Below are 121,896 nucleotides of genomic sequence, written 5' to 3'. Positions count from 1 at the left end.
GGGTTTGATCTCGTCCGCGGTGATCGAATTTCGATGGAGGCGAATAGAGGCCCGAGTGCTGTGCGATGTCAGTCCACGTTAAAGAACCCCAGGTGGTCGAAATTTCCGGAGCCCTTCACTACGGCGTCCCTCATAGCCTGAGTCGCTGGGGACGTTAAACCACATGAACCGAACCAAAGGCTCCCCGTGCCTTTTCTTCTGCTAGAAAAATGCTCACTTCCTCTCGGAGCCCAAAAAATTGGCGGTGGTCTAGCTCTGGTCAAACCTAGAGTGACCCGATATATCTGCAGCTGGCCGAGTGGAACTTGCTCAGTTGAAATGCAAAGTCAGTCTTTCGCCGCTCCGTTTCGCTGGGCGTTCCTTCTTCATCTCAGTTCCACTTGACACAGCGCATGTGCACAGCTGTTGCAGCTCGGTTTCGGCGGCGCGCCGCACCGCTGGAGCAGCAGCTGCTCAGCACCACGTGTCTGGTCACGTGACCAACCATATGGCGGTGGCGGCGCCGCCACACCGCGGCTGCGCCACCACCGTCACGTGCCACCGCCACGCTGAAGGCTCGAAATGCTACCGTAATGTAGCTATCGTTATAAAACCCTGGCCAACAGTTTTCTGCGCGATAGCCAACACAGTTTCATTGTAGGAGCACGTGCCGGTGTTCATCTCTTGGCAAGACATTTTGAAAAGGTGACTGGCCTTCCGCCTTTATTAAAGGGCAACCCCGGCATTTTTTGGTACCCGGATTGTATTCAAACATTCAGTGTAAAATATTCGCTGCTCTCTGGTCATTTTTACCAAATTTCAGAGCCGGGCGACGTCTTGTTGCCGCAACGGAATTATTCATTTCGTGGGCTGACTTGGAGGGATTCCTACTGGCAACATCGCGTGTGTGACGTCACAGTTTGGTACGCTCGTTGATATTCGCTCTGCGTTTGCTAAAGGACAAAAATTACAAACTTTTTTGGTCACTTTACAAATGATGACCCATATTGTCGCTTGCAGTCGCCACTTTAGCCAATCAACGCACACACGATAAGTTTTGTCACAATATTAGTGACGTCAGAGGTTGGTATATCGTGACGTCATAATTTGGTCAGAAACCCAGTTTCGGTATCAGTTTGCTTCCACTCGGTATTTTGAAAAACCGTTTTTTTTTGTACCGGAGAGAGGGGATTGTAAATAATGCGATCTTATTATCAAATAAAAATATATAAAACCCGAAGTTGCTTTTAAATGCAGCTCGCAACTTTGACAACGGGCGGGCCTCAAGCTCGCTAGCTCTTGGCTGAGTTACTTTGATGCGAAAGCCTCCCTGTGAAGAATGCAATTACAACTGAACTGTTCCTTAATGCTTGACAATGTCCCAGGAAACCTGCCGATCTGCAAACCATCGTTGCACGGGCACCATCTCAGCACATTCCCACACATGTATCTCAATAAGTGCATGCAGCACAGCCCGCCGCGGTGGCTCAGTGGTTATAGTGCTCGGCTGCTGACCCGGAAGACCCGGGCTCGATCCCAGCCGTGGCGGTCGCATTTCGATGGAGGCGGAGTGCTAGAGGCCTATATTACTGTGCGATGTCAGTGCACGTTAAAGAACCCCAGGTGGTCGAAATTATACGGACCTCTCCACTATGGCGTCCCTCATAGTCTGAGTCGCTTTGGGAAGTTAAACCCCATAAACCGACTAAACCAGCATGCAGAGCAAAAAAGAAAAATAATAGCTTGAAAACGGAATTCAGTTTTGTAGGGAGACCTGCTCTCGGCGACCAGTCCAGCATTTCGCGGTGGCTGAGAGAGGAAAGTTGTGCGCATGCGCCGTTACCATGGCAACAGGAGAGGAGCACCAGGTGCGCCGTGCGCTTTTAAAGCGGCGCTTCGTCGCCGCCTCGCCGCTCTATCACCCGAACCGCGCGTCGCATGCGCAACATTGCCTATAAGAGGCGGAAATGTAGTGGGCGGCTGTATCTTAACGTTTGACATGCATGCAGAGAAGGAGAGTCCAGCCGCTGCTAAACGGCGGTATAGACAAGAGAAGATTAACTCTTCCGATCCTGAGGTTGTCGCCTGGCACTTGGCTACTCAACAAAGAGAGAATGAGCGTAAGAAGGCGAAGAGAGCAGCGGAGACGCCCGAACACTGAGAGGAACGGCTTGCCAAAGGGAGACGCCAGACTGCCGAGCGTAATAGACCGCGCATAGCCGCCGAGATGGAGTCCAGTGTCTCTCATTGCTAAACATACAGTGACCACAACAAGCTCAGCCAGGGAAACGTACCTCTCGCCACGTATATCCTGGCATAGCCGAACTAAGCCACTGCCAATTGTGTTTTCAATAGTCTGGCTTTGCGTATTAGACGTCATTGCTCTCACTCTGCGTGCAACCGTGTCATTTGGCTATGGAATTTAATTTTTTCCTCGTGCTCAGATGACTGCGCCGACAACTTCCAATTCATGGAGGCCATACGTGACTCTTCTGGTACATCTCCAGGGCAATAACTTCGCACAGCAGGCCTAACTAAGCTAGCCAGTGTGTCACGGAATTCTTCCTCACGATATGGTCATTCACACACATCGACATGCAAAAAAGTGTGTTCAAAACAACTCATCCTGTGGGTAGCTGTGGCAAAAGCACTTCATAATTCGGGCCAGCAGAGCGCAAGATCCTGTTTGCGCGGCCCTTTTCGGCCGCTGAAGCTACTTCTACTGAGCCCACGAATCATGACACACGTACAGTGCCCGTCAAAAGTATACGGCTCAGGGGGTTTGCATGTGAGGCCTGCAGCATGCCTCGTTATGCACATTCAGCGATCGTCTCTCGAAAGAGGGATGGCTTCGCGTCCACAATCCTCCCAGGCTATTAGACTGCTAGATACGCTTGGGAGCCCCGCTAAACAGATTAGATGCGAACCCCTTCGAATGTGTACTTCTGACCGGGCTGTGCGGCCTCCGTCACCCTTGTGTAGAGCTCTCGGGCGGTGCACTTCCGTGCAAACAAATCCAGATCTTGTCGCAGCCGCTAGGTTCCAGGGGCAACACTTGCGGAGAAGTAGTGACAAATAGACCCGGAAGCAAAGTAGGCACGTACGCACTTCTCGAGCGCTCTACACCAGAGTGACGCGGATCCCTGTACGTTAGTCTCGGCGTCCGAATGCGGAATCCACCACTACGCCATGACTGCGGATGTCTCCGTAACAGTGCAGTTCTTTCCTTTTGCACGCATGACTTGTGTGCGAATAAAAGTGGGCCCCACGAGCCAGGACACGCAGCCGACAGGATCCGATCCTGTGCGGGGAGACCCCAATGTATTTCAAGTCCATCGCCTTAACCACTCGGCCACGGCTGCTTTTTTTTCTTTATTGCCTGACTTCAGCAATAACCACAATACACAAATACACTTACACGGCACAATGAACAATAATTAACAACACTATCCGCCTGGTGATATGTGGCTTCGTCATGTTTTTAAAACTCTCTAAGCGCCACCAAAGGATCCAATCTTTCGACCACTCGGGAGCTTCAGGAGGAAGTTTCTGAATTTCAGTATACTTATGCATACACTCCTGAAAATATATCCGTGCTGGCCGTGCATCATGATCGGAATGATATCCTGCCATTCTGGAGCGCCTAATACAGTGGAGGGCCGTTAACGTAATAAGGTCGAATGGTGTCCCATCCTCACTCTCTACAGTCAAGTATCGAATACCATGAGAGTCTGGCGGAAATTCCTTTTTTAAAGTCCTTTGCAAGATGTCCCAGAAGTATACCCCCCCCCCCCTCCCCAACAATGCAAAAAAACCGTGGTCTAATGTCTCCGGTTGTTTACAGATTAAACAATGTGATCCCCAAGGTAGAAATAAATGCTTCCCCTCCAAAAATTTCTTTACTGGTAGTGTTTCGGTATGTAACTTAAAGAAGAATGTTTTTGCACTTGGCGGCACCTGCATCGCCTTCACACGCTTAAGTACGTCGCGTCCCAGGCCTCCACTGTATACGGCCCTGTGCATAGGTTGTAGAAGAACTACATCGCACCAATCCCTATACAACTTCTTCCTGCTAACAGAAGATAAATATTCATACGAAATTCGAACAGACAGGAATCGAACACACGCGACAACCTCTCTCAAGTAACCAAAAATACGTCCCGAGAAACTTTCGGTTGAGACAACAAAGTGCGGCAGTGCATTTCCGAGCCTTAATTGGCACACAGTGCGCAAAACCGGATTGCTTACATCATGCACACAAAAAAAAATCTGCTTACAATCTGCCGCAGAAATAAGTGCCCCAGACTGAGGCCACCGTCCTTGACCCGCATAAACAAATTCGTCCGGCTGCATCGTTCCCAGCCTGCAGCCCATACAAAAACGGCAAAGATCCGGTGCAATCTCTGTACGTTCATCCTTGCACAATGCAACACTTGCATCACGTACCACAGCCTAGACATAAAAAACAGATTACACACTGTGGCCCTTGCGAAAATTGACAGATGTTGCCCTTTCCACCTCTCAACCTTTTCACGCATGGCTTGCGTCTGTTCTCTCCAGTACGGTCCGCTATCGCGATAACCGTCTAGTGGGACGCCCAAGTACTTTACTGGGGTCGTCACCCAGGACATGTTTGCAAAATTGTCGGGCTTCGTTGGCCTTTCTTCGTGCCAAAGCCCCAGGGACTTTGACCAATTCACTTTACTGCTGGCGACTTTGGTGAATTCTTTTACACATGCCACGGCCTTAATGATTATTACCTTCCCGATTCACAGTGAACACCGCAAAATCATCCGCATAGGCAAGCAGCTTATCTTCTGCAGCGCTTGCAGCTGGAAGCCACGAATTTTGTCATTTTCCATGATATTCAAACACAACGCTTCGATGTAAATGCTGAATAGAAGGGGGCTGAGGGGACAACCCTGCGCACCAAGCGGTGCAGGCTAATGGGGGCCCCAAAACTCTTATTTACAATTAATTTTGAGCAGCCCGGGTACGCCAAGGCCACTCCATCGCGAATAATAGACCTTGCGCATTCACATGGTCGAGTATGCAGAACAGGATTTCGTGCGAAACACAATCAAATGCTTTCTCAAGATCTAGCCGCAGGATGGATACACAGCTATTTGTATGATCACAACATTCAAGCACACACCTCGCTCTACGAATATTGGTAACAATGGAGCGTCCTTTGATCCCACACGTCTGGTGAGGACCGACTATATCTTGAATTACTGACTGTAGTCTACGGGCTAAATCTTCATGAAAACTTTGTAATCTACTTTTTTGAGTGCGATAGGACGACATTCTGTGACCTGTTGTAACTTTTCTGCTTCATCAGATTTAGGAATTAATTGTCCTCAGTGGCACATCTTCCTTATGTGTTTTCGCGGAGAAGAAAACGCTTAATCCCACTTCCTTACTGGCACCTATCTTTTTGCCTAAATTGTCCAGTCCATTCTCTTTACATAACCTTAATGCCTGTTTCCGCGAAAACACATAAGGAGGATGTGCCACTGAGGACAATTGTAACGGAGAAAGGGTCATGGCAAGGCGTCCTTTCTAGATTTTTGCAAGAGAAATTAAGTCTCTTCAAAATTGAGGACCCGTTTCTGGTTAGTAATTCTAATGAAGTAGTGGACTATCTTAAGAACCACGAAGATTCTAGGTACGTTAATTTTGCCTTTTCAGTAGATGTAAAATAGCTTTTTTACTCGATGCCGCAGGGGGAAATTTTGATTGCGTTGCGCGACTGTATTGAAAGTGGAAACCCTTTGTCATATCAGAATTCTACTGGCATGTCAATTGAAAGCCTTTTAAACCTTGTTTCATTTTACCTGTCATCGACTGTCATAAAGCATGAAGGTGCAGAATTTGTACAGAAGGATGGCATTTGCATCGGGTCCTGCATCGCCCCCGTTCTTAGTTCTGCCTTTTTAGCATACATTGACCAACACATTGTCGCGGGGATTAACACTGACAAAGTTAAACGCATTTTTAGATATGTTGATGACTACCTTGTAGTAGTGAATCTAACACAGTCTGACAAACCGAACGGTGTGGTGAAAAATGTGCTTGATGTTTTTAATTCCTGTAGCCTGGGTCTAGCCTTCAACACAGAAATCCCGAACGACGAGAGGCTGCAGTTCCTTGCTATATGCATTAGGTTTGAAAAGGCACGTGTTTGCTGGATGTATCAGCCGAGAGCAAAAAAAGAAATTCTCAGTTATCAATCGGCGCACTCTAAACTTGTAAAAAGGGGTATTGCCATGAATGCCTTCCGCGCTGCTCTCAATAAGTCGTGCGAGCATTGCATCACAGAAAGTGTGAGACTGCAAAAGCTTCGCCTAGAGAACGCCGGGTTCCCAGAGGAAACTCTGACATCTGTTGCGGAAAAGCTGCTGAAGGAAGTGAGAACTGGGAGGCAACAAAACCTGTGACGATCCCCAGCGGCGGACTCAGCTTGTGGCTATGCCGTATGTTCAAAACATGTCGCACCGTCTAAAAAAAGTGGCGAAAAAGTGTGGCGTCGTTCTTGTTTTGACTGCCCCGAAGGAACTAGTGCGCTTGTGCCCACTCGTGAACAGCGAGGCAAGGAAGCCAATGTGCACTACGAACCATCAAAAGAAATTCGTACCATGCAAAATCGGTGTTGTCTATAAAATCCCGCTCACTTGTGGCAAGGCTTATATTGGGCAATCAGGAAGATGCGTTAATGAAAGGCTGAGAGAGCACCGCTTGGCAACAGAATCCATATCGGCGAGAGGGAATCTCGCGGTGCACTGCAAATGCTGTCTCATAGAACGGTACCCTGGCGACCCTGACCCTGTACCCTGCACACCAATCTTACATGAAACAAGCATTCTAGGAACACTAAAAACGCAATCGGAACGGGAAATTTTCGAAGCTATGTGCATTGATAAAGAAGGTTCAAGATGTGTCAGCACCCCATCTGTTTATCTATCAAAAAAAGAATTGTTGCTCTTGAAACGTGGCGTTGCTACTGCGCGTGTGTGAATATGAGCAATTGAGATGTCTTATATTGAATGTTTTTTTTCGAATAAACGACAGTTGAAGACTAGCTTACGTCCTGTGGATTTGTGTTCTTGTCCCTTGTGTTCAAGCGTTAGAAAATATGAGTTCAAACAATATCCAACAAGCCCAAGTTTCTGACTTACTGTTTTAAGCGTTGGTCCCATGAGGCTCACCAAGGAAATGCTAGAAGCAGAGCAAATAGACGATGAGTCATTGAAGGCGTGTTGGGTGAAAGTAGGAAAGGTGTTCCATGGCAAGCACGGCACTTCGCACTCCTATACTGTTGAAAAAGTGTTGCTGTACCGCCTCTATCATCTCGCTTCCAACAGAGGGGTTCGACAGATAGTACATCCAAAGTCTTGTAGATCACAGGTGTTAAGCATTGCCCACGATAGCCCGTTGGCGGGGCACCAGGACATTAAGAATACTACAGATCGAGTTCTGGAAGAATTCTACTGGCCGGGAGTGCAGGAGGACATTAAGAGGTATGTCAGGTCGTGCGACTCCTGTCAAAGGACGTGCCCGAAAGCAAAGTAGGGAGGGCTCCGTTGGGACGCATGCCTCTTATCGACACTCCACTTGATTGGGTGGCTGTAGATATTGTCGGTCTGCTGTCGCCCACATCGGTGAAAGGGAATAGATATATTCTCACTCTCGTCGATTTTGCCACCCAGTATCCCGACGCCGTGGCTGTGCCAAAGATCGATTCAGCAACCGTGGCAGGTTTGGTGGAGATGTTTTTACGAATAGGTTTTCCGAGTGAGATCCTTTGTGACCAGGGCTCGTGTTTCACTTCCGAAATCATGAGAGAGCTCAATGATCTCTTGGCGGTGAAACATCTCAGCACGACCCTTTACCATCCGATGTGCAATGGGACGGTGGAGAAATCTAGCGGCACACTCAAGCAAATGCTGCGGAAGCTCAGTCAGGAGCAGCAAAAAACATGGGCTGCTCGTTATATCTCTCCGCTTCTGTTCGCATGCAGAGAGGTGCCGCATGCTAGTCTGGGGTTTTCTCCATTTGAGTTGATATTTGGACGTCACGTGCGAGCTAGGACCGGCCGGAGTTCTCAGAGAGCTCTGTACCAGGGAAGAGCCGGGAGAAGGCACGAAGACAACCTATGGTTACATTATCGATCTAAGAGAACGTCTCGAGATAACTGTGGGAGCGGCTCATCAAAATTTGTTGCGTGTCAAACAGTCTCACAAGAAATTCTATGACAGGAACAGCAAGAAGCGGCATTTAAGGGTTGGAGATCGTGCCCGCATTCTTTTGCCGAGTAGCCACAATAAACTGCTAATGCAGTGGGAAAGGTCCATTTGTGGTTTGTAGAAAAAAGAACGACGTGGATAATTGGATCAACTTGGGCCACATTAAGAACCTATTCCACATCAATATGGTGAAAAGATGCGAAGAACGCGCGTCCCAAGACACCGTGCAGACGTCGTCTTTAGTTGTAATCGAAGAAAATGACTGACAACAGCTGCCTATCCTGAGCACGGACCACGGTAAAGTGATTGAAGCCGTGCAGACCTCCACAAAGCTCGATGACAACAAACAGCAGGAGATTCAGAGCTTACTTGAAACGTATGCAGACATCTTTTCCGAGATTCCCGGGAAGAGCAATCTAGCGGAGTGCCAACTCAGGCTCTCGACTTCTGAACTCGTGAATACTCCGCAATACCCTTTGTCTTTTGCCATGAAGGACGTGGTCGAAAAGGAGATAGACGAGATGATCAATATAGGAGTCATTGAGCGTTCCAGATCTCCATACAACTCACCTCTCGTTCTGATTAAAAAGAAAGACAACACCTATCGGACTTGCATCGACTTTCGACGCATCAATGTTCTTGTGTCTGATGCAGAGCCCATTCCAAGAACAGTCGTAATATTTACCGAGGTTGGAACCAAGGTGCGCTTTTAGAAATTTGACCTTGCTAAAGGCTACTGGCAGGTACCCTTAGACGAAGCATCGAGACCAAAAACAGCGATCTCTACCCAGTCCGGTCACAATCAGTTTGTCTATATGCCCTTCGGCATTAAGACAGCATCGGCTATCTTTACGCGCCTGATGCACATTCTATTACAAGGCATAGACAATGTCGTTCATTACATCGAGAATGTTCTCGTAGCGACCTCTACCTGGGAAGAAGATCTTTGGACTTTAAACAGGATATTTAGCAGTATACGCGAGGCCGGCCTCACGCTCAAACCGCAGAAAAGTGAAATCGGAGCCACTAACAGCTCTTTTCTTGGACACCAGCTTGAAGGAGTGACCATCCGACCGTTGGAAACGGTGCATGGTGGAAAAGCTTGTCAACGTACCGCTTCCAAAGACTAATAAGCAAGCGCGTACCTTCTTAGGGCTTGCCGGATACTATCGCGATTTCATCCCTGGCTATGCCGACAAAGTCCAACCGCTCGTGGAGCTGACACGCAAAAATGAACGCAACCTTGTGTCTTGGATACCACAGCGGCAAGCCGCTTTTGACGAGCTAAGGAACGCGTTGTTAACTTCCAGGCCCGTATTAAGGGCTCCAATTCTCAGCAAGTAGTTAGTTCTTTGCATGGTTGCTTTCGCGAGGTCAGCGTAGGCGCCGTTGTCCTGCAGGAGCATGATGGAATCCTCCAACTGGTACCATATGCTTGACGACAGTTGTTATCCTTGAGAATCTCGCTAGTCAGCGATTGAACACGAGTGCTTGGCGATGTCTGGGCTGTTGAGAAATTGCACGCATTCTTGTACGGGACGTTCTTAATCATTCAGACTGGCCACCAACCGTTGAAATATTTAACAAAGGCGAAGCACTTGAACAGCAGGGTACTTACTGCCTTGGGGCCTAACATTACAAGAGTATACCTTTCTGGTAGAGTGCATCAAGGGCTCCGAAAACGTAGGCGCCGATTGCATGAGTCGTTTGCAAATTACCGGAGGGTTATGCCCAATGTACAGTGCTACTATCCGGTGTGTTTGCAATGGTGACTTGTGCAAACGCATTGGGTAGTGTTTGTGGGTTGGTTTTCTTCTTCTTTCGTTCTCAGGTTATGTGTTGTTCAGTGTGTGCATGTTGACCTTTATGGTACTACAGACGTGTTTAAAGTTGGTGTCTGAGGTTTTGTATGGTTCTTATTCTCCCGTTTTGTAGATGTATAATGTTTGACCTCATGTTTCCTCTGTGCGCGTTTCCATGTGCCTCCATGTGCCACTGTGTAAAGTGCCTTAGGTGACTTCGGCAGCGTTTAACTTGTCTCTTTACCATATGAACATTAAGTGTTGCGTGCACCAACAGCAGTGTTTTCTATGTTAAAAAAACTTTTTTGAAGGGGGCATATGTGAGGTGCACAAAAAATCCTCGGAGTATTAGGATTTGTGAACGCGGTGCGCGACAGTGGTGCGCCGGACAGCGGAGCGCTGCGCGTGCCAACCCAGCGTTGCGCGTGCGCGCGTGCGAAGGGTGTGTGTGAGGCGACGGCGACAAAGGCGTGGCGAGCACGAGGAGTGGAGAGCTGACGTGTCAGAAAACCGAGGTGAAAAGGAAGACAGCGCAGCGGAGATCAGGTCATTCAAGCGTGGAGGTGGCAGCCGTCGGACGTTGGGTCCGTGCTGCCGTGGCCTCCCTTGGATCACCGACGCATGCCTCCTGCGTTCCTTGCAAGCGTTAATGTGGCAGCCGATGGATTCAAGGTCCGTGCTGCCTAAAGGCACCCTTGAATAGCCTGCTTTAAGCCTCTGGCGTTTAGGGCCGCCGTCGACGGACCTCGGCTACGCTTGTTCTTTCTGCTGCTGCCAAGTTTTTCGGGCTGCTGACGGGAGTCCATCGGCGTCTCCCTGTGTTCCTCTCCGCTCTTACCGCCACCTGGCTCCCTTCCGCCGCTTTCTTCGACGCAACGCCAGCGACTCATAGCACTACATCCACCCGCGTCCGCCCTGTCTGCAAGGCATCCCCGCTTCACCTGGGACGCTCAGTACCTGATGAACTCTCTTTTATTTCTGTAGTGTTGTACGCGTGTTGAGAGTGTCTTCCTTGTTTTCGTTCCGTATCCCCTCTCTTCCTTTAAATTATAAATACCGCTTCGTTTTGTTTTGCTTGATCTCTTTGTTCTCTTGTCTTGTTTGAACCTGCACACGATAGCGTTCCCCTTCGGAAAGTCGGGGACGCGCTACCAATTCGCGACACTGTCATCTTCAAACTACTCGACTCCAGAGATAAAGCAAAGATCTTGAACAACTGTTCGAAGATAAAGGGTTCGTCTTGTTCGGTTAGCGAAGACTTTTACCAGCCAATACGCAACATAAGAAAAAAAGCGGTGGGATAGCTTCACGGCTAATCGAGACAAGCACGATAAAGTTTTTCTCGTGTACTACAAGGTTAAGATTAATGGCCAACTGTTCTTGTGGGATGCTACGATAAAAGAAAAAGTATCAGTATCAAAAAACACGCTCGATCACAGAAGAGAGCGAGAAAGGATCGATTCAGACGACCTGTCATAGCAAACTTAAATGCTAGGAGTATGGTAAATAAATTAGTAGAGCTAGAAACATTTCTTCTTGAATACTGTCCAGATGTAGTAACCCTCACTCAAGCATGGCTGTCGAGCTCGCACATACCTAACGATATCTTTCCACCGGGCTATCTTATATTGCGCAAAGACAGGCTTTCTCGTGCCGGTGTCGCCATGATTTTGATTAGGGAGGACATATATACTACGCCCTTACCGGACGTCGATGGCGCAGAGGCACTTTCGTGTAAGGTCCTTGTAAATTAAGATTCGATTTATATTGGCACAATGTATCGTCCGCCAAATAGCTGTGCAGATACCATAGAGTCTTTATCAGAATACATTCAGCGTCACCTTAACAAACCTCAAAAATGATTCCTACAGGAGATTTTATTCTCCCAGAGATAGCGAGGGAAACTCTGGATAGAGGATCCACTGACAAAACGAGTGCCGACGCACTTCTTGACGTCGCATTTGCTTTCGGCCTCAAAAAAATTGTGCAGGATCCTACCCGTGTTACAGACACAAGCCACAGTGTGTTTGATTTAGCCTTTATATGCAATTGTTTCGCTGCCTCTTCATATGAGATACTTGACGGTATATCTGACCACCGGGGAACCATTTGTTCGCTGTCCTTAATTGCCCAGCACGCGCGAAAAAAAGAACACAAGTATATGACTGGAAAAATGCTGACGATGTTGGCGTTCTTGATGCATTTGATGGCTTTTATTCAGAGTTTTGCAACAATGTACGCCGATCCGTCGGTATCATGTGACGACCTAAGTTAACGTTTAAGCATAAAGTGGAACATTGTATCTCACTTTATGTTCCCAACGAGTAAAAACTGTAAACAAGTTTAATCCTTGGATTACTCGGGACATTATACATATGAAGCGAAAGCTGTCACGACTGAGGAAACTTAAACGACGGAAACCATCGACAACACACACTGAACACTTTCGCAAACTATCAAATGATTTAAAGCAAGCAATTAGGACTTCAAAAAACAAGTATACAAATGTTACTCTTAGCAACCTTACAAAACCGCTCCCCAAAAATTTGAGATATCTGAACTCTCGAAGCCACAAACAAAGCCATGTACCTGCGCATGAGGCACTAAAGATAGCTAATGACTTGAATCTGTATTTTCAATCGGTTTTCACGCTTGACGAAAATTCTGTGCCTCACCTGGATTCCCAAGTAGGTGACTGTAGCCTAGACCTGCCCGAACTAACACTAAAGGAATTTTTGCTCTTTTACTTAATCTTGACAAGAAGAAGTCCAGTGGCCCAGATAATATTCCGAATACGTTCCTCAAGAGATACGCAGAGTGGGCATCAAAATATTTGCTCCTTGATCATAAGAAGTCCCTAGAAAATGCAGAAGTGCCGAAAGACTAGAAAATCGGCAAGGACCTGTTCTTAAATCTGGAGACACTACAAATGTGTCTAACTATCGCCCTATTTCACTCACGTGTGTTGCATCCAAGATATTTTAACATATCATTCTTAAGCACATCGTAGAATTCCTTGAAAAAAATAATCTATCGAGTTCTAACCAGCACGGCTTTAGGAAAAGGCTATCAACTACAACTCAACCGCTGGAAACGATCCACGATCTCGCATCCGCACTTGACAAACGCAGCCAAGTTAATGTCTTATTTCTTGATTTCTCAAAAGCGTTCGATCGTGTATCACACCGAAAATTGATGTTTAAACTTCAACACTTCCTTGGCTGTAATAAAATTACAAACTGGCTACAAAATTACCTTTCAGACCGCTACCAGTATGTGCAATATGACGGCCACGCATCGCACCATGTCAAATTAATGTCTGGCGTACCCCAAGGAACGGTATTAGCACCCATATTATTTCCACTTTACATGCCCGATCTAACATTCAATCTCAACGCAACAGCCCGAATGTTCGCAAATGGTTGCATTATTTATGAAGAAATTAGGTCACACGATGATCAAGTCACATTAAGCAAACCAATTGGTCGAATAGCAAAATGGTTTCGAGAGTGGCAGATGACCCTGAATCTCGAGAAATCAGTGTGCCTGACTGTATCAAGAAAAAAGAACCCGCTCGTTTTCTCGTATGAAGTTGAAAATAAACCTATAAAATCTGCCCAAAAATGCAAATACCTGGATGTTGTCATCTCCTCTGGCCTAAAATGAGATAATCATGTAGAATATATATCGTCAAAAGCACTCTTCGCACTGCTTTCTCTTAAGCGATCAATACCGTCTGCCTCTCCCTACACAAAGCTACTGGCATACCGTTCTCTCGTCCTTCCTGTGCTCGAGTACAACATCCCGTGTTGGTTCCCGCACACACAGAAATCCATAAATAAGATAGAAAACGTTCAGCGGAAAGCATTAAGGTTTATTTGTAACAAATATCAACGTAACGACTCCCCAACTGAACTCTCAAAAAAGGCAAATCTCTCCACTATTAGTAACCGGGCCCGAAAATCGCGCCTTAAATTCGTCTTTCTCCTCTTAAACGGTGCTCTGAAAATAGATTCTCAACTCTACTTAGTTCCTTTACCAATACGCATAACAGAACGATACACTCACAGCACTTAACAGAGTATATATTTAATACTGACACCTTTCCTTATTCATTTTTTCCGCAAGCTATTAGGGAATGGAATATGTTACCTGGAAATGTTGTATACTATGAATCTCTGAACAGTTTTCTTTGTAACCTGTAATAATTGTTTATTGGAACTTTTTAGTCAAGCATTGCACGCGCTTTTTTTCTGAAGAAATCTTTTTCCACACTGCGCTTTATATTTCGTTGCTTAATACTGCGTCATGAATTTTGAAACTGTCTCCCATGATTATCCCTTTTACAATGTTATTTCAGTTGTATGAACCTTTCTTGTGATTTTTTTTTTCATTGGGACGTACCTGAAATGAAATCCAACCTGTTCCCATTCCTGGAACAGCCTCGAAATAGACTTGCAGTATGTTCCAAATAAATAAAATAAAATAAAAAAATTCACGTCCGTCGCCTTAACCACTCGGCCACGGCTGCTGATGTCTGCGTAGAAGTGCGTTTATTCTCTGCTTTTGCACTTACCACCTTTATGAGCACAAAAAGTGAGCCCCGCTAGCCAGGACACGCAGCTGACAGGATTCGAAGATGTGAGGGGAGTCCAAAATGGATTTCGAGTCCATTGCCTTAACCACTCGGCCACGGCTGCTTTTTTTTTTCTTTATTGCCGGCTTGGCGAAAATCAAGATTGCTATACGTGAAATGTTAAAATACGTCCTCCGACATTGGGCGGAGCGTTCATTAAAAACGTTTCAAGTCTGCAAGTTCGTTCATTATACAAATCCATTCTTGGGGGTTATTTTGGGACTTGAGTGCATCTCTGGCATATAAAATGCTCTCAATAAAGTACTGCCTCGCAGGGCGAATATCAATGTCTGCGTTCCGTACTGCCATGCGAACTTTCCACAGACTGTGCAGGCCCAGTAGCATGACCATATCTAGATGTATGCTACGAAGATTCTGGACAGGTAGAAAACGGATGCCACGAGGTGACAACGGGAGGTCCTTTTTTAAGGTTCTTTGAAGGATATCCCACAGGAATACGGCATCCCAACACTCGAGGAAGATATGTTCTGTGGTCTCTGGCCTTCTACACAGTAGACAGTTTGTAGACCACGCACCAAAGATTCCCTTAGCTTCAAGCCAGGGTTTCATCGGCAGTGTTTGCTGTGGAACTGAAAGAAGAATGTTTTGGATGAAGAACGAAGTGGCATCTTTTTAACTCTTTTTAGGACATCTCCTCCTGGACCTGCACTGTATATGGAACGATACAAAGGCACGGGCATCATTGAATCACATATATTCTTGTACAATTGCTTCTTAGAGACAGTACACAAAAATTTTAAAGAAAAACGAGCTTTAAACATCTGGAAAGCAGCAACAACCTCAAATAGGAAACCGCGAACGCAAGTGCTTCTTACGTCGCTCGTCGACACAACGAAATTGGGAAGGAGTTCACGTAGACTAACTTGTATAACACTTCTTAAGAAAGGGTCGCTTTGGTCCCGCAGAAACATAAACCTGGAGACGACCTGTCTCAAAAACAAATGGGATAGCCCCACACCTCCCTCTCTCACCGATCGTAACAAATTGGTCGGACTCATTCGCTTCCATGTAGAGCCCCACACAAAAACGGCGAAAACGCTGTGCAGTTTCTCAACATTTACACGTTTCATGCACATAAATTGAAGCACATACCAAATTTTCGCCACTAGAAACAAGTTGCATACTGTTGCCCGAGCAAACGCTGATAACTCTCGTCCTCGCCAGTTTACTGTTCTCTCGCTCGCTCTGTCAGTTTCGCGATTCCAATATTCAGTAGCGTCCTCGTAATGTTCAAGAGGTACACCTAAATAGTTTCCTAGTGATTCAGTCCGTTGCTTGTTTTGGAACGATAAAGGTTTGGTCTCCCAGCTCCCGTGCCAAAAACCCAAGCATTTACCCCAATTCACATTGCTTCCTGACATTCTACAAAACTTGTTTACAATGCTCCCTGTTTCGTTTATGCTGTCCCTGTCTGTACAAAAAATTGCTATATCATCAGCGTAAGCTAACAGTTTAACCTCACTCGCCATTAGGCGGAAACCCCTCACTTGTTCATTTTGAATAACCTTCAAACCAAACGGTTCCAAGTATATCGCAAACAACCGAGGAGATAGTGGGCATCCTTGCCTCACTGATGTAATCTCATGAAAGGGTGTTGTGACACACTTGTTGACAATAAGGCTTGTGAAACTCTCGGCACATGACATTTTAACGCCTTCCAATATCACCGAACCTACACTTACGTGTTCTAATATGCGGAAGAGAATTTCATGCACGACGCGATCAAAGGCCTTTTGCAAATCAATCTGCATCATGCCGACCCGTTCCCCCCATGCATCACAACACTCCATGATGCTTCTGGCCACCTGTATGTTTGTAAAAATTGATCTTCCTTTAATCCCGCATGTCTGGTGGGGTCCAACTATTTGTTTCATCATTCGCTGGAGCCTTTTCGCCAAAGCCTTCATGAAAATTTTGTAATCCACGTTTGTCAGGCTGATGGCGCGATACGATGTTACTGAGAGCTGTTTCACGGGGTCGTCTGTTTTAGGAATAAGCACAACGTGCGTTCTCCGAAAAGACAGGGGCAGTCGTTTTTCGTCATAAGCCTGCTTCACTACGCGATGCAGTGCAGCTGCTAGTTCGTCCTTGAACGACTTATAAAACACCGCGCCTATGCCGTCTGGTCCAGGCGTTTTGCCAAGGCAGAGTTCACCAATAGCTGTCCTTATCTCTTCCATCGTAATTGGCTCTTCTAGCGCAGACGTCACTTCCTGATCTAACTTCGGCATGAGGCTTAGAAATTCGTGTTCAAATCCATCGTCTACACTTCTCTTCCGACCGAGTAAATTACGGTAGTAATATACAAAAGCTTGCCGGATTAAATATGGGTCTCTGGTAACTGAGTCCCCTTGCCTTATCTGTTTGATTTCATTCTTTGCTGCGTATCTCTTTTCGTCTGATAGCGACCGTTCGTTGGTGCCTCCCGTAAAAGCAGTCTCTCGGCACGTGCCCGCACAACGGCTCCGATGTAATTTTCTTGGGCGATAGCTTCTAATTTATTTTTGAGTTTTTTTATTTCATTCGCATAGCTGCCTGGATGCGCACTTACCATACTCAGGGCAAATTTTAGGTCGTATTGCAATTCTTTTTCTTTTTTCCTTTGATTGTGCCGTAGGAGGCTACTCCTTTCAATGGAATTTATATTTATTTGTTCTTTGAACTGTTCCCACATTTCGATTGCTCTCTCTGGCTGAGCTTCCAGTAGAAGCTGAATACTTTCCTTAACTTGATTTAGGAAAACTTCGTCTTGTAGCAGATTAACATTCAATTTCCATAACTCCCAGTTGAACAGCGACTTCGTTTGCTTTAATCCTATTGTGGCGCTTACTATACTGTGATCGCTGAAAGATACATGTTATACTTCATAGCGCGTGCACACTGGCAAAAGATCAGCGGAAATATACAGTCTATCAAGTCTCGCATGGCTTGTCCGCTGGTATATCACCACTCGATGAAGCGTATCCAATGTCCTCCAAGTCATTTTAAAGTGTTAGTTCGCCCAAAAAAATGTGCACTCTTATCTCGTACGGCTTGCCTACTAACTCTGTCTTCGGCTCTGCATACGCAGTTGAAGTATCCAAGAAAAATAACGTATCTGTCACATTTAAGATAAGGCCCTACGTTAGCAAAAAAACAATCTACGTTCTTCTTCCCTATTTGGCGCATAAACGCAGATAATACGCCACTCATCATTTGACAAAGAAAAGTCACGTACAATGAATCTACCGTTTTCACACACAGTCAATTCTTCAAAAAGAACAGCCAGGGATTTGCGAACAAACAACAAACAAGAATGAGACGAGCTGGCCACCGCATCCGTTTCTGTGAGACCCCGTTGGGTTCCTGACGCCTCTTCGGCCTCCGCCTCATCCATTAAGTGCTCCGTGAAACCATCACCTTTTCCAGGCCCCGCCGCATTTGCGTAAGTTTTCACACACTGCCCCTCGTTGTGACTGAAGCGACGGCACAGGCTACAGCGCGGCACCTTGCAATCTCGTCGAATGGGCCCGGTCGACTTGCACCGCAAGCAGAGCGGCTGCCTTCCCGGCACAACAAGTGCGGGCGCACCTGAAATTCTCAGCTGGTGTGGAATGTCGTCAATCTTGACTCCGGCCTTCAGTTTCAAAGTGACGGTACGCGTTGTGGTTCCTTTGTTGTTGTTAGCCTATCAAAAGATGGCACATACCCACACTGGGGGATCGGCCAAGAATCGGGTGGCTATTCACGTGAACGCAGTTAATAAAAAGGAAAAGCACGTGGGAGCGCAACACCGGTGACTACTTCCTCATGAACAGAAAAGGAAAGAGAGTTTTGATTTCAAAATTATAAGAATATTAATAAAGAGAGGGATTAAATAATCCACCGCGCCTTGAGCCCGCCACCTTTCCTTCGTCACCTTTCCCTACGGGGACAGGGCCTCGCGCACATCCTCTTCAGGTACGCCGTACAGCACCCAATGAATCTTAAGCCGAACGTCTTGGTTGTTCGGATCCACGAATATGCACTGGCCGTTTTTCACTTTAACAAAGCTTCTTCGTCGCTTCGGCGCTCTTCATGGTGACAGCCCACACATGATTCATCTGGTACGCCCCCACAGCCAGCACTTCGGGGAGCGAACCCAGACAAACCAGCTAGCATCCCGAAATCTTCGAAGCGGCAAGGCCTGTTCTTCGGATCAGCGTGCATAAAGATGGTATTCAAAACAAATTTTCCTGTTGGCAGCGTTGGCAAGATGACCTGGTAATCTTCATCTGAAGCAGCAAAAAAACCTGTTTCCGCGACCAGCAACGGCCGCTGACAACGCTCTGTCGGAGCACATGATAGCACGTCCGTTCGCTTCGGCGTCCGGAAGTGGAAAATCGGCCACGGCTGCCGATGTCTGCGTAAAAGTGCGTTTATTCTCTGTTTTTCACGACCACCTGTATTTGCATAAAATGTGAGCCCCGCTAGCCGGGACACGCAGCCGACAGGATTCGAACCTGTGCAGGGAGACCCCAATGGATTTCAAGTCCATCGCCTTAACCACTCGGCCACGGCTGCTTTTTTTTTATTGCCGGGCTTCGACAGAATACAACAAAAAACATACACGGGTATACACCCAAACTACACAAAGGTAGCCTACAACCCCCAGAGGGGCAGGCCTTGTCAGTTTAAAATTCCCCGAGTTCCGTCAAAGGTTCGAGCTTTGAAAGCCACTCAGGGGGAGATGCTTGTGTTTTCAGCACCTCGATGAACTTGTGCATTGTCTCACGGAAATACAATCGCGCAGGCCGCGCATCCGGGTCACAATGAAAGCCTGCCATTCGGGAGCGCCATATGCTATGGAGGCCCGCGAGCATTACTAAATAAAACGGCATGCCATCTTCTTTTGCTGTAGGCAGGAATCGGATTCCATACGGATCCAATGGTAATTCTTTTTTGATGGTCCTTTGAAGGACGTCCCAAAAATATACCCCTTCCCAACAGTGCAAGAAAACGTGGTCGATTGTTTCTGGTTATTTACATATAAGGCAGTGGGATACCCAAAGTAGGTAAATCCCCTTTTTTTGTTGGAAAGATTTTACAGACAGAGTCCCGGTGTGAAGCTTGAAGAATAAATTTCTTTGTTCCCGGTGGTACCTGCATTTTTTTCACCCGTTTCAGGACATCTCTGCCTGGGCCTCCGGAGCATATTGCCCTGTACATTGGTTTCTGCAATAATACGTTACATACATCCTTGTACAATGTTTTCCGCTGAACACCACTTAAAAAAGTTTTTGAAAATCTCGCCGTCAAAAACCTGACGCTAAACACAACCTCTTTAAGAAAACCAAGATTACCTCCAGTCATAGTCTCCGTTCAATCAATGAAATCTGGCACAGCACGCCCGAGCCTGACTTGGCATACGGTACGTAGAAACGGATCTTTAACGTCTCGGAGAAACAAAAATCTGTTTACTATCTGCCGTATGAACAAGTGCCCCAGACCAAGTCCCCCTACCTTGACGCTCCTGAACAAATTTGTCCGGCTGCACCTCTCCCATTTTGAGGCCCATATAAAGACAGCGAAAATACGGTGCAGCTTTTGCACATTTAACCGTGAGCAGTGGAGTACTTGTATCACGTACCAGAGCTTGCTTATCAAAAACAAATTGCACACAGTTGCTCTTGCAAATACAGACAGATGAGCACTTTTCCATTTTTCGGCTTTCCCACGCGTTTCTTCAACCTGTGTTTTCCAAAAAGGCTCAGTGTCCCTGTGAAATTCGAGTGGAACACCTAGGCATTTCACGGGTGTTGTCACCCAAGAAACGCTGGCGAAAACAGCTGGAGTTGACGGCCATTCTCCGTGCCAGAAACCCAGGCACTCGCCCCAATTCACCAACTCCCGGTGACCTCACTAACCCTTTACTGCTTCGATTGTCCTGCTTATGCTATCTTGATTAACGCAGAAAACAGCAACGTTATCTGTGTATGCTAAGAGCTTCACTTCAGATGCCTGTACAGGAAAACCACGAATAGCCTCATTTCCTATAATGTTTAGGCAGAGGGTTTCTATATAAATAGAAAACAGCACGGGGCTGAGGGGACAGCCCTGGCGTACCGATCTCTGCACACTAATGGGGGCCCCCAAGATCTTGTTTACTATTAACCTCGTAGTGCAGTTACGGTAAGCCATGGGCACACCCTCTCTGATGACAGAACCAACGTTAATGTAATGTAGAATGCAAAGCAGCAATTCGTGCGCCACACAGTCAAACGTCTTCTCAAGGTCAATCTTAAGAACTGCGACCCGAGCATATATTGCGTCACAACACTCAAGCACGCACCTAGCCTTGTGAATATTCTCAACAATGGAAGGCCCCTTGATGCCACACGTGTGGTGAGGTCCGACTATTTTATGCATTACGGTCTGTAGCCTGCCTGCAAGAACCTTCATATAAATTTGGTAGTCGACATCTGTGAGGGCTATGGGCCTGTACGATGTTACCTGTCTGAGTTTTTCTGTTTGATCGGATTTTGGTATGAGCACAGTATGCGAGGATGCATATGATGTAGGCAGAGCATGCAACTTATACGCTTCATTAAATACCACTGAGAGGAGAGGTGCTAGTTCCTTCTTGAAAGCTTTATAAAAAGCCGCGCTCAGGCCGTCAGGCCCCGGCGACTTTCATGAGTTTAGTTTATCAATAGCCTGTTCCACTTCTTGTTCGCGATTTGGCAGCTCTAATCTTATTCTGTCTGCGTCATGAATACGTGGCATGGCCCCTAAAAATATCTCCTTAAATCTTCCCATGTCAACATGCCTCGAAGCGAAAAGCGCTTGATAGTAATCAAAAAAAGCCTTTGCTATGTTGTCATCGTCAGATGCAGTGGCACCGCCCCATTGAATTTCCGCGACATGGTTTCGCCAAGTGTGCGCCTTTTCCATTCCTAACGCCCGTTTCGTGGGTGTTTCGCTCCCGGCGAATTGCTCAGCTCTCGCGCGCACAAGTGCGCCGCGATATCGCTCTTCCTCTATCGTTTCTAGCTTTTGTTTGGTTTTTCTGACATCTTCACTGAAAACTCCCGGTGCCTTGCATTCCTGAGCTAATAACTTGCCCAGGAAGGACTTTAAATGTGCCTCGCTTTACCTTTCTTGAAAACGTATGCAGCTGGCCCTTTCTATTGCATGCACTTTTATCTGCTGTTTGCAACTTTCCCATTCTTCTCCAGCTGCCCGATTGCCATTAACGGTTATTTTATTAATTTCCTGCGCTGCAAACCCGGTGAAAATTTCTCCTTTCAGAAGCTTATTGTTGAATTTCCAGAGGTCCCACTGGAAAGAGTTTTTACATTTTACCGCGCTGATACTACATTTCACCAAGTAGTGGTCCCAGAAAGTTGCAGGAACAACATCGTAGCTGTGACACTTTGGCGACAGGTCGGCCGATACATATATTCTATCAAGGCGGGCATGGCTACCTCATTGGAAGTGCGTGAGCATCATGCCGCGCTTATATACCACACATTCACTCACGTCCTCCAATGCAAACTTATCGATCAAGCGACGGAGAAGTTCGGTGCTTTCATCGCGGTAGGACCGCGTGCTGGTTTTGTCAGCCGCGCTCAAGACACAATCAAAATCTCCCAACAATATCAGGTGTTTTTCTGTGCTTAAGAAACGCTGAATGCTCTCAAAAAAAGCTACCCTATCCTCGCCCACCTTACGTGCCTAAACGCAAATTAGTCGCCATTCAGAGCAGGCGAAAGCAAAATTCACTACTACACAACGACCCGACGGGCACGATGTGTACGCCTGCACCTCGAGACTAGGCAGCTTTTTTATAAACACAATGCATCCGGCAGATGTGCCAATGGCATGGCTCACGACCGCATAGAATCTTGACCTCAAACGTTTCACGATGCGCTCGGTGTCTTGTTCCCCTTCCACTTTCGTTTCCTGAATAGCAAGCAGATCGATATTATGATCTGTTAAAATGCGGTGCACTTGGCTCTGCTTCCTCTTAGCGGCAAAACCACTGACATTGAGCGTTGCAAAAGTCAAGGAGGTTGCAGAAGCCATATTTAAAGCGTGTGAAGACGCCGAGAGCACCGTGCTCACCTTTCACGTCTAGCACGATGCTAGACGCCGTTGCCACCACCGGAGCCGTCAGGAGCGGATGCCTGGTTTTGCTGCGGAGGCAGTGGAGGCGCCTTCTCGGCGACCCGCTTGCCTGCCGCAAGGTTGGGCATTAGCCTGAGTGTCGATCGCCTGGACTGGGCTGTTTTTGCTGGCGGCTCCTCAACGCCGCCAGCTGCGGGCTTGTCCCCTTCGTTGTCGTGAGGTCGCTTGGCTAGGGCGGCGACGGTCGTCACACGGGCCCTGCTCTGGTCTATCTGTTCCTCGCTGGTCGGTGGTTGGTCGACATCTTTAGCCTCATGACTGGTCCCGTCGCTGGAGGACCCTTCATTTGTCCCAGCAGGGATTACCGTCCCCGGTTCCTTCCCACCGCCGCTGGCCGTGTTTCCGTCGCCGCTCGGGTGCCGCGAAGACTGCGTCGTCACCGCCGGTTTCGCCGTCACGTCTGTTCCCTTTCCCGCCTCTTCTGTCTCGGCGACGTCCATAATGTGCTCCGTCGTGTAGACTCCTATTGCCAGCCCGGTTGCCACTGCCTATGTGCGGACGCAGTCACTGTCGGCGTGGCCGTAACTCCTGCATTTCGAACACCGGGGCACTTTACAATCTCGCCGAACGTGGCCCGTGCCTTGACAGCGCAAGCACTGCATCGGTTGCCCCGGCGCCACAACAAGGGCCAACTCCCCGGCGACACGTATCTGTTGAGGCAGATCGTCGACCTTCAAACCAGGTTTCAGTTTTAGGAGCACAGTTCCTGTTGTAGATCCCTTGTCGTGGACGCGGACGCCTTGGACGCGCCACCGTTCCCGTGTAACTTCGGTTACCTTCCCGAACGCAGAAAAAGCCGTCCGGATGTCTTCGTCGGCCACGCCTTCCAGCATCCAGTGGAGCCGTAGCTTGACTTGTTGGTCTTCCGGATCGATGATAAGACATCGTCGTCCTTTCACTTTCAGTTCCTTGAAGGCGAGAAGCCTCTTGGCTCCTTCAGCGGTCTTGAAAGTCACAGCCCAAACGTGTTTGATTTGGTACGCCCCCAAAGCCACCACGTCAGGGAGCGTACCAGCCTGGGCCAGCGCATCACGAAAATCCTCGACCTTAAAGGGCCTAACACGAACATCGCCGTGCAGAAAAAGTGTGTTTAAAACCACACGTCCGGTAGGCAGCTGCGGCAAGATCACCTGATAATCCGTATTTTCGTTTCCCTCGATCCTGTTTCCGAGGCCAGCAAGGGCCGCTGTCGCCGCTCCGCCGGAGCTCATGATCCTGCGTCCGTCACGCTCGGTGGCCGGAAGTACAATGATCGGCCACGGCTGCTGATGTCTGCGTGAAAGTGCGTTTATTCGCTGCTTTTGCACTTACCACCTGTATGCGCATCAAAAAGTGAGCCCCGCTAGCCGGGACACGCAGCCGACAGGATTCGAACCTGTGCAGGGAGACCCCAATGGATTTCAAGTCCATCGCCTTAACCACTTGGCCACGGCTGCTGATGTCAGCGTGAAAGTGCGTTTATTCGCTGCTTTCGCACTTACCACCTGTATGCGCTTCAAAAAGTGAGCTCCGCTAGCCGGGACACGCAGCCGACAGGATTCGAACCTGTGCAGGGAGACCCCAATGGATTTCAAGTCCATCGCCTTAACCACTCGGCCACGGCTGCTGATGTCTGCGTGGAAGTGCGTTTATTCGCTGCTTTTGCACTTACCACCTGTATGCGCATAAAAAAGTGAGTCCCGCTAGCCGGGACACGCAGCCGACAGGATTCGAACCTGTGCAGGGAGACCCCAATGGATTTCAAGTCCATCGCCTTAACCACTCGGCCACGGCTGCTGATGTCAGCGTGAAAGTGCGTTTATTCGCTGCTTTCGCACTTACCACCTGTATGCGCATCAAAAATTGAGCCCCGCAAGCCCGGACACGCAGCCGACAGCATTCGAACCTGTGCAGGGAGACCCCAATGGATTTCAAGTCCATCGCCTTAACCACTCGGCCACGGCTGCTGATGTCAGCGTGAAAGTGCGTTTATTCGCTGCTTTCGCACTTACCACCTGTATGCGCATCAAAAAGTGAGCCCCGCTAGCCGGGACACGCAGCCGACAGGATTCGAACCTGTGCAGGGAGACCCCAATGGATTTCAAGTCCATCGCCTTAACCACTCGGCCACGGCTGCTGATGTCTGCGTGAAAGTGCGTTTATTCGCTGCTTTTGCACTTACCACCTTTATGCGCATAAAAAAGTGAGCCCCGCTAGCCGGGACACGCAGCTGACAGGATTCGAACCTGTGCGGGGAGACCCCAATGGATTTCAAGTCCATCGCCTTAACCACTCGGCCACGGCTGCTGATGTCTGCGTGAAAGTGCGTTTATTCGCTGCTTTTGCACTTACCACCTGCATGCGCATAAAAAAGTGAGTCCCGCTAGCCGGGACACGCAGCCGACAGGATTCGAACCTGTGCAGGGAGACCCCAATGGATTTCAAGTCCATCGCCTTAACCACTCGGCCACGGCTGCTGATGTCTGCGTGAAAGTGCGTTTATTCGCTGCTTTTGCACTTACCACCTTTATGCGCATAAAAAAGTGAGCCCCGCTAGCCGGGACACGCAGCTGACAGGATTCGAACCTGTGCGGGGAGACCCCAATGGATTTCAAGTCCATCGCCTTAACCACTCGGCCACGGCTGCTGATGTCTGCGTGAAAGTGCGTTTATTCGCTGCTTTTGCACTTACCACCTGCATGCGCATAAAAAAGTGAGTCCCGCTAGCCGGGACACGCAGCCGACAGGATTCGAACCTGTGCAGGGAGACCCCAATGAATTTCAAGTCCATCGCCTTAACCACTCGGCCACGGCTGCTGATGTCTGCGTGAAAGTGCGTTTATTCGCTGCTTTAGCACTTACCACCTGTATGCGCATAAAAAAGTGAGCCCCGCTAGCCGGGACACTCAGCCGACAGGATTCGAACCTGTGCAGGGAGACCCCAATGGATTTCAAGTCTATCGCCTTAACCACTCGGCCACGGCTGATGATGTCTGCGCGAAAGTGCGTTTATTCTCTGCTTTTGCATTTACCACCTGTATGCGCATAAAAAAGTGAGCCCCGCAAGCCGGGACACGCAGCCGACAGGATTCGAACCTGTGCAGGGAGACCCCAATGGATTTCAAGTCCATCGCCTTAACCACTCGGCCACGGCTGCTGATGTCAGCGTGAAAGTGCGTTTATTCGCTGCTTTCGCACTTACCACCTGTATGCGCATCAAAAAGTGAGCCCCGCTAGCCGGGACACGCAGCCGACAGGATTCGAACCTGTGCAGGGAGACCCCAATGGATTTCAAGTCCATCGCCTTAACCACTCGGCCACGGCTGCTGATGTCTGCGTGAAAGTGCGTTTATTCGCTGCTTTTGCACTTACCACCTTTATGCGCATAAAAAAGTGAGCCCCGCTAGCCGGGACACGCAGCTGACAGGATTCGAACCTGTGCGGGGAGACCCCAATGGATTTCAAGTCCATCGCCTTAACCACTCGGCCACGGCTGCTGATGTCTGCGTGAAAGTGCGTTTATTCGCTGCTTTTGCACTTACCACCTGCATGCGCATAAAAAAGTGAGTCCCGCTAGCCGGGACACGCAGCCGACAGGATTCGAACCTGTGCAGGGAGACCCCAATGGATTTCAAGTCCATCGCCTTAACCACTCGGCCACGGCTGCTGATGTCTGCGTGAAAGTGCGTTTATTCGCTGCTTTTGCACTTGCCACCTTTATGCGCATAAAAAAGTGAGCCCCGCTAGCCGGGACACGCAGCTGACAGGATTCGAACCTGTGCGGGGAGACCCCAATGGATTTCAAGTCCATCGCCTTAACCACTCGGCCACGGCTGCTGATGTCTGCGTGAAAGTGCGTTTATTCGCTGCTTTTGCACTTACCACCTTTATGCGCATAAAAAAGTGAGCCCCGCTAGCCGGGACACGCGGCTGACAGGATTCGAACCTGTGCGGGGAGACCCCAATGGATTTCAAGTCCATCGCCTTAACCACTCGGCCACGGCTGCTGATGTCTGCGTGAAAGTGCGTTTATTCGCTGCTTTTGCACTTACCACCTGCATGCGCATAAAAAAGTGAGTCCCGCTAGCCGGGACACGCAGCCGACAGGATTCGAACCTGTGCAGGGAGACCCCAATGAATTTCAAGTCCATCGCCTTAACCACTCGGCCACGGCTGCTGATGTCTGCGTGAAAGTGCGTTTATTCGCTGCTTTAGCACTTACCACCTTTATGCGCATAAAAAAGTGAGCCCCGCTAGCCGGGACACGCAGCCGACAGGATTCGAATCTGTGCAGGGAGACCCCAATGGATTTCAAGTCCATCGCCTTAACCACTCGGCCACGGCTGCTGATGTCTGCGTGAAAGTGCGTTTATTCGCTGCTTTTGCACTTACCACCTTTATGCGCATAAAAAAGTGAGCCCCGCTAGCCGGGACACGCAGCTGACAGGATTCGAACCTGTGCGGGGAGACCCCAATGGATTTCAAGTCCATCGCCTTAACCACTCGGCCACGGCTGCTGATGTCTGCGTGAAAGTGCGTTTATTCGCTGCTTTTGCACTTACCACCTGCATGCGCATAAAAAAGTGAGTCCCGCTAGCCGGGACACGCAGCCGACAGGATTCGAACCTGTGCAGGGAGACCCCAATGAATTTCAAGTCCATCGCCTTAACCACTCGGCCACGGCTGCTGATGTCTGCGTGAAAGTGCGTTTATTCGCTGCTTTAGCACTTACCACCTGTATGCGCATAAAAAAGTGAGCCCCGCTAGCCGGGACACTCAGCCGACAGGATTCGAACCTGTGCAGGGAGACCCCAATGGATTTCAAGTCTATCGCCTTAACCACTCGGCCACGGCTGATGATGTCTGCGCGAAAGTGCGTTTATTCTCTGCTTTTGCATTTACCACCTGTATGCGCATAAAAAAGTGAGCCCCGCTAGCCGGGACACGCAGCCGACAGGATTCGAACCTGTGCAGGGAGACCCCAATGGATTTCAAGCCCATCGCCTTAACCACTCGGCCACGGCTGCTGATGTCTGCATGAAAGTGCGTTTATTCGCTGCTTTTGCACTTACCACCTGTATGCGCATCAAAAAGTGAGCCCCGCTAGCCAGGACACGCAGCCGACAGGATTCGAACCTGTGCAGGGAGACCCGAATGGTTTTCAAGTCCATCGCCTTAACCACTCGGCCACGGCTGCTGATGTCTGCATGAAAGTGCGTTTATTCGCTGCTTTTGCACTTACCACCTGTATGCGCATCAAAAAAAGAGCCCCGCTAGCCAGGACACGCAGCCGACAGGATTCGAACCTGTGCGGGGAGACCCCAATGGATTTCAAGTCCATCGCCTTAACCACTCGGCCACGGCTGCTTTTTTTTTTCTTTATTGCCGGTATTTTGACCCACGGCCGCCCAGCTTGTGCGGTCACGCTCATGCTAAAATTCCTTGATCGCCAATAACTCGACACGTGATAGCCACTCTGGACTGCATTCCAGCATCTTTTTCTCCTGAACAAAGTTTCTTATGCTTTCTTTGAAATATTGACGTGCCGGTCTTGCATCGAGATCGGCGTGCCTTACTGCCATTCTGCATTTCCAAATACTGTGTAGGGCTATTAGCATGATCAAATCAAATGGGGTACCGTCATCACTTTCAATTGGCAAGTAGCGAATTCCGTACCCATCAAGCGGAAATTCTTTTTTGATTGTGCGCTGAAGCACATCCCAAAGGAACACAGCATCCCAGCATTCAAGGAACACATGCTCAATTGTCTCCTCCCTTCTGCATATTATACAGTGAGTACCCCAGGGAACAAAAAAACATTTTTCAGCCAACCACGGTTTGACAGTCAGAGTTCCAGTGTGTAATTTAAAAAAGAAAGTCTTAACACCAGGCGGGACTAACATTGCCTTAACACGCTTTAGTACCTTGTTACCTATACCTTCCCTGTAAAGGGACCGATATAAAGGCACGGGGAGAACCACACTACAAAGGTCTTTATACAGTTTTTTCCGGTTGACTTCACTCAGGTATTGGAGTGAAAACCGCGCCGTCAAAAACCTACATGAAACCACAACTTCGCGTAGAAAACCATGCACTCCACCGGGCATACTGCCAGCAGAGACAACCATTTCAGGCAAGTGCTTTCCCTGGCGAAGTTGACAAACAGTGTGTAGAAACGGGTGCTTAACGTCCCGAAGAAATAAATACCGATTGACAACCTGTCTCAAAAACAAATGTGACAAACTGAGTTCTCCATTTCGAACTCGTAGAAATAAATTGGTGCGGCTTGATCTTTCCCAAGAAGATGCCCACACGAACACTGCAAACACCCGATGAAATTTTTGGATATGAACCCTGGAGCAATGCAAGACTTGAAGGACATACCAAAGTTTGCTCACTAAAAATATGTTGCAAATTGTGGCTCTCGAGAACATTGACCAATTCCATCCATTCCATTTATTCACTCTTTCCCTCATTTTATCCACTTCACTCCTCCAGTAGGCTTCGCTGTCTTTGTAACACTCAAGAGGAACTCCGAAGTATTTAACAGGAGTCGTAGTAAAACTCATGTTGGCAAAAGCGTCTGGGGGCTCCGGCCAATCCCCGTGCCAGAATTCCAGGCACTTACTCCAGTTTACCGCGCTGCCACTGGCCGCACAAAAACTTGTAACACACTTAACAGCCTGTGTTACACTGTCGTAATCATTACAAAACATGGCTATATCATCCGCATAAGCCAACAGTCGGACTTCTAACTGATGTAGTTTAAAACCGCGCATACAATCCCTCTGTATCACGCTCAAACAAAATGACTCTATATACAAACAAAACAACAGTGGCGAAAGATGGCAACCCTGGCGCACCGAGCGTTTGACTGGAATGCGTGAACCCACAACCTTGTTGACAATTAGACTTGTCGTGCAATCCTGGTACGCCATTGCGACCCCGCCTCGAATAATTCTACCCACATTCACATGATCTAGAATGCACAGAATAATTTCATGAGGCACCCAATCGAAAGCTTTCTCCAGATCAATTTGGATCATTGCCACTTGTGTGCCCATTGCGTCGCAGCACTCAAGGATACTACGCGCTACATGTATATTTGAGAAAATAGATCGGCCTTTAATACCGCACGTTTGATGCGGCCCCACCAGGTCAGGAATGACTGTCTGCAATCGCTTAGCCAAAATTTTCATCATTATCTTATAGTCTCCATTTGTGAGGCAAATTGGACGGTAAGAAGTTACTCTGCGCAATACAGAGGGGTCTTCTGATTTCGGTATAAGAACAGTGTGGGAGGATGTGAAGGATGGCGGCAGTACATTGAGATCGAATGCCTCATTATAGACAGCAGCTAAAACTGGTGAAGTTATTCCTTTTAGACGTTTATAAAAGGCTGAGGTCAGACCATCCGGGCCTGGAGACTTCCCCAGCTGCAAGCTTTCAATAGCGTTTTTCACCTCTACTGAGATAGCTGCCTCCAATAGTTCCTTCGTACTGTCGTCTAGGCTGGGCATCAACAAAAGGAAGTCCTTCTTGAAACGATCAATGTCAACTGAGCAGTTGGCAAATAACCCATTGTAGTGCTCGAAGAAAGCGCGCTCAATATCTTCTGCTGTGTCACTTACTTTTCCACCAACTTCAATTTCCACTATCTGATTGCGCCGCGCGTGCCACTTTTCTGCGCCAAACGCTCTTTTTGACGGAACTTCCCCCGCTATCAGCTTTTCAGCTCTCGCTCGCACCAGAGCACCGTGGTATCTTTCGATGTCGAACTGTTCTATTTTATGCTTTAGTGCGCGAATATCGTCCATGAACATGCCGGGTCTACTACACTCTTCACTGATCAATTTTTCCAAGTTTCTGCGCATCGTTTTTTCATCCGCCCCCTTTTGTCTGCGTATAGCGCTCGCCCGCTCCAATGCTTTCATTTTAACTGTCTGCTTGAAGTTCTATTTTTCTCTGCACGTCGTATTACCCATATGTTTCATTGCATCAACTTGCGTCGTCACGTCTGCCATAAAAATTTCATCATCCAGTAATTTTGAATTCAATTTCCATAACTGCCACTCGAAGCTTCTTTTCCTTTCTTTCGTGCTTGCTACTAGAAAACTGACTAAGCAGTGATCAGTAAATGAAACAGCGCCCACTCGGTACTCCTTGCAAAAGGGTACCAAATCAAGGCTTACGTACGCTCTATCCAAACGAGCGTGGCTCGAAGCCTGAAAATGGGTGTACTGTGTATTTCTTCCACCACCAAGGCATTCAGCCACATCCGCCAAACTACTGTTCCCTATTATTTCATTTAGGGCAGTCGTGCTTGCATCCTTGTACGGTCGGGTGCTAGTTTTGTCCCGGGATGAAAGAACGCAGTTGAAATCACCAATAAGAATGACCAACCTATTACACTGGGTATACTGTTTTAGCTGTTCAAAAAACCTGCACCTTTCCCCAGCAACAGTCGGCGCATACAAACAGATTACACGCCACTCCAAGGACGATAACAAGAAATCACATACAATAAACCGTCCTGACGTGCATGACGTAACGGCTTCTATTTTAGCTCCTAGACTATGTCGGACCAACAATGCGCAGCCTGAAGAATATCCCACGGAATGGCTCACAATAGCACAGTATCGCGCTACGAATTGCTGCACCATGCCCCCGGTTTCCACCTCGTCCTCGACTTTCGTCTCCTGCACTGCTAGAATGTCAAGGTCAAAGTCGCTTAACAGGCGGTACAGTTGACTCTGCTTCCTCCCTGAGGCAAGCCCTCGGACATTTAATGTTGCCACGCGAATGGACTTATCCATAGTCATCATAGCAAGGTGGGAAAGAAAACCGGGGGCATGGCGCTTACCTCACAACTGCGGTTTGATCCGGAGTGTGCTAGCACAGGGCGGTCCTCACGGCGGCATAGGCGGCGTTTCCGCCGTCTTGCGCGCCGCCGAAGTGTTCGGCAGCGGTCGAAAGGAAGGACGCCGTCCAACAGTCGTGTTGGCTGGCGGCTCGTCTGCAGCAACGACACTAAGCTCCTTCCCATTTTCGCCTGCGTCGTGAGATCGCTTTGCAGCGGCACTAATACTGTCGCTGTCCATCACGGTGACTGGTGCCGGCTCGGTGGGTGGTTTCTCGCCTCCTCCGGGAGAGGGGTGGCCCGTAGTGCTTGCCTCATCCTTCTCGTTCCCGCCTTCTGCGTCATGTCGCCGCTTGTCTGCGGGTTTATCTCCGCCGTCAAGTAGTTGTTCCCCTTGAATGTTCAACGATGCACCTTGCGTAACCAGGTTACGGCTCGTCCTTGCTGTTTCCTCTGAGTCTTCCTCGTCCATCAGGTGGTCCGATATGTAGTTTGCCTGCACTGGTCCGGCTACGCTGGCGTACTACGTCTTTGCGCAATCAGCATCGACGTGGCCGAAACGACGACAACGACTACAGCGCGGCACTTTGCAGTCGCGACGAATGTGCCCGGTGCTCTTGCAGCGCAGACACAGAGGAGCGCGGCCCGGCACAACAACAAGAGTTAGCTCTCCGGCTATCTTGAGCTGATGCGGAATATCGTCTATTTTGACGTCGGCATGCAATTTTAGTCCAACTGTACGAGTCGTCGACCCTTTTTCAGTGGCACCTAGCGCCCGCCACTTCTCCCGGGTCACTTCCAACACCTTCCCGTAGGGCGACAGTGCCACGCGAACGTCTTCGTCGGTAACGCCATGCAGCAACCAGTGCAGCTTTACGCGAACCTCTCGGTTATTCGGATCAATGAGCAAACATGGGCGTTCCTTTACCTTCACGTCGACGGCCAAAAGCAGCTTCTGAGCAGCATCAGCAGTTGTCATTGTCACAGCCCACACGTGGTTCATTTCATACGCCCCCAACGCTACAACGTCGGGAAGCGCACCAAGGTTGGCCAAAGTGTCACGGTAGTCTTCAACACGATAGGGCCGGGCTCTTGGATCGCCGTGCATAAAAACGGTGTTGGCGACGATGCGTCCGGATGGCAGATTGGGCAGAATAACCTGGTAATCATCGGCAGTAGCCGCAAAAATCCTGTTACCGCGGCCCGACTGGGCCGCTGAAGCCGCTCCGACGGAGCTTATGATAACGCGTCCGTCACGCTCGGTGGCCGGAAGTCGAATCCCCACTCGGCCACGGCTGCTGATGTCTGCGTGAAAGTGCGTTTATTCGCTGCTTTTGCACTTACCACCTGTAGGCGCATCAAAAAGTGAGCCCCGCTAGCCGGGACACGCAGCCGACAGGATTCGAACCTGTGCAGGGAGACCCGAATGGATTTCAAGTCCATCGCCTTAACCACTCGGCCACGGCTGCTGATGTCTGCATGAAAGTGCGTTTATTCGCTGCTTTTGCACTTACCACCTGTATGCGCATCAAAAAGTGAGCCCCGCTAGCCAGGACACGCAGCCGACAGGATTCGAACCTGTGCGGGGAGACCCCAATGGATTTCAAGTCCATCGCCTTAACCACTCGGCTTTTTTTTTCTTTATTGCCGGTCTCCGACAGTGCGCAGCAACACATGATGGTACACAGAAATAGGAACAAAAAATAAGGCAGACAAAAATTCCGCAGCAGTCAGCTTTGTACTGACGTTGTCATATTAAAATTCTTTCAGCGCTGTCAAGGCTTCTACTCTCGGCAGCCACTGTGGTACAGGCTCAAGCGACTTCTGCACGTTAACAAATCTCGCTATACTCTCGCGAAAATACATCCGTGCGGGCCTCGCATCCGGATCACAATGGAAACCGGCCATGCGTGAGCGCCATACAGAGTGGAGTCCGGCCAGCATTATGAGGTCGAATGGAATTCCGTCTTCATTGTTTATTGCTAGGTATCTAATGCCGTGTGGGTCCAGTGGAATATCTTTTTTGACCGTTTGCTGCAGAACATCCCAAAAGTACACACCTTCCCAGCAATGCAGAAAAACATGATCTATAGTTTCGGGCTGTTTGCATATCATGCCGTCAGCTCCCCACGGTAAGAAAAAGCCCCGTTGCTCTAGGAATTTCTTTACTTGCAGTGTTTCAGTGTGTCATCATCATCATCATCAGCCTTACTACACCCACTGCAGGGCAAAGGCCTCTCCCATGTCTCTCCAATTAACCCTATCCTTTGCCAGCTGCATCCACCCTTTGCCTGCAAACTTCTTAATCTCATCCGCCCATCTAGCCTTCTGCCGCCCCCTGCTACGCTTACTTTCTCTTGGAACCCACTCCGTTACCCTTAAAGACCAGCGGTTATCTTGCCTTCGCATTACATGCCCTGCCCAAGCCCATTTCTTTCTCTTGATTTCGACTAGGATGTCATTAAACCGTGTTTGTTCCCTCACCCACTCTGCCCGCTTCCGATCTCTTAACGTTACACCTATCATTTTTCTTTCCATGGCTCGCTGCGTTGTCCTTAACTTAAGCTGAACTCTTTTCGTTAGCCTCCACGTTTCTGCCCCGTAGGTGAGTACCGGTAAGATTATGCTGTTGTACACTTTCCTCTTGAGGGAAATTGGTAAACTGCCACTCATGATCTGCGAGAATTTGCCATATGCGCTCCACCCCATTCTTATCCTTCTAGTTATCCCCCTCTCATGATCCGGATCAGCTGTCACTACCTGCCCTAAGTAGAAGTATTCCGGCACAATTTCTAGGCTCTCGCTGCCAATTGTGAACTGTTGTTCCCTTGCTAGGGTGTTGAACATTACCTTGGTTTTCTGCATGTTAATTTTTAGACCCATCGATCTGCTCTGCCTGTCTAACTCGTTGATCATGATTGCAGTTCACCTCCTGAGTGACTCAGCAAGGCAATGTCATCAGCAAATCTCAGATTATTTAGGTATTCTCCATTTATTCTTATTCCCAACTGTTCCCAATTCAGGCCTCGAAATACCTCCTGCAAACATGTGGTGAACAGCATTGGCGAGATCGTGTCTCCTTGCCTGACGCCCTTCCCTATTGGAATTTTATTGCTGACTTTATGGAGGACTATAGTAGCTGTGTAGTTGCTATATATATCTTCCAGTATTTTGACATAAGGCTCTTCTACCCCCTGATTACGCAATGCCTGTATGACTGCTGAGGTTTCCACTGAGTCGAATGCTTTCTCGTAATCAATGGAAGCTATATATGGAGGTTGGTTATATTCTGCGCCTTTCTCTATCACCTGATTGATAGTGTGAATATGATCTATTGTGGAATATCCTTTACGAAAGCCTGCCTGATCATTTCGTTGATTAAAGTCTAACGTTGCCCTGACTCTATTAGCGATTACCTTAGTAAATACTTTGGAGGCAACGGATAGTAAGCTGATCGGCCTGTAATTTTTCAAGTCCTTGGCGTCTCCCTTCTTATGAATTAAGATAATGTTTGCATTCTTCCAAGCTTCTGGTACAGTCGAGGTCATAAGGCATTGCGTATATAGGGTGGCTAGTTTTTCTAGCACGATGTCCCCTCCATCCTTCAACAGATCTGCTGTTACCTGATCCTCCCCAGCTGCTTTTCCCCTTTTCATTGCTTCTAAGTCTTTCTTTACTTCATCTCTCGTTACTGGCGGGATGACGCATTGCTGTGCACTGCTGTCTTTCTCATTAGCGCTCTGATTACATTGGCTACTGTACAGGTCTGTGTAGAAGTCTTCGGCTACGTTAACTATCTTATCCATATTGCTAATGACATTGCCCTGCTTGTCTCTTAATGCATACATCTGGTTTTTACCTATGCCTAGTTTCCTCTTCACTGTTTTTAGGCTACCTCCGTTCTTTATAGCATGCTAGATTCTCTCCATATTAAACTTCCTTATGTCGGCTACCTTGTGCTTATTTATTAACTTTGATAGCTCCGTTAGTTCTATTCTATCGGTAGTGTTAGATGCCTTCATGTTTTGGCGCTTCTTAATCAGATCTGTCGTCACCTGAGATAGCTTCCCGGTATCTTTTCGAACTGTGCTACCGCCTACTTCTACTGCGCACTCCGTAATTATTGATGTTAGATTATCGTGCATTGAATGAACATCAAGATCATCTTCCTCAGTTAATGCCGAATACCTGTTTTGCAGCGCTATTCCAAACTCCTGTGCCTTCCCTCTTACGGCTAACTCGTTAATGGTCTTCTTCTTCGCTAGCTTCTTCCGTTCCCTCTTCAAGTCTAAGCTAATTCTAGGCCTTACCATTCTATGGTCGCTGCAACGCACCCTTCCGAGGACGGCCACATCCTGAATGATGCCAGGTTTAGCGCATAGTATGAAGTCGATTTCATTCTTAATCTCACCATTGGGGCTCTTCCAGGTCCACTTCCTGTTTTCTCGTTTGTGGAAGAAGGTATTCATGATCCGTAAATTATTTCTATCCGCGAATTCGACTAATAACTCTCCCCTGCTATTTCTAGAGCCTATCCCATAGTCACCTACCGCGTGGTCGTCAGCCTGCTTCTTGCCCACCTTCGCATTGAAGTCGCCCATCAGTACAGTGTACTGCGATTTTACTTTATTCATTGCTGATTCTACGTCCTCATAGAAGCTTTCAACGGTCTGGTCATCATGGCTGGATGTGGGTGCGTAGGCCTGTACCACTTTCAGCTTGTACCTCCTATTCAGCCTAATTGCTATAGCTGCTACCCTCTCGTTAATACTGTAAACTCCTCTACGTTGCCAGCTATATCCTTATTAATGAGGAAACCCACACCTAGTTCTCGTCTATCCTCTAACCCGCGATAGCACAGTATGTGTCCGTCCTTTAGTACTGTATACGCCTCACCTGTCCTCCTAACTTCGCTAAGCCCTATCACATCCCATTTAATTCCCGCTAGTTCCTCGAACAGCACTGCTAGGCTAGCCTCACTAGCTAAAGTTCTAGCGTTAAACGTTGCCAGGTTCAGATTCCAATGGCGGCCTGTCCGGAGCCAGAGATTCTTAGCACCCTCCGCTGCGTCACAGGTCTGACCGCCGCCGTGGTCAGTTGCTCTGCAGCCGCTGGGGACTGAGGGCCGAGGGTTAATTGGTTTGATCATAGAAGGTTGTGGCCAAGTACTACACCAGGGTGGCCAAATCCTGCTCTGGTGAGAGAGTGCGTTGTCGGTTCTGGTCACCGAGACAAGGCCGCACTCCAGGCCTGGTTATGCAATTCCATCGACACGCGGATATTTTTTTTTAAACCCCGGTGGAGAATTGCGCGGCACCAGGATTTGAGCCCCGGTCCTCTTGCACGCGAGGCGGATGTTCTACCTCTACGCCATCGCTGAATCTACGCAATCGCTGAATTTTCAGTGTGTAGCTTGAAGAAAAAGGATTTCATTCCAGGCGTCACCTGCATTCTCTTTACCCTTTTTAAAACATTCTGACCCGGTTTTCCACTATGCAAGGCTCTGTACAATGGTTCCGGAAAAATGCTGTCACACACATCTTTATACAGTGTTGTGCTTTTCACTGAAGAAAGATAATCAGTCGAAAAACGCGCCGACAAGAATCGTACACTAGTTACGACCTCCTTGAAAAAACCTGAAATGGATCCAAGCATCACATTTGTGCCAACAACAAAACAAGGCAACGCACCTCTTAATCTGACTTGGCACACTGTGCGTAAAAAAGGATCGCTCGTGTCATGAAAAAACAAACCTATTAACGAGCTGTCGCACAAAGAGATGCGACAGGCTAAGACCGCCGTCTTTCACCCTTCTGAACAAGTTCGTTCGACTACACCTTTCCCATTGCGATGCCCATATAAAGGTGGCAAACACTCTGTGTAGCCTTTGCACATTCAGCCGCGAGCAGTGCAGTACCTGCATCAAATACCACAACTTACTTACAAAAAAAAGATTTCACACTGTGGCCCTGGCGAAGAAAGAAAGGGGAACCCCCTTCCACCTGTCTGCTTTTTCTCGCGTTTCGTGCAGCTGGCTTAGCCAGAGGTAGTCATTGTTTTTGTAGCATTCCAGAGGGACACCTAGGTACTTCGCTGGGGTGTTCACTCACGTCACGCCAGCAAATGTGTCTGGGGTTGTCGGCCATTCTCCATGCCAGAATCCCAGGCATTTACCCCAGTTAATTAATCTGCCCGTGAGATCCCGGAAACACTTCACTACTTCAACCGTTGCTGTAATACTTCCTTGGTCGATGCAGCATACGGCGACATCATCGGCATATGCTAAGAGCTTTACTTCAGAAGCTTGCAGTTGAAACCCGCGAATCGAATCATTCTGAATAATAGCCAAGCACAGTGTTTCAATGTAAAGACAAAATAAAAGTGGGCTGAGTGGGCAACCCTGGCGTACAGAACGCTGCACGGCAATGGGGGCCCCCAGACTCTTGTTTATGATAAGCTGCGTGGTGCAATTCCTGTACGCCATGGCCACTCCATCTTTGATAATCGAATCGACATTAATATGATCGAGAATAGCGAACAAAATAACATGTGGGACACAGTCAAAGGGCTTCTCTAGGTCGAGCTGCAGCACAGCGACACAAGCTTTCATGATGTCACAGCACTCAAGCACGCACCGCATCTTATGTATGTTAGTCACTACAGACCTGCCCCTGATTCCACATGTCTGGTGGCAGCCTACTAGGTCTTTAATCACTGTTTGGAGTCTTCTCGCTAAAACTTTCATTAAAATTTTGTAGTCAACATTAGTTAAAGAGATTGGTCTGTAATATGTCACCAGTCTAAGTTTTTCTGCGGCATCAGTCTTAGGTATAAGAACAATGTGTGATGTACTATAAGACTGTGGTAAAACTTTCATGTGGTACGCCTCATTGAACACTACCGTGAGCACTGCAGCCAGCTTTTCTATGAAAAACTTATAAAATGAGGCGGATAAGCCATCGGGCCCAGGCGACTTTCCGTCGTTTAAGTTTTCAATTGCTAGGCACACTTCACTTTCACTTATTGGTCGCTCCAAGAATTCTTTTATCTCATCGTCCAGTCGCGGCATATGGCCAAGAAATGCCTTTTTAAATCCGTCCAAGTCGGCATGATGAAACGCAAATAGCGCCTGATAATGCTCAGAAAACTGGCGCCGAATGCCCTCGTTATCATTCACCACGACGCCATTCCGCTCTATCTCGGCTATGTGGTTTCGTCGGGCGTTTGTCTTTTCAATCCCTAAAGCCCGCTTCGTAGGTACCTCGCCTGCTTTCAGTGAATTTGTTCGTGCACGCACCAGCGCACCGCGATAGCGCTCTTCTTCGATCAACTGCAGTTTCTGCTTTACATTCCTGATATCATCTTTGAAAATGCCGGGCGTTTTGCACTCCTCTGCTATCAGCTTCTCCAATATTGTGCGCAGCTCGGTTTCCTTCATTTTTCCTTGGAAACGAATCGCACTGGCCCTGTCAATTGCTGTGACTTTAATCTGCTGCTTGCATAGTTCCCACTGCTGACCCAGATTAAGGCTAGTGTTTGGTTTTATTCTGTTAATTTCTTCTAATGCTTTTGTTACGAAGTGTTCGTCGCCAAGTAGCATAGAGTTCATTTTCCACATGTCCCATACAAAGTGTTTCAGTTGTTTCTTTGTTCCTATTGCGCATTTAACGAGGCAGTGATCAGTAAAACATATTGGTACAACATCGTAGCTACGGCACATCGGGATCATATCCAGAGCAACGTATATGCGATCCAGGCGTGCGTGGCTAGAACCCTGGAAATGAGTGTACTTTACCGCGCATGCGCTCTGTAGGCATTCGGCCACATCTGCTAATTCCGCTTCGGCAACGACCTCAGCTAATAAGTCCGTACGCCTGTCTCGAAAAGCTGTGCAGCTGGTTTTGTCCGCAGAACTCAGTACGCAGTTAAAGTCCCCCATAATAATGAGGCGTTTCTCAGGCATCATGTACTGCCTAACATAAGCAAAAAAATTATGTCTGTCCTCCAATGTGTTCGGCGCGTACACACAAATCACTCGATATTCCGCGTTACACAAAAGGAAATCACACACTATTAATCTCTCAGGCGGGCATGACATGATGCTTTGAACAGTAAGACCGGGCAACTTTTTCAAAAAGAGTACACATCCTGCTGACAGTCCTACAGCGTGGCTAACTACGGCGTAGTGCGTTGCTGTGAAACGCTGCACCATGCTCCCGGTCTCCCCCTCTCCCTCGACTTTGGTCTCCTGGACGGCGGGAATGTCAATGTCATTTTCTGTTACCAGCCGATACAACTGACTTTGTTTTCGTTTCTGTCCTAAACCTCTGACATTCAACGTAGCTACACAGAGGACTGGTTCAGGAGCCATTTAGCTTCGCAGTAAGAAAGGCCCGGAGCATGGTGCTCACCTTTAGCATCTAGCGTACCGCTAGACGCCTCCGGGGCCGTCCGGTTGTCTGCTCTCGCTTCTCGACGGCGGTGGCTTGTCGGCAGGCTTTCTTTCCACGTGGACGTTTGGCCGTGGCTTGAAGGTAGCCCGCCGTCCTTGCACCGCTTTCACTGGCGGCTCGTCAACGCTGCTTGCGAGTTCCTGGTCTTCGTGGTCTCCGGAGACTTCCTGGGGGCGTTTCGTTGCAGTCCCAGTACCCGTTGTAACGGAAGCGTCACTGGCTGGCGGTTCCGGGCCCTTAGACGATAGAGACGGCAGTGCATGAGTACTCGCTCCGCTTTTGTCGACACTCTGCTGCACCAGTGGTGGACCAGGCGACGGTTCACTCTGACGTTCCGCGCTTGTGTCCTGCGGTTCACCAGCATGGACTGCTTGCTCTCCCACAGCGGTAGGCAGCGGCTCGCCAGTTCCCTTCGCCGCGTCCTCTGCCTCGGCCGCGTCCATTAAGTGCTCGGCTTCATCCCTTTCCCCCGGGCCCATTGCTGAGGCATACGTGCGGACGCACTGGGAGTCCTCGTGTCCGAAACGCCGGCGGTTCGAGCAGCGCGGCTCCTTGCACTCTCTCCGGACGTGGCCAGTGCCGTGACAGCGCAAACACTGCATCGGACGACCGGGTGCCACGACTAAGGCCAGTTCTCCTCCCACCCGTATTTTTATGCGGCAAATCTTCAACTGTCATGCCCTTCTTGAGCTTCAGGACGACCGTCCTCGTCATGGAACCCTTGTCGCCCATACCTTGCACACGCCACCGCTCTCTGCTAACGTCTATGGCAGTCCCAAACGCCACTAGTGCGCTCCGCACATCCTCGTCGGCCACGCCGTGCAGCAGCCAGTGAAGCCAGAGCCTCACCTGATGATCCTGCGGGTCGATGATGACGCAGCGACGGTTCTTCACCTTCAGTTCCTTAAAGGCCAGCAGCCGCCTTGTAGCCTCCGCGCCGTTCAGGGTGACTGCCCACACGTGGTTGACCTGGTAGGCTCCCAGGGCCACCACGTCCGGCAGCAAACCGGTAGGCACGAGAGCATCCCTAAAATCTTCGACCCGGTAGGGCCTCGCTCGCACGTCGCCGTGCAAAAACACGGTATTCAAAACGATGCTTCCTGTTGGCAGTTGGGGCAGTATAAGCTGATAATCCGTGTCGTCGCTATCGGTGATCCTGTTTCCGAGGGCCAGCAAGGGCCGCCGTCGCCCCTCCGTCGGAGCTCATGATTCTGCGTCCGTCACGCTCGGTGGCCGGAAGTAGAATGCCTTAACCACTCGGCCACGGCTGCTGATGTCTGCGTAAAAGTGCGTTTATTGGCTGCTTTTGCACTTACCACCTGTATGCGCATCAAAAAGTGAGCCCCGCTAGCCAGGACACGCAGCCGACAGGATTCGAACCTGTGCAGGGAGACTCCAATGGATTTGAAGTCCATCGCCTTAACTACTCGGCCACAGCTGCTTTTTTTTTCTTTATGGCCGGGCTTCGACAGAATACAACAAAAAGCATACACGGGTAGACACCCAAACTACAAAAAGGTAGCCTACAGCCCCCAGAGGGCCAGGCCTTGTCAGTTTAAAATTCCCTGAGTTCCGTCAAAGGTTCGAGCTTTGAAAGCCACTCAGGGGGAGATGCTTGTGTTTTCAGCACCTCGATGAACTTGTGCATTGTCTCACGGAAATACAATCGCGCAGGCCGCGCATCCGGGTCAAAATGAAAGCCTGCCATTCGGGAGCGCCATATGCTATGGAGGCCCGCGAGCATTACTAAATAAAACGGCATGCCATCTTCTTTTGCTGTAGGCAGGAATCGGATTCCATACGGATCCAATGGTAATTCTTTTTTGATGGTCCTTTGAAGGACGTCCCAAAAATATACCTCTTCCCAACAGTGCAAGAAAACGTGGTCGATTGTTTCTGGTTGTTTACATATAAGGCAATGGGATCCCCAAGGTAGGTAAAACCCGTTTTTTTCTTGGAAAGATTTTACAGACAGAGTCCCGGTGTGAAGCTTGAAGAAGAAATTTTTTGTTCCCGGTGGGACCTGCATTTTTTTCACCCGTTTCAGGACATCTCTGCCTGGGCCTCCGGAGCATATTGCCCTGTACATTGGTTCTGGCAGCAACAGGTCACATACATTCTTGTACAATGTTTTCCGCTCAACAGCACTTAAATATTTTAGTGAAAATCTCGCCGTCAAAAACCTGACGCTAAACACAACCTCTTTAAGAAAACCAAAAAGACCTCCAGTCATAGTCTCCGTTCAATCAATGAAATCTGGCACAGCGCGCCCTAGCCTGACTTGGCATACGGTACGCAGAAACGGATCTTTAACGTCTCGGAGAAACAAAAATCTGTTTACTATCTGCCGTATGAACAAATGCCCCAGACCAAGTCCCCCTACCTTGACGCTCCTGAACAAATTTGTCCGGATGCACCTCTCCCATTTTGAGGCCCATATAAAGACAGCGAAAATACGGTGCAGCTTTTGCACATTTAACCGTGAGCAGTGGAGTACTTGCATCACGTACCAGAGCTTGCTTATCAAAAACAAATTGCACACAGTTGCTCTTGCAAATACAGACAAATTAGCACTTTTCCATTTTTCGGCTTTCTCACGCGTTTCTTCAACCTGTGTTTTCCAAAAAGGCTCAGTGTCCCTGAAAAATTGGAGTGGAACACCTAGGTATTTCACGGGTGTTGTCACCCAAGAAACGGTGGCGAAAACAGCTGGAGTTGACGGCCATTCTCCGTGCCAGAATCCCAGGCACTTGCCCCAATTCACCAAACTTCCGGGGACCTCACTGAAACCCTTTACTGCTTCGATTGTCCTGCTTATGCTATCTTGGTTAACGCAGAAAAAAGCAACGTCATCTGCGTATGCTAAGAGCTTCACTTCTGATTCCTGTACACGGAAACCATGAATAGCCTCGTTTGCTATAATGTTTAGGCAGAGGGTTTCTATATAAATACAAAACAGCAGAGGGCTGAGGGGACAGCCCTGGCGTACCGATCTCTGCACACTAATGGGGGCCCCCAAGGTTGTGTTTACTATTAACCTCGTAGTGCAGTTACGGTAAGCCATGGCCACACCCTCTCTTATAACAGAACCAACGTTAATGTAATGAAGAATGCAAAGCAGCAATTCGTGCGCCACACAGTCAAACGTCTTCTCAAGGTCAATCTGAAGAACTGCGACCCGAGCATATATTGCGTCACAACACTCAAGCACGCACCTAGCCTTGTGAATCTTCTCAACAATGGAAGGCCCCTTGATGCCACACGTGTGGTGAAGTCCGACTATTTTATGCATTACGGTCTGTAGCCTGCCTGCAAGAACCTTCATATAAATTTGGTAGTCGACATTTGTGAGGGCTATGGGCCTGTACGATGTTACCTGTCTGAGGTTTTCTGTTTGATCGGATTTTGGTATGAGCACAGTATGCGAGGATGCATATAATGTAGGCAGAGCATGCAACTTATACGCTTCATTAAATACCACTGAGAGGAGAGGTGCTAGTTCCTTCTTGAAAGCTTTATAAAAAGCCGCGCTCAGGCCGTCAGGCCCCGGCGACTTTCATGAGTTTAGTTTATCAATAGCCTGTTCCACTTCTTGTTCGCTAATTGGCAGCTCTAATCTTATTCTGTCTGCGTCATGAATACGTGGCATGGCCCCTAAAAATATCTCCTTAAATCTTCCCATGTCAACATGCCTCGAAGCGAAAAGCGCTTGATAGTAATCAAAAAAAGCCTTTGCTATGTTGTCATCGTCAGATGCAGTGGCACCGCCCCATTGAATTTCCGCGACATGGTTTCGCCAAGTGTGCGCCCTTTCCATTCCTAACGCCCGTTTTGTGGGTGTTTCGCTCCCGGCGAATTGCTCAGCTCTCGCGCGCACAAGTGCGCCGCGATATCGCTCTTCCTCTATCGTTTCTAGCTTTTGTTTGGTTTTTCTGACATCTTCACTGAAAACTCCCGGTGCCTTGCATTCCTGAGCTAATAACTTGTCCAAGAAGGACTTTAAATGTGCCTCGCTTTACCTTTCTTGAAAACGTATGCAGCAGGCCCTTTCTATTGCATGCACTTTTATCTGCTGTTTGCAACTTTCCCATTCTTCTCCAGCTGCCCGATTGCCATTAACGGTTATTTTATTAATTTCCTGTGCTGCAAACCCGGTGAAAATTTCTCCTTTCAGAAGCTTATTGTTGAATTTCCAGAGGTCCCACTGGAAAGAGTTTTTACGTTTTACCGCGCCTATACTACATTTCACCAAGTAGCGGTCCGAGAAAGTTGCAGGAACAACATCATAGCTGTGACACTTTGGCGACAAGTCGACCGATACATATATATTCTATCAAGGCGGGCATGGCTACTTCGTTGGAAGTGCGTGAAAATCATGCCGCGCTTGTATACCACGCATTCAGTCACGTCCTCCAATGCAAACTTATCGATCAAGTGACGGAGAAGTTCGGTGCTTTCATCGCGGTGGGACCGCGTGCTGGTTTTGTCAGCCGCGCTCAAGACACAATTAAAATCTCCCAACAATATCAGGTGTTTTTCTGTGCGTAAGAAACGCTGAATGCTCTCAAAAAAAGCTACCCTGTCCTCGCCCACGTTAGGTGCGTAAACGCAAATTAGTCGCTATTCAGAGCAGGCGAAAGCAAAATCCACTACTACGCAACGACCCGAAGGGCACGATGTGTACGCCAGCACCTCGAGGCTAGGCAGCTTTTATATAAACACAATGCATCCGGCAGATGTGCCGACGGCGTGGCTCACGACCGCATAGAATCTTGACGTAAAACGTTGCACGATGCTCTCGGTGTCTTGTTCCCCTTCCACTTTCGTTTCCTGAATAGCAAGCAGATCGATATTATGATCTGTTAAAATGTGGTGCACTTGGCTCTGCTTCCTCTTAGCGGCAAAACCTCTGACATTGAGCGTTGCAAAAGTCAAGGAGGTTGCAGAAGCCATATTTAAAAACGTGTGAAGACGCCGAGAGCACCATGCTCACCATACACGTCTAGCACGAAGCTAGACGCCGTTGCCACCACCGGAGCCGTCAGGAGCGGATGCCTGGTTTTGCTGCGGAGGCAGTGGAGGCGCCTTCTCGGCGACCCGCTTGCCTGCCGCAAGGTTGGGCGTTAGCCTGAGTGTTGGTCGCCTGGAGTGGCTTGTCTTCGCTGGCGGCTCCTCAACGCCGGCATCTGCGGGCTTGTCCCCTTCGTTGTCGGTCGGGTCGTGAGGTCGCTTGGCTGGGGCGGCGACGGTCGTCACACGGGCGCCGCTCTGGTCCATCTGTTCCTCGCTGGTCGGTGGTTGGTCGACATTTTTAGCAGCATGACTGGTCCCGTCGCTGGATGACCCTTCATTTGTCCCAGCAGGGATTACCGTCCCCGGTTCCTTCCCACCGCCGCTGGCCGTGTTTCCGTCGCCGCTCGGGTGCCCCGAAGACTGCGTCGTCACCGCCGGTTTCGCCGTCACGTCTGTTCCCTTTGCCGCCTCTTCTGTCTCGGCGACGTCCATAATGTTCTCCGTCGTGTAGACTCTCATTGCCAGCCCGGTTGCCACTGCGTATGTGCAGACGCAGTCGCTGTCGGCGTGGCCGTAACGCCTGCATTTCGAACACTGGGGCACTTTACATTCTCGCCGAACGTGGCCCGTGCCATAACAGCGCAAGCACTGAATCTGTCGTCCAGGCGCCACAACAAGGGCCAACTCCCCGGCGACACGTAGTTGGTGAGGGAGATCGTCGACCTTCAAACCAGGTTTCAGTTTTAGGAGCACAGTTCGTGTTGTAGATCCCTTGTCGTGGACGCCTTGGACGCGCCACCGTTCCCGGGTAACTTCGGTTACCTTCCCGAACGCAGCAAAAGCCGTCCGGATGTCTTCGTCGGCCACGCCTTCCAGCATCCAGTGGAGCCGTAGCTTGACTTGTTGGTCTTCCGGATCGATGATAAGACATCGCCGTCCTTTCACTTTGAGTTCCTTGAAGGCGAGAAGCCTCTTGGCTGCTTCAGCGGTCTTGAAAGTCACAGCCCTAACGTGGTTGATTTGGTACGCCCCCAAAGCCACCACGCCAGGGAGCGTACCAGACTGGGCCAGCGCATCACGAAAATCCTCGACCCGAAAGGGCCGAACACGAACATCGCCGTGCAGAAAAAGTGTGTTTAACACCACACGTCCGGTATGTAGCTGTGGCAAGATCACCTGATAATCCGTATCTTCGTTTCCCTCGATCCTGTTTCCGCGGCCAGCAAGGGCCGCTGTCGCCGCTCCGCCGGAGCTCATGATCCTGCGTCCGTCACGCTCAGTGGCCGGAAGTAGAATGACTCGGCCACGGCTGCTGATGTCTGCGCAAAAGTGCGTTTATTCTCTGCTTTTGCACTTACCACCTGTATGCGCATAAAAAAGTGAGCCCCGCTAGCCAGGACACGCAGCCGACAGGATTCGAACCTGTGCGGGGAGACCCCAATGGATTTCAAGTCCATCGCCTTAACCACTCGGCCACGGCTGCTTTTTTTTTATTGCCGACTTAGACATTCAAAACACACAAGATAACAATTAAAACGTGTCGGCAGACCTTTGCCTGACACGGCATGTTAAAATTTTTTCAGTCTTGCCAAATCATCAAGCACATCGATCCATTTTGGCTGTTCAGGGAGGGCCTTATACGCCTCCCTAAATCGCACAACATTTTGAATGGAATGTTCCCGTACAGGTTTCACTTGTTCATCTGCATTGTTAAACTCCATTCTGGTTTTCCACAAGCTGCGAAGTCCCAGGAGCATTACTGCATCAAATGGAAAATCATATGTTTTGTGAAAAGGTAGACATCTAATGCCATATGCATCTAATGGTAGGTCTTTCTTTAAAGTTCTCTGAAGGACATCCCAGAAAAAAATGGGATCCCAACAGTCCAAAAACACATGTTCAATGGTTTCCGGTTTGTGGCACAGGAAACAGTTTGTTGACCAAGGGACGAAAAGACCTTTATCGTGCATCCACGTTTTCACTGATAAGGTATTAGTGTGGAGTTTAAAGAAAAAGGATTTGATCGCTGGCAATATTGGCATCTTCTTAACTCTTTTAAGTACATCAGCTCCTGGGCCTGCAATGAGTGGCAAACGATATATCGGCAGAGGAAGCATTGTGTCCACTAAGTCCACGTACAATTTTTTTTTCTTGACATTACACAAATACTCCATGGAAAACCGAAAATGCAGCACTCTGTACGCGAGCACAACGTCTTTAAGGTACCCTCTTATCGCACCATTTACATGTACCGAACTTACAAGAAGGTCAGGAAGAAGTCGACAAAGCCGTACTTGCATTACGGTCCGGAGGAAGAAATCATTTTCATCCCGTAGGTACATGAAACGCGAGACAACTTGTCTCAAAAATAAATGCGCCAGGCCAAGCCCACCTTTCTTCACAGAAAGAAACAAGTTTGTTCGACTCGTCCTTTCCCAGGTCGAAGCCCAAATAAAAACCGCAAATACACGATGAAGTTTTTGAATGCTTGCCCGGGAAGCACGGAGCACATTCATCACATACCACACTTTAGCAGTAAGGAACAGGTTGCAGAGAATGGCACGCGAAAACATCGATAACTGTCTCCCTTGCCATGCATCACTTCTTTCCTTGGCCCTCGATGCTTGGTGAAGCCAGTACGGATCTGGGTCCCGGTAACTGTCAAGGGGTACTCCTAAATACAACGCTGGAGTGGTGGACCAGCGCACCCGAGAATAGTGTTCAGGCGTGACGTCCCAGCCACCGTGCCAGAACCCGTTGCTCTTTCCCAGTTGATCTGGGCTCCAGTGCAGCTACAAAATTTGTGCGCTACGTTCGTTACCTCAGAAATACTTTCTGTATTTGCACAAAATACAGCGATGTCATCAGCATAAGCCAAGATTTTTACGTGCGCTGATTGCAGCCTGAAACCCGTTATGCATTCATCATTGCGGATGGCCAAGCAAAGTGGCTCAAGGTACGCCGCGAACAGCAATGGCGACAGTGGACAACCCTGTATTACAGAAGATCGCACTTGCAGGCTGCCAGTGAGTTCGCCGTTCACAACAATCTGAGTCGTACAGTTGGCGTATGCCATGCTAACACCTTCTGTTATTATTCGGCCAACATTCGCATGCTCTAGTACGGCAAACAGGACGTCATGAGACACCCGGTCAAAGGCTTTTGCCAGATCTAGTTGTATCATCGCCACTCGGCCATCAAAAGAGTCACAGCATTCTAGTATGGACCGCGCCACGTGTATGTTCGTAGCGATACTTCGACCTTTTATGCCACACGTTTGGTGCGTGCCTACAATCGTTGTTATAACACTCTGCAGTCTCTTCGCCAACACCTTCATGAAAATCTTGTAGTCGACGTTTGTGAGGCTTATCGGGCGATAAGACCCCACCATCAGGAGCTTTTCAGCATCATCGGTTTTAGGAATGAGCACTATGTGCGAAGTTGTGAACGACAGCGGAACACGTTTTTTCTCATATTTTTCAACGACAATGACTTGCAGTATCTGGGCTATTGCAGTTTTGAAAGCTTTGTAGAAAGCTGCTCCCAGGCCGTCGGGGCCAGGAGCTTTACCGGTTGGCAATGCATCTATCGCGTCCTCTATTTCTTGCAAGGAAATCGTCTGTTCGAGCCGTATTTTGATTTCTTCGTCAAGTTTCGGCATAAGTGGTAGAAATTCGCAATGGAAGCCCCTTTCCGCTTTCCGCGAATGACCCAGCATATCTTTGAAGTGATCACAGATTGTTTCCTTGATTACGCCACTGTCTGCCGGAACCCCTGCCCCAGTATTTATTTGTCGTATTTGCTTTCGGCACGAGTATCGTTTTTCATCGGATATCGCTCGTTTTGTTGGTGTTTCCCCTGCCTATAGCTGCTCAGTTCGCGCCCGAATAACTGCCGCAGTATACTTATCGGCGTCCATTTTTTCCAGCTGGGTTTCACATCCCTGATTTCATTAAAGCATGTGCCTGGTTTTGCGCTTTCTATACACGTGAGGTATTCAAGCTGTTCACGAAGCTCTGCTTCCTTTTGTTTCTCGGCATATTTCAACTGCGTACCTTTTTAAATTGCTCTTATTTTTACCCTTTGCTTAAACTCCTCCCACTCTGCAGCGAAGTTCGACGGTTGCGCTGTAATTAGCTCCTCTAGTTCTTGCTTTACTTCCTTAGCGAATCCTTCGTCCTCCAACAACTTATTATTTAATTTCCATAAATGCCAATTAAACCGCTTTTTGCTTTGCTGCCTGCCAAAGGTTGTAATCACTAGGGCGTGGTCACTGAAAGCCACAGGTCTGACATCATACAATGTGCATAGTGAAAAAAGTTCTGCCGACACATACACTCTGTCCAATCGGGCATGGCTATTGCCCTGAAAATGGGTATACCGTGTACAAGGGCCATTGGTGAAAACACACTATCTTCTAAATTATGGCCATGGACCAATTCGTTCAAGACATCAGCACTCCTATCTCTCACAAACGAACTTCTTGCACGATCGGTAGCCTGACAGACGCAGTTGAAATCGCCCAGTAGGATTAGTACTTTGTCACAGTTTAGGTATGTCTCAAAGGGGTCAAAAAACACTCTTCGCTCGGACTCCGCATTTGGTGCATACACACAAATAACTCGGAACTCAACGCCAGAGTGCAAAAAATCAACGAAAAGAAGACGGCCGCTATCACACGAGAAAAGTGACTGCACCGTAATACCGAAATTATTGCGAAGAAAAAGTACGCAGCCGCCAGAGGCACCTACAAAATGACACACACATACTTCAAAGTGCGTACGGAAAACGGACACCATACGTTCTGTAGCTTCTTGCAGGGTTCGTACAAGCTATACCGAAAAAAATTCAAGGATATTCAAGGACTTTCAAGGCCCTTCTAGGAGGTTTTCAAGCACTTGCTACGAAGCTGTATTTCGTAGTTTCGCAACACAAAAGTATTTTCAAAAATAAATATCTTTATTGCACTCAATGTAGGATAACATATCTGTCAAGACGCACTAAGGAAAGTTCAAGAGACCCCCTGAAGCGTTGCCTCAATCTCTTTGTTGAGGTTTAACAATTGCTCAACCTTAGTCTTTGCTGCTTTTCTCATAGAATTTGATTTGAATATGTAAGTGAGGTCATTGGCTGCTTCCGCCTTTTCAGCATAGTCGTCTGCTGATGCAGTCAGATCGCTAACAGCTGCTTCCAGTATCTTCCTTTTTTTATTGAGGCTTTCAAGCTGGTCCTCAGCACAGCGCTTTTTTGACTGCTTGACACATTCTTGTTCCAGCCTTTTCTGGGCTTCCAAGTAAGCATTATAATGATGCCTTGCAGCTGATACCGCCTTCCTCAAATCTTTTGTGATGACAATGTTAAAGATACCACCTGCTTTTTCCACTGCATCGCACACAATTCGTTGTGAGATGTAAGAGCGACCTTTCAAGTTCTCTACAGAGATCTGTCGGTTTATGCTAAAGCCTCTCTCAACAGTTGCCTGACCATGGCTTAGCACAAGCAAAGATTTTACAACTTTCTACAGCTCTGCATAAGAAGCATTGAACTGCAGAAGTTCACTAAAAAAGGTGTCCAGACTGGTGGCTTTCTCGAAAAGTCGCAGTTGATGTTTTTCTTGCAACAGCTCCGTGTACTCTGCAAGTACAGAGTCTCGACGCTGATCGGTCAGCCTCCCTGCCGCAATGAGTGCTTCCAACACTTTCTTGAGGCCTGCCAGGCACTCATTAGGCCTGCAGCACATTTGTCGAGGGTCAAGCGAGGAAAGGCCTGTAACCACTGTGAACCTCAAGGGGCTCTTCTCAAGGACCTTCTTCGTCACTGCGACTAGGAACTGCTTACACTCCGTCTTGAACTGAAATATATCTTTTGGACTTGCATTGAACTTCTTCAGGATTTGTTCGACTGTGTGACCAACATCCACTTTTTCCAGTGGTGTATGATTCTTTGGGTCCTCTATATCAATTTGCAGCATGCCAGTGATCCCCGTTGCTGAAGACAATGTAGAACACTTGATAAATTTTGTCATTAACTTTCTGACTATCGTCTCCAAGTCTCTCGCCAGAAGAAATAACATCGGTTTGTCTGTTTGGAATTCCATTAGGAATGGCTTCAGTGTGGCAGCAACACTAAGAGCAAAATTCAGCTTTGCCACTACTAATGTGTCCTGAATGAATTCAACAATGTTCTGGAAAGACACACACTTTGGCAGACTCACTTGCTTCTTCCTTGCGGATTCCACAAACTTCTTCACATCACTCCAGAGTTCCAGAGCTCTTTCGATGACTGCCACATTCTCAACCCAGCGATGGGCAACATATTTCAGAGGAAATACTGCCTTCCCTGTGAGTGCTGAAAAATCATGCCTCCTTGCAGGGGCATCCTCAAACAGTGCACTCAGACTGGACAAAAGGGTGTCGAGTCCCCACTTGCTCGCTATGACGCCTGCCTTGTAGGCATTGTGCACAGTGTGGAGGCTGCAAGTACCCAAGTCAAGACAGTGAACTTGAAAGTTCTGCTGCAGGTGAGATTGTAGCATCTTGAAGAACTTCAGGTTCACGTTGGGTCCGTCCATTGAGATTTGAAGAATCTTCGCCAGTGGCAACGGTTCTAGTGCACTCAGAAGTTGGTCTTTAATATCCTCAGCCGTTGCGTGCCCCATGAAAACAGAAGTGTAGTACTTCGTTACCGCCTTTCTGGACGAGTCCCAAAATCTTATATGCACGTCCATTTGCTTCTCTTGAAGGCATTCGTTAACAGACACATCGAAAAGTACGACATAGTTCTCGCACCGTTCTATATCTCGTTGCAGCGATGACAGAAAAAAAGGCCTGAGGCCGTGGCAGGTTATGTAAGCACATTTCTTCTCAACACATGAGAAGCCTTTAGCGATCTCGCTATCAGGAAACATGCGTTTAAACAACTCGCCTGCTTCCGACGACGATCTGTAGGAGCAGTGGGTTGTGACTAACTTCAGCGTCCATAAAATTTCCGCATCTGTCACCAGCTCGTTTACCTTGCACGCGATGTTGACGTCAGACGACTGCGATGGAGTATCTACGTGCCGCGCGCTTGCGCTAGCGGAAAAATACTCGCGCACCGAACCTGCCGCTGCTCTCTTCATACAGGCGCTGTGCTTTGCACTCTTCATGTGGCTTTTCAGTGCAGACTCGCCCATAGCAACAAGGTCGAAGCACTTCCCGCAAGGTTTGCATTTTGCTCGATATATACGGAAAATACAAAAGGGAAGACTCTCCATCGCAGTTAATGATGTCAAATAAAATTCCTACGCTAGAAGTCCGCCGAAAGATTAATAGATTGGTATTCTTGTTTAATAGTTTAACAGGTAAAAATAAATTGAAGCTACCGGAGTGCATTAAGCGTCCTCTAGTGAGAAAGACTCGGAACGTTCTTGAACATTCACTTACTCCCCTTTTCGCCAAAACTAACAGTTTTAAATACAGTTTTTTCCCTAGAACAGTGCAAGATTGGAATTCGCTACCGGAATCTGTTTTTTCCTCGCAAAATTTTTCTGATGCGTTAAATCGTCTATTTACCTGCTAATATTGATTATATGTATGTTTTGTATACGTGTGCTGCTGATATTGTATAAGTTTATTGTTTGGTTTATTCTTTTGGTATCCGTGCGCTGCTAACATTGTATAAATTTATTCTTTTGGTTTTATTCTTTTGGTCTCCGTGTGCTGCTAATATTGAATAACTTTATTCTTTTGGTTATGTATCATTATATGTTCACTCCTGCTTTGGCCAAGCAGTGGCCTGCAGTATTATGAAATAAATAAATAAATAAATGTGGATTCGTAGCATCCGGTGCCACCCAATCCTTGTAGGCGCTGTTACTGAGCCACGCGCTTTAAAATGTACACTTTCCGGGGATTTCTGCGGATCGCGGGATTGCTGCAGTCACACGCAGAGAACTGTCTGAACACACGGCAGCAGAGAGTAAACGTCAGCGTACGCACGTGCAACGCAAAACCACGAGACGCCGAACCAACGGCCGGTGATGTCGATGGCGATACGGCCGTACACTTTTGAACGGGCGATCACGCCACCTCAATGTGGCCAGCTGTCTAAAGGGCTCCACCAAACTTGTCAAACTTTCAAGAAATTTCGTGTAACGGTCAGTAGAAAAACTATGCGCTGAGAAAATAATCATTTTTCCACTTTATGCACGGGTTTCGCACCGATTTTTTTTGTGTATATCACGATTTCCATCCCGCACAGGAAATTTCAAGGACTTTCAAGGGTTAAAAAAAAATTAAGCACTTTCAAGGGCCTTGAAAACGCAATTTCCAAATTCAACGGTTTCAAGGACCTGTGCGCACCCTGTTCTTGGCTTTCAATTTTAGTTTCTTGTATTGCAACTACGTGCAGATCGTTGTCTAGAAGAAGGCGACTGAGCTGGCATTGTCGCCTTCTTGCTGCAAGGCCTCGCACGTTTAAAGTGGCTACACGCAGTGCGTCAGTTAAAATGAGAGCCATATCGAGAAAAAAAAACGCCTTATTTTATGGTGTCTGCCTTCGCGCCACGCCTAAAAAAAAAAAAAAATCCCCAGACCCCAGAACGGGCTCTAGGCATGAAACTACGGAGGCGGTTTCCCCGCCTGCCGTGTTTCGGACGAAGTGTTCGGCCGCGGCTTCAAGGTCGGCCGCCTCGTACCTGCGGCTTTGGACGGCGGCTGTATTCGGCTTTGCCGTCCTGGTGAAGCGCCGTGTTGTCGCCGTCGTCGTGCGGGCGCTTTCCCGCCGCCAGGCTAGCCGCTCCAGAAGACATGTCCATGCTCTCAGGGTCAGGAGGAATGTAAGGAGCCCCATTAACCACTGAGGATTTCCCCCTCGCCCTCCGACCTCGGGAGCACTTCCTGACGAGGCGCTGGTTCACGTATTGTGACGCCCGCATCAGCAACAACTTTCTCCTGTTGCGGTGTCTCCAAGGTTTTCTTTGCCTCGCCCGCTGCTTTCTCAGTCGTAGTGGCAGACGTCTCTTCCATATCCGCCGCGTCCATGAGCAAGGCTGAAGCGTCCTGAGTGTTAACGGACCCGGTGACTTTTGCGTAGGTACGCTCGCACTGGCTGTCCTCGTGGCCGAACCGTCGACAAGCACCGTACCGCGGTATGCGGCACTCCCGGCGTATGTGGCCCGTGCCACGGCAGCGAAGGCAGAGCGGAGCCCTGCCCGGCACGACCACGAGAGCCAGCTCACCGGCGACGCTCACCTGGTGCGGAATGTCGTCGAGCTTCACTCCCGGTTTCAGCTTCAGGGTGACGAGCCTTGTAGTGGAGCCTTTGTCTGCCATACCCTGCACTCGCCACCGCTCGCGGGCAACGTCAGTCACCTTGCCAAATGCCGCGAAGGCGAGCTTCACGTCGTCGTCAGGAACACTGTGCAAAAGCCAGTGGACTTTCATGCGCACGTCTTGGTTAGCTGGGTCGATGACGAGACACCGGCACTTTTTCACAACCAGCTCACCAGCACTCACAATTTTTTTCACGGCGTCTTCATCCTTAAACGTAACCGCCCACATGTGGCTCATCCTGTAGGCTCCGATGGCGATTACTTCCGGCAGGAGCGATAACTCAGCCAGAACATCGCGGAAATCTTCCACCCGGTATGGGCGTGCCCTGATATCACAGTGCAAAAAAACTGTGTTGGCAACGAAACGCCCTGTAGGCAAACTCGGTAGAACTACCTGGTATTCAGCACCTGTTGAAGAAAAAGCACCAAAAGACCTGTTTCCGCGGCCCGGCTGGGCCGCTGACGCCGCTCCGACGGAGCTCATGATAACGCGTCCGTTCGCTAGCGCGGCCGGAAGCAGAATCCCACTCGGCCACGGCTGCTGATGTCTGCGTAAAAGTGCGTTTATTCGCTGCTTTTGCACTTACCACCTGTGTGCGCATCAAAAAGTGAACCCCGCTAGCCAGGACACGCAGCCTACAGGATTCGAACCTGTGCGGGGAGACCCCAATGGATTTCAAGTTCATCGCCTTAACCCCTCGGCCACGGCTGCTGATGTCTGCGTAAAAGTGCGTTTATTCGCTGCTTTTGCACTTACCACCTGTATGCGCATCAAAAAGTGAACCCCGCTAGCCAGGACACGCAGCCTACAGGATTCGAACCTGTGCGGGGAGACCCCAATGGATTTCAAGTTCATCGCCTTAACCACTCGGCCACGGCTGCTGATGTCTGCGTAAAAGTGCGTTTATTCGCTGCGTTTGCACTTACCACCTGTATGCGCATCAAAAAGTGAGCCCCGCTAGCCAGGACACGCAGCCGACAGGATTCGAACCTGTGCGGGGAGACCCCAACGGCTTTCAAGTCCATCGCCTTAACCACTCGGCCACGGCTGCTGACGTCTGCGTAAAAGCGCGTTTATTCTCTGCTTTTGCACTTACCACCTGTATGCGCATAAAAAAGTGAGCCCCGCTAGCTAGGACATCGCCTTAACCACTAGGCCGCGGCTGCTTTTTTTCTTTTTTATTGCCTGGCTTTGGTCCATAACATTTAACCCAAAAACACTCAACCAAAAACACCCAGAACGCTATGTATGTATATCCGACACTGTCGTGGTCAGCCAGGAAGAGCCTGGCCTCGTCATATTAAAATTCACGTAGCATACGGAGCGGCTCTAGTCTTGAGAGCCTGTCGTTAGGCTCCACAGCGGCCTTCTGGATGGCAAGAAAGCAGCCCATTCGTTCCCGAAGATAAATTCGGGCAGGTCGAGCGTCTTTATCACAATAATAGCCTGCCATTCTGGAGCGCCATATACAGTGCTGGCTAAAAAGCTTTATGAGATCAAATGGTACCCCATCCTCATTATCAGTGCTTAAATAACCAATTCCACGAGCGTCAAGTGGTAGCTCTCTCTTTAATGTCCTTTGTAATACATCCCAAAAAGAAGCCCCTTCCCAGCAATGAAAAAAACATGGTCTATTGTTTCGGGCTGTTTACAAATTAAACAGTTCGATCCACACGGTAAAAAGAAATTCTTTTCCTCTAAAAACTTTTTAACTGGTAGCGAGGAAAAACGCTAAGGCGCCCGTGTGCTGTGCGATGCCAGTGAACGTTTAAGATCCCCAGGTGGTCGAAATTATTTCAGAGCCCTCCACTACGGCACCTCTTCCTTCCTTTCTTCTTTCCCTCCCGCCTTTATCCCTCCCTCTACGGCGCGGTTCAGGTCTCCGCCGATATATGAGACAGATACTGCGCCATTTTCTTCCCCCCCCCACAAAAAAAACAATTATTATTAATAGCGTCCCGGTGTGTAGCTTAAAGAAGAAGGTCTTTACTCCTGGTGGCACCTGCATTTTCTTTACCCTTTTAAAACATCACCTCCCGGGCCCCCGCTTTACAAGGCCCTGTATATGGGCTCTGGGAAAACAATATCGCAAAGAACATGGTACAACTTTTTCCTTCTAGTTTTGTACAAAATAATCACTGGAGAAACGTGGAGAAACAAACCTAAAACTGCTACATTCTTTTTGTATTAACCGAAAGTTCCACCTGAGAGCTCTTCTGTGGATAAAACAACAACAACAAAAAAAAAGACCCCGACAGCAATAGCCGCAGCCTCACTTGGCACACGGTGCGCAAGAACGGGTCTGTGACGTCGCGAAAAAACAAAAAAACGGTTGACCAGCTGCCTTAAAAAGAGGTGCCCTAGCCCCAGCCACCCGTCTTTTACCCGCTGGAACAGGTTCCTTCGGCTGCAACATTTCCATTCGGAAGCCCATATGATGACGGCAAAAATCCGGTGTAGCTTCTGAATGTTCACGCTAGAGCAATGCAAAACCTGCATCACATACCAGAGCTTGCTAATAAAAAAAAGGTTGCAGACTGTAGCTCTGGCGAAAATTGAGAGGTCGGTGCCTTTCTATTTTCCATCTGTCACGTGCTTCTTTAGTTTCCTCTTTCCAATACTCCTCGCTTTCGCCATAAGCATCGAGCGGAACGCCCAAATTTTTGCCCGGGGTCGTCGCCCATGGTACGTTGGCGAAATGGACTGAGTGGGATGGCCACCATTCATGCCAGAGTCTAAGGCACTTGGACCAGTTAATCCTGCTACCGGTGACTTCGCTGAATTCGCGTACACACCCGACAGCTTCGCTTATGCTCCCCTGATCAACCGTGAATACTGCAACGTCATCTGCATAAGCCAGCAGCTTAACTTCAGCTGCTTGTAACCTAAAGCCATTAATGCTATTGTTTTCTATTATTTTAATACACAGCGTTTCGGTGTAAATAAAAAAATAAAAGAGGGCTGATGGGGCAGCCCTGACGCACCGAACGCTGCACGCTAATGGGGGCCCCCAGACTCTCAATCTTGTCGTGCAGTTTCGATACGCCAGGGCTACACCCTCACTGATAACTGAACCGACGTTCACATCTTCTAAAACGGAAAACAAGATTTCATGAGAAACACAATCAAATGCTTTTTCGAGATCAATCTGAAGCATGGCCACTAGCTCATTAATGTCATCGCAGCTTTCAAGTACACTGCGCGCTTTGTGAATGTTGGAAAAAATCGACCGCCCTTTTATTCCACAAGTCTAGTGGGGTCCAACAATATCCGATATTACTGTGTGCAGTCATCGCACCAATACCTTAATAAAAATGTTGTAGTACACATTAGTGAGTGCTATCGGTCGATATGCGGTAACCAATTGTAGTTTTGTCTATATCATCAATTTTAGGTATGAGTACTGTATGGGAAGTCCCAAAAGACGGAGGCAATACGTTTATTCTATATGCTTCATTAAACATTGTACACAGCACCGGGGCAACTTCATACTTAAATTCTTTATAAAATGCCGCACTGAATTCATCTGGTCCTGGTGATTTTCCGAGGTTTAATTCATCGACCGCGCGCTCTAGTTCGCTTTGAGTTATAGCTAGTTCCATTTTCGTTTTCCTTTCTTCGCCCAGCCGTGGCATTGCACCAAGAAAGTGATGCTTAAAGTGATGCTTTTTCTTTATACCGAATACGAGTTGCCCTTTCTATTGCTTTGATTTTTAAAGATTCATTACTTAGCTCCCGCTGTTGCCAAATCTTCAAGTTTTTGCACGGGTTTATTTTTCCTATTTCCTCCTTTACTGCTCTGTAGTATCCAATCAAATCAAATTCATTTATTTCACCACACACACACACACACACACACACACACACACACACACACACACACACACACACACACACACACACACACACACACACACACACACACACACACACACACACACACACACACACACACACACACACACACACACACACACACACACATATATATATATATATATATATATATATATATATATATATATATATATATATATATATATATGGTAGGAGCTCTTGGGCAAAACGCTGCTCGGGGCAGCTTGCGAGGCCCAAGTGACCATAACAAGGTAAAGCTGTGCAGATACATGATTGCAATATGGCAAGAAAACAATATTATATGCAATGTTATATACAAGGAAAACACGGCTTGTGTATACAATACAAAAATTGACTCTGTATAGAAGTGAGCATATTACACGTTCAAAAACCAACTATCGTAGGCGACGTAATTGGTATTTGTATCAGTATTTGATAAAGAAACACAATGTGATCAAAAGCTGGACTGAAATTTAGGTTTTTACAGTGCATTTAGAACTTGTTCCCGCAAGTCGTTTCTTGTGGGCTTAGCGTTAAATTTAAACTTGTTTAACAGTGAGGGGAGGTTACGCTTCAATGACTGGTTCTTATAAATTGTTCAGAAACGGGGAACGTGCCAGTTTTCTATGTTCCTTGTGGATACGACCGGTTCGTGGGGCTGTAGTGATGCGGCAACAATTAAAAAGTCACGAAATGAATTAGACAAAGAGAAGTATGTACGCAAAAATTCTGAAATCGTATAATGAAAAGACAGGAATGACCTTATAGGTTGCGAAAAGCGGGCCGGTATGTGCTAAGCGTTCATGATTCCCGATGTATCGTATAATTTCCTTTTGGATTGTAAATTTTTTTTTGTTTATTTGTGTTGGTTGTGGTGCTCCAGACAAGTTTACAATAGTTGATATGTGAAGCAAATAAGGCATGGTATATTTGGAGCTTAACACGTGTTGGAAGGAAAGTGCGACAACGCGAGACGACTCCAGCTACAGCGGAGGTTTTTTTACATATATTAGCAACATGCAAATCCCAGCTTAATATGCTGCTGAATGTCACTCCAAGTATTTTAATTGATTCTACGATACAAATATTCTGTGCTTCATAGGTTATGAAATTATTTGATTGAAAGGTATTATTTTTGCTCTGAATACCATTAATTTAGTTTTTCTCCGATTTATTTTCAGTCCATTCGATTGCGACCAGGAGGATAAATTCATAAGAAAGTCTTGACATTGTCTAATTAACACGTCTGTATCCGGACCAGCCATAAGTATAGAACAGTCATCGGCGTATATGACAAATTTTGCTGACCTACTGATGAGGACAATGTCTTTAATCAACATATTAAATAAGATAGGTCCTCAAGAGGCTACCTTGTGGTACATCCTTACTAACTGGCAAAAAACTTGATTGGTGTTTCCCCGTACATACCATTTGTGTTCTGTTCATTAAGTACGACTTCATTATTTCAAGAGGTGTTCCGCGAATTCCATACCGGGACAGTTTAGTTAGGAGGATGTTATGGTTTAGGCAGTCAAATGCTTTTGTGAAATCTACAAAGAGGTCAAGTGTAAAGTAATTTTTCTCAATATTTTCCAGAACAAATTCCTTAATTGTCAGTAGCGCAGTTTCGGTACATCTTCCAGCTCTAAAGCCATGTATTTCTTTGTAGAAAATATTTCTGACTGTAAAATACTTCAAAAAAACGAGCGAACATAATTTTTTCTGCTCCTTTCGAAAAAAACGAAAAAATACTTATTGATCTGTAATTAGTAGGGGTGTTTCTCTCACCACCTTTGTATATGACAAACTCTGGATCGCTTCATTTCATCGAGAAAAATTTCAGTTTCAAGAATTAAAATAAAAATATGCACAAGTACAGGCAGAAGCAAATCTAAAACATATTTTATGGGTTTGATTTGTAAGTTGTCGCAGTCTAAAGCAGCAGAGTTATTTAGCTGACTGAATGCTGTGTACACTTTCGTTAAGTCAGTTGTTTGGAGGAAAAAGCTGTCATTTGAGTTGAAGGCTATATCCTATTTCTGTGTCGCGGGGGGTATCGTGTGACCTATACTGATGAAGTGTTGGTTAAAGTAATCAGCGAGCGACTGACCAGTGTATTCTTGCACGTCAACAACGATGCTATCAGAGTTTGAGTGTGAACCACTTCGGCCCAAGACTTTATGACATTCTAGGCAACGTTACAGTGTTTGCTTGAAACATTAGAGAATAGCTGGTGATAATACGCGAACTTAGCCAGCCTTAGGTCAGCACTGAATTTATTTCTGAACTTCTTGAAATTTTGGAGTGATTCTGCAGTGCGCGTGCGCAAAAAAGCATGATATAGAGTGTTTTTATGCTTTATCATTTGCGCGTGATATCTCGTCAGCCACGGTTTTTTTTTCTCCGATGGTTTACCAGCTTTAAAGGGAAAGTGCTTTGAGTATATACGTGCAAACGTTTTGATAAAAATCCGAATATGCCTCTGCCGCGTTCGTTTTTTCTAGTACAAAAGTCATCGTCGTGAAGAAGCGTGTAGTTTAGCTTCCACATTTCCCAAGAAAATGCCTTGCTTCGCTTCACACTTCCTAGGCAGCACTCAACTAAACAGTGGTCTGTGAATTAAAGAAACTCCCACAACTTCATAATGATTGAATTCAGGGGCAAGGTCAACTGATGGGTAAATGCGGTCCAGCCGTGCATGGCTTGAGCCCTGAAAATGAGTGAACTTCACTGCCCGCGCACCCTCAAGACTGTGGGGGTTTTAACGGGGAGATAAATACGCTCTCCCCACTCAATCGCAGCTGACACGGTTCAAAGCCGCCCGGACCCCACCCCGTGATCGCGTACGCTACCGAGCGCTCGCCGACCACGGCGGGCCTTGCTCTGAGGGAACAAAGGAACGGCACATTGGCTGACACAAACAGGCATTTCTTGCTACAGAAACAATAACGCCAGCTAGCAACAAGGTACGCTAATGAATCAAGGTCGTCCGACTCACCAGCAAGGTTCCGAGCGAATGTTCGCCCGCGCTAGGGCAAGGGATATATACTCCGAGGCCGGACAGGACGAGTACGGGAGCCTGTCTCCCCGTCGCTTCCTCGCCCCGCCGGCGAACAGCGGAGCCGCGAGCGACGCGTCCGCTCAGGCCGACGATCCCAGCCGAAGCCGCCCTTGCCCCCTCTGCCGCGTGCCGGCTTTGGCAGTCTCCGCGCAACAATGCTGGCGCCCTCTCTTGCCAGTTAATGTAACTCACAAGGGAATGCGCTCAGCCTCGAGGTGAAACCGCCGCTGCACGGTGCCTCGCGGGAAAGCAAACTCAGGGGGCTGCAGGGCAGGTCCCCACATCCCCCCAACCTTAAATAGACCCACGCGCCTGAAAGTACATGCTACGGAGGAGTCTCCTGGTCTTCATGTCCTTGAGGCACGTCTTGCAGCGGAGGTCACGCCGACAGCGTCCACGCAGACTTCCGCGGTATTCCGAAGGCGGCGTGAAGGTCTCCGCTGGGACGACTCTCATGGCCCGCGGACTACCGTGTCCGCAGGCCCGCGAATCGAAGGCCGGTAGGAAAACTGCAGGCCAGGATCCTGCAGTAGTCGCCAGGGCAGCAGCAGCCGGAGGTGACTGCTGACTGGTCTCGCCACAGCTGCCCCGGATGGATGCGGCGAACAGGATACAGGCCGCTCCGTCGCAGCAGGTGGCAGCGAGACGATGTGCACCGGACAGCAAGCCTGGGTGGCTCCACCGAATCTGCAAAATTGCCGAAACGCTCTCGGCGTGCCTTTAACTTAGGTCACGGGAGGGGAAACGGCATCCGCAAGGGCTTCGTGGCACAATGCCTAACTCGCTAGCAAAACGTGTCGGAGGCTGTGCAAACGCAAAGTTCGAGTGAACAAAGCCCTTTCTTGAGTTGAACGAGACTGCTCAGTTCGTACGAGGTTACCAAAAAAAAACCGGGCGGGCAGCACAGTGCTCCCCCCTCTCAACGACACGGTCCGGTGGTTGCGTCTTTTTTAACGTGGTGCAGGCAGCCCCGAAAGCCTCAGGCCTAACTACCACTCCGACAACGACTGTGACCGCAACAAAGACCCGAAACGGGTTATGTGCGCGCAGCCGCGAGGAGACGTCAGCTTTGTGGGCTGGTCCTACCCTGCTCACTGCACAAAGCAGCTTCTGAGCGGTCGGCGCCCATCGTATCGGGCGGTGTCGGAGTGCCCGGTGCCGAGCTGCAATACCAGCGAGCTCGTAGCGGCACCCGTGGCCCCAGGCCACCCGGCTCCCGGAGCCGCGACTCCCAGAGTCGAAAAAGAGACAGTAGAGAAAATATATACAGAAACTCTGACCACCCACGCGGCTTCCGTACTCACTCGCTTCGGGCTCGGCGACTCCGCGGGCGCTAGGCCTGGCGCACCCTCGATGCGGACCAAGTGATTCTCGCGAAGAATCTCAAGGAAAAAAAAAATGTGCTGAGTATGTCGAAAAGTTCAAACATGCTGCAGCGCAATACACCTCGCACTCAAGAAAGCATGCCGCAGGTCCTAGCGATCAAAATTCACTCTAGGCCTAGCACTTGTCAAGTCCGGACAAAGAGCGTTCCTCGAACCGAACCGACAGTCGTCCAATGTTCCAAGAGCAGGCCCCACATTGGGCTGCCAGATGTGAGGTTGAATTGGGGAGATAAATACGTACTCCCCACTCAATCGCGGCTGACACGGTTCAAAGCCGCCCGGACCCCACCCCGTGATCGCGTACGCTACCGAGTGCTCGCCGACCACGGCGGGCCTTGCTCTGGGGGAACAAAGGAACGACACATTGGCTGACACAAACAGGCATTTATTGCTACAGAAACAATAACGCCAGCTAGCAACAAGGTACGCTAATGAATCAAGGTCGTCCGACTCACCAGCAAGGTTCCGAGCGAATGTTCGCCCGCGCTAGGGCAAGGGATATATACTCCGAGGCCGGACAGGACGAGTACGGGAGCCTGTCTCCCCGTCGCTTCTTCGCCCCGCCGGCGAAGAGCGGAGCCACGAGCGACGCGTCCGCTCAGGCCGACGATCCCAGCCGAAGCCCCCCCTGCCCCCTCTCCCTCGCGCGGGCTTTGGCAGTCTCCGCGCAGCAATGCTGGCGCCCTCTCTTGCCAGTTAAGGTAACTCACAAGGGAATGCGCTCAGCCTCGAGGTGAAACCGCCGCTGCACGGTGCCTCGCGGGAAAGCAAACTCAGGGGGCTGCAGGGCAGGTCCCCACAAGACATTCAGCCACATCCTCGAGGTTTCCGTTCTCAATCATTGGCATCAACACTTCAGTGCTCCTGTCTCGAAACCCCCTGATGCTTCACTTATCGCGCGCATTAAGGACAAAATTGAAGTCGCCTAAGACAATGAGCTGCCTCTCCGTGCATGAAGTACTTTGGTTTGGGCTATAGTTGGTGCTAGTTTTAATGTGTTGAAGTTTTCTCTGCAGAGTTGGTTGTTCCTGGATGTGTTTGAACAGTGAAACGAGAATTCTGTAGAATCCAATACTCTTAGTTCTTTGACGCTGTGAGGATTTCTCGAAGGTTTTAAGTTTTGACACTTGTTTTAGCACTTTGACGCTGAGAGGATTTCTCGAAGCTTTTTTAAGTTTTCTTGTCCACCATTTTTTCCCGAGTTTGTTGTTGGTCATTCATTCATTATCGCACGATGTGTTAAAGCAAGAATTTTGATATTGCGATCGGTTTGCCTTGGCCAAGCGCGCGTCTTTTTTGTGAGGATGAATTGCTTTCCTGTTGGTTTTGCGCTCGGATAATCTTGGGACTCAGTCCAAAAAAAGTTTGCTTTTATCAGGAGTGTAGTGCTGAATGCATGAATTTATCTTCCGGTCTGTTAGAAGGAGCACCTATTTCCTGAATTCTGATGTTTGCAATATCTTATTCTTGTGTGATAGGCTTCTGCGATACGGCTCGGGTGCTTCATAAAATGTAAGGGTTTGGGCTAATAAACCTCAGTTGCAAGTTGGCGCCTGTCCTGTTGTGTTCTTGTGCCTCTTTCGTCATTGTTCTTTTCGCGCCGTCCTGACATCATCCAGAATCTCTTTGCAAACGCGCTCTTGGAGGCTTTGGAAAAAAGCAGCTCTTTCCTCAACCACATTCGCGCGTACACAGTAACAATGCGTCACTCAATGCTGTTCAGAGAAAAATCGAGGACAATACACCGGTCAGACACGCACGAAAAATAAGCCTGCACCTCTAGCCCCGGCATCTTCGTTACAAAGAGCACGCAACCAGCCGATGTCCACACTGCATGACTAACGACAGCAAAAAATCTTGTCGTGAAGCGTCGCACCATGCTGTCGGTTCCTTCGTTGCCGTCCACTTTCGTCTCCTGCACGGCCAATACATCTATCTCGCGCTGCGTAATAAGTCGGTGCACCCGACCTTCTTTTTTCCTAGTCGCCAGACCCCTGCCATTTAGTGTAGCGACTTTAAAGGTGGAGGCGGAAGCCATTTTTACACAAGAGGAAGGACCCAACAGCATGGTGCTTGCCTCCCACGTACAGCGCGCGGCTAGACACCACTGTTGCCGCCGGTATCATCCGGCGGAAGAACATCGGCCTGGGGTACCTTATCGGCGGCCCGTTAGTCAGCCGAAAAGTTTGGGCGCGGCCGGAACTTCGGACGCCGGGCTTGAGCCGTCTTTGCAGGGGGTTCCTCGACGCCGGTGGCTACCACCTTGTCCCCTTCGGGGCTGGTCTGGTCGTGGGGGCACTTCGCCGGGGTGGTGACGGAGGGCGTGACGCTAGCTGTGCGGGCGCCGCTCGTCTTGTGGTGGTCCTCGTTGGTGTCCTTTTCCTTGGTGGGTGCGCCTCTCGCCGCGTTCGAGAAGCCGAGTGAGTCTGCTGACGGTTACTGTACATGAAATGTTAAAATACGTCCTCCCAGATTTGGTGGAGCGTTTTCTACCTGTCAGAAATCTTGGTAGAATACCCGTAGTTATAATAATGCTACTGCGCCTGCACAGTCTGTGGAAAGTACATATGGCAGTCCGGAATGCAGACTTTGATATTCACCCTGCGAGGAAGTACTTAATTGAGAGCATTTTATATGTCATGGATGCACTCAAATCCCAAAATAATCCCACAGAATGGATTGGTGTAATGGATGAACTCGCAAACTTGAAACGTTTTAATGAGTTCGACCACGCCAGCTGATGTGCTCGGAGCTGTGCATTTCTCCTCTCTTTTTGTACCTATAACCTGTATGCGAATAAAAAAGTGAGTCCGGCAGCTAATATGCGCAGCCTACAGGATTCGAACATGTGCGGGAAGGAACCTATTGATTTAGAATCCGTCGCCTTAACCACTCGACCACGACTGCGGATGTGCTCGGAGCTATGCATTTGTTTTCTCCTTTTGCACCTGTGACCTGTATGCTAATAAGAAAAGTGAGCCCGGCAGCTAGTACACGCAGCCGACAGGATTCGAACCTGTGCGGGGAGACGCCAATTGATTTCGTGTCCTCCGCCTTAACCACTGGGCCACGACTGCTTTTTTTTTCTTTATTGCCTAATTTTACATAGAAACGAAACAATTTTCACATCAGTGTTAAAACTGCGACAGCGACACGTTGGCCATCACGAAAGGCTTAAAATCTCTTCAAACACACAAGTTCGTCTAGAGAGGTAATCCACTCAGGTGGATCGGGTAGTGCCCTGTATGCTTCTCTAAGGTGCACCACACTTTCAATGAAGTTTTCGCGCACAGGACGTGTATTGAGATCTGCATGTCGAACTTGCATCCTCGTTTTCTACAGGCTGCGGAAGCCCAGGAGCTTGATTAAATCCAAAGCGATGCCCTCAACTGGTAGAAACCGTATCCCATAGGGGTCTAAAGGAAGTTTTTTCAGTGTTCTTTGGAGGACGTCCCGATGAAAGACTGGGTTCTAACAGTCCAGAAAGACGCGCTCTATTGTTTCAGGCTTCTTGCAAAGAAGGCAGTTTGTTGTCCAAGGAACGAAAGTACCTTTTTCATGCAACCAAGTTTTAACTGGTAGTGTGTTGGAATGTAGTTTAAAAAAGAAAGTTTTAACTGAGGGTCTGACTGGCATCCTTTTCACACGTTTTAAGAAGTCTTGTCCAGGGCCTCCACGGTGCGGTTAACGGTACATTTTCAATGAAATCATCACATCCACAAGATCCTTATAGAGTTTCCGTTTACACACATTGCTCAAGCAATCCATTGAAAAACGCGCGTGCAACATTCTGTACGACAGGACAACTTCGCGCATGTAACCTGTATTTGCGCCACCCATATTCTCAATGGAGGACACTAAAATCTGAGGGAGCATGTTTCGCAGTCGTGCCTGGATGACAGTCCGCAAGAAGGCGTCTCCCTGGTCGCGAAGAAAAAATAGCGTGAAACAACCTGTCGCAAAAATAAATGCACAAGCCCCAACCCACCAGCCTTTACAGGAAGAAACAAATTGGTTCTGCGACATTTTTCTCACGTTGATGAACACATGAAAACTGCAAAGACGCGATTCATTTTCTGGATGCTAACCCGAGCAGCCGAAAGCACATTTATAACATACCATATCTTGGCAACAAGGAATACATTACACACAAAAGCACGCGAAAACATTGACAGTGGCTTACCTTGCCATCCATTTGTCTTCTCTCTCGCCCTCTCTGCTTCGTCGCCCCAGTAATGGGTGGGATCACGGTGGAAATTAAGTGGCACACCCAGATACTTAGTCGGCAAGTTCGACCAATGCAAACGAGAAAAGTGCTGAGGTGTGACGTCCCATTCGCCGTGCCAAAATCCTGCACTCTTTCCCCTTTGCAGCCTGTCTATTGACAGAATTTTTCCGCAACAGTGGTAGCTTCTTGAACACTTTCTCGGTTTGAACAAATCACCGCAGTGTCATCTGCGTACGCCAGTAATTTCACATGCGCTGAATGCAGCCTAAAACCACTTATACGGTCGTTATTTATGATCGCCAAACAGAGAGGCTCGAGATAGGCTGCAAACAATAAGGATGACAGAGGGCAGCCTTGTCTTACTGACGATCTCAGGCAAATGCTATCAGTGAGCTCCCCATTAACAATAATTCTCGTCGTGCAGTTCGCATACGCCATTCTAACGCCCTCCAAAATGACGCGGCCAACGTTTGAGTGTTCCAATAACAGAAACAGGGCGTCATGCGAAACCCGATCGAAGGCTTTGGCGAGGTCCAGTTTGCATCATTGCCACATGGGCACCAATCATGTCATAGCATTCAAAAACTGTCCGTACAACGTGTACGTTTGTTGCGATGCTACGGCCTTTAGTGCCGCACGTCTGGTGTGGCCCAACTAGATTTGCTATCACACTTTGTAGCCTTTTGGCCAGTACTTTCATGAATATTTTGTAATCCACGTTGGTGAGGCTTAGCGGGCGATAAGACCCCACCAACAAGCGTTTTTCTGGAACCTCAGACTTTAGAATTAAAACGATGTGCGAGCTGGTAAATGACAGAGGAACTCATACGCTTCGACTAGCACTCTGAGCAGAATGAGGGCGACTGGGAGCCTAAATGTTTTGTAGAATGCATCGTTGAATGCTTTGTAGAATGCAGTTTTTAAGGGGCGAAAGGTGCCTCGGAACTCACAGCGCCTGAAGTGTCTATGTAGTGCTCTTTCATCCAGCCATCCGCAGGTGCCTTGAAAGTCAAGCAGCTGTCGGCATGTCTCAGGGCAACAAGCACACACACTGTCATCACCGTCGTCTTGCTCTCGTAGCCGCCGCCTCCCCCCTCCCCCCTCCACAACCCGGAAAGTGGAACCGCACTGCAAGGGAGGCGGTTTTCCCGCCTGCCTCGGCTCACTCGGGAGGTTCGGACGAGGTATAATGGTGGGTCGCCTCATACCGGCTGTTTTCGACGGTGGTTCCTCGCTGGCACTGGCGTCGGGCTGCTCGCCGTCGGCGTTTTTTTTCCTCGCGCGAGCGCTTTCCTGCCAGGCAGGCACCAACGCCAGCTTATCACCGAGAAATGTCCATTGAGTCCATCTCGGTAGACACGGAGTTCGAGTCGCCCGTCGGGAGCTCCTTCGAAACATCTTTAGGCGCCGCACTCTCTTCTTGCCCAGCATCTTTCTTCACACTTGGAGTTGTGCTTTCGCTGGCGCAGGGCTCTGCCGCTACCTGAATATCAAGGGTGGGTTTCGTGAGTATCGCAGCGGGTTTTCCTGCCTGCGAGGCCTTTTCTGCTTCCGCCTCATGCATGTATAGCTCTATGACCTGTCACCATTCCCTGGGCCAGTTACACTGGCATAAGTGCGAGGACACTGGCTTTCTTCGTGTCCGAACTGTCGGCAGGTTCCGCAGCGAGGAATGCGACACTCACGCCGAATATGACCTGTGCCGCGGCAGCGCAGGCAAAGCAGAGCCCTGCCAGGCGCAACCACAAGAGCCAACTCGCCGCTGCCGCTAACTTGGTGCGGAAGGTCATCCAGCTGGACATTGGCATTCAACTTAAGGGTCACAAGCCTCGTTGTTGAGCTCTTGTCGGAGACGCCCAGTGCTCGCCACCGCTCCCTTGAAATGTCGGTCACCTTCCCGAATGCTGCGAAGGTGAGCCGCACATCGTCGCCCGGTACACCGTGAAGGAGCCAGTGAAGCTTCATCCGGACATCTCGATTGGCAGGATCAATGACAAGTCACCGGCGTTTTTCACTCGCAGGTCACCCTCACTGACGATTTTCTTCACAGCGTCGGCGTCCTTAAAGGTCACGACCTACACATGGTTCATGCGATACGCCCCCAGGGCGATAACTTCAGACATGAGCGAAAGCGGAGCGAGCGCGTCGCGGAAATCTTCAACCCTGAATGGGCGGGCCCTGAGGTCGCCGTGGAAAAAAAAAAGTTTTCTCGACAAAACGCCTTGTAGGCAGCCCTGGTAAAACAACCTGATACGTACTTTCTTGTTCAGAAGACCTGTTTCCGCGGCCAGACATGGCCGCTGTAGCTGCTCCAACGGAGCCCGTCATCTCACGTCCGTCACGCTCGGTGGCCGGAAGTCGAATCCACTCGGCCACGACTGCGGACGTGCTCGGAGCTGTGCATTTGTTTTCTCCTTTTGGATCCGTGACCTGTATGCTAATAAAAAAAAGTGAGCCCGGCAGCTAGCATACGCAGCCGACAGAATTCGAACCTGTGTGGAGAGACCGCAATGCATTTAGAGTCCATCGCCTTAACCACTCGGCCACGACTGCATTTTTTCTTTATTGCCTGGCTTTGGCACTGCACAAGAACAACTGGAACAAAATTACAGGACACAATGAACACATGCTATTTATATAGTCAGCCTGCCAAGGGTCGGCTTCGTCACATTAAAACTCCTTTAGGGCCATCAAAGGCTCCACCCTTGACAACCGCTCGGAAACATCGCCATCAGCTTTGACCCTCTCAACAAACCGATGCGCAGTTGCACGAAAATAAATTCGTGCTGGCCGTGAGTCGGGATCACAGTAATATCCTGCCATTCGCGAGCATCAAGTACTGTGGAGGCCCATTAACATTATTAAATCAAATGGAACTCCATCTTCGTTATCAATGGACAGATACCGTATTCCTTAGGGGTGAAGTCGAAATTGTTTCTTTATCGCCCTTTGCAGTACGTCCCAAAAGTAAAACCCTTCCCAGCAATGCAGAAAAACGTGATCTATCGTTTCTGGTTGCTTGCAGATTAGGCAGTTAGGACCCCACGGAACAAATAAGCCCTTATCCTGTAAAAACACTTCGACTGATAACGTTCCAGTGTGCATCTTGAAAACGAAAGTTTTAACCACTGGCTCGACGTGCATTCTCTTTACCCTCTTTAACACATTCCTTCCAGGGCATCCACTGTACAAGAAGAAGAAAGGGAATTTTAATGAAAGAAAGGCGGAGAGGTCGGCCGGTGGTAACAGGGCCCTGGCCTGCTACTCCACACAGGGGAAAGGGAAGAGGAGGAAAAGGAAAGTGTGAATGAAGGCTGATGATGGCATAATACAATGAGTTTCACGGGTGATGTCTATGCACACGCACACACACACACACACAACACTGGCTGGCGCTCGCATCGCGGTTACTGGACACACATAAAACTCAAAACTGGTGTCTTCAACACAACACCGACACATGTCATTAACCATGTAGGTTGTGCACAGGCGGTCACAAACGAGTATCCAGGCCTGTTTCACACAAAAAGTTGAGCAGGGCTTTTGTCACACGCCACCAATCAGAACGTCTCGTCCTTGCGCCCAGAAGAGTTTCCTCAGAGAGAGGGCGAGAGTCCAGGTTTTTCACGGCCGCCTCCAATGTTGTTCTTTCAGAAGTATACTTCGGGCACGCGCAAAGAAGGTGTCCAATAGTCTCTGGTGTGTTGCACTGTGCGCAATTTGGGTTACTTTCGATGCCGATCTTGTGAAGATAGTGTTTGGTGTAGGCAACGCCAAGCCGTAGCCGGTGGAGTAAAGTCCCATGACGTCGCACCACCACAGATGGGAAATGTAATCGTGAGCCAGCGTCAAGCTTACACACGCGGTCCTGTTGATGACTCGGATCATGCCAGTGCGACTGCATTGCCGCCTGCATTAAATGCGCCAACAAGGCTCCAATGTCTGATCTTGAAAAGGCTACCTCAATGAAAGCACCATCACTATGTGCCATCCGAGCCTCGGCGTCAGCACGCTCGTTTCCCGCTATGCCGCAATGGCTCGGTATCCATTGAAACTTTATGATATGGCCGCGGTGGAAAGCCTCGGCTAACAAAAGCACAATCTGTTGAACCAGCTGCTCGCATGCTCTTGGTTTTAGATAAGTTTGTACGACCTGTAATGCCGATCTCGAGTCGCAGAATATAGTCCATTGCTGCGCTGGCTGGTGACCAATATAAAGGACGGCTTCTCGTATGGCTGCCAATTCGGTTGCCGTAGAGGACGTTTTGTGCATGAGCCTGAAACGGTGACATGAGGCATTTCCTGGCACTATCACCGCTGCAGCTGAAGAAGTGGTCGTAACGGATCCGTCCACGAAAACATGCTGGGTGTTAGTATACATAGATGTAATGTATGACAGCGCCAGCTGTTTCAGTCCGACTGTTGGAATGTGCGTTTTCTTTGTTATCCCTGGGATTGTTGTCCGTATAGATGGTTTTGGTACTGCCCAAAGTGGCACCTCCGCAATCTGGTGTGGCGCGTAGTTCGAAGGCAGCGCATTGCGCTGCATCCAAAGGGCTCTGGAAAAGGCTGCATCTGGACGCACCGCACTAATGTTAGTCAGGGGGTGATGACGATGCCTGGTCAGATGCCGCAAATGCACACGAAGTGGCTCCTGTTGAAAATAAATTCGTGCTGGGCAGGCGCGGGCCTCATAAAATGTGCCCCATGTAGAAGTTTTACATGGCAAACCCAAGCATACTCTTAAAGCACGAGCCTGCGCGCTTTCAAGCACACGCAGGCCTGATAGTCTGACCCCCGAGAGAACGGGTGCACTGTATCTGAGAAGGCCGACTACCAGCGCCTGGTACACGTGTAGTAAAGATCGCTCAGAGGGACCCCAACATTTTCCTGCCATACACCGCACAATGCTTGCAAAGCTGTCGAGCTTTTTCTTGAGCACAGAAATGTGCTTCGTCCAGGACAGGTCACGGTCTATCGTAACACCTAAGAATTTGTGATGTGTTACGTATGGAACAATTTGCCCGTCGATTGTGACCGGATACCACGCCATTATCTTGCGTGTGAAAGCCAATGTTACGCTTTTAGTTGGCGAAAGTTCAAGCCCCTGACGGCGCAAGTACGCAGACGTAATGGACACCGAACGCTGCAATCTTGCTTGCACTTGGGGACGCGTGACACTTGATGTCCAGATGCAAATATCGTCTGCGTAGGCGGATATTGAAACAGTCTTCGGTAGTTGTTTGAAAAGGCCAATAAGCACGAGATTGAACAACATTGGACTGAGCACTCCTCCCTGAGGAACACCACAAGCAACATGATGATCTGCTGTGTCACCTTCAAGAGTCTCCATGTAGACTGTCCGGTTTGTCAAATAGCTTGCAATCCAATTGTGTAGACGTCCGCCTATACCACATTCTTCGAGTGCATTTAGTACTGCATCATGCTGAACATTATCGAATGCGCCCTTTATGTCGAGGAAAAGAGCAGCAGTCAACCTGTGACGGCGTTTTTCATGTTCTACCGTTGACACGAGATCAATTACACTGTCGATGGCAGACCGGCCTTTGCGGAAACCCGTCATTGTGGAAGGGTATAGCCCATGTTTTTCAAGGAACCATTCTAGACGGGTTAGCACCATACGCTCCATCGTCTTGCCAATACAACTTGCCAGAGCTACTGGTCTGTAGGATGTTAATGTGAGTGGCGATTTCCCTGGTTTGAGCAAGGCCACAATGCGGCTTCTTTTCCACTGCTGTGGTACAGTGGCAGAGGCCCAAGAGTGGTTGAACAATGTTAAGAGGGCTTCCATTACATGTGGGCCTAGATGACGAAGCGCATTGTATGTTATTCCATCAGGTCCTGGGGATGAAGGATGCGTGCAAGCAGAAAGAGCTGCTTTCAGTTCTTGAATTGTGAAGGGGATGTCCAGTCGATCGTCCATCGTGGGGGGAGCACATCGATGCTGCCGAGGTAAAGAAGCGCTTCCGGCAATTCTCGAGCAGAAATCCTCCGCCACCTCTAGTTCTTGCCGTCTATCATGAAGTGCCAATGCACGGAAAGGGTGTTTCTGCTGGGGAAATGTCGGCAGTGCTCGAACAACGTGCCAGATTGTGGAGAGTGGTTTGCGGGGATCCAATCTGCTGCAAAATGACCGCCACCGTTGTTTGCCTAGGTTCTCCAAATAGCGCTGTATTTGCTTCTGGGCACGTCGAGAGGCCCGGAGATCCGAGACATCCTTTGTCCTCCGGTATTTTCTTTCTGCGCGCCGACGAATCGCCCGAAGCTGCGCGTAGATCACATCCACTGGTGCTGTGGAATTTGGCGCTGAGATATTGCGTGTTGCATCGTGCATGGCCGAAATAATACGCTGTTCCACATCTGTTGGATCAGCGAGGTTCCCACAGGTTTTTTCTAGAACAATGCGGAAAGCACGCCAGTCGGTGCAACGTATTTTGGCATTTGGAAGACGGTGAAACCACCGTAGCTGCACATACGTCGGTATGTGGTCACTTCCATAACTTTCAATATCAGCACACCACGTCGCGAACGATGACAGGCGCCTGGATACAAATGCAAGGTCCAGGCAGCTGCTGTAGGTAGTCCCGCGTAGAAATGTCGGCGTGCCATCATTGAGCAAAACGAGACCTGCATTGTTCATGAACGTGGCGATATCCCGTCCTCGAACGTTCGTAACGGCGCTTCCCCAGCCGTGGTGATGCGCATTGAAATCTCTTACTATTATATGGGGTTCCGAAACGCTGTCAAGTAGCGATTGTAGTCGTAGGGCATCAAATCGACCCCTTGGTGGTATGTAGCCACCTATAATAGAGATTGTGCGCCCATTCAAAGTCACAGTGATTGCTACATACTCGTTGCTACTGCCCCCAGGAATTTGATGCCGAACGTAAGTGAGGTCACGACGGACGCATAGTAGTACCTTGCTCAAATGCCCAGCCGCTTCAGAGAGGAAACTTTCATAACCGGACAGTCGAAAAGGAGATGTGATATTAGGCTCACATATTACAAGCACCAGAATTCGGTATTTGAAGATCCTCTGCCTGAGATCTGCTAGGCGGCCTCGCAGACCTCGAGCATTCCATTGTAATACTGCCGATCGAGAGATTCTCTCCTGCAGTGTGGGTGCTGACGACGGTAGAGCCATAATTTTGACTGCTATTAAAGGGTGGCAAGCACCGGTTCAATAGCGTCTAAAATTTGGACAGCAGCCTTAGCAATTGGCGTGTCCACTCCAGCAATTATCAGCCGTAAGGTGCCTATCAGCTGTTTCAGCATCGCCCTGATTTGATCATCTGTTGTCGACACAGCCGGCGGACGCACAGGCGGACGTGTCACAGAGCTTACAGTACGCGATGGTAGAAGTGGCCACTCTGCGGGGTCCTCCTGGGGGGTTGTCAGTCTTGGCTCTTGCGGAGCTGGAGGCAGTGGCTTTTGCGCGGCAGAGCGGTCTCGGTCCTCCTGATGTGGTGACACGTCATTTACTGAGCTCAATTTCTTCTGCCGACTTCGTGTCCTCCTCCTGGAGCGACGTACTGCGATTGCTGCTTCTCGGTGAGTAGAATGGTCTCTCACCATTTTCTTCAAGATCATCTCTGTTTTCACCTTCGGACATTCCCTAGATGTTGCCTCATGAGGACCTTTGCAGTTGGCACAAACTGGAGACTCAATCGTACATGTAGGTCCATCGTGCACGCCACCACAACGCGGACATGTTTTCGTGCTCGTACACGCAGCACTTACATGTCCAATCTTCTGGCATTTTCGGCACTGCACCGGTCGGGGCACATAAGGACGCACTGGGTGCCTCACAAAACCCACTTTCACATGCGATGGTAAAGTAGTACCCTCAAACACTAGCTTGACACACCGTGATTTGCCGAAACGATGGATGTCAGTTATGCGAACAGAACTTGATAGCAGTTGCACCAAGTCCATATCCTGGATCTCTATGTCCACGTCAGAAATCACACCAGCAGTAGTGTTAAGTCCATGAGCGAAGAACGAGCGGACTCGTATGTTGCCAAGGACAGACACGGTCTTCAACTTATCCAGGGTTGCCCGGCTAGAGACATCAACAGAGAGGATATTCCTTCTTGCGTTAATACGAACTTCTTTGACTTGGCCCGGAACCAGTCGTTCAAGAAGAAGAGTCAAAGTCTGCCTGTTGATGGAGTTGAGATTCTCTTCCTCAACAGGCATGTATGAAATTGTGTAAGTGAGAGATTGCTCACTTACATTGGCCTCGTTGGTTGTTTTCTTGCTCACACTGGATTGGTGAGGCATCTTCGCTGGCACAATGGACTTGTGAGCCCGCTTCGTACACACACTGGGCCCACACTCAGTCGGGGTTTTGGAAAGCTTCCTCTTCAGGCGCCGACTCACAATCTCGGTGTAGCCTCCGTCGAACTCCATGTCATCCGAGTCAGAGAAACTGGACGATCCCGGGAGCTCTGAGGGGAGATCCATACTGCATCCAGGCTGATCTGTGCAGTTCACACTGCTAGCCACAGAAGGCAGCAGAGGCGGCGGGTCATCCGCCATCGCCTGGGACGGCGAGGTTGCCTTGAAGGCTACAGAAGCACAAAGTATTTCAAAAAAAAAACAGGAGCTCGATCAAGAGATGCTGCCATTCGCAGCGCTCTTCTTCTTAACAAGGCTCTGTACATAGGTTCCGGCAGAACAACTTCACATAAATCCTTATACAACTTTTTCTTGTCCACTGCAGATAAATATTCGTTGGGAAACCTCGTTGAGAGGAATCCCACACTAGCGACAACTTCTCTGAAGTACCCAAAAATTGCGCCCGATAGGGTTTCGGTTGCCACAACAAAGGCAGGCAGCGCGCGCTCGAGCCTTACTTGGCACACGGTGCGCAAACACAGATCACTGACATCCCGCAGAATCCTAAATCTATTAACAATCTGCGCAAGAAAAGGTGTCCCAGGCCCACTCCACCTTCTTTAACTCTTCTAAATAATTTCGCCTGGCTGCACCTTTCCCATTGCGCAGCCCAAATTCGATGTAGCTTCTGTTTGTTCATTCTTCCACAATGCAACACTTGCATCACATACCACGCACTGATAAAGAAAAGGTTGCACACGGTGGCTTTAGCGAAAATTCATAAGCCTGTTCCTTTCCATCTATCCGCATTCTCACGCGCATCCTGGGTCTGCGCTCTCCAATATGTCTCGCTATCGCGATAGCTTCCTAGCGGTACTCCCCGGTACTTCGTTGGAGTCTTCACCCAGGGTACGTTTGCAATGTGGTCAGGCGTCGTTTGCCATGCTCCGTGCCAGAGCCCCACTGACTTAGACCAGTTAACTCTGCTGCCTGAGGTTTTGCAAAATTCTGCGACGCATTCACCGGCCTCAGTTACACTTTCTAGATTAACGGAAAAAACCGCCAAATCCTCTGAATATGCCAGCAGCTTGACCTCTGCAGCTTGCAGCCGAAAACTAGGAATTCTCTCATTTCCAATGATGTTTAAACACAACGTCTCGATGTAAATGGCAAACAGAGGGCTGAGGAGGCAGCCTTGGCGTACCGAACGCTGCACGAAAATGGGGGCCCCCATATTCTGGTTAACAATCAATCTCGTCGTGAAATTCTGATACGCCAAGGCGACTCCTTCCCATTTAACAGAACCAACATTCACGTAATCCAGAATGCAAAGCAAAATTTTATGAGCGACACAGTTGAACGCCTTTTCGAGGTCAAGCTGCAAGATGACAACGTGAGTATTGTAAGGTCACAGCACTCGAGCACACATCTTGCCTTGTGTATATTAGTAAGAAAAGACCGGCCCTTTATCCCACACGCTTGATGGGGGCCAACAATTCCCTGGATACACACTGTAACCTTTGCGCCAACACCTTCATGTAAATTTTGTAATCCACGTTTGTGAGTGCAATTGGCCTGTACCCTGTTACGTGTTGATAACTTGTCAGCTTCATCAGTTTTTGGGTTAGGGCAGTGTGTGATTTACCATAAGACGGAGGCAATTCATCTACGTCGTAAGCTTCATTAAAGACCGTCATCAACACTGGTGCGATTCTGCTCTTAAATGCTTTGTAAAACGCCGTGCTTAACCCGTCTGGTCCTGGTGATTTCCCAGCATTTAAATTGTCTATTGCCATTTCGACCTCTCATTCAGTTATTGCGAGCTCTAACACGTCTTTCTGCTCGTCGCTAAGCCTCGGCAGTGCCCCAAGAAACCTAGCCTTAAACGTGCTCGTGTCTGCATCGTGTACTGCGAAGAGTGCCTGATAGTACTCAACAACGCACGCTGTATATGTTCGTTTTCCTCTGATAAGATGTCACCCCATTCTATGCGGTCAATGTGAATTCGCCGAGCATGGGTCTTTTCAATTCCCCAACGCTCGTTTCGTCGGCGTCTCCGCTGCAGCTACATTTTCCGCTCTGACCCGCACCAACGCTCCGCGATAACGGTCCTCTTGTATTAGTTGAATTTTTTGTTTTATTTTCCTGATGTCATTGATTCATTTACCAAGCGCTTCACATTTTTTTTCGGGCTGTTTTGCAAGCATACACCTTAGATTGCGCCCGTTTAGATTCTCTTCGTACGCAATGGCACAAAACAGTTCAACTGCTTTTATTTTATCCTGTTCTTTGCAAAGTTCCCACCATTGCCATATTTTCAGTTTACTTGGCTCAATTTTGCTGATTTATTCCATTACTCCACGGTTTAAGTCATCGTCCCTAATTAGCTTATTTATTTTCCACAGATCCCAACTAAAAGCACTGCCCCGTTTTTTCAATCCTATCCAACATTCTACTAAACAGTGGGCCGATAAAGACACCAGCACTACATGATAACTGTTGCATTTTGGAATCACGTCCAGCGATGTATAAATCAGGTCAAGCCGAACATGGCTTGTCCTCTGAAAGTGTGTGTGTACTTTACACCGCACGCGCCTTGCAAACACTCCCCCACATCCTCAAGGCTCCATATGTATATGATTTGCGGCGGTATCTTCGTACTTGCGTCCCTGAACACCCCTGCACTGGTCTTGTCGCAGACACTCAGGACGCAGTTGAAATCGCCCGTGATAATGAGATGTTTCTCAGAACTAAGACGCTGTTCGACACTGATAAAACGCGGCCCTTTTGTCCGTGACATTTGGAGCATACACAGAGACAACATGTCACACAGTGTTACTCAATGTAAAATCGACAGCGACACACCGACCTGAAGGGCACGAGAAATGAGCGTGCATGACAAAACCTGGCAACTTCTTCACAAAAGGACGCTACCAGCCTATGTATGTACTACCTATCGCATGGCTTACAACAGCGTAGAATCTAGACGTGAAACGTCGCGTCATGCTCCCGGTCTCTTCCTCCGTCTACTTTTGTCTCCTGCATGGCCAGTAGGTCGATATCGTGCTCCGTTAAAAGCCGGTACACTTGGCTTTGCTTTTTCTTCCCTGCCAAGCCCCTAACATTGAGTGTGGCCACTTTCAACAGGGTTACAGAAGCCATTTTCGCAAAGAGTGAAGAGGCCAAGAGCATGGTGCTTACCCCTCCCGTCTATCACATGGAAAAACGCCGAAGCCATCTGGTGCAGGCCCCTGACCTTGCCGCGGGGCTCCCTTACCGCCTACACGCTTGTCCGCCAAAATGTTGGGTGTCGGTCTGAGGGAGGACCGTCGGGACTGAGCAGTTTTTGCTGGCGGCTCCGCACCACTGAAAACTGCCGCCTGGTCCCCTTCGTTGCCAGTCAGGGCATGAGGGCGCTTGGCTGAGGCGGTGCCGCTCGCTGAACGGGTGCAGCTGTGGTCCTGATGTTTCTCTCTGGTCATTTGCTCTGCTTCCTTCGTTGCCGGGACACTCTCCCCGTTTGTCGACGTGTTCGCCTGACTCGAAAGTAAATCTTCCTCTTCAACTTGCTTCATTTCGTTGCCATTTTCACTAATGTTACCGCTGGGAGGCCCAGAAATATCGGACATCCCAGCAGCCTTGCCAACTTCCTCAGCTCCGTTTGCCGCCTCCTCCGCCTCGACGACATCCATCAGAAGCTCTGCCGTATCTTCTCTCGATACTGCACCGGTAGCCAACGCGTATGTGCGAACACACTGACTGTCGCCGTGGCCGTAAAGCCTGCATTTAGAGAACCGGGGTACCTTGCATTCACGTCGAACTCGACGCGTGCCACGGCACAGTAGGCACTGCATAGGCTGCCCATGCACCACAACAAGGGCCAACTCCCCGCCGACGCGTAACTGGTGTGGCAGGTCGTCAACCTACATACCGAGTTTCAGTTTCAGGAGAACAGTCCTTGTTGTACACCCCTTCTCCTTGACGCCTGACACACGCCAATACTCCCGGGTCACCTCCGTTACGTTCCCAAATGCCGCAAGTGCCATCCGAATGTCGCCGTCGGCTACACTGCGCAGCATCCACTGCAGCCGTAGTTTCACGTGCTGGTCGGCAGGGTCGATGATAATGTATCGCCGTCCTTTAACTTCTAATTCCTTGAACGCTGCCAGCTTCTTCGTTGCTTCGATACTGTTGAGCGTGACCGCCCAAACATGGTTGACCTGATACGCCCACAACGCCACAACGTCGGGGAGCGCACAGCGTTGGCGAGGGCGTCTCGGAAATCCTTGACCCTGTAGAGCCTAACTCGCACGTCGCCGCGCAAAAAAAAAAAACGGTGTTTAACACAACACGACCGATAGGCAACGTAGGCAAAATGATTTCGCAGTCCTGTTATTTATCTGCAGTCTTGTTTCAGCGGCTAGCAAAGGCCGCTATCATGATCCTACATCCGCACTCGACAGTGGCCGGAAGACGAATGACTCAGCCACGACTGCGGATGTGCTCGGTGCTGTGCATTTGTTCTCTCCTTTTGTACGTATGACCTGCACGCGAATAAAAAGAGTCCCGGTAACCAGTACACGCAGCCGACAGGATGCGAACCTGTGCGGGGAGTCCCCAATGGATTTCGAGTCCATCGCCTTAACCACTCGGCCACGACTGCTTTTTTTTTCTTTATTGCCTCCTCAGACAACAATTCAAACAATATAGACACGACTAAAAATACCAGTACAGGCAGGCCTGGCGTGGTTAAAATTTTCTGAGTCTGACCAAATCGTCAAGAACAGCCATCCATTGCGGCGGCTCCGTGTGTGCGCGATACACCTCTGCAATGTATGTAACACTATCAATAAAATTTTCACGGGGTGACCGAACAACAATGTCTGCATGTCGCGCAGACATCCTTGTCTTCCACAAACTGTGGAGGCCCAGGAGCATGAGCATGTCATACGGTGTGTCATCATCAGTCTCTGCAGTTAAAAACCTGATTCCTGTAGTTCCTTTTTAAGTGTGCGTTGTAAAATGTCCCAGAAAAAGATAGGATCCCAGCATTCAATGAAAACATGTTCAATGGTTTCTGGTTTTTTGCAAAGAAGACAATTCACTGTCCAGGGCAAAAACATCCCTTTGTCCTCGAGCCATGTCTTTACTGGGAGAGTATTAGTGTGCAGCTTGAAGAAGAAAGTTTTAATTGAAGCTCTTACTGGCATCTTTTTCACTCTTCTGAAAGCGTCATCTCCTGGGCCTCCGCAGTACATCGTTTTGTACAGTGGGACTGGCATCAAGATGCAAATTAAGTCTTTGTACAACCTTTTGTTAACTAAAGACAAGTACTCTAATGAATAATGTGCTGTTAGTTCGCGATATGACAATTTCGTGCAGATAACCAGTTACACCACGATTCACAGCATTACTAGTGGTAACAATGAAATCAGGTAAAGTTTTAGCCAGTCGAACATGCAACATTGTGCGCAAAAACCATCACTTTGGTCCCGTAAGAAAAAGAACCCTGACACAATTTGTCTAAGAAACAAATTTGATAAGCCAAGTACTCCATTGCGAACAGATCGAAAAAGATTTGAGCGACTAACTCTCTCCCAAGTCGAGTCGCAAATGAACACTGCAAAAGCTCTGTGCATTTTTTGCACATTCACGCGCGACATAAAAAGGACTTGCAATACATACTAAATGTTTGCCACAATAAACACATTGCACACTGTAGGCCGCGAGAACATCGAGAATCCACGACCTTGCCATGACCGTCTTTTCTTTCAAGGTCTCCATTTCTGCCTTCCAATATTCGTTATTTTTTTGTAATGCTGCAGCGGGGCTCCCAGGTATTTATTTGGTGTCGCCGTCCACGACATATTTGCAAAACAGCCCGGAGTCATGTCCCAGTTGCCGCGCCAGAGCCAACGCTCTTTTCACAATTAATCTGGGAGCCCGTCTGTTTGCAAAATTTGTCGGCTACTTGAACCACCTCAAGGACATTGCTTCTGTCCGCGCAAAATACAGTGATATCATCCGCGTAAGCTAACACTAACTTCAGATGACTGCAGTTTGAAGCCACGAATGCTTTCATGGCGTAAGAGAGCAACACAAAAAGGTTCAAAGTAAACAACAGTGGGGAGAGTGCGCAGCCTTGTCTCACTGATGACTGAACAGGAACAAGTTCACTAAGCGTCCTGTTTATTACAATACGCGTTATACAATCACTGTAAGCCATCCTGACACCTACAGTAATCACGTGACCGATATTGATGTGTTTCAGCACCTCGAACATTATTTCATGCGAGACCTTGTCGAAAGCTTTTGCCAGGTCAAGCTGCAACATAGCAACTCGGCCTGCGAACGCGTCATAGCACTCTAACATACTTCTCGCAATATGAGTATTAGTTTTGATCGTGCGGCCCTTGATTCTGCGTGTTTGGTGAGGCCCCACAAGACTTTTAATTACCGTTTGTGTTCTCTTCGTCAAAACTTTCATTAAAATTTTATAATCGGTGTTTGTTAATGTAATTGGCCTGTATGACTCAACCGACGTCAGCTTCTCTGGGTGTTCGGTTTTCGGTATTAGCACCATGTGACTTGTCCTGAGAGAAGGGGGCAGTCTATTTTGCTCGTATGCTTCAGCGTACACACGGTGTAAGAACACTGACAGTTCGGGCGCAGAAGCCTTGTAAAAGGCTGCTCCTAAGCCATCGGGTCCGGGCGACTTGCCTTCAGCTAATTCCTTTATCGCCTTCTAGGTTCCCTTTAGTTTCGTCATCAAACTTAGACATGGCAGCAAGAAACTGCTCTTCAAACCCACTTTGCACTTGTTTTGCGCCGCCAAAAAGATACCTATAGTGCTCGACGAATGCCCTTGCAATTACCGCGCTATCAGGACTCACTTCATTTTGATTAGATATCTGTTTGATTTCCTTCTTCATAGCGTATCGTTTTTCATCGCCCAACGCCAGTCTATTTGGGGTTTCCCCCAGCCACAACCTGTCTTCGCGTGCGCGAATCACTGCTGCTTTGTATTTTTCCACATCAAGCAGTTCCATTTCGCTTTTAATTTTGCTTACTTCTCTAGTGAACGCACCTGGTTCCGCTCCTTCCATCTTTACAAGCCATTCAAGTTGCCGTTTGAGCTCTTTTTCCTTTAACGTTTCGTTGTAACGTCGGATAGTGCCCCTTTCAATCGCCATCATTTTTGCTTGGATTTTTAGCTCCTCCCACGCAACCGCATACTGCGCGGGCTCTCTTGTCAACACATCGTCAATCCTTTCTTTTACTTTATTAACAAAAGTGAAATCTTCGAGCAGTTTTGCATTAAGCTCGCACAATTGCCAATTAAATTTTGACTGCTTTCGTTTCGTCCCTAGCGTAAACTAGGCTATACAGTGGTCACTAAATGACACGGGCGTAACAGAGTAGCCGCTACAAAGAGGTATCAGATACAGCGACACATACGCTCGGTCTAGTCTCGCATGATTTTTCCCCTGAAAATGTGTGTATTGTCGTCTTCCCGCGTTCGACAAAACCATGTCGACATCTTCAAGGTTGTGGTCATTGATTAGCGTGCTCAAAAGTTCAGCGCTTTTATCTCTAACGTGGCGATTGTTCGCACGATCTTCCGCACAACAGACACAGTTAAAATCACCCAAAAGAATAACAGCCTTATTGCATTTGATGTAAGATTAAAGGTTTTCGAAAAGGATAAATCGGTCTTGCATATCATTTGGTGCATACACACAATCAGTCGCCATTGCGAATCGGAAAAAAAGAAGTTTAAAACACTTAGACGACCGTTTTGACTGACAGTTACAGACTCCTCAAAAATGCCAGCGCATTTACGTGTTAGGACGGCACAACCACCAGATGTACCTACAGCATGGCAAATAGAAACATTATAATGTTAAGCTCATCGTCTAAGCAGATGCAACTTAGCTGGTATTGTCGCCGCCTTGCTGAAAGACCTCGAACATTAACAGTGGCAATCCTTAGTGCTTTCTGCATTTTTACCATCATTTAAGAGCAGGAACAGACAGCTCGTGCAGTGGAGAGAGACATGTGACACGTAGCAGTAGTCAGAATTACTCTTTGCGTGCAGCATACAGTACTACATGCCCAACAATGTCTCCTCTCTCGTACCTTGGTAGCGTCTCGCGGGCACATTGCTGCTTGTCTATCCATTGTTTGGCATTGCGCTCCTAGGAGCCTTTCGAGGCACAGGTCGCGTCGTCTACGGGGGCGGTGGTGCCGCTGGTCTTCTGACCGGCGGGATGTTAGGTTTCGGGCGAAAAGACGCCCGGCGTCCCCCAGCCGTTTCGGGCGGTGGTTCATTGTTGCTGAGAGAAGGGAGCTGGCCGTCGTCTAACGTTTCCTTGCGCGATCTTTTGGCCGCTGCTCCGCTTGCCTCAACGCCGTCCATATCGACGACGCCCTCCTCAACCCCTGGCGTTTCCTCCGCTCACCTACGCTGTTGGCTTCCAGGTCGCTGGAACCTGCTTCGAAGTGCTTGACGTCCTTCGGCTTTCTGTCCGTATCGGTGCTCTCAGGAAGCAGTTCAGGTGCAACCTTTGGCACGTTGTCGTTGCCACCTGAAACTTCCTCAGCGTCGGACTCGTCCAGGAGCAGCTCGGAGCAGTCCTCTTTCCCTCTCAGTCCAATGACACTGGCGTACGTTCTCACGCACTCAGACTTGTCGTGCCCGTAGCACCGGCAAAGCGCACAACGCGAAACACGACATTCCCGCCGTGCATGACCTGTGTTACGGCACCGGAGGCAGAGCGGAGCCCTCCCCGGGACAACAACGAGTGCCTGCTCCCCGGCAATGCGTACTTGATGGGGCAAATCGTCGACCGACAGGCCCGTTTTGAGCCTAAGAGTCACGAGTCGCGTCGACGACCCTTTGTCTTGGACGCCTTGGACTCGCCACCGTTCCCTAGTAACCTCAGTCACCTTTCCATATGATGAAAAGGCATAGCGCATGTCTTCATCCGGCACGTTATGCAGCATCCAGTGTAGCTTCAAATGAATGTCTTGATTATCAGGGTCGATGACTAGACAACATCGCTCTTTCACTTTTATGTCGCCCTCGCTGAGTATCTTCTTCACACCGTCGCCACTTTTAAATGTCACTGCCCACCCATGGCTCATCTGATACGCCTCCCAGCGACTACGTCGGACAGCAGCGATAAGCCAGCCAGCGCATCTCGGAAATGTTCCACACGATATGGCCCAGACCGCATATCTGCATGCAAAAAAAAAAACAGTATTTAAAAGAACACGACCTGTTGGTAGCTGAGACAGAAGCACTTGATATTCCTTGTCGTTGCTGGCAACACCCCTAGTGCCGCGGCCCGGCTGGGCCGCTGAAACCGCTCCTACAGAGCTCATGACACACACGTCCGTTCGCCTCGGCGGCCGGAAATAGAATCCCCTCTCGGCCACGACTGCGGATGTGCTCGGAGCTGTGAATTTGTTTTCTCCTTTTGCACCTTTGACCTGTATGCTTATAAAAAAAGTGAGCCCGGTAACCAGTACACGCAGCCGACAGGATTCGAACCTGTGCGGGGAGACCCCAATGGATTTCGAGTCCATCGCCTTAACCACTCGGCCACGACTGCGGATGTGCTCGGAGCACTGCATTTGTTTTCTCCTTTTGCACCTATGACCTGTATGCTTATAAAAAAGGTGAGCCCGGTAACCAGTACACGCAGCCGACAGGATTCGAACATGTGCGGGGAGACCCCAATGGATTTCGAGTCCATCTCCTTAACCACTCGGCCACGACTGCTTTTTTTTTTATTGCCGACTTTGACATTCAAGACACACAAGATGAACGATAAAAACGTGTCGGCAGACCTTTGCCTGGCACGGCATGTTAAAATTTTTTCTGTCTTGCCAAATCATCAAGCACATCTATCCATTTTGGCTGTTCAGGGAGGGCCTTATACGCCTCCCTAAAACGCACAACATTTTGAATGAAATGTTCCCGTACAGGTTTCACTTGTTCATCTGCATTGTTAAACTCCATTCTGGTTTTCCACAAGCTGTGAAGTCCCAGGAGCATTACTGCATCAAATGGAAAATCATCTGTTTTGTGGAAAGGTAGAAATCTTATGCCATATGCACCTAATGGTAGGTCTTTCTTTAAAGTTCTCTGAAGGACATCCCAGAAAAAAATGGGATCCCAACAGTCCAAAAACACATGTTCAATGGTTTCCGGTTTGTGGCACAGGAAATTCTCGGCCACGACTGCGGATGTGCTCGGAGCTGTGCATTTGTTTTCTCCTTTTGCACCTATGACCTGTATGCTTATAAAAAAGGTGAGCCCGGTAACAAGTACACGCAGCCGACAGGATTCGAACATGTGCGGGGAGACCCCAATGGATTTCGAGTCCATCTCCTTAACCACTCGGCCACGACTGCGGATGTGCTCGGAGCTGTGCATTTGTTTTCTCCTTTTGCACTTATGACCTGTATGCTTATAAAAAAGGTGAGCCCGGTAACCAGTACATGCAGCCGACAGGATTCGAACATGTGCGGGGAGACCCCAATGGATTTCGAGTCCATCGCCTTAACCACTCGGCCACGACTGCGGATGTGCTCGGAGCAGTGCATTTGTTTTCTCCTTTTGCACCTATGACCTGTATGCTTATAAAAAAGGTGAGCCCGGTAACCAGTACACGCAGCCGACAGGATTCGAACATGTGCGGGGAGACCCCAATGGATTTCGAGTCCATCTCCTTAACCACTCGGCCACGACTGCGGATGTGCTCGGAGCTGTGCATTTGTTTTCTCCTTTTGCACCTATGACCTGTATGCTTATAAAAAAGTGAGCCCGGTAACCAGTACACGCAGCCGACAGGATTCGAACATGTGCGGGGAGACCCCAATGGATTTCGAGTCCATCTCCTTAACCACTCGGCCACGACTGCGGATGTGCTCGGAGCTGTGCATTTGTTTTCTCCTTTTGCACCTATGACCTGTATGCTTATAAAAAAGGTGAGCCCGGTAACCAGTACACGCAGCCGACAGGATTCGAACATGTGCGGGGAGACCCCAATGGATTTCGAGTCCATCTCCTTAACCACTCGGCCACGACTGCGGATGTGCTCGGAGCTGTGCATTTGTTTTCTCCTTTTGCACCTATGACCTGTATGCTTATAAAAAAGGTGAGCCCGGTAACCAGTACACGCAGCCGACAGGATTCGAACATGTGCGGGGAGACCCCAATGGATTTCGAGTCCATCTCCTTAACCACTCGGCCACGACTGCGGATGTGCTCGGAGCTGTGCATTTGTTTTCTCCTTTTGCACTTATGACCTGTATGCTTATAAAAAAGGTGAGCCCGGTAACCAGTACACGCAGCCGACAGGATTCGAACATGTGCGGGGAGACCCCAATGGATTTCGAGTCCATCTCCTTAACCACTCGGCCACGACTGCGGATGTGCTCGGAGCTGTGCATTTGTTTTCTCCTTTTGCACCTATGACCTGTATGCTTATAAAAAAGTGAGCCCGGTAACCATTACACGCAGCCGACAGGATTCCAACATGTGCGGGGAGACCCCAATGGATTTCGAGTCCATCGCCTTAACCACTCGGCCACGACTGCGGATGTGCTCGGAGCAGTGCATTTGTTTTCTCCTTTTGCACCTATGACCTGTATGCTTATAAAAAAGGTGAGCCCGGTAACCAGTACACGCAGCCGACAGGATTCGAACATGTGCGGGGAGACCCCAATGGATTTCGAGTCCATCGCCTTAACCACTCTGCCACGACTGCGGATGTGCTCGGAGCAGTGCATTTGTTTTCTCCTTTTGCACCTATGACCTGTATGCTTATAAAAAAAGAGCCCGGTAACCATTACACGCAGCCGACAGGATTCCAACATGTGCGGGGAGACCCCAATGGATTTCGAGTCCATCGCCTTAACCACTCGGCCACGACTGCGGATGTGCTCGGAGCAGTGCATTTGTTTTCTCCTTTTGCACCTATGACCTGTATGCTTATAAAAAAGGTGAGCCCGGTAACCAGTACACGCAGCCGACAGGATTCGAACATGTGCGGGGAGACCCCAATGGATTTCGAGTCCATCGCCTTAACCACTCTGCCACGACTGCGGATGTGCTCGGAGCAGTGCATTTGTTTTCTCCTTTTGCACCTATGACCTGTATGCTTATAAAAAAAGAGCCCGGTAACCAGTACACGCAGCCGACAGGATTCGAACATGTGCGGGGAGACCCCAATGGATTTCGAGTCCATCGCCTTAACCACTCGGCCACGACTGCGGATGTGCTCGGAGCTGTGCATTTGTTTTCTCCTTTTGCACCTATGACCTGTATGCTTATAAAAAAGTGAGCCCGGTAACCATTACACGCAGCCGACAGGATTCCAACATGTGCGGGGAGACCCCAATGGATTTCGAGTCCATCGCCTTAACCACTCGGCCACGACTGCGGATGTGCTCGGAGCAGTGCATTTGTTTTCTCCTTTTGCACCTATGACCTGTATGCTTATAAAAAAGTGAGCCCGGTAACCATTACACGCAGCCGACAGGATTCCAACATGTGCGGGGAGACCCCAATGGATTTCGAGTCCATCTCCTTAACCACTCGGCCACGACTGCGGATGTGCTCGGAGCTGTGCATTTGTTTTCTCCTTTTGCACCTATGACCTGTATGCTCATAAAAAAGGTGAGCCCGGTAACCAGTACACGCAGCCGACAGGATTCGAACATGTGCGGGGAGACCCCAATGGATTTCGAGTCCATCGCCTTAACCACTCTGCCACGACTGCGGATGTGCTCGGAGCAGTGCATTTGTTTTCTCCTTTTGCACCTATGACCTGTATGCTTATAAAAAAAGAGCCCGGTAACCAGTACACGCAGCCGACAGGATTCGAACCTGTGCGGGGAGACCCCAATGGATTTCGAGTCTATCGCCTTAACCACTCGGCCACGACTGCTTTTTTTTTTCTTTATTACCGGTAAACAATACATAAAAATCTCTAGCCACACTTTGGCCGAGACAATGGGTTAAAACTTTTTCATGTTAATCAGTTCATCCATAACTGCCACCCAGTCCGGCGGCTGGGGTTGACTGCGGAGAACATCTCTCAGGAAAACTACACTTTCTATAAAGTTTTCTCTCACTGGTCGCACATTTGCGTCGGCGTGCCTGGCCGCCATTCTCGTTTTCCAGATGCTGTGGAGGCCCAGTAGCATAAACATGTCGTAAGGAACCTCCTCACTTTCTATAGGTAGAAACCGGATGCCATAAGGAGTTACAGGTAGTTCTTTCTTCAATGTTCTTTGCAAGATGTCCCAGTGGAAAACCGGGTCCCAGCAGTCGATAAACACATGTTCGATGGTCTCGGGTTTTTTGCAGAGTATGCAGTCGGTGGTCCAGGGCACAAAAATTCCTTTATCGTTTAGCCATGTTTTCACCGGAAGGGTACCGGTATGAAGTTTAAAGAAAAAGGATTTGACAGTCGGTCTTACCGGCATCTTCTTAACTCGCTTTAACACATCTTTGCCTGGGCCTCCGCAGCAAAAGGAACGGTATAAGGGAGCAGGTATAAATATATCTAGCAAATCTTTGTACAGTTTTTTCCTGGGTACAGCAGATAGATACTGTGTAGAAAAGTGAGCGCTCAAAGTGCGAAAGGCTGCCACAACTTCACGCAAAAAACCTGTTACAGCACGATTCGTGGCCGGGTAACTGGACACAACAAATTCCGGCAACACGTTGCCTAAGCGCACCTGCAACATTGTGCGCAACAAGGGATCGGTTTGATCACGTAGAAACAAAAATCTTGAGACAACTTGCTTCAGAAACAAATTAGAAAGACCAAGGCCGCCCCTTTTGACCGGAAGGAACAGATTAACTCGAATTGTTCGCTCCCAATTTGAGCTCCAAATAAAGACAGCAAACACTCTATGCAGCTTCTGCAGGTTTGCTCGGGTAATGAGCACGAATTGCAATATATACCAAATTCTGGCTAATAAAAATACATTGCACACACTTGCGCGCGCGAAAACAGAAAGGTCACGTCCTTTCCAGCCATCCGCTTTTCTCCTTGCACTCTGCGTTATCTCACCCCACAACTCCGTACTGCTTTTATAGTGCTCCAAGGGTACCCCCAAGTACTTCGCAGGGGCGGTCGTCCATTTCATGTTAGCAAACACGGCAGGTGTGCTGTCCCAATCACCGTGCCAAAAACCTATGCACTTATCCCAGTTAATTTCGGACCCAGTCTTTTTGCAATATTCCCCCGCAACTTTCACAACTTCTTTAACGCTTTCTTGATCCGCGCAAAAAACAGCAATATCATCAGCGTAAGCAAGCACTTTTACTTGCGCCGACAGAAGAGTGAAACCGCAGATCCCATCATTGTGCAACAGTGATAACAGAAAAGGCTCAAGGTAGATCGCAAAGAGCAAAGGCGAGAGCGGGCAACCCGGCCTGACCGAAGAACACACAGGTACAGGTTCAGTCAGCTGTTTGTTCACTATAATTCGGGTAACACAGTTGTCGTACGCCATCTGTACACCTTGTATTATCACAGAGCCGACGTTGGCATATTCTAGAATGGCGAAAAGAATGTCGTGCGACACTCGATCGAAGGCCTTTGCAAGGTCAAGCTGTATCATGGCAACTCGGCCCCCGAAGGCATCGCAGCATTCAAGAACAGTTCTAGCAATGTGCACATTTGTTCCAATGGTGCGACCTTTAATACCGCACGTTTGGTGGGGCCCTACAAGGTCCTTTATGACCTTTTGCAGTCTGTTGGCAAGAATCTTCATAAACACTTTATAGTCAACGTTGGTTAGGCTTATCGGGCGATAAGCCCCAACGGACAGAAGTTTAGCCTGGTCCTCACTCTTGGGTATTAAAACCACGTGTGCTGTTTTAAACGATGGTGGCATTTTCTTTGTCTCATAAATTTCGGTGAAGACGCAGTGGAGAGCTTGGGTGAGTTCGGCTTTGAACTTCTTATAAAATTCACTACCTAAGCCGTCAGGACCGGGAGATTTTCCGGCACTCAGCTCTTCGATTGCTCTTCCCACTTCGCTTACGCTGATTGGTACCTCCAGCCCTTGTTTTATATCGTCTCCTAGTTTTGGCATACGGGACAAGAACGTGTTTGCAAAGCCCTCTTCAAGCCGTCGCCGCCCAAGCAATTCCCGATACTGCTCAACAAACGCCAACTGAATCACTTTGCTATCATTCGTTACCTCGTTTCTGTACCTGATTTGTCTTCGTTCTGAGTCGCGTACTTCTTTTCGTCACTAAGCGAGCGTTTAGTAGGTACTTGGTCAATCCAGAGACGTTCAGCACGGGCCCGTATCATGGCAGCTGTATACTTGTCTTTTTCGATAATCTCAAGTTTACTTTTTGTATCTCTTATTTCTTTCTTATATCTTCCCGGCTGGGAACTTTCCAGGCTTACGAGCAAGTCAAGTTGGCAATGTAGTTCTTTTTCTTTAACACGTTTATCGTGGCATATGATGCTTGCCCTTTCAATCGCGTTTATTTTCACTTGTTCTTTGAAATCTTCCCACCTAATTACCCAGTTCCCAGGCTCTGCTGATAGCAATGCTTTAATGCATTCATTAACTTTAATGTCAAAGCGTTCATCCTCGAGCAATTGTGCGTTAAACTTCCACAGGTCCCACGAAAAACGAGGTTTCTTGTCTTTGTTCCCCAGGGTAAACGTAACTAAGCTGTGGTCGGTAAAAGACATGTGTTTTACCTCGTAGCTATTGCACAAAGGAATCAGATCAAGCGACACATACGCTCTGTCAAGTCTCGCGTGACTTTCACCCTGGAAGTGAGTAAAATGCGGCGCTACCGAAAGAACTTCAGCAACATCATCTAAACCATTTTCTTGCACAATCGAATTCAACAATTCCGCACTTTTGTCACGAAGGAGTCTTTTTGTAATTCTATCCTCTGCTTTACAAACGCAGTTAAAGTCGCCCAAAAGCACAATTAACCGCTCACAGCACACATATTGTTCAACGCGCTCAAAAAATTCCTTGCGCTCGTTCTCCCTGTTAGGAGCATACACGCATATGACTCTCCATAGCAAATTGCAATAAAAAAATCCACTACAACCAAACGGCCAGTTTGACACACAGTTAAATTCTGCTCGACTATCCCCAGAGAATTCCTAATAAATACAGCACAACCGCCCGATGTGCCAGAAGAATGGCACACACAAACATTGTAGCGTGCCGTAAAAGGCTGCACCATAAGGTCCGCCTGTTCCTGTCTTTCGACTTTCGTCTCCTGTACGGCTATTATGTCTAGGTCATTATCAACGAACAGCCGGCTTAGCTGGTACTGACGCTTCTTGGAAGCCAGTCTCCTGACATTAATTGTTGCAATGCGCAACGCTCTAAGAGGTGTAGAAGCCATCTAGTTTAGGTACAGGAGCCATATGGTGCATACCTCGGGACACAAGGCGACGGTGCGGGTGACTTGCCTAGTCTGAGGTGCTCGATGGGTGCGGTGCCGGTAATCCAAAGTCTCTTGCACAAGTGCCTCTTGCGTATGGACTGGAAAATCAGCCCATGCAGTCCGTTACCTAAAAAGGCCATCTCACGCCCACAGAAACCACTCACAGGGCACTCACTCCAACTAAGGCGGCGGCTTAGCCGCCGCTCGTTGATCGGCCTGTACATTCGGCCGCGGTTTCAACGTCGGTCGTCTGACACCAACAGTCTTCTGCGGCGGCTCGTCGCCTTCGCTCACTTTGGGCTCTCCATTCGCACTGTGCTCGTGCGGTCGCTTCCCTGCTTGGTTGCTGGTTGATGCATGTGACACTTCCATGCTGTCACCATGCTGGGGAACGACGGGAGCTGACGCCCCACCGCTCAAGACTTCGTCCGTTGGCGCCTTGACTTCTGCAGGCTGCGCTACCTGTTGCTGCCGCTTACTGCTGGGCTCCTCTACGCTTGTGGATATTTCCGTAGGGGGCACAGCAGGGGCCTTCTCCACGCTGTCCCCTGCCTCTGCTGCAGCGTCTTCCGCGTCAGCCTCGTCCATGACAAGTTCGGACGAAATGTCAGTGTTGACTGGGACGGCAGCACTCGCGTACGTGCGTACGCAGCTGCTTTCTTCGTGCCCGTAGCGACGACAGGCGCCGCATCGTGGAACCTTGCACTCACGACGAATGTGCCCAGTACCGTGGCAGCGCAGACACAGCGGAGCTCTGCCCGGTACAACCACGAGAGCCAGCTCACCGCCAACCCTGACTTCGTGAGGGAGGTCTTCCAGCTTCACGCCAGGGTTCATTTTCAATGAAACCAAGCGTGTCGTCGACCCCTTGCTGGCGACACCCTGGACGCGCCACCGCTCCTTGGAGACTTCGCTCACCTTGCCGTACGGAGCAAAGGCTACCCTCACGTCTTCGTCGGGCACGTTGTGCAGCAGCCAGTGCAGCTTGACGCGGACGTCCTGGTTTGCCGGGTCGATGACGAGACAGCGGCGGTCCTTGACTTTCAGGTCTCCGGCAGAAAGAATTTTCGTCACCGCCTCAGCACTCGCGAAAGTAACAGCCCATACATGGCTCATGCGATACGCCCCCAAGGCGATAACCTCGGGGAGCAGCATCAGCTGAGCCAGCGCATCCCTGAAATCTTCGACCCGATAAGGACGGGCCCGCACGTGAGCGTGCAAAAAAACTGTGTTCAACACAACACGTCCTGTAGGAAGGGTAGGCAGAATCACCTGATACTCTTCATCCGAGGCAAAAGCCCTGTTTCCGCGGCCAGACATGACCGCTGTAGCTGCTCCAACGGAGCCCGTCATCGCACGTCCGTCACGCTCGGTGGCCGGAAGTCGAATCCACTCGGCCACGACTGCGGATGTGCTCGGAGCAGTGCATTTGTTTTCTCCTTTTGCACCTATGACCTGTATGCTTATAAAAAAGTTGAGCCCGGTAACCAGTACACGCAGCCGACAGGATTCGAACATGTGCGGGGAGACCCCAATGGATTTCGAGTCCATCTCCTTAACCACTCGGCCACGACTGCGGATGTGCTCGGAGCTGTGCATTTGTTTTCTCCTTTTGCACTTATGACCTGTATGCTTATAAAAAAGGTGAGCCCGGTAACCAGTACATGCAGCCGACAGGATTCGGACATGTGCGGGGAGACCCCAATGGATTTTGAGTCCATCTCCTTAACCACTCGGCCACGACTGCTTTTTTTTTTATTGCCGACTTTGACATTCAAGACACACAAGATGAACGATAAAAACGTGTCGGCAGACCTTTGCCTGACACGGCATGTTAAAATTTTTTCTGTCTCGCCAAATCATCAAGCACATCTATCCATTTTGGCTGTTCAGGGAGGGCCTTATACGCCTCCCTAAAACGCACAACATTTTGAATGAAATGTTCCCGTACAGGTTTCACTTGTTCATCTGCATTGTTAAACTCCATTCTGGTTTTCCACAAGCTGTGAAGTCCCAGGAGCATTACTGCATCAAATGGAAAATCATCTGTTTTGTGGAAAGGTAGAAATCTTATGCCATATGCACCTAATGGTAGGTCTTTCTTTAAAGTTCTCTGAAGGACATCCCAGAAAAAAATGGGATCCCAACAGTCCAAAAACACATGTTCAATGGTTTCCGGTTTGTGGCACAGGAAATTCTCGGCCACGACTGCGGATGTGCTCGGAGCTGTGCATTTGTTTTCTCCTTTTGCACCTATGACCTGTATGCTTATAAAAAAGGTGAGCCCGGTAACAAGTACACGCAGCCGACAGGATTCGAACATGTGCGGGGAGACCCCAATGGATTTCGAGTCCATCTCCTTAACCACTCGGCCACGACTGCGGATGTGCTCGGAGCTGTGCATTGGTTTTCTCCTTTTGCACCTATGACCTGTATGCTTATAAAAAAGGTGAGCCCGGTAACCAGTACACGCAGCCGACAGGATACGAACATGTGCGGGGAGACCCCCAATGGATTTCGAGTCCATCGCCTTAACCACTCGGCCACGACTGCGGATGTGCCCGGAGCTGTGCATTTGTTTTCTCCTTTTGCACCTATGACCTCTATGCTTATAAAAAAGGTGAGCCCGGTAACCAGTACACGCAGCCGACAGGATTCGAACATGTGCGGGGAGACCCCAATGGATTTCGAGTCCATCTCCTTAACCACTCGGCCACGACTGCGGATGTGCTCGGAGCTGTCCATTTGTTTTCTCCTTTTGCACCTATGACCTGTATGCTTATAAAAAAGGTGAGCCCGGTAACCAGTACACGCAGCCGATAGGATTCGCACCTGTGCGGGGAGACCCCAATGGATTTCGATTCCATCGCCTTAACCACTCGGCCACGACTGCTTTTTTTCTTTATTTCCTGATTTTCACCACAACACAGAAGCAAAACATGAAGAAATAAATCAGGTAAGCCTTTCGCCAGCTGCCGTAAATCGGCTAAAATTGCCTTAAAGCGGCCAAATCATCAGAAACGCTAATCCAGTCAGGCGGATTGGGCTGGGCCCGAAACACTTCTCTCATATACACGACACTCTAAAATTTTCTCGCACATATCGTATTTTTACGTCTGCGTGCCGCACCTGCTTTCTCGTTCTCCACAAGCTGTGAAGGCCCAAGAGCATTATTAGGTCGTAAGGTATACCTGCTGTGTTTTCTGTTGGTAGAAACCTTATTCCATACGTATCTATGGCGGAGTTCTTTTTTTAATTGTATGCTGGAGGACGTCCCAGTGAAATATTGGGTCCCAGCAGTCTATAAAAACGTGTTCTGGGGTTTCCGGCTTCTTACACAGTAAACAATGTGTTGTCCACGGCACATATATTCCCTTTTCCTCAAGCCAAGTTTTCACAGGAAGTGTCCCTGTGTGCAATTTGAAGAAAACGGTTTTAAGAGATGGTTTAACGGGCATCTTTTTCACTCTCTTCAGAACATCATGCCCAGGACCTCTAAGGTATGGTGCGCGGTACAGGGGTATTGGCATTAGTGTGTCAACTAGGTCCTTGTATAGTTTTTTCCTAGACACCCTAGCAAGGTACTCCACCGAAATTCGCACGAGCAACAGTTGGTACGCAAGCACAACCTCGCGCAAGTACCCAGTAAGAGCACATAAAGATCCTTGAGCAGTCAACACAATGAAATCTGGGTTATGCTTCCATAGGCGAAGTTGCATGACGGTCCATATAAAGGCATGACTTTGGTCACTTAGGTACATAAATCGCGACACAACCTGGCGTATAAATAAATGTGCCAGGCCAAGGCCCCCGCTTTTCACAGGGCGCAACAAATTTCATCGAGTGGACTTCTTCCACGTTGAAACCCAAATGAAAACAGCAAACACACGGTGAATTTTTTGCACATTGACTCTCGACATGCACAAAACGATCATAACGTACCACATTTTGGAGACCAGAAAGATGTTGCAGACAGTGGCACGTGAAAAGACTGACAATTGCCTGCCCTGCCATCCATTCTCTTTTTCTTTTGCCCGATTGGTTTGCTCATTCCAGTAAGGCTCGGGTTCTCCGTAGCTGTCAAGGGGCACGCCTAAATATTTCCGTGCCACCATCGACCACTGCATTTGAGCAAAAAGCTCAGGGGTGGAATCCTAGCTTCCTTGCCAAAATCCGGAACTCTTATTCCAGTTTATTTTACTACCGGTCTAATTTTCTGCAACTGCAACGACTTCTCGGACACTGTCTTTATCGGAGCAAAACACAGCAATATCAGCGTAAGCAAGTACTTTCGTTTCTGTTGACTCTAGCCTGTAGCCGACAATCCTATTGCTATTTAAAAGCGCCAGGCAGAACGGTTCAAGATAAAGGGAAAAAAGTAGAGGCCAGAGCGGACACCCCTGCCGCACTGAAGAATGCACATGCACAGGTTCCGTGAGGTCACCGTTCACCATGACACGCGTGGTACAGTCAGCATACGTCATCTTCACGCCTTCGGCCATTATATCACCGATATTTAAGTGTTCAAGTATGCAGAAAAGTATGTCATGCGATACGCGATCGAACGCTTTCTCCAGGTCAAGCTGAATCGTGGCAATGCGGCCTGAAGAAGCATAACAGCACTTTAAGGCATTTCTAGTGACATGAATATTGGTGACAATCGTACGCACTTCGATTCCGCAGGTTTGGTGCGGTCCGACAAGTAGTTTTACAACAGTTTGCAATCGTTTCGCGAGTATTTTCATGAAAATTTTGTAATCGACGTTTGTGAGGATTATCGGACGATAACACCCCACCGATAATCCCATCTGTGGGTCATCTGTTTTTGGGATGACCACAGTGTGAGACGTGCGGTACGAAGGAAGGGCGCGCCTCGTTTCATACACTTCAGCGAATTCCTTCAGAAGGAATGGACCAATCATGCACTTATAGGCTTTGTAAAAAGCCGCGCCGAAGCCATCAGACCCGGGTGATTTTCCAACTGCCAGGTCATCGATTGCGCATTCGACCTCCCCAACAGTGATAGATTATTCGAGGCGCTCTTTAACATCATCTTCAAGCCTCGGCATCAATCGCAAAAATCTTGCTCGAAATCGTTTTTTGTTACGCTCTTGAGAGCAAACAACTCCTGAAAATACTGTTTAAAGGCTGCGTGGCATTTTTCTTTTTCATTTGTTACCTCATTATTGCACATGATCTGCTTAACTTCTTTGCTGCATGCGTGCCTTTTGTCTTCGGCTAGGGCCGGTTTTGTCGGCGCTTCGCCTGCCCAGAGCGTTTCGGCCCTCGCTCTAATCACTGCCGCTCTATACTTGTCAATGCTGATATGGTCGAGCTTGCTTTTAACTTCCCGTATTTCTTTCGTGAAGAAGCCTGGTTGATCAGATTCCAGTCCAATCAGGTACCCAAGTTCATCACATAATTCTTTTTCTTGTTTCCTTTCGTTGTACTTGGGTACAGTACTTATAACAATAGCTTTTATTTTTATTTTTTTAATTCTTCCCATTCCTTTCTGTAAGTTGACATGGCGGCCAGGAACCTTTCAATTTCCTCCGCCACGAACATTTCGAAAGTTTCGTCGTCCAGGAGTTTTGTGTTCAGTTTCCAGGTCTTCCAGTTAAAGCGTGCCTTTCTCTCCTTATTCCCTAATGCGGTTATTACAAAGAAGTGGTCACTAAAATGTACCGGCTTAACGTCGTAGCTGGTGCAGAGTGCCGCTATCTCCAAAGAAACATACACCCTATCCAGTCTAGCGTTACTTCCCCGCAGGAAGTGCGTGAACTGTGGGCGCACACCTTCTGTCATAACACTACCTAGATTCTCTAGGTTATTTTCTGACACCAGTATGTTCAACACTTCAGCACTTTTGTCACGCACAATGTAACAGTTCGCTCTGTCTTCCGCCTTGCAAACACAGTTAAAGTCCCCTAACAAAATAATCATTTTTTTTCACAGCTCAAATACATGATGACCTCTTCGTAAAAAATTTTACGCTCGCGTTCAACATTTGGAGCATAAACACATACCACACGCCAGCACTTATCAGAAAAAGGGAAATCAACAAGTAGCCGCCCGCTTAGACATACAGTGACAGGCTCTACGATTATTCCCAAATTATTTTTTATAAACAAAGCACAACCACCAGACAAACCGCTGGAGTGGCATACGCATACATCATACTGAGCTCAGAATGGTTCCACTATTTTGTCCGCTTGCTCCTCGCTTTCCAACTTTGTTTCCTGGACTGCCACCAAATCAAGTTCATTTTCAAGGAAGAGGCGGCTGAGTTGGCACTGGCTTTTCCTCGCACCCAGTCCCCGCACATTCAGTGTGGTAATCCGCAGTGGAGATTGTAGTTTAAAAGCCATCAGTTGAAGTCAGCCGCCAGAAAAAAAAATACCGGGCCCACCTCGCACTGAAGACTCGATGACAATGTGAGCATATACGTGCGTGTCCTTCCTTCTGCCATGTTTGGGGAAGAATCGATCTGTCGTCGGCACAGCACCACACACATTAATCGCAGACACAAATTCTGATACCGTGTCGTACCACCTTGCCGGATACAAGTAGGGCACTACGACGGTGGTTTAGGCACTGGTCGTGGTTCGGCCGGTATATTCGGCCACGGTGTGAACGACGGCCGCCTAACCACGGTCGCCTTTGAAGGTGGCTCCTCGGTTGAGCAGTGTTCCGTGGTCCCTTTCGCCCCTTCGGTGTCACCCCAAGGGCGCTTGGCAGTCTGGTTGCTCACGCCATCCTCGCCTACTTCTATGTTGTCGTGCTGTTGGCTCTGGGTAATCACCGGCACATTATTATCATCACTTACAGTCTCCTTTGAGCTGGCAGAATTATCCGCCCCCGAAGCCTGTGCTCTCGGCGCCTCGACTAGCTTCTCCTTCAACTCTGTGGTAGGCTCGAAAGGCGGAGCTGGCGATACGCTTTCGAGACCTTGTTCCCTGCAGTCTTCGCGTCTTCTTCGGCATCTGCTCCATCCATGAACAGCTCGGATGTATCCTCACCACTCCTACGGCATTGGCGTACGTACGTACGCACTGCTCCTCGGTGTGCCCAAAGCGGCGACAGGTGTTGCACCGCGGCACCCGGCAGTCACGGCGTATGTGGCCCTGACTGCGACAACGAAGGAACAGTGGTTGTCTGCCTGCCGCGACGACGAGTGCCAGCTCACCCGCGATGCTCATTTGATGCTGGAGGTCCTCCAGCTTGGTTCCAGCCTTCAGAATCAACGTGACGAAGCGTGTCGTTGGTCCCTTGTCGGCAATTCCTTGCACTCGCCATCACTCCTTGCTCACTTCGTGACCTTGTCATACGGAGCGAAAGCCACCCGCACAACTTCGTCTGGAACCGTGTGAAGGAGATAGTACACATTTATGCGTGTTTCTAGGTTGGCCGGATCCATGACAACGCAGCGGCGTTGCTTCAACTTCACCTCGCCAAGGCTCACCATTTTTTTAGTTGCTTCCGCATCCTTGAAGGTCGCCGCCCATACGTGACTCATTCGATACGCCCCTAGCTCAAAAAACGTCAGCGCGCATCGACTGACGCGCAAGCTTATCTCGGAAATCTTCGACTCGGTAGGGGCGAGCCTTGGTATCAGCGTGCATAAAAACAGTATTTAAAGCTAAACGACCGGTCGGCAAAGCAGGCAAAATCACCTGATATTCTCCCGTAGCAGGCACCAGGTTTCCGCGGCCGCACATGGCCGCTTCAGCCGCTCCAACGGAGCCCATGATCGCACGTCCGTCACGCTCGGTGGCCGGAAGTCGAATCCCCACTCGGCCATGACTGCGGATATGCTTGGAGCTGTGCATTTGTTTTATCCTTTTGCACCTATGACTTGTATGCTAATAAAAAAAGTGAGCCCGGCAGCTAGTGTACGCAGCCGACAGGATTCGAACCTGTACGGGGAGACCCCAATGGATTTCGAGTCGATCGGCTCAACCACTCGGTCAAGACTGCTTTTTTTATTTATTGCCGGTGAACAATACATGCGCAGAAATAAAAATCTCTAGCCATAATTTTTCCGAGACGATGGGTTAAAACATTTTCATATCAATCAGTTCATCCATAACTGCCACCCAGTCCGCCGGCTGGGGTTGACTGCGGAGAACATCTCTCAAGAAAACTGCACTTTATAGTTTATAAAGTTTTCCCTCACTGCTCGCGCATTTGCGTCTGCGTGCCTGGCCGCCATTCTCGTTTTCCAGATTCTGTGGAGGCCCAGAAGCATAAACATGTCGTAAGGAACTTCCTCACTTTCTCTAGGTAGAAACCGGATGCCATAAGGAGTTACAGGTAGTTCTTTCTTTATTGTTCTTTGCAAGATGTCCCTGTGGAAAACCGGGTCCCAGCAGTCAATAAACAGATGTTCGATGGTCTCGGGTTTTTTGCAGAGTATGCAGTCGATGGTCCATGGCACAAAAATGCCTTTATCGTTTAGCCATGTTTTCACCAGAAGGGTACCAGTATGAAGTTTAAAGAAAAATGATTTGACAATCGGTCCTACCGGCATCTTCTTAACTCGCTTTAGCACATCTTTGCCTGGGCCTCCGCAGTAAAAGGATTGGTATAAGGGAGCAGGTATAAAGATATCTAGCAAATCCTTGTACAGTTTTTTCCTGGGTACAGCACATAGATACTGTGTAGAAAAGTGAGCGCTCATGTTGCGAAAGGCTGCCACAACTTCACGCAAAAAACCTGTTACAGCACGATTCGTGGCCGGGAAACTGGACACGACGAATTCCGGCAACACGTTGCCTAAGCGCACCTGCAACATTTTGCGCAACAAAGGATCGGGTTGATTTCGTAGAAACAAAAATATTCAGACAACTTGTTTCAGAAACAAATTAGAAAGACCAAGGCCGCCCCCTTTTGACCGGAAGGAACAGATTAACTCGACTTTTTCGCTCCCAATTTGAGCTCCCAATAAAGACAGCAAACACTCTATGCAGCTTCTGCAGGTTTGCTCGGGTAATGAGCACGAACTGCAATAAATACCAAATTCTGGTTATTAAGAATACATTGCGCACACTTGCGCGCGCGAAAACAGAAAGATCCCGTCCTTTCCATCCATCCGCTTTATCCCTTGCACTCTGCGTTATCTCACCCCACAACTCTGTACTACTTTTATAGTGCTCCAAGGGTACCCCCAAGTACTTCGCAGGGGAGGCCGTCCATTTCATGTTAGCAAACATGGCAGGTGTGCTGTCCCAATCACCGTGCCAAGAACCTATGCACTTATCCCAGTTAATTTCGGACCCAGTCTTTTTGCAATATTCCCCCGCAACTTTCACAACTTTAACGCTTTCTTGATCCGCGCAAAAAACAGCAATATCATCAGCGTAAGCAAGCACTTTTACTTGCGCCAACAGAAGAGTGAAACCGCAGATCCCATCATTGTGTAACAGTGATAACAGAAGAGGCTCAAGGTAGATCGCAATGAGCAGAGGCGAGAGCGGGCAACCCTGCCTGACCGAAGAACACACAGGCACAGGTTCAGTCAGCTGTTTGTTCACTATAATTCGGGTAACACAGTTTTCGTACGCCATCTGTACACCTTGTATTATCACAGAGCCTACGTTGGCATATTCTAGAATGGCGAAAAGAATTTCGTGCGACTCTCGACCGAAGGCCTTTACAAGGTCAAGCTGCATCATGGCAACTCGGCGCCCGAAGGCATCGCAGCATTCAAGAACAGTTCTAGCAATGTGCACATTTGTTCCAATGGTGCGATCTTTAATACCGCACGTTTGGTGGGGCTCTACAAGGTCCTTTATAACATTTTCCAGTCTATAGGCAACAACCTTCATAAACACTTTATAGTCAATGTAGGTTAGGCTTATCGGCCGATAAGCCCCAACGGACAGCAGTTCAGCCTGGTCCTCACTCTTGGGTATTAAAACCACGTGTGCTGTTTTAAATGATGGTGGCATTTTCTTTGTTTCATATATTTTGGTGAAGACGCAGTGGAGAGCTTAGGTGAGTTCGGCTTTGAACTTCTTATAAAAATCACTACCTAGGCCGTCAGGACCGGGAGATTTTCCGGCACTCAGCTATTCGATTGCTCTTCCCACTTCGCTTACGCTGATTGGTACCTCCAGCCCTTGTTTTATTTTGTCTCTTATCTTTGGCATACGGGACAAGAATGTGTTTGTAAACCCCCCTTCTTAAAGCCGTCGCCGCCGAAGGAATTCGCGATACTGCTCAACAAACGCTAACTAAATCACTTTGCCATCATTCGTTACCTCGTTTCTGTACCTGGTTTGTCTTACTTCATTCTGAGTCGCGTACTTCTTTTCATCACTCAGCGAGCGTTTAGTAGGTACTTGGTCAAGCCAGAGACGTTCAGCACGCGCCCGTGTCATGGAAGCTGTATACTTGCCTTTTTCGATAATCTCAAGTTTACTTCTTGAACCACTTAATTGTTTCTTATATCTTTCCGGCTGGAAACTTTCCAGGCTTACGAACAAGTCAAGTTGGCAATGTAGTTGTTTTTCTTTAACACGTTTATCGTGGCATATAATGCTTGCCCTTTCAATCGTGTTTATTTTCACTTGCTGCTTGAAATCTTCCCACCTAATTACCCAGTTCGCAGGCTCGGTTGATAGCAATGCTTTAATGCATTCATTAACTGTAATGCCAAAGCGTTCATCCTCGAGTAACTGTGCGTTAAACTTCCACAGGTCGCACGAGAAACGAGATTTCTTGTCTTTTTTCCCCAGGGTAAACGTAACTAAGCTGTGGTCGGTAAATGACATGTGTTTCACCTCGTAGCTATTGGACAAAAGTATCAGATCAAGCGATACATACGCTCTGTCGAGTCTCGCGTGACTTTCACCCTGAGACGAGTAAAATGCGGAGCTGCCGAGAGAACTTCAGCAACATCATCTAAACCATTTTCTTGCACAATCAAATTCAACAATTCCGCAATTTTGTCAGGAAGAAGTCTTTTGTAATTCTATCCTCTGCTTTACATACGCAGTTAAAGTCACCCAAAAGCACAATTAACCGCTCACAGCACACATATGTTTCAAGGCGCTCAAAAAATTCCTTGCGCTCGTTCTCCCTGTTAGGGGCATACACGCGTATGACCCTCCATAGCAAATTGCAATGAAAAAATCAATTACAACCAAACGGCCAGTTTGACACACTGTTAAATTCTGCTCGACAATCCCCAGAGAATTCCTAATAAACACAGCACAACCTCCCGATGTGCCAGAAGAATGGCACACACAAACATTGTAGCGTGCCGTAAAAGGCTGCATCATACGGTCCGCCTGTTCCTGTATTTCGGCTTTCGTCTCCTGTACGGCTATTATGTCTAGGTCATTATCAACGAACAGCCGGCTTAGTTGGTACTGACGCTTCTTGTAAGCCAGTCCCCTGACATTAATTGTTGCAATGCGCAACGCTCTAAGAGGTGTAGAAGCCATCTAGTTTAGGTACAGGAGCCGTATGGTGCATACCTCGGGACACAAGGCGACGGTGCGGGTGACTTGCTTAGTCTAAGGTGCTCGATAGGTGCGGTGGCGGTTATCCAACGTCTTTTGCAGAAGTGCCTCTTGCGTATGGACTGGAAAATCAGCCCATGCAGTCCGTCACCGAAAAAGGCATCTCACTCCCACAGAAACCACTCACAGCGCATTCACTCCAACTAAGGCGGCGGCTTAGCCGCCGCTCGTTGATCGGCCTGCAGTACATTCGGCCGCGGTTTCAACGTCGGTAGCCTGACACCAACAGTCTTCTGCGGCGGCTCGTCGCCTTCGCTCACTTTGGGCTCTCCATCCGCACTGTGCTCATGCGGTCGCTTCCTTGCTTGGTTGCTGGTTGACGCACCTGACATTTCCATGCCGTCACCATGCTGGGGAACGACGGGAACTGACGCCCCACTGCTCAAGACTTTGTCCGTTGGCGCCTTAAATTCTGCAGGCTGCGCTACCTGTTGCTGCCGCTTACTGCTGGGCTCCTCTACGCTTGTGGATGTTTCCGGTGGGGCCACAGCTGGGGCCTTCTTCTCCACCCTGTCCCCTGCCTCTGCTGCAGCGTCTTCCGCGTCAGCCTCGTCCATGACAAGTTCGGACGAAACGTCAGTGTTTACTGGGACGGCAGCACTCGCGTACGTGCGTACGCAGCTGCTTTCTTCGTGCCCGTAGCGACGACAGGCGCCGCATCGTGGAACCTTGCACTCACGGCGAATGTGCCCAGTACCGTGGCAGCGCAGACACAGCGGAGCTCTGCCCGGTACAACCACGAGAGCCAACTCACCGCCAACCCTGACTTCGTGAGGGAGGTCTTCCACCTTCACGCCAGGATTCATTTTAAATGAAGCCACGCGCGTCATCAACCCCTTGCTGGCGACACCCTGGACGCGCCACTGTTCCTTAGTGACTTCGCTCACCTTGCCGTACGGAGCAAAGGCTACCCTCACGTCTTGGTCGGGCACTTTGTGCAGCAGCCAGTGCAGCTTGACGCGGACGTCCTGGTTTGCCGGGTCGATGACGAGACAGCGGCGGTCCTTGACTTTCAGTTCGCCGGCAGAAAGAATTTTCGTCACCGCCTCAGCACTCGGGAAAGCAATAGCTCACACATGGCTCATGCGACACGCTCCCAAGGCGATAACCTCGGGGAGCAGCATCAGCTGAGCCAGCGCATCCCTGAAATCTTCGACCCGATAAGGAAGGGCCCTCACGTCAGCATGCAAAAAAACTGTGTTTAACACAACACGTCCTCTAGGAAGGGTAGGCAGAATCACCTGATATTCTTCATCCGAAGCAACAGCCCTGTTTCCGCGGCCAGACATGGCCGCTGTAGCTGCTCCAACGGAGCCCGTCATCGCACGTCCGTCACGCTCGGTGGCCGGAAGTCGAATCCACTCGGTCAAGACTGCGGATGTGCTCGGAGCTGTGCACTTGTTTTCTCCTTTTGCATCTATGACTTGTATGCCAACAAAAAAGTGAGCCCGGCAGCTAGTATTCGCAGCCGACAGGATTCGAACCTGTGCGGGGAGACCCCACTGGATTTCGAGTGTATCGCCTTAACCACTCGGCCACGACTGCTTTTTTTTCTTTATTGCCGGACTTCGACAGAGATCAACTGAAAACGCTCACCAAAAACCACCTACAAAACTAGCACAATAGTAGCCTAAAACCTAGTTTGGTTAGGCATTTCCAGGTTAAAATTCTCTGAGATGCGTCAAATGTTCCGACTTTGACAACCACTCAGGCACGCATGATCCTGATTGTAGTACCTCAAAAAACTTGTGCATGTTTTCCCGAAAATACATTCGAGCTGGCCTCGCGTCCGGGTCACAGTGTTACTCCGCCATTTGTGAGTGGCATATGCTGTGAATGCCCACGAGCATAATGAGGTCTTCTGGCCACCTTCGTTCTGTGTAGGCAAAAACCCTATTCCTTGGGGCTGCAGTGGTAATTCCTTTTTTAAGGTCCTCTTCAGGACATCCCACAAATAAACTCCCTCCCAACAAAGAAAGAAAAACATGATCTATGGTTTCCGGTTGCTTGCATATTAGGCAAAGTGATCCCCACGGAAGAAGGAGCCCCTTAGCCTGTTGAAATGATTTTACACTCAAAGTTCCTGTGTGAAGCTTGAAAAAAAAGGTTTTTGTCCCTGACGGCACATGCATATTTTTAACCCGTTTAAGGACGTCACTGCCAGGGCCCCCAGAGAATAGACAGTTTTAGCTGTGCGTACGCAACGGCTTAGCGTACGCAAGGAGTTTGCGGGGACGGTAGTGCGCATGCGCAGAACGCAAGGCAAGCCCTGCGTCTTGCGTGCGTACGCTAGCCAGCGGACTTTGCGTTGCGGCGCCTGCGTGGCTTGCGTACGCTAACTTTGACAAGATGGCGGCGCCCTGCTCGCCCGCTTCGGAATAAATACATGTCGCCGCTGGATTCTCCGACGCAATAGCTCGCTAAAATGGTAGCGGTTCGCTTTTATTTCGCCTAATCTTGCTCACACGTAGCGGTATAGGCGATAACTAGCCCCTGTTTTTCAGATAATTTGGCGATTTTCAAGCTCCTAGGCTTAACTATATTCAGTGTGTTTTCCTCGTAGCAACGACACCTGGCGAACCAGTTTTCTAACTTTTAGCCAGATCTTACATTTTCTTCGGTTTGCATAGTTTTTCTTCTTGGAACAAAAAAGGCTCCCAATGCACTCACACTAGTTATCAGTAATCACGGATGAAATTTTCTTCGACCGAGCATTGATGTGGTTTGACTTCTTGTCACTAGATGGCGCCACGTGCACCTGAGGGACGCTACGGCACGGTCAGCTAAAACTATACTTCGGAGCGGACAGCGTAACGCACGCAGCGCCGTAGCTCTTTGCGTACGCAAGCACTTGCGTACGCACAGCTAAAACTGTCTAATAAGGCTCTGTACATAGGTTCTGCGAAAACGGTTTCACATAGCTTCTTATTCAGCATTTTCCTCTTAACATTGCTTAAAAATTGTACTGAAAAACGGGCGGCGAGAAAACAAACACTGAGGACAATTTCTGTAAAAAACCCTGAAGTTCGTTCCTTCATTTGTTGTGTTGCGACAACAAACTCCGGAAAAGCACGCCGAGTCTAAATTGGCACATGATGCGAAGAAAGGGATCTTTAATATCCCTGAAAAACAAGAACCTATTTACGAATTGGCGCAAAAACAAATGCCCGAGTCCAAGTACGCCTACTTCGACGCCCTGGAAAAGATTAGTCTGGCTACACCTCTCTCAACTTGAGGCCCAAATAAAAACTGCGAAAACACGATGCAGCTTTTGCACATTCAACTGAGAACAGCGCAACACTTGCATCACATACCACAGCTTACTTATGAAAAAAAGATTGCAAACTGTGGCTCTTGAAAAAGTAGACAAATGGGCGCTTTTCCATGTTGCTGCCCTCTCCCGAGTTTCTTTCGCTTGCTCTCGGCAATAAGGCTCAGAATCTTGATAAACGGAACGCCAATGTACTTAACGGGTGTTGTCACCCATGAGACGTTGGCAAAAGTGTCTGGGGTTGACGACCGATCTCCGTGTCAGAAACCAGCACGCTTCCTCCAGTTCACCAAACTTCCGGTAGCTGTGCTAAAGTGCTTTGCAACGTCGACCGTGTGACTTATACTGCTCTGATCTACAGAAAAAAACAGCGACGTCGTCAGCGTATGCAAGCAACTTCACTTCCGCTGCCTGCACTGGGAAGCTATGAATTGAATGAGTTTCAATTATTTTTAAACACAGTGCTTCAAAATATATACAATACAACCGAGGGCTGAGGGGGCAGCCTTGGCGCAACGAACGTTGTACGCTTGTGGGGGCCTCCAACTTCTTATTTACAATTAACCTTGTACTACAGTTATGGTACGAGATGGCAACTCCCTCAAAAATTAGAGACCCGACATTACTGTGGTCTAGAATACAAAACAAAAGTTGATGAGACACACAGCCAAACGCTTTCCCGAGGTCGAGCTGAAGGACTGCCACACTGTCATACGTCGCATCACAGCACCCCAGTACGCACTTCGCTTCGTGGATGTTATGACCGATGGAGCGCCCTTTTATCCCGCATGTTTGGTGCGAGCCTACTAATACCCCTATTACAGTTTGTAACCTGCCCGCTAGCACCTTCATGTATATCTTGTAATCAACATTTGTCAAAGCGATCGGCCTGTAAGATGACACTTGTCTTAATTTTTCGGTCTGCTCAGTTTTTGGAATAAGTACGGTGTGAGATGCCGCGTGCGATGCGGAGGTGAATCTAATTCATAAGCTTCGTTGAACACGGCGCATAGTATTGGTACTAAATCGTTCTTAAATGTTTTGTAAAGCGCCGCGCTTAGACCATCAGGTCCCGGCGACTTTCAAGCGTTCAGTTTACCTATGGCTCATTCTACTTCTGCTTCACTAATCGCCGGCTAAAACCTTTTTATGTCTTCGTTGTCTACACGAGGCATAGCCTACAAAAACCTTCTTTGAACCGTGCCACGTCTACTCGATGCTGGGCAAAAAGCATTTGATAGTGGTTAAAAAAATGCTTGCGCGATACTATCGTTGTCAGACCCAGTTCGGCCCCCACTCTCGACTTCTACTACGTGATTTCGCCGTGCGCGCTTTCTTTCTATTCCCAGGGCTCGTTTTGTGGGCATCTCACATGTAGCAAACTCTTCGGCTCTCGCGCGCACAAGCACGCCTTGATAGCGGTTTTCTTCGAGCACTTCTATCTTTTGCTTCATTTTTTAAAATATCATCTATGAACATACCCGGTGATTTACACTCTTCAGCAAGTAATTTGTCAAGCAGGGTCCTTAATTGTGCTTCGTTTAACTTTTCTTGGTATTTTATACAGCTAGCTCTGTCGATGGCTTTCATTTTATTTTGTTGTTTGCAAATTTTCCATTGCGTCCCACATTCGTGTATGCCTTCGCACGTTACTTTATTTTCTTCTTTTACCATCTCAGTGAATGTTTCATCCCGTAACATCTGATTATTTAATTTCCATAAGTCCCACTAAAATACGATAGATCGTTTTTTAAATCCTATACTACACTGCACCATGCAGTGATCTGAGAAAATCACGGGCACGGCATCGTAACTATGGAATTTTGGCATCACATCTAAAGACACATAGACTCTATCAAGACGGGCATGACTACTGCGTTGAAAATGCGTAAACTTAACATTACGCGCACCTTCCACAAATTCAGCCACGTCCTCCAAGACAAAAAGATCTCTTAAACGGCGCAGAACCTCGGTACTTCCATCCCGGTGGGAACGTGCTGGTTTTGTCAGCAGCATTCAACACGCAATTAAAATCGCCCAGAAAAACTACCTGTTTTTCAGTGCTTACGTATTGCTGGATACTTTCAAAAACAGAACTTGATCCTCCAGCACATTGGGCGCATAAATGCAAATGAATCTCCGTTCAACACTCGAAAAAGAAGTCCACCACAACACATCGTCCCGATGGACATGAAAAATGCGCCTGACCCCAAGGCTCAGCAGTTTTTTAACGAAAATAATACATCCTGCCGATGTGCCAATTGCGTGGCTAACGACTGCGTAATACCTGGACGTGAAACGCTGCACCAAAATCCCGATCTCTTCGCCCAGTTCCACTTTTGTTTCTTGGATAGCAAGAACATCAATCCCACGGTCTGTTAAGAGGCGGTTAACTTGGCTCTGCTTCTTTTTGCCGGCTAGCCCCCTCACATTGAGCGTGCCCACCGTGAGCGTAAGCGCAGTAGCCGTTTTTATAAAGAGTGAAGAGACCGAGAGATCGGTGCTTAGCGCTCGCGTCTAGCAAGCGGCCAGACGCCGTCGCCGCCACCAGAGCCATCCAGTGCGAGAGACTGTCTTGCTGCGCGGCCACCTTGCCGTCGACCCGCTTGTCCGCTGAGACATTAGGCCGCGGCTTGAAACTGGGCCGCCGCACATGGGCCGCTTTCGCCGGCGGCTCCTACACGCTGGTCACTGTCGCCTTGTCTCCATTGCCGCCGGTCTGGTCGTGGGGTCGCTTAGCTGGTGCGGTGACGCTAGCAGTGTGTGCGCCGCCATTGTCCGGGTTATCCGTGCTGCTTGACGGTTCGGCGCCCTTGGGTGCCACAGAACTCGCGTTATCATTCGACGTACTTCCCTCGGTAGCAGAGATTTCTTTTACTTCCTCCTCTCTAGTTGCGTCTTTGGCCTTGGCGTCACTGCTGCCCGGTATCGAAGTATCCGCCATTGCTTGGCCCTTTTCGGCTAACTCGGTGCCTTTCGCCGCATCCTCTGCCTCGACGGCGTCCATGGTCAAATCAGCCGAATCGTCCCTGAATCCAGGCCCTGTAGCTGCCGCGTATGTGCGAACGCACTCGTCATCATTGTGGCCGAACCGCCGGCATTTAGTGCACCGGGGCACCTTGCACTCTCGGCGGACGTGTCCTGTGCCGCGGTAACGCAGGCATCGCATTGGGCGCCCAGGCGCGACAACCAGGGCCAATTCGTCGCCGACGCGTACCTGATGAGGCAGGTCGTCTACTTTCATACCAGGTTTCAATTTCAGAAGAATGGTTCCCGTTGTTGATTCCTTCTCCTTGACTTCTTGGACGCGCCATCGCTCCCGCGTCACCGCCGTCACCTTTCCGTGCGCCGCGAAAGCCGTTCGGACATCTTCATCGGGTACGCCGTGAAGCAGACAGTGGAGCCGCAACTTTAGCTGCTGGTCCTCGGGGCCGATGATTAGAAAGCAGCTGTATTTCACCTTGAGCTCCTTGAGCGCGACTAATATCTTCGCACCATCCGCACAGTCGAACGTAACCGCCCAGACGTAGTTGATATGGTACGCCCCCAACGCCACCACGTCGGGCAGCGCGCCACCGTTGGTGAGAGCATCCGTGAAGTCTTCGATCCTGTACGGTCGCATTCGCACGTCAGCGTGCAAAAAAAAAAAACGGTGTTGAGAGCAACACGTTTTGTAGGCAAAGTCGGCAGAATAATCCGGTAATCTTCTTCAGTATGTTCCATCCTGTTGCCGCGGCCGTTAAGGGCCGCTATCGCTGCTCCGCTGGAGCCAATGATTCTGCGTCCGTACACGCGGGTGACAGGAAGTAGAATACTCGGCCACGACTGCGGATGTGCTCGGAGCTGTGCATTTGTTCTAGCCTTTTGTACGTATGACCTGCACGCGAATAAAAAGAGAGCGTCCCGGTAGCCAGTACACGCAGTCGACAGGATTCGAGCCTGTGCGGGGAGACCCCAATGGATTTCGAGTCCATCGCCTTAACCACACGGCTACGACTGCGGATGTGCTCGGAGCTGTGCATTTGTTCCATCCTTTTGTACGTATGACCTGCACGCGAATAAAAAGAGATAGTCTCGGTAACCAGCACACGCAGACGACAGAATTCGAACCTGTGCGGGGAGACCCCAATGAATTTCGAGTCCATCGGCTTAACCACTCGGCCACGACTGCTTCTTTTTCTTTATTGCCGTCTTTGATGTTCAAAGTACGAAACTCAAAAGATAATACGCGCCAGCGAAGCTTTGACTGGCACGACCTGTTAAAATTTCTTCAACTGTGCCAACCCGTCAAGTACATCAATCCACTCTGGCGGTTCGGGCAGTGCCCGATACACTTCCCTGAAACGGACAACACCCTCTATGAAGTGATCACGCACGGGTCGGACTTCAATATCTGCATTGTTGAACTGCATCCTCGTTTTCCACAAGCTGTGGAGGCCCAGGAGCATTATCGAATCGAATGGAATTCCGTTGGTGTTATGAACCGGCAAAAATCTTATACCGTGTGAATTTATGGCTAAATCTTTTTTTAGAGTTCTTTGAAGAACATCCCAGAAAAAAATTGGGTCCCAACAATAAAGAAACACGTGTTCTATTGTTTCAGGTTTCCTACATAGGTAACAATTAGTTGTCCAAGGGACGAATAGACCTTTATCTTGCATTCATGTTTTGACTGATAATGTGTTAGTATGCAGTTTAAAGAAAAAGGATTTGACTGATGGTAGTACTGGCATCTTAACTCTCTTGTGCACATCTCCTCCTGGGCATCCACGTTGTGGCGAACGGTAAATCGGTACAGGAAGCATTACGTCCAATAAATGCGAGTATAATTCTTTCCGCTTATCATTACTTAAGTATTGAGCAGAGAATCGAACATGCAGCATTCTATATGCGAGCACCACTTTACGCAAGTACCCTCTGAGTGCACCACTCATAGTTTGACATGAGTATACAACAAATTCTGACAGGTGTCTACCTAGTCTAACTTGAACTGCTGTGCGAAGGAACAGATCATTTTGGTCACGGAGAAACATAAACCGTGAAACAACTTGTCGCAAAAGCAAATATACAAGACCTAGCCCACCTTTTTTTCAGAGACAGAAACAAGTTTGTTTGAATGGGTCTCTCCCAAGACGAAGACCAAATAAAAACGGCAAAAACACGGTCATTTTTTTTAAATGGTAACTCGTGATGCACTAAGCACATTCATCACGTACCATAGTTTTTGCAATGAGAAATATATTGCAGACAGTGGCGCGCGAGAAAACAGACAATTGTCTCCCCTGCCACGCGTCAGCCTTTTCCTTCGCCCTTGAAGTTTGGTCCTCCCTGTACGGATTAGGGTCCCGGTAAATGTCAAGAGGCACACCAAGGTACGTTGTCGGGGTGGTGGACCAGGGTATTCTACTGTAATGGTCTGGTGTGGCTTCCCAACTGTCATGCCAAAAACCATAGCTTTTTTCCCAGTTTATCAGGGCCCCCGTTCACTGACAAAATTTATGGACAACATTTGTTACCTCACAAATGCTTTCTCTATCGGAACAGAAAATAGCAATGTCATCGGCGAAAGCCAGAATTTTCACACGCGCTGACTGCAGGCTAAATCCCATTATGCGCTCTTGAGTTTGAATGGCTATGCAAAGCGGCTCGAGGTAAGCAGCGAATAACAGGGGTGAGAACGGACATCCCTGTCTCACAGATGAGCGCACTTGCAGGCTATCAGTCAGATCTCCGTTCACAATGATCCGTGTTGTACAATTGGCATACGCCATCTTGACGCCGCCTGTTATTTCGCTTCCTACGTTGGAATGGTACAATATTGCGAACAGCACAACATGCGAAACAAGGTCAAACTCTTTTCGAGATCTAGTTGCTTCATCGCAACTCGATCAGCAAGTGTGTCACAACATTCCAGCACACTTTTTTTTTTATTCGAGAAGTGTGCCATGAGCATAAGTTGAAAAAGGAAAGGGGGAAGGAATGCACGGGATTGAAAGTTAAAAGAAGGAGTGAAGAACCGTTGCGCTGAGGTAATCGCAGAGGTTGTTAATGAAACGGTCGTCCATAGTACACTTCACGTAGTCACTTTCGCGGTTCCACCGCAGGCCCACCTCCCTGAGGAGCCGTTTTCTGATAGCAGCCGTCGCTGGGCACGTCCACAAGTGCCGCACATCACAAATGTCCGGTGCAGCGCTACAGTGAGGGCACCTGTCAGGTACTGGCAGATCTTTGGCACGCCAGCGATGACGGACAGATGGTGTCAGAGCCGCCCCTGCCCGAATCCGGCGCACGGATACCTCCTCCTGCCGAGTAAGACTACGGGGGAGAGGGTGCGAACACGGAGGAATGAGAGCGCGTGTTCGCTGGCGCAGAACTTCGGAATCGGAAACATGGGACAGGAACGGATCTGGGGGAAGAGGGGAAGGTGGCGGATCGTCTAATGTATGAAGATGAGTCATAGCATCCGCTTGAATGTTATGTGGATCCTGGGCATGGCCGCGAATCCAATGTATGCGCACAGGACATGGATACTTTGCGCAGAGCACATGAATAGACTGTGAAATCTGGAACGTTCGTCGAACAGCCTTAAGCTGTTTAAGGGCGGCGCGGGAGTCGGTGTAAATATGAACTGTATTGAACGTTGGAACGAGCGGAAGGGAAGCAATGGCATTATAAATGGCTTGCCAGGGGAGTGCACGTATCCGCAGTATACGTCGCGCGAGAGTTGAGATGCGGATGAGATGGACTATACACAGCAGTAACACCCCTCTCTGCAGAATGTGATGCATCAGTGTATAATATGCACCCCTCAGGCAGATACGCTGCTGATACCGACGGGGTAACAGTGGGGCGATTGTCAGTGAGCTGGCAATAGGACCACGGTGGAAGTGACTTTAAACGATGCAGTTTGAGAGACTGTTTTCGAGCTCTATTTACCACCCGTTGGTCGATGATTTCACTGAGTGTATTAAGTTGGGCGAACTCCTGTAGCACTGGTATGGGTGTTAAACGAGACAGATATGTTATGACGCGCATATCCTCACGATTGATAGCTTCAAGGGAGTCCCACTGTCTGCGGGTGAGACGTTGAAATTGTGCCTGATATACTATCCGTGGCTGAAGGATAGAGCGCACAAGCTGGCGGGCCGTATGAGCACGTGCGCCACCAGAGCGCATAGCTATGCGACGAGTCAGACCTAGAGTAGCGTGAGCAGATTTACGGGTGGCTGCAAGCCACGGGGTGCCAGTCCCAGATGTATGGAGGAGAAGACCAAGAATAGGAACAGTTTCTACCTGAGGAATCAGAGAGTTATGTACCGTAAAATTTAAAGGGGGAGCTTTCCGTAAGGCGGCTTTATTTCCAATTCGAATGAAACATGATTTAGTAGGAGAGAGTGTTAGACCCAGAGGTGGGAGGCGAGATGTCAATACATCCAGCGCGCGTTGAAGGACCGACTGATGAATAGACGCATCTGGATGACAGCACCACAAGGTGATATCATCGGCCTATGCAAGCACGCGGATAGAAGGGATGGTCTCTAGGGCTCGAACAAGAGGAATTAAAGCCACATTGAATAATGTGGGGGCGAGAACGGAGCCCTGCGGCACTCCTCTATTGGAAGTGAAATTACCAAAAGGCTTTCCGTGGACACCCACGCTGAAGGTTCGATTTGCTAAAAAGGCGTGAATGGACAGGAGGAACCGGCGAGGGAGACAAAGAGCTTGAAGGGAGGCAAGAATGGCAGAGTGAAGGATGTTATCATATGCCTTTGTTATGTCTGTAGCGATTACGGTTCGTACAAGGTGACTCTGCGGAGAGTGGTAGAGCACGTCAGCAGCCAAAGTAGCAAGGCCGTCCTCCGTTTCAATTTGTGGGCGGAAACCAATTTGGGAATCTGGATAACAATCATGGGATTCCAGCCACCACGACAAGCGTGCGGCTAGAATGTTTTCATAATGGTTGCAGATGGTAGGGGTAAGGGAAATTGGACGAAGGGCCGAGAGAGGTACTGGAGGCTGACCTGACTTGGGGATTGGAACCACAATAGAATGCTGCCAGTCTCCCGGCATGACGCCAGAAAGCCACACTTCGTTAAAAGTATCAAGTAGGGTTTCCAAAGCCCTCCCTTCCAAGTTACGGAATAAGGAGTTAGGTATGCCGTCGTGCCCGAGAGTAGTAGTAGTTTTCAAACGGTCAATGGAGGCCAGCAGCTCTGCCATGGTGAGGTCAGAAGTAATCCCATCGGGGGGTTCTGTAACCGATAAGTCAGGTGGAGACGTAGCGGTGCAGTCATGGTTTGGAAAAAAATTGACGGGCCGCTTGTTGTGCAAATGTGTCCTCATCCACATTTAGCGCGAGGCGAATGCTCTCTGTGTAATCTGCAACTTGAGAAGGGCGCTCCATGGCGTGAAACACTCTCCAAAGATGTCGATTGCCCTGCGGGGAAAGGCGGGCACACCATGCAGCCCAGCGTTGCCTGCCTAGCCGCTTTGCATAGCGCCGCGCCCGTGCGGTAGCGCGGTGAAGAGTAGGAAGCGCCGAAGGGTCATCGGGGTGACGAGTAGCGTATAGATCCGCCTGGCGACGAACAGCCCACAGATTCAAGAGATGTATGTCCGGGTTTGGGTCGTCTTCATTTACAGTAGTGGTAATAGTGTGAGCAGCGAGAACAGTAGATAGAGTAGACAATGCTGAAGAGGGGTTGAATGTAGATAAATGATTGTCTGCGCGTACAGAGTCCCATGATGTTATCCGTACAGTGCGGCGTATTTTCCGCAGACGCGTAGGCGTGAGGGAGATAAAACTAGGGCTGTGATCGCTACCCCAAGTATCAGAATCAACAGCCCAAAGAGGGTTACCGGGGCCTAACCACCAAGACAAATCAGGTGAATACGGGCCACCTCGTGCGCGGGTAGAAGTATTCGGGTGGTTTAAAAGTTGAAAGGTATGATCCGAAAAGCTCCCTTGGATGTGTGCACCCCTTGAGGAATCTGATGGGTAACCCCAAGCAGTGTGGGCGCCGTTGAAGTCACCACCAACTAGAATAGGGATACCCGAGTTGGTAGAACGTAGAAAACGAACCCATCCCAGATTGGGAGATGCGGAGCCAGGACGACTATAAAAAGAAACTAGAATAAGGGGTGTGCGTGCAGGTTTTACGAGAAAGGCGACAACCTCTTGACGTGTGTTGCACCACCGTGAAAGGTCGATTGGTGTGTGCGGAACTGAACTGTGAATATAAATTGCAGATTTACCTGGACTGAGGGAGAAGGCGGTGCAACGGCGATCAGGGATAGAGGGTGAATGGTATGCGCAGAAACCTGAAAGCCGTGGGAGTGCATTATGCTCTTGCAGTAGGAACGCCCATGCCCTCAGCTTTCCGTCGTGAAGGCGGATGTTCACTTCAGAGGCCTCATTAGCGAATCCTCGACAGTTCCACTGCACCACCACCGATGATGATGCGCTATCCATGACGAGGCCGAAGAGCTTCCACGATGAGGGATGTCACCTGCTTCATCAGCGCTAATATCTTATCCACTGTCGGGGTAGTCACGGCTAACAGGTGGTCGGCACCTGATTGTGTTCCAGTGCTTACCCTAGGTGATTCCTCTGATGATTGCTCCCGAGTTATCAGAATTCTTCGAGAGGATTGAGAACGACGCTGCTCCCGGCGCTGGGTGTGTTCGTCTAGTCGGCGGCGAGCCTCCGCGATTGCATTGTCTAAAGCTGTGTCTTCGTCTGCGGTATCCACATGTGATGGATGCACTGGACGTTTTGGCGTACCATTTGATCCGGGAAGGTGAGCCGCTTGTGCATATGTACGCTGGTGAGGAGACGTATGGTGAGAAGCGGGCTCAGATAAAGGAAGTTCAGGGAAGTCGTTGTCGTCACATGCGAGAGCTGCAAAGCGATTACTTGTAAGAACATCCATTTTTGCAGGCGACTTGTGAAACTTCTTCGCCTGCTTCTTCTTTGGACAAGTGGGGGAGCGAATGTCATGGTCCGGCGATTTGCACAGGGCACAATGAACTGTTGGTTCATTCATGTCGGCCACAGCTGCTGGATTAGGGCAGGTATATTGCATATGTCCTTCTTTGTGACAGTGATAACAAAAAATACGATGAGGTAGGAAGGGCTGTGGTTTGACGATCGCACCGTAGTAGGTAAGGTACTTCGGGTGAGTCAACGGGCCTTGCAGGATGAGCAGGTATGAGTCCCGGCGACCCATAGGCCGTGCCTGCAGTACAACATGAGTTGAGCAGCGAATATTTGCGCGCACCTCCTCGGGAGGGTTCGTGCTGTCGACATGATAAACCATGCAGCGGAGCGTGTCAGGACCAGATGCAAAATATATTTGCACCGGGACATGCTTGCTGTCATCCAGGGGGATCCGCGTAACTGCGCAAAGTTTCTGGGCGTCCATCAAGGATGACAAGTTTACCGTGATGGCGTTCGATGGGCGATGGACGACAAACCCGCAGTAGTTCGAAGAGCCAAGAGCGTGGTCAATTGTGGCTTGAACATTCCGGGAAGGGATGGAAGTCATATCAAAGCGCAATGTAGGCTTGATGGTAACGCGGAACGAGTTCGCAGCAGGCGGAAGAGAGCCTTGACTCACGGGGGGCATCTGTGGAGGAGGCTCAGACGCTGGTGACGGCCCTTGGTGGGAATACTGAACTGGCGCGACGGGCACAGTTTCTTGAGGGAGTGCCACGGGCACGGAGGCGGTAGAGCAGTCCATGTCACAGGCCAAAGTCGTAGCATCGGAAGACGGCGCAGGCTGGAGGCCCAGAGGCGCTGACGATTGCTTGGACGTGGAGGCTGCGTCAGGTGGCAACACAGCGGGCATCCGCGTAGCTGTCGTCGACAACGCAGAATCCATGCAGACGCGTAGCGCGGCCTCGCTCGGCATCGCCGAGCTAAGCCTAGCTTGCCCCTGAGGGTTCCGGTTGGGTTTTCTCACTTGAGATTGCGCCCACCGTGCCGGGAATTTCTCCGCAGGGGCGTCGTCAGCATTCGGTCTCACGGAGGGCACTGTCCGACCCACGCCACACGCGAGAAGACAACGAAAAGCGAAAACACAGACCTAGAAGCAGACACGTAGCCACCCACTAGGTCTTCGTCTTCACCAACACACTTCGCGCAGCACACTTCGCGCTACGTGTATGTTCGTGGCGATGCTTCGACCATTTATACCGCAGGTCTGATGTGGGCCGACCAGCATGGTTATCACACTCTGCAGTCTTTTGGCCAGAACCTTCATGAATATCTTGTAGTCGACGTTAGTGAGGCTTATCGGGCGATAAGACCCCACTAGCAGGCGTTTTTCCGGTGACTCAGTTTTAGGAATAAGAACAATGTGCGAAGTTGTAAAGGCGAGTGGTACACGGTTTTGCTCATAAGCTTCGGCGATAACCTTGATCAGAACATGAGCTATCATTGTTTTGAAAGTTCTATAAAACGCTGCCCCCAGGCCATCAGGGCCAGGAGCCTTTCCAGCTGGCAGAGCGTCTAATGCGTCCTCTATATCTTTCGCGGAAATCGGTTGTTCAAGGTGCGTTTTAACTTCGTCATCGAGCTTTGGCATTAACGGCAGAAATCGCGCTTGGAAACCACCTACAACATTGCGCGAATGGCCAAGAGGGTCTTTGAAATGATCAATAATTACGTGTTTGATAACTGTGCTGTCAGCCGAAATGTCGTTCCCGTTTCTTATTTCCCGTATTTCCTTGTGACGCGTGTACCGTTTCTCGTCCGATAACGCTCGCTTTGCTGGTGTTTCTTGGGCCCACAGCTTCTCGGGCCGAGAACGAATAGCTGCTGCACTGTACCTGTCTGCATCCAGTCTTTCTAAGCGAGTTTTGATGTCTCAATTTTTCACGGCACGTACCCGGTTGGACGCATTCTATACCTGTAAGGAATTCAAGTTGCTCTCGAAGCTGCGTTTCGCTTCGTTTCTCTTCATGCCGCAGTGCGCTGCTTTTTTCGACAGCTTTCATTTTAACTACCTGTTTAAATTCCTCCCATTCAACCCCAACGTTTATCGACTGCGTTAAGAGTACCTGCTCTAGCTGCTCTTCTACATATTTCACAGAGCCCTCATCCTTCAACAATTTTTCATTCAATTTCCAAAGGTCCCAGTTGAAGTGTATTTTGTTTTCTTTTTTACCAAAGGCTGAAATCACGAGGCAGTGATCACTGAAAGAAACTGGCTTAACCTCGCGCGTTGTACATAGTGGCACAAGTTCAAGTGACACATACAACCTATCTAATCGTGCATGGCTACTGCGTTGGAAATGGGTGTATTGAGGACGAGCACCACTTGTGAAAACACTACCAAAACCTTCCATGTTGTAATCGTGAACTAGTGCGCTCAAGATTTCCGCACTTTTGTCTCGCACTGGCAAACATTTTACACGATCTACCGCATGACACACAAAGTTGAAATCACCTAACAACACTAGCACTTTTCAATCTAAGTACATCTGGAAACGTTCAAACAACTCTTTTCTCTCCGATTCGGAGCATATGCACAGATAACTCGGAAGTTTAGGCCAAGATGCAGAAAGTCAACAACCAGGAGGCAGCCGATTTGACAAGAAAAAAGTGACTGTACCATTATTCCAACATTGTTTCGTATGAGAAGGGCACAGCCGCCTGAGGCGCCTACAGAGTGGCACACGCAAACATCAAAATGCAGGCCGAAAGCGGACACCATACGATCTGTCGCTTCTTGGCTCTCAATTTTCGTTTCTTGAATGGCTATTACGTGAAGCTCATTTTCTAAGAAAAGGCGACTAAGCTGACACTGTCGCCTTCTTGCTCCGAGGCCTCGCACGTTTAAAGTGGCTACACGAAGTGCTTCTGGAAAATGAATCGCCATTTGGAAAGAAAAGGGACAATATCTCATAGTGTCTGCCCTCAGACCAAGCACCGCGACCCCACAAACCCCAAAGCGGCCTTAACAGGACAACGCTATACGGAGGCGGTTTCCCCGACTGCCGTGAGTCGACCGGAATGTTCGGCCGCGGTTTAAAGCTCGCTAGCCTCATACCTGGCGTTTTCGGAGGAGGCTCGTCTCCATCTTTGAGGTCTTGCTGCGCCTCAATGCCTGCGCCGTCCTCATGTGAATGCTTTCCGGCCATAAGGCTGGTTGCTGTCGGGGGAACGTCCATGGGCTCAGCACCAGGATGGGTGACACTCACTGTAGATTCCTCTCGCGCTGCAGCCTTATCTTTTGGCGCAACGTCCGCTTGTGCTGTAGTTACCGCCGGCTGTCCAAGCGTTGCTCCATTACTGGGAAGTGCCACTAACTGTTAGGCTTGAGGAACAGTAGACGTTGATGGCTGCCCTACTGGAACACTCGCTTCTTTCGATGCATTCTCTGCATCTGCCTCATTCATGAGAAGTGAAGACGTGTCCTCAGTGTTCACGGGCCCTGCGACGCTGGCGTACGTCCGAGCGCACTGGCCCTCCTCATGGCCGAAGCGACGGCAAGCTCCGCACCGTGGAATCCGACAATCTCGCCGAATATGCCCTGTGCCGCGGCAGCACAGGCAAAGGGGAGGCCTGCCTGACACGGCCACAAGCGCCAGCTCTCCGGCTTCACTCCGGCGTTTAACTTAAGGGTCACCAGCCTCGTAGTTGAACCCTTGTCAGACACGCCTTGTGCGCGCCATCGCTCTCTTGAGACGTCGGTCACCTTCCCAAAGGGCGCAAAGGCAAGCCGCACGTCTTCGTCTGGTACGCTGTGTAGCAGCCAGTGCAGCTTCATTCGGACATCACGGTTGGCGGGGTCGATGACCAGGCATCGGGCACCCTGCACTTTGAGCTCGCCGACGTTTACAATCTTCTTCACATTGTTACGTCTCGCCTACGACGCGCGGAATAGCCGGCGCGGATGCAACGGACGCCGCGGCTTCGTTCATCGCGGCCGCAACGCCTCCCGCCAAGCGCGTCCAGGCAGGTTTCAGTGCCACGTGTCGTCGTGCGTGCGTGTGTGTGTGTGTGCATGTTGGTGCCCACGCTTGTCAAAGCGCGGCAGCCGGGGAGAGGAGCTCCCCAACTGGGAGGCGAGGAGGTCTGACCGGCGCCGGCCCGGCGGACGCGCCCGTCACGTCTGGACATGTCCGTGCGTCGCCGTCTTGTGCGACTCATCCCAAGCCGTTCCTTCTTGCCCTCGACTCCGAGGGTATAAAAAGACAGCTGCGCCGGACGCCGAGAGACTTCGATTTCTTCCTTCGAGTAACGTGGTCGCCCTGACCGGCTGCTCTTTTGCGATGCCAGAATAAACAAGTTGTTCTGTTGCCAGTCGACTCATCCTTTGCCGGGACCTTGTGGAAATACGGGGGAAACAAAGGCCTTTCGCCCCGCCCGCACTCCCACTCCGCGGATGCAGCGTTCCCGCTCGCTAACCGCGGAGGGGTTCGTGCTCGAGGGACAAAGGGAAGGGACGACACAGCGTTAACACTCATATGCTATTTATTACACTTGCAATTAATACACAGAGTGCGCCAGCTAGCTACAAAACATCAACGAGGCATTCCTCGGAAATAGAAGGCTACGTAAGAAGGACTTCCGACTTACCGGCTGGGGCAGGGGCGCGACTTCGGGGGTATCGGCGGCGAACGTTTGTATGCGCCGATAATGGCGGCCGGGTTCTCCCGTGCGCGCCGCACTCTTGAGGCAAAGTCTTTCCCTAGCATTTGCCGGGGAAGGCGACCAGAGCGCGCGTTTGCTGCGCTCGCTTCGCTGCCTGGAACCAGAAGTCCAGCGGCAAGGCACAACGGATCCCCGTGCGCCTGCCACGGAAGGTGACGGGAGCCTGCGGCTCCAACCGCTCACGACGCTGGCCGGATACCGAAGGGCCTCTCTCCGGTTCCGCAGAATTCCGCGTAACCTACGAGGTGGCGCTCCCGTCGCCGTTCCCTTTCCCCCATGAGGGAGACTTCCCTCCTCGCCCAGCCGGGGGCTGTCCTTCCCGACGGCCGACGATGAACATGGGCCGCATCGAAACGGAGGGGGGAAACAGGTTCTCCACATCCCTCCCTCCTTAAATGTCGGCCTACGGTTGAACCCGTCCATGGATGCCATCGACGAAGGGGCCACGAGCGTTGCGGTGATGACTGCAAGACAGCTCGTACAGGCGGGGTGCCGGGGTCATCCGATGAGCAGCAAGGTCACCGGGCACCCGTCCTTGTCCCGCGGCAGGCATCCAAAATTAGCGTGTCGGGAGGGTGTTGTTCGCGCCGACGCGCCTTTGTTGGAAGGTAGAGGGGCTGGCCCACCCT

At 49.2% G+C, this 121,896-nt stretch overlaps 2 protein-coding genes, 56 non-coding genes and 2 pseudogenes across 58 annotated transcripts; all 60 read right to left on the bottom strand.

Annotated features, from left to right (window-relative positions):
• Nucleotides 1–3,259: 3,259 nt before the first annotated feature.
• Nucleotides 3,260–3,341, bottom strand: TRNAS-UGA (transfer RNA serine (anticodon UGA)). The gene has a single exon. It is a non-coding gene; the product is annotated as a tRNA-Ser (tRNA).
• A 15,803-nt stretch (nucleotides 3,342–19,144) lies between these two features.
• On the bottom strand, nucleotides 19,145–19,226 carry TRNAS-UGA (transfer RNA serine (anticodon UGA)). Its single transcript has one exon. It is a non-coding gene; the product is annotated as a tRNA-Ser (tRNA).
• Nucleotides 19,227–24,186: 4,960 nt separating this feature from the next.
• TRNAS-UGA (transfer RNA serine (anticodon UGA)) lies at nucleotides 24,187–24,268 on the bottom strand. Its single transcript has one exon. It is a non-coding gene; the product is annotated as a tRNA-Ser (tRNA).
• An 88-nt stretch (nucleotides 24,269–24,356) lies between these two features.
• On the bottom strand, nucleotides 24,357–24,438 carry TRNAS-UGA (transfer RNA serine (anticodon UGA)). Its single transcript has one exon. It is a non-coding gene; the product is annotated as a tRNA-Ser (tRNA).
• Nucleotides 24,439–24,526: 88 nt separating this feature from the next.
• On the bottom strand, nucleotides 24,527–24,608 carry TRNAS-UGA (transfer RNA serine (anticodon UGA)). The gene has a single exon. It is a non-coding gene; the product is annotated as a tRNA-Ser (tRNA).
• An 88-nt stretch (nucleotides 24,609–24,696) lies between these two features.
• Nucleotides 24,697–24,778, bottom strand: TRNAS-UGA (transfer RNA serine (anticodon UGA)). Its single transcript has one exon. It is a non-coding gene; the product is annotated as a tRNA-Ser (tRNA).
• An 88-nt stretch (nucleotides 24,779–24,866) lies between these two features.
• Nucleotides 24,867–24,948, bottom strand: TRNAS-UGA (transfer RNA serine (anticodon UGA)). Its single transcript has one exon. It is a non-coding gene; the product is annotated as a tRNA-Ser (tRNA).
• Nucleotides 24,949–25,036: 88 nt separating this feature from the next.
• TRNAS-UGA (transfer RNA serine (anticodon UGA)) lies at nucleotides 25,037–25,118 on the bottom strand. Its single transcript has one exon. It is a non-coding gene; the product is annotated as a tRNA-Ser (tRNA).
• Nucleotides 25,119–25,206: 88 nt separating this feature from the next.
• On the bottom strand, nucleotides 25,207–25,288 carry TRNAS-UGA (transfer RNA serine (anticodon UGA)). Its single transcript has one exon. It is a non-coding gene; the product is annotated as a tRNA-Ser (tRNA).
• An 88-nt stretch (nucleotides 25,289–25,376) lies between these two features.
• Nucleotides 25,377–25,458, bottom strand: TRNAS-UGA (transfer RNA serine (anticodon UGA)). The gene has a single exon. It is a non-coding gene; the product is annotated as a tRNA-Ser (tRNA).
• An 88-nt stretch (nucleotides 25,459–25,546) lies between these two features.
• TRNAS-UGA (transfer RNA serine (anticodon UGA)) lies at nucleotides 25,547–25,628 on the bottom strand. The gene has a single exon. It is a non-coding gene; the product is annotated as a tRNA-Ser (tRNA).
• An 88-nt stretch (nucleotides 25,629–25,716) lies between these two features.
• On the bottom strand, nucleotides 25,717–25,798 carry TRNAS-UGA (transfer RNA serine (anticodon UGA)). Its single transcript has one exon. It is a non-coding gene; the product is annotated as a tRNA-Ser (tRNA).
• Nucleotides 25,799–25,886: 88 nt separating this feature from the next.
• On the bottom strand, nucleotides 25,887–25,968 carry TRNAS-UGA (transfer RNA serine (anticodon UGA)). Its single transcript has one exon. It is a non-coding gene; the product is annotated as a tRNA-Ser (tRNA).
• An 88-nt stretch (nucleotides 25,969–26,056) lies between these two features.
• On the bottom strand, nucleotides 26,057–26,138 carry TRNAS-UGA (transfer RNA serine (anticodon UGA)). The gene has a single exon. It is a non-coding gene; the product is annotated as a tRNA-Ser (tRNA).
• An 88-nt stretch (nucleotides 26,139–26,226) lies between these two features.
• Nucleotides 26,227–26,308, bottom strand: TRNAS-UGA (transfer RNA serine (anticodon UGA)). Its single transcript has one exon. It is a non-coding gene; the product is annotated as a tRNA-Ser (tRNA).
• Nucleotides 26,309–26,396: 88 nt separating this feature from the next.
• Nucleotides 26,397–26,478, bottom strand: TRNAS-UGA (transfer RNA serine (anticodon UGA)). The gene has a single exon. It is a non-coding gene; the product is annotated as a tRNA-Ser (tRNA).
• An 88-nt stretch (nucleotides 26,479–26,566) lies between these two features.
• TRNAS-UGA (transfer RNA serine (anticodon UGA)) lies at nucleotides 26,567–26,648 on the bottom strand. The gene has a single exon. It is a non-coding gene; the product is annotated as a tRNA-Ser (tRNA).
• An 88-nt stretch (nucleotides 26,649–26,736) lies between these two features.
• On the bottom strand, nucleotides 26,737–26,818 carry TRNAS-UGA (transfer RNA serine (anticodon UGA)). The gene has a single exon. It is a non-coding gene; the product is annotated as a tRNA-Ser (tRNA).
• Nucleotides 26,819–26,906: 88 nt separating this feature from the next.
• Nucleotides 26,907–26,988, bottom strand: TRNAS-UGA (transfer RNA serine (anticodon UGA)). The gene has a single exon. It is a non-coding gene; the product is annotated as a tRNA-Ser (tRNA).
• An 88-nt stretch (nucleotides 26,989–27,076) lies between these two features.
• Nucleotides 27,077–27,158, bottom strand: TRNAS-UGA (transfer RNA serine (anticodon UGA)). The gene has a single exon. It is a non-coding gene; the product is annotated as a tRNA-Ser (tRNA).
• An 88-nt stretch (nucleotides 27,159–27,246) lies between these two features.
• Nucleotides 27,247–27,328, bottom strand: TRNAS-UGA (transfer RNA serine (anticodon UGA)). Its single transcript has one exon. It is a non-coding gene; the product is annotated as a tRNA-Ser (tRNA).
• An 88-nt stretch (nucleotides 27,329–27,416) lies between these two features.
• Nucleotides 27,417–27,498, bottom strand: TRNAS-UGA (transfer RNA serine (anticodon UGA)). The gene has a single exon. It is a non-coding gene; the product is annotated as a tRNA-Ser (tRNA).
• Nucleotides 27,499–27,586: 88 nt separating this feature from the next.
• TRNAS-UGA (transfer RNA serine (anticodon UGA)) lies at nucleotides 27,587–27,668 on the bottom strand. The gene has a single exon. It is a non-coding gene; the product is annotated as a tRNA-Ser (tRNA).
• An 88-nt stretch (nucleotides 27,669–27,756) lies between these two features.
• Nucleotides 27,757–27,838, bottom strand: TRNAS-UGA (transfer RNA serine (anticodon UGA)). The gene has a single exon. It is a non-coding gene; the product is annotated as a tRNA-Ser (tRNA).
• An 88-nt stretch (nucleotides 27,839–27,926) lies between these two features.
• Nucleotides 27,927–28,008, bottom strand: TRNAS-UGA (transfer RNA serine (anticodon UGA)). The gene has a single exon. It is a non-coding gene; the product is annotated as a tRNA-Ser (tRNA).
• An 88-nt stretch (nucleotides 28,009–28,096) lies between these two features.
• Nucleotides 28,097–28,178, bottom strand: TRNAS-UGA (transfer RNA serine (anticodon UGA)). The gene has a single exon. It is a non-coding gene; the product is annotated as a tRNA-Ser (tRNA).
• Nucleotides 28,179–33,058: 4,880 nt separating this feature from the next.
• Nucleotides 33,059–33,140, bottom strand: TRNAS-UGA (transfer RNA serine (anticodon UGA)). Its single transcript has one exon. It is a non-coding gene; the product is annotated as a tRNA-Ser (tRNA).
• Nucleotides 33,141–40,102: 6,962 nt separating this feature from the next.
• Nucleotides 40,103–43,416, bottom strand: LOC144123787 (uncharacterized; annotated as a pseudogene).
• Nucleotides 43,417–46,538: 3,122 nt separating this feature from the next.
• On the bottom strand, nucleotides 46,539–46,620 carry TRNAS-UGA (transfer RNA serine (anticodon UGA)). The gene has a single exon. It is a non-coding gene; the product is annotated as a tRNA-Ser (tRNA).
• Nucleotides 46,621–50,148: 3,528 nt separating this feature from the next.
• LOC144123786 (uncharacterized) lies at nucleotides 50,149–51,864 on the bottom strand (annotated as a pseudogene).
• Nucleotides 51,865–53,968: 2,104 nt separating this feature from the next.
• Nucleotides 53,969–54,934, bottom strand: LOC144123785 (uncharacterized). Its single transcript, XM_077656539.1, has one exon. It carries the CDS (start codon nucleotides 54,932–54,934, stop codon nucleotides 53,969–53,971), a length of 966 nt encoding a protein of 321 aa, XP_077512665.1.
• Nucleotides 54,935–55,080: 146 nt separating this feature from the next.
• On the bottom strand, nucleotides 55,081–55,162 carry TRNAS-UGA (transfer RNA serine (anticodon UGA)). The gene has a single exon. It is a non-coding gene; the product is annotated as a tRNA-Ser (tRNA).
• An 88-nt stretch (nucleotides 55,163–55,250) lies between these two features.
• TRNAS-UGA (transfer RNA serine (anticodon UGA)) lies at nucleotides 55,251–55,332 on the bottom strand. The gene has a single exon. It is a non-coding gene; the product is annotated as a tRNA-Ser (tRNA).
• An 88-nt stretch (nucleotides 55,333–55,420) lies between these two features.
• TRNAS-UGA (transfer RNA serine (anticodon UGA)) lies at nucleotides 55,421–55,502 on the bottom strand. The gene has a single exon. It is a non-coding gene; the product is annotated as a tRNA-Ser (tRNA).
• A 24,423-nt stretch (nucleotides 55,503–79,925) lies between these two features.
• Nucleotides 79,926–80,007, bottom strand: TRNAS-CGA (transfer RNA serine (anticodon CGA)). Its single transcript has one exon. It is a non-coding gene; the product is annotated as a tRNA-Ser (tRNA).
• Nucleotides 80,008–84,879: 4,872 nt separating this feature from the next.
• On the bottom strand, nucleotides 84,880–84,961 carry TRNAS-CGA (transfer RNA serine (anticodon CGA)). Its single transcript has one exon. It is a non-coding gene; the product is annotated as a tRNA-Ser (tRNA).
• Nucleotides 84,962–85,049: 88 nt separating this feature from the next.
• On the bottom strand, nucleotides 85,050–85,131 carry TRNAS-CGA (transfer RNA serine (anticodon CGA)). Its single transcript has one exon. It is a non-coding gene; the product is annotated as a tRNA-Ser (tRNA).
• A 553-nt stretch (nucleotides 85,132–85,684) lies between these two features.
• On the bottom strand, nucleotides 85,685–85,766 carry TRNAS-CGA (transfer RNA serine (anticodon CGA)). The gene has a single exon. It is a non-coding gene; the product is annotated as a tRNA-Ser (tRNA).
• An 88-nt stretch (nucleotides 85,767–85,854) lies between these two features.
• On the bottom strand, nucleotides 85,855–85,936 carry TRNAS-CGA (transfer RNA serine (anticodon CGA)). Its single transcript has one exon. It is a non-coding gene; the product is annotated as a tRNA-Ser (tRNA).
• An 88-nt stretch (nucleotides 85,937–86,024) lies between these two features.
• Nucleotides 86,025–86,106, bottom strand: TRNAS-CGA (transfer RNA serine (anticodon CGA)). The gene has a single exon. It is a non-coding gene; the product is annotated as a tRNA-Ser (tRNA).
• An 87-nt stretch (nucleotides 86,107–86,193) lies between these two features.
• TRNAS-CGA (transfer RNA serine (anticodon CGA)) lies at nucleotides 86,194–86,275 on the bottom strand. The gene has a single exon. It is a non-coding gene; the product is annotated as a tRNA-Ser (tRNA).
• Nucleotides 86,276–86,363: 88 nt separating this feature from the next.
• On the bottom strand, nucleotides 86,364–86,445 carry TRNAS-CGA (transfer RNA serine (anticodon CGA)). Its single transcript has one exon. It is a non-coding gene; the product is annotated as a tRNA-Ser (tRNA).
• An 88-nt stretch (nucleotides 86,446–86,533) lies between these two features.
• TRNAS-CGA (transfer RNA serine (anticodon CGA)) lies at nucleotides 86,534–86,615 on the bottom strand. The gene has a single exon. It is a non-coding gene; the product is annotated as a tRNA-Ser (tRNA).
• An 88-nt stretch (nucleotides 86,616–86,703) lies between these two features.
• Nucleotides 86,704–86,785, bottom strand: TRNAS-CGA (transfer RNA serine (anticodon CGA)). Its single transcript has one exon. It is a non-coding gene; the product is annotated as a tRNA-Ser (tRNA).
• Nucleotides 86,786–86,872: 87 nt separating this feature from the next.
• TRNAS-CGA (transfer RNA serine (anticodon CGA)) lies at nucleotides 86,873–86,954 on the bottom strand. Its single transcript has one exon. It is a non-coding gene; the product is annotated as a tRNA-Ser (tRNA).
• An 88-nt stretch (nucleotides 86,955–87,042) lies between these two features.
• On the bottom strand, nucleotides 87,043–87,124 carry TRNAS-CGA (transfer RNA serine (anticodon CGA)). Its single transcript has one exon. It is a non-coding gene; the product is annotated as a tRNA-Ser (tRNA).
• Nucleotides 87,125–87,210: 86 nt separating this feature from the next.
• On the bottom strand, nucleotides 87,211–87,292 carry TRNAS-CGA (transfer RNA serine (anticodon CGA)). The gene has a single exon. It is a non-coding gene; the product is annotated as a tRNA-Ser (tRNA).
• Nucleotides 87,293–87,380: 88 nt separating this feature from the next.
• TRNAS-CGA (transfer RNA serine (anticodon CGA)) lies at nucleotides 87,381–87,462 on the bottom strand. The gene has a single exon. It is a non-coding gene; the product is annotated as a tRNA-Ser (tRNA).
• An 86-nt stretch (nucleotides 87,463–87,548) lies between these two features.
• On the bottom strand, nucleotides 87,549–87,630 carry TRNAS-CGA (transfer RNA serine (anticodon CGA)). Its single transcript has one exon. It is a non-coding gene; the product is annotated as a tRNA-Ser (tRNA).
• An 87-nt stretch (nucleotides 87,631–87,717) lies between these two features.
• TRNAS-CGA (transfer RNA serine (anticodon CGA)) lies at nucleotides 87,718–87,799 on the bottom strand. The gene has a single exon. It is a non-coding gene; the product is annotated as a tRNA-Ser (tRNA).
• A 257-nt stretch (nucleotides 87,800–88,056) lies between these two features.
• On the bottom strand, nucleotides 88,057–88,138 carry TRNAS-CGA (transfer RNA serine (anticodon CGA)). The gene has a single exon. It is a non-coding gene; the product is annotated as a tRNA-Ser (tRNA).
• Nucleotides 88,139–88,224: 86 nt separating this feature from the next.
• On the bottom strand, nucleotides 88,225–88,306 carry TRNAS-CGA (transfer RNA serine (anticodon CGA)). Its single transcript has one exon. It is a non-coding gene; the product is annotated as a tRNA-Ser (tRNA).
• Nucleotides 88,307–88,376: 70 nt separating this feature from the next.
• On the bottom strand, nucleotides 88,377–99,554 carry LOC144123784 (uncharacterized). The gene is made up of 3 exons (XM_077656538.1): nucleotides 99,480–99,554; nucleotides 98,456–98,596; nucleotides 88,377–89,426 (listed from the first exon to the last, which is right to left on the bottom strand). The coding sequence occupies exons 1-3, from the start codon at nucleotides 99,552–99,554 to the stop codon at nucleotides 88,377–88,379; spliced, it is 1,266 nt and encodes a 421-aa protein (XP_077512664.1).
• Nucleotides 93,302–93,383, bottom strand: TRNAS-CGA (transfer RNA serine (anticodon CGA)). Its single transcript has one exon. It is a non-coding gene; the product is annotated as a tRNA-Ser (tRNA).
• Nucleotides 93,472–93,553, bottom strand: TRNAL-CAA (transfer RNA leucine (anticodon CAA)). The gene has a single exon. It is a non-coding gene; the product is annotated as a tRNA-Leu (tRNA).
• On the bottom strand, nucleotides 94,107–94,188 carry TRNAS-CGA (transfer RNA serine (anticodon CGA)). Its single transcript has one exon. It is a non-coding gene; the product is annotated as a tRNA-Ser (tRNA).
• TRNAS-CGA (transfer RNA serine (anticodon CGA)) lies at nucleotides 94,277–94,359 on the bottom strand. Its single transcript has one exon. It is a non-coding gene; the product is annotated as a tRNA-Ser (tRNA).
• Nucleotides 94,448–94,529, bottom strand: TRNAS-CGA (transfer RNA serine (anticodon CGA)). The gene has a single exon. It is a non-coding gene; the product is annotated as a tRNA-Ser (tRNA).
• A 5,243-nt stretch (nucleotides 99,555–104,797) lies between the features above and the next one.
• TRNAS-CGA (transfer RNA serine (anticodon CGA)) lies at nucleotides 104,798–104,879 on the bottom strand. Its single transcript has one exon. It is a non-coding gene; the product is annotated as a tRNA-Ser (tRNA).
• Nucleotides 104,880–110,523: 5,644 nt separating this feature from the next.
• Nucleotides 110,524–110,605, bottom strand: TRNAS-CGA (transfer RNA serine (anticodon CGA)). Its single transcript has one exon. It is a non-coding gene; the product is annotated as a tRNA-Ser (tRNA).
• Between the last annotated feature and the right edge of the window lie 11,291 nt (nucleotides 110,606–121,896).

The sequence above is a fragment of the Amblyomma americanum genome, chromosome 3, assembly GCF_052857255.1.
Source record: "Amblyomma americanum isolate KBUSLIRL-KWMA chromosome 3, ASM5285725v1, whole genome shotgun sequence".
Lineage (NCBI taxonomy): Eukaryota > Metazoa > Arthropoda > Arachnida > Ixodida > Ixodidae > Amblyomma > Amblyomma americanum.
Note: the sequence above shows the minus strand (reverse complement) of the source record. Positions and strands in the feature narration are given on the sequence as shown.

Coding starts and splice junctions, on each gene's coding strand:
- LOC144123785 (XM_077656539.1), bottom strand. CDS start 54,934: ATGAGCTCCGTCGGAGCGGCGTCAGCGGCCCAGCCGGGCCGCGGAAAC.
- LOC144123784 (XM_077656538.1), bottom strand. CDS start 99,554: ATGGGCTCCGTTGGAGCGGCTGAAGCGGCCATGTGCGGCCGCGGAAAC. Junction 98,597..99,479: donor CTGCTACGGGAGAATATCAG/GTGATTTTGCCT, acceptor GTGATTACCCAG/AGCCAACAGCACGACAACAT. Junction 89,427..98,455: donor CACCTTCAAAGGCGACCGTG/GTTAGGCGGCCG, acceptor GAGATAACGCAG/AGTGCAAGGAGAAAAGCGGA.